The 122,265-nt window shown below is 42.1% G+C and overlaps 5 protein-coding genes across 5 annotated transcripts; 3 read left to right on the plus strand and 2 right to left on the minus strand.

The window, feature by feature from the left end:
• Positions 1 to 20,162: 20,162 nt before the first annotated feature.
• Positions 20,163 to 26,312, plus strand: fgf7 (fibroblast growth factor 7; the record flags this gene model as incomplete). The annotated part of the gene is made up of 3 exons (XM_080729464.1): positions 20,163 to 20,448; positions 24,875 to 24,981; positions 26,094 to 26,312. 3 exons carry the CDS (start codon positions 20,163 to 20,165, stop codon positions 26,310 to 26,312), a joined length of 612 nt encoding a protein of 203 aa, XP_080585590.1.
• Positions 26,313 to 46,509: 20,197 nt separating this feature from the next.
• On the plus strand, positions 46,510 to 52,031 carry dtwd1 (DTW domain containing 1; the record flags this gene model as incomplete). The annotated part of the gene is made up of 5 exons (XM_080730257.1): positions 46,510 to 46,550; positions 48,139 to 48,448; positions 48,938 to 49,075; positions 49,903 to 50,194; positions 51,799 to 52,031. The coding sequence occupies exons 2-5, from the start codon at positions 48,203 to 48,205 to the stop codon at positions 52,029 to 52,031; spliced, it is 909 nt and encodes a 302-aa protein (XP_080586383.1). The 5' UTR covers positions 46,510 to 46,550; positions 48,139 to 48,202.
• Positions 52,032 to 52,616: 585 nt separating this feature from the next.
• nnt2 (nicotinamide nucleotide transhydrogenase 2) lies at positions 52,617 to 80,092 on the minus strand. The gene is made up of 22 exons (XM_080729599.1): positions 79,952 to 80,092; positions 78,977 to 79,143; positions 76,941 to 77,170; positions 76,614 to 76,813; positions 76,442 to 76,529; positions 73,996 to 74,084; positions 72,890 to 73,077; positions 72,263 to 72,396; positions 71,513 to 71,704; positions 70,879 to 71,029; positions 69,594 to 69,755; positions 68,993 to 69,103; positions 68,706 to 68,851; positions 67,842 to 68,037; positions 65,799 to 66,032; positions 62,863 to 63,023; positions 62,465 to 62,644; positions 61,913 to 62,072; positions 58,066 to 58,147; positions 54,124 to 54,242; positions 53,633 to 53,748; positions 52,617 to 53,048 (listed from the first exon to the last, which is right to left on the minus strand). The coding sequence occupies exons 2-22, from the start codon at positions 79,104 to 79,106 to the stop codon at positions 52,902 to 52,904; spliced, it is 3,216 nt and encodes a 1,071-aa protein (XP_080585725.1). The 5' UTR covers positions 79,107 to 79,143; positions 79,952 to 80,092; the 3' UTR covers positions 52,617 to 52,901.
• A 748-nt stretch (positions 80,093 to 80,840) lies between these two features.
• Positions 80,841 to 93,550, plus strand: afg2b (AFG2 AAA ATPase homolog B; the record flags this gene model as incomplete). Its single annotated transcript, XM_080729903.1, has 12 exons — positions 80,841 to 80,913; positions 81,870 to 82,213; positions 82,700 to 83,011; positions 83,522 to 83,707; positions 84,477 to 84,764; positions 85,222 to 85,407; positions 86,642 to 86,800; positions 87,273 to 87,482; positions 87,917 to 88,138; positions 88,883 to 89,017; positions 90,356 to 90,481; positions 93,413 to 93,550. Exons 2-12 carry the CDS (start codon positions 81,929 to 81,931, stop codon positions 93,548 to 93,550), a joined length of 2,247 nt encoding a protein of 748 aa, XP_080586029.1. The 5' UTR covers positions 80,841 to 80,913; positions 81,870 to 81,928.
• Positions 93,551 to 94,554: 1,004 nt separating this feature from the next.
• Positions 94,555 to 119,933, minus strand: zdhhc13 (zDHHC palmitoyltransferase 13). The gene is made up of 17 exons (XM_080729732.1): positions 119,846 to 119,933; positions 117,628 to 117,848; positions 115,236 to 115,358; positions 111,096 to 111,173; positions 109,701 to 109,845; positions 107,710 to 107,774; positions 106,779 to 106,941; positions 105,586 to 105,711; positions 105,324 to 105,457; positions 104,869 to 104,971; positions 104,485 to 104,607; positions 103,807 to 103,869; positions 102,893 to 102,986; positions 100,885 to 100,968; positions 99,707 to 99,864; positions 97,660 to 97,757; positions 94,555 to 97,356 (listed from the first exon to the last, which is right to left on the minus strand). The coding sequence occupies exons 1-17, from the start codon at positions 119,867 to 119,869 to the stop codon at positions 97,218 to 97,220; spliced, it is 1,941 nt and encodes a 646-aa protein (XP_080585858.1). The 5' UTR covers positions 119,870 to 119,933; the 3' UTR covers positions 94,555 to 97,217.
• Between the last annotated feature and the right edge of the window lie 2,332 nt (positions 119,934 to 122,265).

A 122,265-nucleotide genomic window follows, 5' to 3' on the forward strand; every position in this document is an offset into this window, starting at 1 on the left:
GCTTTTCTAAGTACCCAGAGTTGCTTTATGTGTGTGTGTGTGTGTGTGTGTGGGGGGGGGGGGGGGGGGGGGGGGTAAATAGAAAGTAAGACAGAGATAAGATAAGAAAGTAAGACAGAGCTAAAAGAAATAATGCACAAAACAAAAAACAAGATACAAAGTCAACTCGGAAAGGCAATTGTGAACTGGTGGGTTATCAGGGCATTTTTGAAGGTAGGTAGGTATGGAGGGGGCATGTCATAATAGGCAACATTTTCAAAAACATTTCTAAAATATGAACAAAATGTTCCAAAAGCAGATCTATAAGCTCACAACGCATTGTGAAATGACATGTTGTGAGCTTATAGATCAGCTTGATGTACAAGTACACTTCCTGGACATGACCCTAGTATGTCGCAGAGACTTTACCCCAATCCAACCCTTGATGCTGAGCGCCAAGCAGGGAGGCATTGCACGGGTACCATTTTCTTTGGTATGACGGGGATCGAACCCCAACCTCCCAGTCTCAGGGCGGACACTCTTAACCACAAGGCCTCTGAGCTGGTACCCTTCAGGTAAGGCAGTGGTTCTCAACCTTTTCAGGCCGCGACCCCCAAAATAATTTTTACCAGGGGGACCCCCAGGGGAGCCCCCCACCCTGACGAGCACTAAGAGTTGAGGCATTACATTTTGTATAACACGGTTCTATTGTGAAAATAGCAGATCTACATGCTCACAACGCCTCACGTTGCGAGGCGTTGTGAGCATGTAGATCGGCTATTTTCTAAATGTTTGCCTCTAATATTTGACAATTTGTCCAATGTTTAATTTGTCATTTCAGAGAGTATTAAAAAGTCCTTGATTTGTCACTTTAGAAATGTGCTATACACTTAAAACTTTGTTGGTTTGTTTACTGTTGAGTGAGAAATCATGTGTTGCACATTAAGTTAATCATCTGGGGACCTCCCAAAATAATTTGGTGACCCCTCTGGGGGTCCCGACCCACAGGTTGAGTTAAGGTAGTCTAGAATCTAAAGCCTGATTAATACGTTGCTGCGTTTCCCGCTGGTGCCGTGCACCAAAAAATAGCCCATCTACAAGCTCACGACACATGCAAACGCATATAGTGAGCTTGTCGATCGGCTATTTTCAGCACATGACACCCGCTTGTATAATGAAGTGTAAATTAAACATAACAGAGAAGCTACAATGAAATCATAGCGATTACTATCAGGCAACTGCTATGAAATGAATGTGTCTTTTGTTTTGCTGAACCTGCTACAGTGGCCACGTTACGCCACATTACACGGCTATTTCCCCAAAGTGCCAACCATCGAGATTCAGCTTGATCCAATTTCCACTGGCTGAGGGTGTAATTCATTTCTATTTTGTGAATATGGGAGAAACAACAAATCTTCAGCTCGTTAGTTCCAGAAGTCCCTGAAATAAACTAAATGACAAAGAATGAAATTTGAGCCCATGCAGTTTAAATCCTCAAGCCATGGTAAATTAAAAATGTAGGCCTATGTAAACATTTTGTTTTACATGTCAATTTGTGTTGAAAACACAAATTGACATGAATCCAAAATACACTGATGATTGTGCTGTCAAACAATGAAACGATATGGAATCTATGAAGAGGTTGTGGGGGTCCCTGGTTCATCTCTTTCTCAACTAAGGGGTCCTTGGCCTGAAAACGTTGAAGAGGCCTGCTTTACATGTATTTGTTGTAATTGTAGTAGTAAATGTCGAAGAACAGAAACCAAAGCATTTCACTATTGTGTAGCCTACTAGAGAGATGTAATGACTAAAATCTTGAATCCTGAATCTTGTCCATGTTTGCAATCTATCATCCACAATAAATAACAGTTTAACTTGTTTGTCTTTCATGCACTTCCGCAACCCAGGTTTCCCAGCAAGCACGGTCAGGGCCTGGACCAATCAGTGACGTCTCGATTGGGGCCAGATCACAGCCCATATGGGGATGATCTTGACGTCATTACCAGGACGTCATATGGACTTTTTTGTTTGACAGGATTTATGATGGTTGAAATCAGGCGATATTCTAGGCCAGATAAATATCATAACTAGTCAGATATGTCCCAGAATATAACCTTATATGCTCATATTTCATACATTACAAACAATAACAATAATCTTGTCAAAAAAAAGTCCATGACGTCCTGGTAATGACGTCAAGATCATCCCCATATGGGCTGTGATCTGGCCCCAATCAAGACGTCACTGATTGGTCCAGGTCCTGACGTGCTTTCTGGGTGGGTTAATTGTGTTGACATGTTCTACAGTGGTATGTTATGGCCAGGGCAGTTCATGGGCAACATTTTGAAACGTGTTATACGTTAATATTTAACTTTTTAAACCTAAATCTGCACTGGAAAGTCAATGGAGAGGCAATGGAGCCCAAATATGGAGATGACTGAACTTTAAGCAAGGTAAGAAATACTCCCTATATTCCGTCTACTGTGTCTAGCATACCTGGCAGTCAAGCATCACCACTCAGAGTCTACGGTACAATACTACATTTGGTTCCACTAGTACAAAGGTCATCAACAGTGGGTCCGGGACCCCTAGGGGGTCCTCAGAGCTACAAGAGGGGGTCCTCCAAATCTTTGTGCGATAGAAACTATTTTTCTCCTTTTCTATATTAACCACTTGAACTTGTGGTGTCCATATTCTGAGCCAACTTCAGCCAAAATTAGCAGATCTACAAGCTGTGAGGCGTTGTGAGCTTGTAGATCGGCTATTTTCAGCAAAGAGGTTTGGTGTAGAGGGGGAAAAAAGAGCACACTAAGTATAGAGTGAAAGGTCAGGTTTATTAATTATTGACCGTTCAAGTGGTTAAATATCTGAAAACATAAAATTGACATGAATCCAAAATACACTGATTGTGCTGTCAAACAATGAAACTATGGAATCTCTGAAAAGGTTGTGGGGGTCCCCGCTTCATCTCTCTCTCAGCTAAGGGGTCCTTGGCCTGAAAACGTTGAAGACCCCTGCACTAGTACACTCTCAGAGTTAAAAGAACACTGTTGGATTTTACTGCGTGCGTGCATGTCCCTAATGCTAGGTCCATTAAGTGCCCCATTTACCCCAGTGCAGACCCACACACGATCCCTTTCATGAAGTTAACAGGCTGTTATTATCATGGTATCCCACCGTTCTTTATCCCATGCACCCTTATGATTAGACAAGACCGTGGAGCAATGTTTGTGGGACATTTTGTGGGAAGCTTGCACAAAATAATTTCACCACATTCCTTCATATTTAGTGTAATCTTTATATGTGACGATAAAGTTGAGCTTGAGTTTTTTTTTTATAATCCTTATGAGCCGTGCCATTTTATTAGCATGTTATTCATTAGCATGTTTTTATAAGCATGTTGTTCAAGGGCCCAAACATGTAATTAATGTAAAACAACCTGCACCGCAGCTGTAATTATAGAGTGAGAACAAGACGGATGTGCACACTGAGAGAAAGAGACATGCACACAGAGAGATGCAGGGGGAGATTGAGAGAGTAAAATAAACAGGAAAAAAACAACATAGAGACAGACTGATAGTGACCGACTGAGAGATTGTGACCAAGAGGAAGTGAGAGACTCATCTGGAAGCAATTGTGCCGGAGAGGAAGGAGACTGTAGTTGGGAACATAGATAAAAAAAAACGTAGATACCTCATTCGCCGCTGCAGTTCATTGGCGACCAGAGGGGCACATCAGTGCCCTCAGTTCCTATACCCAAACGCATCCTGGATTACGAAAAGAGACGCCCCCCACCTGCCTCTGGTTGGCCTACTGCACCTAGTTCACGCTGGGCCTACCAAACGTTTTCTGTGAAGCCAGCGGAAGCTTGCCTTGCCTCAAAATGGCACCCGTGATGCGGTTTCCCCAGGGCGGGAAGAGGTGTCTACCTTTACAGTATATCTCTAAGGTTGTGAAGACGGTGTGAGGAAACCTCAGAGAAGACAGTCTTATCCGACAGTTTAACATGATAACTCCCTGTTAAATCTAAGCGGCTGGGAGCCATTATGCACACTGGGACACAGGAAGGCTCCAATAAGCAGCAGTTCCTCCCGCTGCAGCCTCCTGTGGTCAGTCATGCATGTTAACGATCACTTGTAGCCTGGTGTCATTTCTGGACAGTGACTCAGCACCTTCCACTCTGCATTGTTGTACCAGGCAAACATGCCAGTATACAAACAAGTTCACCCTCAACGCCCTATCCATGCACACACACTCCTTGGATGGCAATTCAAGGAGTGACAATTGCTCTGCACATGTCTGTGCCAAGCACAACGCTCATTTACTCATAAGCTGCTCCACCTTAGCCTGATTTCCGACTCGACGCTGGGGCTTGAGTCTGAACGTGTATCCGTTCTATTTGATTGACAAGGGGAGGGGATTTCAAATTTGAAATCCCCAATCACAAGAAGACTACACTTCCGTCGACCCTCCCACTCTCTGAGTGCTGCGAGCCTACTGTTAGACCCCCCCCCCCCCCCCTCTCTCTTGCTTTGAATTCATTGGTCGGTTGACTCGGTTCACCAAGACACCGTATCAAGAGACGCGTCATATGACACATCCAGACCAAGAGATGCAGTTCACTCAGAGAGTGGGCGGGTCTATTGGCTGGAGCCAGGCTAGCTCCACCTGGCTCTTATTGACTTCAATGCATTCCACTGATCTTCCAGCTCCGCTTTGCCTCCTAGCAGGGGCGTCACAAGGGGGGGGGGGGGGGGGGGGGGGGGGGGAGAGGGACTGAGTTACCACTAAGGTGGAGGGCCCTTAATTATTTTATACTTTAGCTATTGAAAAATAGCAGATATACAAGCTCACAGCGCGGCACCGAGCTTGTAGATCTGCTATTTTTGAAAAGTCGTGAAAATGTGTGCAAATCTTTGGTCCCTGGAACTAAATATTTTGAGATGGGGGTCCGTACATATAATTTTGGGGGTACTACACATGAAAAAGTTTGGGCACCACTGACACATTTTTACGATTTTCTCAAAAATAGCAGATCTACAAGCTCGGCACAGAGTACCGCGCTGGAAGCTTGTAGTATATCTGCTATTTTTCAATAGCTAAAAAATGATGCATAATAATCCGTTCCCAGTCTAAATGGGTTAAACCCCCTCCCCCTATGAAGAACATTCATGGGGGGCCCGCAGTGAATCCCTGTACCCAGGGCCCAGAATTTGGTGCGACACCCCTGCTCCTAGTGCGGTGAATCTGCCAGCTGGAGTTACTGGACAGAGAAAATGACGTAGATGTCCCTTCCTTCGTCCTATCTTCCTTGGAGTAACTGATCTGGAAGGATTGTATCTGGGCTAGGATACAATCCCCAAAAGGCACAATTTGAGCAAATAGATGCGTAAAGAAATGTGTTAATAAATAAATAAAGATAGACAAATAATGAAAAGAAGAGAGGATTTTCTTTTTCTTCTCTCCAGTAATTTCAACAGTCAGCTAAAGCAGTAGACCTTCCCACTGACTCAGTGCCTTTACTGCTTATTTTAGAAGCTCTTTCTCCCCCGTAAAGCCACTAAAGCAGAGTGTGTTTTTACAAGCAATGCTCTTTCTTTTCTCTGATACATGAGCAGATATGAGGCCGTGTGGTGAGCAGCTAAGACTGTGATCCTTAACAGCTGTTCCTGCATTAGGTGGGATCATTGTATTCCCCCAGCACCGGAGCACTGGTTATACTGGTTCGCATTCTCAAACAAGGCCCTATTACAACAAGCCACAATGCAGAGCTGGACCTGGGTGCACAGCATGGCGTAATCATGTGCAACAGCAGTAAAAGCAGTAATATGCCGTGCACGAACTGCACTGAAAAGTTCTGAGCTGAGCTCACAAATCTATAGCCCAAAAAGTGGATGTTTCTAACAATTATTTGGTTCTGGGTCACGTCTGATTTTAAGATGATGCACTGCAATATGAAAATATCATCGTTATTGCGACTGCCAGCTCGCAAGTTACTATGAAAAGCTCCACCGGTTGTCCGTCTGTCACGTCATGTCACGTCGCGTCACAATTTGCCCCTACTCTATCTCTGGCACCATTGGCCCTATCGATGCCAAACTTTGCACACACACTCCTTGGATGGCAAATCCACCTCTCATTTCTAACATGGCCCTCTTCTAGCACCACCATCAGGCCGATATTTGCAAAACACATTTTTGGACACTGCTCCTACAGATTTTGTCCTAAAATCACGCAAAGCGGTACACAGTATCTCTAAAGTCATGTCATCAACATGGATCTGTCCCATTTCCCATATTCCCTCCTGATTGGCTGCCATTGCCTTCTGAAGTTTCTGTATGCAACGTGACGGTCGCTTATCTCCCGATTAGGGAGTCTTACTGGTGTAACCAAACATAAAGTCATTCACGCGGGAGCCTGGAGTTTGAGAACTATATGAGTCCATGTCACACATTATTACCTCATTCCAGACTGAGGCAGAGGTGATGACCTGAGCAGTGAAGATGTCTCATTTTTACTGCTCTCAGTGTGTCAGCACTGAGTGCCTCACTGCCCGGAAACAACAAGTCCACCAGACTTTTTGTGTGAGATCCTTTTAGAACAGGGGTCTTCAACGTTTTCAGGCCAAGGACCCCTTAGTCGAGAGAGAGATGAAGCAGGGACCCCCACAACCTGTTCATAGATTCCATAGACAGATTCCATAGACAGCACGATCATCAGTGTATTTTGGATTCACATCACTTTGTGTTTTCAGATATTTAACCAATTGAACCGGCAATACTTAAAAACGTGACCTTTCATTCTGTACTTAGTCTGCTCTTTAAGCTTATTTGCCAAAAATAGCTGTTTCTGGCTAAAGTTCTCAGAATATGGACGCTAGGATAGGGTTCAAGTGGTTAATATAAAAAAGGGGGTAAAAAACTAGTTTCTATCACACAAAGATTTGGAGGACCCCCTGTAGTAACTCCGAGGACCCCCTAGGGGTCCAGGACCCCCTGTTGAAGACCCCTGTTTTTAGACTAAGTTTATGACTGTAGGGTTAGAAAAATATTCAATCAACAGAGTACCATAAAGGCTTGCGTTGTGTACACTGGTAGCTTCACCACTCCTCTGCACACTGCCTTACATGGTGAGTACAAACTCAGTTACCGTTTATAATCTGCCGACTCAAATATTTGGACTTTGCTGTTGTGAAATTGTATATTTTGCACTCATTTGATCTCCATAACAGCTTATGCATAAAAAGGTGGAAGGGGTGCTCGGTGATCTCTGTGTAGGCAAGCGATGTCAGGCAGATGATAACATGTCATAACTAAACTGAAGCGAGAATAAAATAGTGTGAGATTGGCGTGAGATGAAATCAGATCAGATCAGATGAGATGAAAGTGGGCCTTAACATTCTTTGACCATTTATTTTTTTTATTTGAAAGATGTGTGCGTAGAGCAGGGGTCTTCAACGTTTTCAGGCCAAGGACCCCTTAGTTGAGAGAGAGATGAAGCAGGGACCCCCACAACCTTTTCAGAGATTTCATAGTTTCATTGTTTGACAGCAAACAACAGTGTATTTTGGATTCATGTCAATTTGTGTTTTCAGATATTTAACCACTTGAACCGTCAGGGTTCAAGTGGTTAATATAAAAAAGGAGGAAAAAAAGGTTTCTATCACACAAAGATTTGGAGGACCCCCTGTAGTAACTCTGAGGACCCCCTAGGGGGCCCAGACCCCCCGTTGAAGACCCCTGGTGTAGAGACGAGAGCTAATATTTACTGTTTGTGTGTGTGTGTGTGTGTGTGTGTGTGTGTGTGTGTGTGTGTGTGTGTGTGTGTGTGTGTGTGTGTGTGCGTGCGTGCGTGCGTGCGTGCGTGCGTGCGTGCGTGTGCATGTGCAAGGTATGTGTGTGCAACGTGTACGTGTGTTTGTGAACTATGGTTAGGGCCTATTTATAGTTGGGGCTAATGGTGAGAGGCTCCATCCCAAGAGATCCCCAATTATGATGGAATTTAGAAAGCAATAGCTAAACCCAAACAGTCTAAAACCAGCACTAAGAATAGTCTGACCTTAAACATAATCCATTCTCACAGCATAAATGCAGTCGTATCACTGGAAGACAGAGTGAAGCGTCAGAAAAGACATGCACGCACGCACGTGTGCACGCGCACAAATACAAACACAGAGCTTCTCTCTCCAGGAATGCTTTTAGAGTGTGGAAAGCAGGCAGTCTGTGTGGGCAGATGACAATGCAATAGTGGAAAAAACATCATAAATTGTGTGTCTAACACTCGTGTGGCAACAGCAGAGCAGGTTCTGGACAAACCCAAAGATAAATCTCAGAGTGATATTGTCGTTGTGCCAATTAGGGATTAGAAATGACTCATTTCACTGGCCTGGGTGCCAGCCTGCTCGCTACATTCCGTGGGGAGGTGGGACATAGAACACGGCTGGAAACAATCCGTGGCTTCTTATTGGTCTGTGGTGCGGGGCGGGACAAATACACCAGTGTGTATTGGCTTGCTGATGACGTAGCTACCCTAACCCTACTCTGATTCGTTGGAACAACATCCAATCAGCAACGACGTCGCCTACGTCACAACTGACGTTAGGAAATAAGAGTCAACTGAATCATGGCCAGACTGTGCCATGTGACAAAGTGACAAAACAGATCCACGGAACGTAGCGCAGCAGGCTGGCACCCAGGCTATCATTTCACAACTGCATCAAATGTAAATGCCATGAGCCCTCAGACAGGTAAAGTGACGGTGAGTTTTGAGTTAACGAATCAAAGAAAACGAAGAATACAGCACACGCGTGTGTGCACGCCAGCATGAACACTTCTCCTTTTACTTTTAGATCCACCCTATGTGTTGACTAGCCAGTCCCTGCAGTCCATCACGACAACAGCAGCATCATCATCATACACAGGGACATGCAGAGAATGGTAGAGAGGCAGGGGCTGAAACTTCTACAAGGGCCTTTTGGTGGAAATAAGCTCACAACGCGTTGTGAGCTTGGAGGTCAGCTATTTTCGGTGCTTGATACCACACTGAACTAAGCATTATCAAGTCAATACTGGAGATGTGGCATAACGGCACGGATTTCTACACAGAGAGGGCAATTCTTTCAACATAAGATGCTGCATTCAGGTTCATGAGAGTTTGGACAAGACAATTCTCTTGAATGCTGCCTTCAGATATGGCATGGAAAGAGGGGCAGTTGCATTTCTTTCACCATAGTAAAAACTGCATTCATGGTCTGGAGAGGGCACTTTTTATAGACGGGTAAAAGGGCAGGGGCTCAAGCCCCCTTTGATGGCTATGTGTGCACATGCCTGATCATACAAATAGCACACACAGACAACCCTGCACAAAAACACATGCTATACTGCAGCATTTCTATTGGTTGTCGGTTGTCCCTGTGAGCTAAATCTGATGGAAAAACCCTACAATGGTGTGGAGAAAAAGGTCAAAACATTTAGCCAAAATAGCTTAAATAAATGCTCATATTGAATGACAATTTTATAGTGAGATGAGAAATGCGAATACTGACTGTGGTGGGAAACCTGCCAGGGTGGGGCTTGGCCCTGCAGCTGGAGCGGTATTAGTTTCACATGGAACCTGCGTGTTTGCGTGTTGCGTGGCAATTATCTCAACACCTCTCTCTTAACTGGTCGTAGCAGACAGTGTCAACAATGGGTGTCGATGAGAAGGAGAGGTGAGATTTCAAAAACACCCGTCCGTGACTCCCCCTTCGAACCAGCAAATAACCCAGGGAGGAAGAGAGTAGAAGAGAGAACGATGGACGGATGAACAGATCTAGACAGGTGGAAAGACAGAGAGAAAAAACTGGAAAAAAGGGTAAAATGAGAGGAGTGGTTAACATGAAGAGAAGCAGATGAGAATTAATCCATTTATGCCTTGAATTATTTAATACTTTAACTATTGAAAAATAGCAGATATACAAGCTCACAGCGCGGCACCGAGTGCCGCGCTGCGAGCGTGTAGATCTGCTATTTTTGAAAAATCTTGTTTATTTTTTATACTATATATCTTTTTAAAGGTGAACATTTGCAACTCAAATATTTGCTTCTGGGTGGTCCCTGGAACCACATATTTTGAGATGGGGGTCAGCGGCCAAATGCATGTCATTTTGGGGGTCCTTGACATGAAAAGGTTCAAGAACCACCGATTTAGAAGAAGGATTTAGAAAACATTTATGGAATCGGGTGAAAAACATTCAAAGACTTGCACAAAATGTTCACAATCTTTCAAAAAAAATTGCAGATCTACGAGCTCACAGCACGGCACTCGGTGCCGCGCTGTACGTGAGCTTGTAGATCTGCCAGATAAAGCATAAAATGATGGTTAAAGCGGTTCAAGTCTAACATGCAGGGGCGTCACAAGGGGTAGGAAAGTGGGACTGAGTTACTGGGGCCCAAGGTGGAGGGGCCCTAGTAACTTTGAAAAGTTGTGAAAATGTGTGAAAATCTTTGAATATATGTATTTTTTTAAGCGAACATTTCTAACTAAAATTTTGCTTCTGGGGGTCCCTGGAACTAAATATTTTGAGATCGGGGTCCGTGGCCAAATACATATCATCTTGGGGGTCCTTGACATAGGTTTCTTGCACACATTTTCACGATTTTTCAAAAATAGCAGATATACAAGCTCACAGCGCGGCACCGAGTGCCGCGCTGTGAGCTTGTATATCTGCTATTTTTCAATAGTTAACATTCACGGGGGGCCCGCAGTGAATCCTTGTACCCAGGGCCCAGAATTTGGTGTGACGGCCCTGCTAACATGACACAGACTTGCGCTCCCCCGGTCTAAGTGAATTAAAGAGGCTCACTCACGCATGTCTGTTGTGGCTGCCCTGTGGCCACGGCACTTCCTATGCTACTGTAAACTCCAGACAGCTCTGGGCCTTTGATCCTTACGTCTATGCAGACAACAATCCAACTATAAAAAAAAAAAACTACCTGCTCACACACACATACTGTATGCACAAGTCACACACCACGCACGCTTTCATGTGCATGTCCGGGAGCTCACGTACAGTATGCATGTGCAACCGAATCTTGAAAATCAAACAAATTATTAGCTTCAAGGTTGTTTTAATTGTTATGAGTACAGAAGAACAAAATTACAGTATACATGTTTTGGTTTCCTCAGACATTGTAACCGCAGTAGTAATAAGGGTAATAATAATAATAATAGCAATAATTGCGACCGCCGACCGTCAGGTCACAGTTCCTATGAAAAGCTCCACCAACTGTCAGTCTGTCTGTCACGTCACGTCACACTTTTGCCCTACTCATATCTCTGCCACCGTTGGCCCTATCAATGCCAAATTTTGCACACACACTCCTTGGATGGCAAATCACAACCTCCGCCCCTGATTTCTCACATGGCCCTCTTCTAGCGCCACCATCAGGTTGATTTTTGCAAAACACTTTTTGTCATCAACATGGATCTGTCCCATTTCCCATATTCCCACCTGATTGGCTACGATTGGCTTCTAAAGTTTGTGTATGCGATAATGCGACTTGACGGTCGCTTATCTCCCGATTAGGGAGTCTTACTGGTAAACATTATATAAACATCTAATACATAACCATATAAACGAGTAAGACGCCTCAGGGCGACATGCGAGGTCGCACCAATTCTTGGCCATCTGGCCAGTTACCCATATATGGAGACCCCTGGTACCCATATATGTAGATCCATGTACTGTATATGGCCATGTATTTTATGCCCATACATGGCGATCCCTGTCTGAACCAGCCACACAGATATGGGCTGTTTTCCTCCATATATGGGCATTCCCATATGAAGTCCTGTTAGAAATGGGCTTTTTTTATATTGATGACATCAGGGATCTCCATATAGGGCAGGGGTCTTCAACAGGGGGTCCGCGACCCCTAGGGGGTCCGCGGAGGTACTGCAGGGGGTCCGCGAAATTATTGGTAAAAAAAAAAAAAAAGATTTCAAAAAATGTTTTTTTTTTTTTTTTTTTTCACATTTATGTTAAAAAATAAATCATGATTCTATCCATTTTGAATAGCTTGAATACATGATTACTATGCAATTGACAGATTGTTGATATTATTGACATTGGTTCTCAGTTAATAAGTAGTTTGTTTAGAAATGGTAGTGGTACGGCCCACCCTGCTCGCTGTAACTTGTACATGTTTAAAATAAAAATATGTCGTAGCCCCGACCCCCCCACCCTACGAGGTGGTAGGGGGTCCCTGCTCCATCTCCCCATCAGTTTGGGGGTCCCCGGCCTGAAAACGTTGAAGACCCCTGATATAGGGGCATAAAAGGGATTATGTTAGACATCACAACATACAATCCCTTTTATGCCCATACATGGAGATCCCTATCTGAACCAGCCACACAGATATGCCATGTCTTGGCCATCTGGCCAGTGATTTATATCGATGACATCAGGGATCTTCATATATTGGCATAAACAGGATTCTGGGGAATAACCATATATGGACTTAGGTGATGTCACCTGTGATATCACCTGTGATGTCACAGTGATGTGTCAGGGGAACCACAGTGTCAGGCGTACGGATAGACAGACAGAGATACGTTTCATAGTTAAGTGCGACCTACAGTCGCAACAATGACAAGAGAATAACAAACAATCAATAAAAGAACAGCAGTATCAAGATGACTGAAGCCATGAAGTTGTGACGAATTGAAGTCGTGAAAGGTTGAAGTCGTGAAGTCATGACGAATTGAATTTGAGAAGTCGTGACGGATTGAGCTACTGATAAACAATTTATCTGAGACACAACTGCTCCATTTCCAAGAACATCCGTAGCCTTCAGCTGTTACAGTGGCTTGTCAGCTTGCCCATAAATCTTTTCTTCTTATTTCAACAAGCACTTATGAGGTTATTACATGGATAGACCACCAAGTTGTGGAATCAAGCTGATAAGGTACGGATCCCATGGAAAACCCCATGTGCAGGAGAGATGAGAGAGGGTGAAAACAAATCAGGCAATGCTGGGAGTCCACAATCCTGAACACAAACCAAACAGAACACAAACGTGACTGATGTTAACCACTGAAAGCATCCTACGACGATTAGCGACACGTGAGCTTGTAGATCTGCTGTTCTTTGATCTTTTATGTTTTATATACTGTGTATATTTAGAACTAGGGATGGCCCGATCGGATCGGGAGATCGGGGGTCAGGGCCGATCACATAATTTTCAAAAGATCGGAATCGGGAGAAAAATATTATAATATTTATTTTATAAATATATAAAGAAGGATAAGCTAAAAAATCTAAATAAACATCATTAGCTAATGAGCTTTATTTGTGTTTTGTTTTGATCCAATGCTGCACTAAGTGAAAAAAATTAAAAAAAGGTTAAATCCATGTTGATAGAATGGATATAATTTAAATTATCATTTAAATAAAAAAACAACCTTAAGGGACAACTTGAATGTGTTTTTCCTTTTCTTTTTCCTTAATGCATTGCCGAAAGATCGGATCGGGAAAAATCGGTATCAGCAGATACTCGGGAGCAAAAAAACTGTGATCGGGACATCCCTATTTAGAACTTTTTGTAAAGTTTCTGCCTATAATTACGTTGTAACGTAATACAAATACAACTATAAAAAAAGTTGTAATTCCAAGCCCAATTAACCTGCGGTTGTAATTATGGGATGTTATTGTTAAAGTGTGGCGGGCGCATGCTATCCATAAACAGTAAGGATAGCTGTGATTTCTCACTCCTGCAAGGCTATGCAAGGTCAAGGACACCATCCTTAACCTGCAAATTAGGTTCTCTTGTAAAAACTTTAAAAAAAGAAAAAAGGGGGGAAAAAAGAAATGAGCCACACACAGCCACCAGACAGAATAAGGAATTTAAGCATTGCGATCGGCTACCAAAGATGTGTTGCAGAATGCAGATACTGTGCAAATTCACAGTAAACTAAATGCGTTTTTTGCAACAACACTGAACATTATTACCTGACACAAGTATGCAATCGCCATGCATGGACAAGTTTTAATTAATGTACAAACTTAGCCATAAATCATAACTCTTGTAGAGGCATTTTATTTTGGGACGTTTTCTCTCTACAACGTAAGGTAAGGTAAGGTAAACTTTATTGTCCACAAGGGAAATTTTGCTTGGGCTTTCACCCCTGCTGCAGCCACACATAAAACATCAATGACAAAAGACATAATAGAAATACATACAGGGGGGACACAACATTACACAGTGCACACAATGGTAGTTGATCTAATCTCACAATCAATGCTGTTTCAGAACCTTGTTCAACATTTTAGTTGACGCTGGTACAAAACCTAACATAGTTCCATGTAGGTTCACTATACCTTCTGCCAGAGGGCAGGAGTACAAATTCTCCATGTAAAACATGGGTAGCATCGCTAACTATTTTATTTAGATGAGAGATGAGAGATTACCAAACCAAACTGTGATGCCAAATCTGACCAGGCTTTCCAAAACAGCTCGATAGTACACTAACATAAACTTTTAGTCAACACCGTGAACCCTCAGACGTTAAAGGGGAGTCAGAACACTCTTGCCCTTCCGTCCATTTTCGGCTCAAAACATGTACAAATCAATATATAAGGTGCTCAGCGCATTGTCCAAACAGTTTTCTACCGACCCGTCCACTCGTCGGCATGTGTTAGTCCATATGTTTCAATAGATTAATAAACTTGTCTCGGAATCTCATTGCTTTCCATGTTTACCAAAATGTTGGTTGAAAATGGCCGAACATATCACGTGACGCTGATCACCTTCGCTCATACTAGGACATGACTTTTTTTATGCGGAAGTATTCCGGCGTTTGTAGGCGGAAGCGTTCCGACGAGGAAACGCAAGCCACGGAGAAGTTTGAGTAAACATTAATTTATTGAAACATATGGACTAACACACGCCGACGAGTGGAGGGGTCGGTAGAAAACTGTTTAGACAATTCGGTGAGCACCTTATATATTGATTTGTACATGTTTGGAGCCGAAAATGGACAGAAGGGCTCACCAAGCAAGAGCGTTCTGACTCCCCTTTATAACTCTTGTAGAGGGAAAACGTCCCAAAACAAAATACCTCTACAAGAGTTATGATTTATGGCTAGTACAAACTATAATAACTAAACTCATTGACCTATCTCTCTGCAACCCCTCCAGTCTACTGCGCTGACACAATGACAGCATGTGGGGTGAGGCTCATTGGTTTGGAGGAGTGAGACATACAGCTCACCATACACTTGTTGCTAAAGGCCCTGCCGTGGTACTGTCGACCAGATACAGATGGCACCGAAAGTAGTGCTTGCGCGCTACGCTGGCGCAAGTAATGATTAGTCTAATCAGTGTGATTGACAGGAGAGATGATCAGAGGAGCAGAGTTTGTTCCATAACGGTTCGTACATGGACTGAGTGAAGAATGGATAGAGTTTCTCAGTGAAGGTGCAGTCAGTGAAAGAGTAGAGGTGTACTCTGGCCTCCACATCATAAAAGGAGACCAGACCCTCCTCATAATCCACAAGCACTCCCACTTTCTCTCTGTCAGGGAGGAGGACAGCAGGGCCAGCCGCCATGTACTCATTTCCATTCCTCAACATTATAGTTTCAGATGGACGCGTCCCTTCCTGTTGATGGGCTCTCTGGCCACTCCTAAACTCCAGTCTGTCTTCCCTCTAACCTGAAGCTCATAGTAAAACCTTCCTGAGGAGAAGCTTTGCTTTCCTAAGACATCCACACAATATGAGAATCTCTCTTTGTTGTTGGGCAGATTCTTCTTTACATTTCCATGATGCACTTGTTTTCCTTCCTCAGACAGGATGAGGTAGGGTTGTGCTGTATCAGGGTCCAGAGTTACATCCACAGTATATTGCTGAATCCTGCTAAGCTCAGAATCACACAGTTTCTCCATCTCTTCACTGGGTTTGGTTTCCTTCTCTCAAGCTACTGCTCCCCACTCTGTGTGGAATCAGATTTTAAGCTGTGGAGCTGCATGGAATCTCACCTCATCAAATAATAAATAGATACCTTTATTATCCCAAGGGGGAAATTCAGTAATATGATGTCAGGTTTATCCAAATATGGAGTTCCAGACCTGGAATCCATGAAGAACTCCGGTCTGAAATGTTAACAAGAAACTTTGTTTCCGGGCGCGAAAGTAAACTGAAGCGTGGCCTACATCTGGCCTACAACTTGGAACTAACAGCTCAAAGTTTGTTTTACACCAAGGGTCCCTTTGGCCAGGTTTCGCAGGACGCTGGGAATTGGCCAGCGGGACGCTTGATAAAATTAACTCATAAATAGCACCACTCACTTCACACTAGGTGTGATTTCTTTTGAGAAAACCAGTCCAATGTATTTACAAAGGCACTAAAGGGGCGTGTCCTAGCCGGACAGTGCAGGAGGGTGAATGATCCAGACCAAAACGGGAGGGAATTACGGATCCCGAGAATAAAGAATAAAATCACATCCGGTGAGAAGTGACCGGTGCTATTTATGAGTTAATTTCATCTGCCAACATTGTTTTTTTTCGACTTATGTCGTTCCCTGCCACGCTTTCGGAGAGTTTTTCTCTAAACTTTGTAAGATCATAGAATATTGTGCGTCGCTCCGAAGACACGCTCAAAAGACGCGCACGGGTGTGCTGGACTACTGACCCGCGCTGAATGAAGCGACGAATAAGAGATATGCTGCTATGATTACAAGGTTTCCATGGAATTTTAACCTCCTATCATTTCAAATGTCATAATCATTTAGCAGGTGTACTCTGGTTGCCTTGAATCATCAGTAGGGATTTATTGACTTCTGCCTAACCTATAAAACATCAAAGAATTGCCTGCAATTTGCTTATTGGGCGTAACGGGCGAAGCAATAAGTTAAGAGCGGCAGGCATCCATCAGCAAAACAGAAGACACCAATGCTCAGAGGCAGGGACGTGCTGGGCCCCTGATTCAGCCCGGGAAAAAAGAGTTGGAGAGGCCCTCATTGCGCGCTATAGAGAGATCTCTCTCTATAGCGCCGCTGCTACTCAAAGATTTGCCATTTCAGATCATGACAAGTAACAAGCCAGTGGGCCAATTACATGAATTAGGCCTATATTTCGTTGTTGTCGGGTGGAAACCTTGTATGTCCAAAACCGTTTGTTTTGTATTTATCATTTAATGCGAGGCGTTGTGTGCTTGTAGATCTGCTGTTTTCACTACTTTTGTGCAAACAGTTTCATTTTTACTTTTGTGCAAACAGTTTCATTTTTTCCTAATGGCCCGGCCTGGACCGGCCCGAGAATTAACCGGCCGTTCGGGAGTTGTCCCGATTTCCCAATGGCCAGCACGTCCCTGCTCAGAGGTAGTCATCTCTGTGTCTGTGTCAAATAACACTGAGAAGAACTAGACTAATATCCACGCAGTGATATTGTCGGGCTATGCGAGGCTATAGACAAAGCCAGATGTAGGAGCGATTAGTACCACAAATCTACAGAATCTTCCTTGACAATGCAGTCATAAAGAGTAGTGGAACTTACTAGGGGTGGGCGATACATTTCAAATCAATATCACAAGCTTGTAGATATTTTCATTCTTTTTGTACACCGCCATAGTGTAGTACAGGATTAAGTGATTAATCAGATTAATCAGACTTCGATTATGAAAAGAAATCTCAGTTTTTGTATCAATTAGTGGAAATGTAAATAGAACTACATTGCAAAATGCTCACAGCATGTCATGATTTACGATCAAGAAAGTATAGCCACATCGAGGCATTTCACCTTCGGTACATTATTGTTAGACAATTAGGAAATACATTTGTTTCAGCACATTTCATTTGTGTTGCTGCATTAACCTCTACAAATCAATATTTGTCAATACCATACCATACCAATTTGTGCAGGTCTGTTTACATCCCCCAGCAAAACAAACAAAATATATTGTAGCTCTAAACTCGCTCTTAATAGTAGGTGTAACTTTATCAGAATCCATGTTTTGTTTTGTTTTGGATATTGTTTATTGCGAGCGCAACCGACGAAGCGGGAGAAGTAGAGCGGGGAATACGTTTGCAGGAACACAGCACTGATGTGAAAAAAGACAACTTCTGGGGAAATTCACAGGGCGAAAGTCCCACCTTTCTATGCACTCTCTGCCTCTTATCGCGCCCAGGCTTTTCTCTTCGCAAATGAGTAAGCCTGGCTACGTGAGGTTAGTCACAGACAGTAATATTCCAAGAGTTTGGATGGGTGAGTAATTTGTACGGCCTGCAGTAACATGGCTCCCGGCCTGCGCGTGCAGCAGAATAGAAGGTGAATTATCTCCGAGGTGACAGGGCAGACAGATGAACAGGCCTGAGTGACACCCAAATAGATCAGGCTTTTACGACCACCACTTCGGCAGATGAGAGGGCAGCCTGCTGCAGCCAGAAGTCTCTGGCTGGGATGGGCATCTCTGACCTCCCCAGGGGAGAGTGTCATATAAACTTTTGAAGTGGCGAGTCCAAGGAAAGGCCAAACATGTAAGGTGATAAATTGTGGCTTTAAATAACAAACAAGAAAAGTGAAAGAGTGCCTGACCCCTGACACAGAAGATGACTACCTCTGAGCATTGGTGTCTTCTGTTTTGCACCATTCTGATGGATGCCTGCTGCTCTTAACTTATTGCTTCCCCCATTACGTCCAATAAGAAAATTGTAGGCAATTCTTTGATGTTTTCTAGCTTAGTCAATAAATCCCTACTGATGATTCAAGGCAACCAGAGTACACCTGCTAAATGATTATGACATCTGAAATGATAGGAGGGTAAAATTCAGTGGAAACGTTGTAATCATAGCAGCATATCTCTTATCCGTCACTTCATTGGGCGCGGGTCAGCCTCATGAGCCGCCCAAACAAGTTTCAGAGCAAAGGGTGCTTCCTGGAAAAAGGCACAGGGTTTGTAGTAAGTTGCATAGTGAGGTATTTAGGGTGCATACCAAGGAAAGTAGGCTTTTGCTAAAGTTTATAGCTCCCTCTTATGTCTGCTGCGCGAGTGACAGAGGAGGCAGGCGGAGAGGGAGTTTCTCCTGCACATCTCGCCCAGGGACAGCTGACTGGCTGGGATCTAATTGCTCTCAAGTGAGGTCAGCAAGAGGCATTTATCTAAGCAGAGTGCACAACAACAGAGCAAGATGCACAGAGTCAGCCTGCCAGAGCTAGAGAGACATCCATGGGATGTGACAGAGGCTCTCAGCTCCTGCCTAACTAACCAGCAGTACGGGGCTCACTTTACAACCAAGGCAACCCTACAACCAAAGAGACTACAGGTTTTAGGGAGGACTCCTAGGGAAAAGGAATACATCTATTTTCAGCTCTTGTTGTCGCTCACCGGTGCATGTAAGTTTTTCACAAGCTTGATGTACTTGCTTTGAAATTATATATGTATGTGCATGCATGGCAGCATGAGTTTTCTGAGATTTGTGTATACAGACAAGAGAGAGGATTACGGAGAGGGGAAGCCAACTGATGAGTGGGCTAATGTTTCACTTCTAGTATGTGTCAAGGAGAATAGAAGGAGGAATCAAATCATAGCACACTACTGAGAGTTTGAGTTACTGCTAAGCAATCCAATATAAGACTCATATTGGTACGCATTCAGAGAAGCAGATGTTTAGTTCAGCCGTATAATATTCAACAATTTACGAGTTGCTATAATCCGCAGTCATATAACATTGATGTTAGTATTATTTTAATATTTCATACTTCTTAGTTTAAAACAAATCTGAAAGTTGACTCATCTTTTATTTCACTATCTGCCTTATTTGTTTTCAAGTGAGCCAGCTCAAATGATTTTCTCTTTTCCCCACAGTGACTCTCGATAGAAGTTACTAAACCGGACATTATGTCTACTGTTGGACTACAATCTCCAGAGGCTGGTGCGAGAAGCACGCACACAACCTGTGAGGATTAAAAAGAAACCGAGATCAGTCCATCCGTTTCTGGGAGACTCTTCCGAGCCATTCTCCATCCACAGCCTGCGGTCGGTCGGTAGGCCCTGCCACGGGGGAGAGGGACACACCAGGTCACACAACCGGGGGGTCGCAGGTCAGGGGTCAGGGGTCTGGGGTCAACGGGGCAGAGGGGCCGCCCCGTACAGATCTCGATCTCACATTTCAGCATGGTGTTCATAGAGACCCACTGCAGTGCGTTATAATGCGCAAATGGATGCTGACATGGAACCTGCCAAATCTGCTCTCGGGACTGTACGTGCACATGATCTTCCTGTTTGGCAGCGTGTGTGTGGCCTGTAGCGACCGCACTCCAGAGCAACTGGCCGCCATCATGAACTGCTCCAAGCACGAGCGCCACACCAGGAACTACGACTACATGGAAGGAGGTGACGTGCGCATACGGCAGCTGTTCAGCCGCACACAGTGGTTCCTCACCATTGATGACTACGGCAACATCAACGGGACGCAAGATCCCACCAACTGCTACAGTAAGGAATAAGGATGCACTCCATTGTCTGATTATTATTTACATTTATTTTTTATTTATATTTATTGTTTGGTTTGTGGCGGCTATTTGTGATGATGACTACATAACGTTGTTGTCGGGTGGAAACCTCGTATCTCCAAGTTTCAAATGTGTACGTTCTTTCGCAAAGTAAAGCCCTGCTTCATCACAAAAGGCCGTCGCGCAATAAATAAATCATTTTTAAAATGATAAATGCAAAACGGTTTTGGACATACAAGGTTTCCACCGACAACGACGATATACCATATAAATTGCAAATTGAGTGAAATTGAGCGTATCCTTAAAAAAAAAAAGAAGAAGAAAAAAAAAGGATCACTGTTTTGAACTTGGATGTTGGCCTGGGAGTATTTAGTCCCAGACAGTGTTTTGGCTGACTTCAGTCGAGAGAGACTCCTATTTGCACTCCGTTAGTAATGAGACGTTTTGGCCCCTCAAGGTGACGGGAGCATGTGAGAGGTGTTATTGTCCAATGTTCTCCGGCGTAATCACAGTGTTAATGGGTCATGTGTCTCTGTTAGAGCAGCCAAAATGACAGAAATAAAGTGAAGCAGGTGTGGGCTCTGGCCTTCCCAATCATAACACCATCTAAACAAAGGCTGTAATGAAGTAAACCAAGGGGGACTAGGAGGCTGCTGGCAGCCAGGCCTCTATCAGCTCTGGACAAATACTCTCCTTGGCAGACGTTGATGCTTTGCACAGTCACACACACCCACGCACCCCCCCACAAACACACACACGCGCGTGCATGGATGAACACATGCGAGCACGCACACATGCATGCACGCAATATCAAAGTGACGTTCGGCAAGACAGACGGGTTGGTGGACAGGAATAGCACAGAGAAAGCATGATCATGCTCACATTTCTCAGAATGTTAACTTAAAACTCCTCTAAGACCGTGATTAAAGTTGTTTCTGTTTATCACAACAGAGGCAGACAGCTTTCATTGCCTCTGGTATTGAACTACCATGGATACATGAACATCTGAGGGGGAACTCTTGACAAACGCAAGAGCACAAACACTTTCATCTCACAGAATCGGGAGTCAAGTTACATAATTTGCCTTATCGTCCCAAAGCATTGCTAAAAGACAAATTATCCAAAGTAGGACTTGTGAAGTAGTTCAAGCCCATTACTACCACTGAGGGCTAACCACGGTTTTTCATTATCTGGTGCTACTGGAACTAAGAGCGTTTCAAAGGACATGTATTTAGATTCTATTAGAGATCCCGGTGATGGGGAGAATGCTTGAGGTAGCTATCATTTCCTCCTATCTGACAGTGTGGCTGTTGCTGGAATGCTGGCGCGACAGTGAATGCCTCTGTGTGGATGGAAACTTGCGTAACAATTGGCGATGAAAAGCAGAAAATGTGATATTGACTCACAAACGCATGCAAAAAGCACACAGAATTATGTCTAATGAACCAATGCCATGGCACCCAACTGAATTTCCCTGCGGGACAATAAAGGTCTATCTATCAATCAGTCTCTGTCTGGACCCAATCCTACTGAATATATCAAGACATTACCTGACTGACAACCAACCAAACACAGATCACATGAGCTAATAGATGTATTAATCTATAATTAAATAGTTGTTGGTACAAAAGAACACAAACAGTTCATTTTATGTTTTGTTGTAACGTTAAGAGTATTCCTCAATGAAAGGGATTTTGATGAAAGGGAAGATGATGGCTGGAAGTTGGAGTGGTTGTTCAAGGCTGAAGTACTTATGATGGCTATTTCTAAGGCCTCGAATAGAGGGCAATCTCAGCTTTTGGTTGTTGGGTGTTTTTGTTGGCTATTTGTTTTACTGTATCATTGTTTGTGATAAGTTGTCAAGTCTGTTCATTGTTAAATGTTAAATGAAGGGGAAAGTGTCCTGTTAGTTTCTTCTTTGGAAGCATGTCACTTAAAATAATCAACCAAACCAATCAATCAATCAATCAATCAATCAATCAATCAATCAATCAATCAATCAACACACCTGTGCACTCAACATGATGTGACTAACCAAATACTGGTGATAACATAAGGTCATGCCAAGCCACAGCACAGTGAACCTCTAAATAAAACCCCTAATAATTGATTCTAAATCTCGGCTGTATACCGGGGTGATGCCAGCCTCACGAGACATGTCTCTGCAGGTTGTCACAACACTGCAGGTTGTGGCATGCCAAAGCAGCAGCAGACATGGGCTTAATGTGTGACACATGTACTGTACTGTGTCTCCCCACTGTGCTATTTAAGGAAACAGACCATTAAAAATAGTCCCTAAAAGAAGAAATCAAACTGGATCAATGAAGGTCAGTGGTGTGTGGCCTCAAGTCTCTAGCAGCCTTCTAGTAATAACAAATAAAAGACACATTCTGCCCTCTAATATTCACATATAGGCCATAATCATTTGAATTAAATGACAGACAATTTCCAATTTCTGGAAACTTTAGGAATAATGTTTCGTACTCAAGGTTTTCTTTTTCAACACAGAGCGGTCTGAAAGTAGATATGCATTTTAAGTGGAGTTAGGAGGTTTTGACCGAAGGGCTTTTTACTACTTTTCATTGGTTCAATATTATTTTAACCAACACACAGACATAAAGGTTGTTCAATAGCACATATTTTGAATTCCAGACTTTTACTTGTATTTCTACATTGCAGTATTGATACTTTTACTAAGTAAAACCTTAGAGCCCTGCAGTAGTCTCGCGTAGCCAGACAACTATTCCACGATCTCTGAATGCTATATAGTCTGGAACTACACCTCCCGAAATTCAACATTTCTGTTCACGAAAATATATTCTAAAATATCATTTCTGCTTATGCTTAGATGATTTTGAATTATTTTAGGATAAATGTGCGCGACTGTAAAAAAAAACTAAACGGAAGTGGAGAGGAGGCTTTATTGATTCTCATGCCGGATACTCATGATTAGAACCTCCGTCTCGCAGACTATATGACGGGAGCATTTGCAAATTGTGGAAGACAACAGTCTGGCCACGTGAGACTAGCCCTGCAGTGTTCAATTGACTCCAAAACGTATACAAAATCTATCCAGAACACAAAGATTCACAGGAGTTCTATGAATTAATATATTGTACCCAACAGTAGCAACTCAAACACTCACTTTAACTCACAAGAGCAACGCATGCTACATGCATGGATGCAATAGATTAGGCTTTATGTCACGATGAGATGATATGAACAGATAAGGTAAGGCATTGCTGTCTGGCAACGATTTGCAAGTTAGAGGGACCTGGTCCAGTGAGTCTGCTATGGGTCAGAATATAACTCTGTTTTGAATAAGCGTTTTAGACAGTCCTGGTCTAATAGTCTTTTAGACGGCCCAGTGGGTTTGGTTTAGTCTGGATCCTTTCAGACAGGTCTGGTCCAGTGGGTCTTGTCTGGGTCAGGGTTTAATGAGTCACAGGTACAGCAGCCAAGGTTCTTCAGAATAGATTATTTTCCTTTTTTTTCTCCCTCATAAGACTTTCTCAGAGCCAGCTGGAATATCTTGGACTTCTGCAGTGTGAAGATTTCGTTATATTAAATTATAGCAATTATAGAAGTTAGGGGTTGACTCGGCTTCAAGGGAAGTGAAAATAGCATACTTTTTCATCAACACTGACATTTGGTTTTATTGTCTGTAAAAATCCAGACATTTTCCCTTAATCCTCCAGACAGCTAAAACGTGTTATATTGTTGTTGTTATTGTTTATAAATGCTATGCTTGATCTGAATTTCTTTATATTTGAATTCTCTAAAAACACATCAGTCCTAAGAAGATCCTAAGGTCTATCACATTGTACTATTTCACAACCACACATAAATTGTTTCATTGCGACACCTGAAAGTAAATACTATAAATAAATATTTAAAATGAACATAAATTAACAGCGATACAGGAATGCATAGTCACCTCAGCCGCATGTTCCAGTTATTCTACTAGTCATATTGCATAAGCTTTGTTTCTACTAGAAATGCTAATTCATGCAACAAACAATACCTCCTGCACATTCTGACATCGACGCGTCACAAAATAACACCAAAGCCAAAGCAGTTTGCCAATAGCCTTGTACTCTCCCACAGAGCTAGTAGGCAGGTCTGAAGTGTAGCGTGCAAAGCACTAAAGCAAGGAGGTAGTTTCCTCAACCCCAAGGGAGAGGGGCCTAATCTGCCTCCCATATGTGCCATGGCATAGGCTGTGGTTTGTGTAATGGCCACCCAAGCCAGTTAACAAGGCTTGAATGAAGCCGACGAGGACCCCGGTCTGATTAACCACAGGAACCCCCATCCTGTCTGTTAATGAAGATGAATGCTGAACATGTTGATGGTCTGCTGTCTGTCCCGCACTACGTTGACTGACTGAATGACTGAATGTCTCCACACAGGCATCCTGGAGATCAGGACCGTGTCTGAGGGGGGCATACTGGCTATCAAAGGGGTCAAGAGCCAGTATTACATCTCCATGAACAGGACTGGACAGCTGCAAGGCAAGGTAACATTTCTCCTATGTGGCAAAAAAGAAGAAGAAAAAAAAAGTGCCTGTACAATAGAAATGTAAGGCAATTATTATATATCTCTGCTAAACTCCAAAATGTTAATTTTTCGGGAAAATTAGCTGAAGTGGAGTTAGGAGGTTTTGACCGAAGGGCTTTTTACTACTTTTCATTGGTTCAATATTATTTTAACCAACACACAGACGTAAAGGGTGTTCAATAGCACATATTTATGAAAAAAAGAGAGGGCCAATCGGGTGGAGTTAGCTGGTTTGGCAGAAAGTGTGGAGTTAGGAGGTTTTGTCCCAAGAACTTTTTACTACTTTCCATTGGTTCAATATTATTTTAACCAACACTCAGCTGTAAAGGGTGTTCAATAGCCCTGATTTATGCCAAAAAAAAATCAAAAACCTAAAAAATGGAGTTAAAGGAGTAGTTCACCCCCAAAGTTCAATAATATTTTTTTGTATTTGTCACCTTCCAAGAAGAAAAAAAAAAAGATTATAGTCAATTTATCCCCATTGATTCTGGATGGGGACCCAAATGCATGGGCCTGGATGGGGACGCAAATAAGGTCCTGGATGGGGACCCAAATGCATTTGGGTCAGTATCAATGGGGGTAAATTTAGGGTCAATGGTCAATTAAATATATAATATATAATATCCCCATTGATTCTCACACAAATGCATTTGGGTCCCCATCCAGGGCCTTGTATTTGGGTCCCCATCCAGGCCCATGCATTTGTGTCCCCATTCTGAATCAATGGGGGTAAATTTACTATAATACATGTTTTGTCTTAGTGCGACAAATACAAAGAAAATATTATTGAACTCAAGTCTCCATGGTGTGACCAATAAATAGGAAAAAAAAGTCATTTTGTGGGTGAACTACTCCTTTAAGAGGTTTTGGCCAGACAGTGATGATATTTAATAATAATAATGAAATCTCCACTGCAATAATTTTTTTTATCATTTTTAACACACACACACACACACACACACACACACACACACACACACACACACACACACACACACACACACACACACACACACACACACACACACACACATGTATATATATATATAACATTTATTATTCTTTTTACAGAAGAACTACAATGACAACTGCAACTTCAAGGAGGTGTTCCTAGAAAACTATTTCAATGCGTACTCCTCCGCAAAGTGGTGGACTAGAAATGGCAAGGAAATGTTCATAGCGCTGTCCCAGAAGGGGAGGCCACTGCGGGGGAAGAAGACCAGGAGGGAGCACATAGCATCTCACTTCATCCCCATGAAATGCAGAGAGGAGGAGAGGAGGGTGGACTGATGAGTGGGAAACTACGTATGATTTCAATCACATTATGTTATATAAGCTGTCAGACACAGAGCTCATGTATTGCCAACATTACGCACCACTCTACTTGAGTTGTAAATTAGTCATTTTGTTGTTGTTTTGTTGTTATTTGCATAATATCGAGCAACGGTGGTCAGATGGGAACACTATGAGCTGATAGAAATTGTCAAAGTTGTTTGACAGGTTGTTGGCCTGGCCATATGGACTTACACTTCCCTTCATCGAATGTTCACTTAAAGGTGGTGTGATTTTGTTCAAATAACTGTTAAATAGCTATATATACTGATAGTGATGTTTGCTATGAGTGTTTGTTCAATAACAGGGGTCTCCCTGTTTCTCCAGGTCTATAGTAAAGGCCAGGATACCAATTTCATCCAATCAGGAAAGAGAACTCATACAGGATACATGACAAACAAGTGAAATTGGAAGTTATTAAACTAAAACATAAGCAGATAAAATTGGAACTGGAACTTTATCAAACTAGGGCTGAACCTCTAGAATTCAGGGCTCTCACCTATGTCGTACTACCGATCCGAACAATATCTTTTGAGTCATAGTGTCGGAGGCTTTGTCAGAGAGAGTACCCGTTGTACCCGTCTGTCTGCGTCCCTTTTGTGACCATTTATGGAAATATCTGTTTCTGTCTGTCTACCTGTGACCCTTTTATGCCCATATTTGGATATATCTGTATCTGTCAGTCCTTGTCCTTTTTATGCTCATGTATGGAGATCCCTGATTTCATATATTCGAAAGGCCATATATGGGCATATTGTCTGGATCAACTACTCAACGGTGGGCACCGCACTCCCTCGAGTCGAGTTTGAAGTTGGTCAGTCCCATATATGCACATGGAGATTGCTGATGTCATCAGTATAGGCCCATATATGGGCATGCCCCCTTTTTGCCAATATATGGAGCTGACCGATTAATTTGTGACTGATGCCTTGACGACACATTGCGCTTACACATTGCGCTTAGACAATACACTCCATATTTGGGCGTAGCTGTATTGGGAACTCCTTATATCATTATGGCTGAGGAGGTCTGCTCGCCAGGCCCCCTCATTAGCCAATTTAAATATAGGATTGAAGCTGAAAAATATATATTTTTGGGGTTCTCTCTCCTGACTGGAAAAAACAATGGTATTCTGAACTGAAAATATATTTTTTTGTTTACTAAAGCGCTGGAGAAACAGGGAAACCCCTGTTACTGAACAAATGCTCTGTATGAATCATTACTATATATATCAGAATATAAAGCTTTAACCTTTTGACAGAAAATATCACTTACACCACCTTTAAAGGTAACACAGCTGACATTAAATTAAATCAATAGATAATGACCAACTGACAAACTATAAAATCACTAAGATTACTCAATTACTACTGTCATAATTTTATTTAACTGAAAATAAATGCTCACAGTAAAACAGGTAAAAGTTTATTAACCCACTGTATGCAGTCAGGACTGTATGTTTTCTCTTCCCAAATCCATCTGCACTGTATATAGATCTGAGTGTAATTCTGAGTGTTCGTTTAGTGTAAAAAAGGGTAAATTCTTAACCCTTTTTGCTGTGTATTAACAAAGGAAAGTCCAAGATGGTCATTGATAGTAGCTCACGGTTGCTTGGCTTGGTTAATGTGCAGAAGCAAGCTGGACTTGTCTTTTTACACTAGAGAGCACATACAAATAGAAGCCTGAAAGATGCTTGTAACGAGACACGGGCAGAAACCTTGTATCTCCATATTTCAACCTTTTATGATTTAATTTCTTTTTGTTTTTTTCATGAACATGCCCTACTTTGTCATTCTACAGTGTCACACAAAAGTAGCAAAAAATAGCCAATATTGTTGTTGTGAGCTTGTAGAGCTGCTATTTTAGATGTATTTGTGTGTCTGTGGATTTTATAGATATTTAACCAATAAAAAGTATTAACAAGAGCTTATGACAAAATAATACATAGCGTCGTTGTCTGGTGGAAACCTTGTATGTCCAAAACCGTTCGTTTTCTACAAGCACACAACGCCTCGCGATGCGAGGCGTTGTGTGCTTGTAGATCCGCTATTTTCACTAGTTTTGTGCGACAGTCTTGTATGATTGAAGCAGGGCTTTACTTACATTTTTACTTCAAATCTTGGAGATACAAGGTTTCTGCCCGACAACGATGAGAGATCGGATCCAATGGAACACAGGACCTTGTTTTTCCATTTCTGAAGAGTTAACAGTTTTGGACATACAAGATTTCCATCCAATAGCGACGATATTCGATGAAATGATGTTGCCCATGTGAATGACCTACGTTGGAGACCACATTTGAGCTGCCCATTGGCCCCGTCATTATCATTATCACGGTATGATTTTAGTCAATTTCAACCCGTCATCCCTAATCCGGCCCCTATTTCTTATCTTCAATAAAGAAAAAGGAAATTAGATCTACAAGCTCAGGGAGCTGGTAGAATGGTTATTTTTGCATTCAACACATTTTTAAATGTGTATGCTAAGCAATCTTTTTATCATAATAATTAATGATCATATGAATTGTTCGCATGGGATTCCTTCCCCCCATCCCTGATGTGGAACCCCACTATTTATTTGAGGAGAGCTGTGTTTTATTTTTAAATCTTTTAAATTTGTATATTTTTTTCTGTTAAGACATTCCAATTTTCAACAAGATACGTTAATGGTCTCGCAAAAGAGCAACGTAGTACGTACCAGAAAGTTATTTAAAAAAAATCTATTTTCTCATATTAAAATATAGGGAAAACATATACTCATCTCATTCTCAGCAGTCAATCAATTCTCTTAAAACCTGCATGATATCACTTCAATATCTGCCATATAACATTATGTTATCATTCAATGTTGTAAGTTATTTGTGTTATTTATATTTAAAAGAAAAGAATAAGAAAAATGAGTTATGGTCACTTGAAGGTGTGTCTCATTTCCTTAAGATGTGTATTACTGAACTCTTTACTGTACCTTTATGATCTTTGATACTGATATAGTTTTTGGTATGTTTACAGACTAGTAGGTGCATAATGGATCATTTATGCTACCATCATACGACTGTGTCACTCGACTACTTGGCTGTCACTCGTCGACAATAACTGTTGTTACTGCAGGCTTTGTCAAAAAGTATGAATTAATCATAAACAACATCATCATCATTGTGATACTATTCATATACTCCATTGTATGACAGTGCCACGTGCTGAAAATAGCCGATCTATAAGCTCACGCTCTCGTTGTGAACATGCCGGTGGCTATTTTCGGCAAGCTACACCGTCGTGGTAAGAAGTATAAATCATGCTTAAGTATGAGACTCAGTGTCCATGAGACATAGCAGAGGCTTGTAGACGAGGTACAAAAACCTATTTGCTGCCAACACATTGTAAGAAAAGCTAAACACGCCATTTAGGGACATACTCACTCCTACAGGCCAGAAGAAATAATAAACCGATTTGTACAACCAGCTTGCCAACACTGATAAAAAATAAACTCTTCTTTAACCATAACCATGGACACTGATCTGATTAGTCCAAATAAAATAGTCTAAATAAAATAAAATACTTTAGTGTATAAATACAGTTTACATAGCTGCTATTACGTATTAATTTGATCCCATTAGAAAAGTATGGTGTTCCAGTCTAGCCCTAACTAATTAAATACCTTAATACCTTGGCTTACAGCAACAACAGAGCAATTGAACCTTTTTCGTCAAAGAATAATTTATAGTAGCACGTAACAAATTCCAGGAAACGTATTACATATTAAACCAAAAGTATGGTGTTCCAAACACTGACAAAACTGAAGTAGGCCTGCTCTGAAGATATTGAGCAGTCACATTTCTACAGACTACAATGACGAGATAATCAGATCTCTTGGCCTCGTCTTTAAGGAGATTAAAGTCTTACTGCGAAGGAAACTTTGGGGAAACATTAATTTTGTGTCCTTGGGACAACTGAGGCACATGATGCTTGTGAATCATCACATTATTCAGTCAATCTGATAAAGAAAGCTCAGATAGAGAAATACTGCACAATCCATAAGATTGTGAGGTAGATAAAGAAATATGTCAACATTGCAAATTGTTGTAATACATTTATATTGTATTGAGTGAAAACAGAGTCTTATCAAAGTCCAACCCAGTTCTTCAGACATACTGAAACACGTGCACAAGCACACACGTAACACACAGACACATGCGCGCACGCACACACGCACGTGCACACACACACACACACACACACACACACACACACACACACACACACACACACACACACACTCACACACACACACACACACACACACACACACACACACACACACGCGCGCGCACGCACACTTACCTTCTGTTTCTGAGTTCACATCTGGCTTGGAGAAGCCCTGTCAGATAAAGACAGTCAAATTGAGAGAGCAAAACCCCTGAAATACATTTTGACCCAAACAACATCTGAGCAAGGTGAAAGCTCCTGCCAAGTCACGCAAAGTTAGTCTTAGCAGATAATTTGTAACATGCACCGAATGTAAACACATCTCAGACTCAAGGCCGTGTGTTCCCGGCAGGATGAGTAAGAGGCTGCAGCCAACAGGAGCTAGGAGAAACACTGTCATTGCACTGTCCCATCCTGACTGTTAACCAGTGGTGGGAAAAGTACACACATTTAGAAAAAGTATCAATACTGCAATGTAGAAATACTTGTTACAAGTAAAAGTCTGGAATTCAGCAGTTGTGAGCACGCTGTGAGTTTGTAGATTGGCTATTTTCGAATAGCCTAGCAATAAAATAAGGCTAAAGTGGATTAATGTATGTTTTATAATATAATCATTTATATCTGCAAAGTAACTAGTAGATCGGCTATTTTCACTTCTTAATAATTATAAATGTGTATTTATGGAATTTATAGGGGCAGAAAAAACTACATTTTGAGAAAGATATATATATTTTTAAATGTATGAACATTGTTATTTGTGTCGTGAGTGACCCACAAAAATGTGTTTGATTGATTGATTGAAGACTTATTAGAGGTTTGCATGAACTGTACTGTACATGACAGTACAGTTCACTGATACAGTACAAGGTCAACTAAAAGGATTAACACCAAGCCTTTGGCTTGTTTCAGTTGGGCTCCTTTTTTAACTGGTCTGTGACCCACAATTGGGTACCGACCCACTGTTTGGGAAACAATGCTCTAAAGCAGTGCTTCTCAACCTTTTCAGGCCGCGACCCCCCAAATAATCATATTTTAACTGGGGACCCCACTAAAAGTTGAGGCCTTGTATACATTGTGTATAACACAGTTCTATTGTGAAAATAGCAGATCTACATGCTTAATCATCTGAGCATGTAGATCAGCTGAGCTGATCATCTGCTGAGCATCTGCTGAGCTTAATCATCTGAGAATGTAGATCAGCTTTTTTCACGATTTCTGCCTCTAATATTTGACAATTTGGCCTATGTTTAATTTGTCATTTTAGAGGTATTAAAAAGTCCTTAAATTGTCACTTTAGAAATGTGTAGATACACCCTATAGTGACGTCTATACACTTAACCGTCATGTTGGTTTGTTTAATGATGGGTGAGAAAACAATGTTTCACATTAAGCTAAACATCTGGCGACCCCCCAAAATAATTTGGGGACCCCCTGGGGTTGAGATCCACAGGTTGAGAACCGGGGTTGAACAAATGCTATTGGCCGGAGACTCCCGGTGAGATTTGCCGGGTAGTGTATCCACACCCTTCTGGAGTCCCCAGTTAAAATATGATTATTTTGGGGGTCGCGGCCTGAAAAGGTTGAGAACCACTGTTCTAAACAACCTCTCTGAGATAACATAATGTCGACAAACTCTGTTCCCTTAAGAATCTTCAAAAAGTCACTGTAGATATCGCGCTTATTTGTTTGATGTCTACTGTATATGTTCTCAATATAGGATCAAATGGACCTGTAAGTACTATAGGGTTGAGTACCGAGAACTGGTGCCATATGAGAACCGGTACCACCACGTCCGATACTGTACTACTGATAACATATACAGTAGGCGCATTTGTCATGCCATGGGCTTGGGCATGTCAGACACCTACAGTAATTTCGTGTTCCAGAGCCAATATATTGTGCTTGATAATGTTTAATCTTACAATAATTGCACAAAATCTCTGTCTGTTTGTAGTTCACGTATCTCGAGAACCGTCCGACCCACCTACTTCAATCTCGGCATGCACGTCGCCGGCGACCCGAGGAACTTGAGAATCCTGCCGTCGAGTCAGTCGGAAAGGTGGTTGTCCTGAACCGACTGATACTCCCATGTGCATGTATGGAGATCCAGTTGTGCAGAACAGCAGATCCAGCAGCATTGCCTTGCCTATAATGGTCATGCACATACTATGGGGTTACAGTGGCCTTTTGGGGGTTTTAAACTAGACAGCATAGCTGCAATATCCCTAAAACTAAATTAGTCTCGGCCATGAAACACAACTCCAGGTTTTAATATACACTTCCTTGGTTCAAAGAAACAGCCACAGGGCTACTGTTTAGCTCGCAGGAACTCTGGCATTGAACAATGACCGGAGGGAAAAAGTGATCCTCAACTTGTAAAAGTCAAGGGAGGTATGATTTAAAACTGTTCAGTGCAACACTTCAGAACAGCAGTAGTACATCTGCATTCTGTGTTCATGCATGAAAACAAAAGACCACATGTTACCTCTAACACTAACAGAGGCAGATCTAAAAAGCTCTAATAGTTCTGTATCAGAATCTGTGTGGTGAGGCACACTGGTGTGCTGTGAGACACCAACGTTATCATTATTATACAACTATACAATTATTTTTATTTTAGTAGTATAGGCCAAGTTGTTTGCCTCATTTTCCAACAAAGAGGACACATTTAATACCCTAAAATATTTTTTCATTAAGGACTATTTTTGTGCTTATAGGAAAATATAAATGATTTTAAAATGTTATAATTCTTTCACAAATTTTCAAAATGAGCTAAAATGGCTAAATCTAGAGGCTCACAAAATGTGTATTGCGATATTGTAGATCTTCTATCTTTCGCTGTGAACACTCAGAGGCGTGCGTGCCTTGAGATTTTGAAAGCACCGCACCGGCATAGCAGGTACTGCACTCTGCAGTACAGGAAAGGACAGGACAGAGTAAGACAAGCAGACTGCGGGAGGATGGGAATGGGAAAGGAAATAAGGTAAAAAGATGAAGGGAAGTGACCACGGGGGAGGCTGTGGATGTAGTCTGGGCCGTGTATAGTGAGAATCAGGGGAGGCCCGATAGAGGCCCAGGCAGCTGAACTTGATACATTTCAGGGCCGTGAACCTTCTTTTCCCCGGAGCAAATCTGCGGTTGTGCAACGTGGGGAACTCTCATGTTTTCAGCCTTAGCACGGAAACCCCAGAACTCCAGAACACTGCGGTCAGAGAGCCAGGGAAGCAGCAGGCGTCCAGCAGCTCACGGTGACTTCACACATTCTCTGACAGCAAAACTAAACCACACTGACACTGAAGATGCCAAAACCACTAACTGACAGTTGTGATTGCACGCTAGATGTCTAGGTCAGTCACAATTATTACATAATCGCCTATAGTCCATTTTTTTTAGAAAATCACAATTACTTCGCATGTATCCAACACTGTCCATGTTGAAAATGTTTCATTTATTTTCAGCCATTTAAAACATTGAGTAAATAGCAGATCTACAAGCTCATAACTCGTTGCAATGCAATATGTTGTGATCGTGTAAATCGTGTAAATCATCTATTTCCACTATTAATGGTTTTTTATAGTATAAATGTATAAAATAATAGTCCATTATGAGGCTGTAACTCAACGAGTATAGAAATGGAAACAAGGCTTGTACCGCTGGTGTAGTGGTACAGGCAACTGTAGCCTAACAGCGTGTTGCGGGTTCGAGTCCCGATCCCGCCGGCCGTGGCTGCGTGTCACTCCCCATCTCTCTCCCGTTTCCTGTCGGCCTGTCAGTCCTATCTATAATAAAGGCATACAAACTGAAGATAGCCCACAACGCGGCACGAAGCATCATATTGTGAGCTTGTAGATCTGTTGTTTTCACTAGTTACTAGGTCCCAGGGCATAGTCTAATTTCTCTTTTGGGTCACAGGCTACATAAAAAGTTTGAGAACCACTGGCCTAATGCATATCAAACTGGCGGTCCTTGAAATTAAAAAGGTCATAAGTCAGATTCTGTCAAGAATTGGGGTACCAGTAGATAAACAGATAGTTAACTCCTCTACGCTCAGCTTTTGTCTCTCTACTCTCCAATTAAAAAATATATTAATTAAGAGAGTGAACAGTTAAAACGCCACTCTCTCTCTCTCTCTCTCAAAGATGGTGTGATTTTGTAGAGAAAATATAAAGCCAAATGCCAATTTAAAGTAGCTGATATTACAGTATACAAGTTATAGAGCTATAGAGCTGAATACTTTACTGACCTTCTCAAAGATGGAAAAAACTGCACTGATTTGAATGGGATTCTAGAAATATTTCTCCTTAACTCATAAAACATAACTAATGTGACATATACTTGAGGCACAAATCAAAAATAGTGTTGTGATGATAACTGGGGCTGCAGATGTATTTTACTTTTTTTATTGACTGTCTTCTCTCCTGTGTTCAAGTCATTCTAGACAAACAAATCTTTCACTTCAACTTCATGCACCAGGGGAGGAGACAGTACTTTATTAAACATACAGTATGGGGGATTTCTTTTGTGTGTCCCGGATTATTAGAAATTATTTCTAGGCTTTTAGTTCTGGTGAACTGTCCCTATACACACAGTTCTCTATATGCGATCATTACCAGAATCCTTCTCATTGTCCTCATCTTCTGCTGTCGTTGGAATCTGCCGACTGCGCTTCCATCTCTGCCAGCTCCAAACCTGAGGAGAACACCATGCATAAAACAATACAAACATGAAAAATCATCATTACCCGCAAATACCCGCGTAGCATAGATGAGCACATGGCTAAAGTGGATTAATCTATGTTTTATAATATAATCATTTATATCAGCTAAGTAACAAGTAACTAAAGTTTTCCAATAATTGTAGTGGAGTAAAAGTACAATATTTGGATCAGAGATGTAGTGGAGTAGAAGTAAAAGTAGAAAGTACTGAAAGCTGGAAATACTCAAGTAAAGTACAAATACCTCAACATTGTACTGCCCAGTTGTTCCTTCTAGTCATGGAATGCTCCTTAAAATAATGGGGTAGAGTAGGGCTGTCACAATTATTACTGTACATAATCGTCTAATCGCAATTATTTGAGGTAATCGCAATTATTTTGCATAATTGTCATAATCGTTACCATGTTGAGAAATGTTAATATAGTTACAAACACTTTCAAAAAGTAGTGGAAATAGCAGATCTACAAGCTCACAACGCGTTGCATTGCGACGCGTTGTGAGCTTGTAGATCGGCCATTTCCACTACCAATGTTATTTTTTTATGTATAGAAATTAACATTTCTTTGTATATTTAAGTTATGTGTCATAATTGCCATGTGCAACTTCAAAGCCTAAAAGCCAAACAGAAATGTAATGGTCAATGACAAATTCGCAATTAAAACGTTAATCGCAATTATTTGAGTGACAATTAATCGTCATGTAAAATGTCATTATCGTGACAGCCCTAGGGTAGATCGCCTGGGCCAAGCAGTCTGCATACACCTGGAAAACAAGAGACACACAAAAAAAATTAAAAGACAAAAAGAAAATAATAATAAAAAAAGTAATAATAGCATGTTATCTTGAACTCAGCAACACATGAGATCTGATTAAGGTTTAGGCATGCTGACACCATCACATAAATACTGAAGTAAGGTACCTAAGACAGTTTATGTTTCAAATCCAGCAGGACTTTCATCAGCAGGGAAACACTCCTGCAACGTGATTGTATTTGAAATGATCTGATGGATGGCTGTGGACCATGTTATTGTTTAGACTCCCCAAGTCTGGTTCGGAGTGCCTATGTTTACTAGAGGTACAGTAAGCTGATTACTGAAAACTTAATGACAAAAAACAGTAGTCCATAGTTTCAAATGAGTGGCACTTGGCCAAAGTCCTTTTTTAAAATTAGGAAACTCTCTGGCTATAAAAACATAAAGAGCCATGCTAAAAAATGCATGCAATGTTGCAGGTCAGACTGACTCTGAACCCACGGAGGCTTTGAGCAAGGTCAAATTTAAAGCGCAACAAAAGACTTCCAGTTCTTTCAAAATCCTGGCTGTAGTGAGGACAGGCAAGAAGTGTGTGATTAATATATTCTATGATGTAACCTATGTTTCATTGGTTATAAATCTAAATGCATCGGATGATTGGCACAAAGTATACACACAAGGCAGATTCACACACACATGTTCAGAATCCAAGATTACATACACTAAGGCCACATTCGATACACATCTGCTTGACGTGCAAGTCTGCATGCGATCTCATTGCACATAAAACGTGTGACAGCCCAGGTATCTTTGAAACTTGACATAACAAGTCTGTTTCACATCACACCAACTACATCTGGCTTTGAAGAAGTTGACGGGATATTAGCATTTGGACTGATAAATAAACCTTACACCACAAGCATGCCTCAGAATACCCTTTTTTCTTTAATCAACATTATTTTGAGCCAATATCTGAGACAGGTCATCTGTGAAACTTGGACTTTGTTAATGTAACAGGACTTTAATAGGTGTCTGCTTTCCAGGTTAGGATGATTGATTGTAGAGTGTGCCAGCAAATTCCACTGTGATAGGAGCAGAACATCAGGGACGTGCAGAGAGTGTTAGAGAGGCAGGAGCTGAAATTTCTTAAAGGGCCTTTTGGTGGAAATATAGAAAATAGCAGACCTACAAGCTCACAACGCGTCGCGCTCCGCTATTTTCAAGTGCTTGATACCACACTGAACTAAGCATTATCAAGTCAATATTCGTGATGTGGCGTAACGGCATGAATCTCTACACAGAGAGGGCAATTCTTTCGACATACAGTATTCAGTTCAGGAGAGTTTGGACAAGGCAATTCTCTTGAATGCTGCCTTCAGGTACAGTATGGCATGGAAAGAGGGCATTTGCATTTCTTTCACCATAGTAAAAACTGCATTCATAGTATGGAGAGTTTTTACAGATGGATAAAAGGGCAGGGGCTCAAGCCCCCTTTGATGTCTATGTGTGCACGTGCCTGCAGAACATTGACTGCACCGCTGCTGCACCACTGGTGCTCAAAACCCCAGACTTAGATTCTGTTTATCACAGGGTAAGATCCAAGAGAAAAACATGATAGTGGGTATTCTGCAGCAGTTCATGCAGAAGTAGACTGCTTGTCAAATACACACGGTTTAGCTGTGGAGGGGTGAGGAGAATGCAGAACAGGGGCATGTATATAAAAAAAAAAACTGCAGCATGTATGAAGGGATCTGATAAAAGGCAGATTTAACCCTATATGTGTTTTGGTCTGGATGCCTCCTTTAAATGTATCGTTGCTGGTCGGCGTGTGAAATGTTGCACATCACAGCGCGTCTCATAGGAGGTCCATGCTGACACTGCTGCTTCTGTGGCGGAGGGGAGCAAGATGTATGTCTTTGGAGATCTCTGCGCCGGGATGATCTCCGGGGACTAGATGGAGGTGCATGGATGGAGGTGCATGTTTTCAACACAGTGTCTTTGCGCTGGAGGAAGTGACAACTGAACAAGGAGAGTGCCCTCGTGTGATTGGAGAATGAACGAGTACTACAATGTGCTTTATGCGTTTGATGTGGAGGCCCACAGCTGTTTCAGGCCCGAAGTATCGGGGACTCGTCCATATGAGAGGATGTTTCACTAATTCACTCAGCCTGTGTCTTGGAGAAGGTCATCTTCAAGTTGGACACCATCACAATGGTCTGGTCTTCAATTAACACCAGAGGCACTCCGCCACCTGTGTCAAAATATCACTCTGCCACCATCATTGGGACAAAGATGTTTGTATTCGTCTGCAAGGACCTCAGTGTCTTTGGCATTGAGAACAACTTCTGGATGAGGGAACCTTCTACACACCTCTGTCCTCAGCCTTTGCCCACAATGGAGAGATGCACTTGCTTGAAACCAATGATCTGTGGAAGTACATTCCAGAGAGCTCCTCCTGGAAGAAGGTGGAGCCCAAGGTGAAGACACTGTGTTGGATGGAGGGGATGTGCTTTTGCAAAGTAGAAGATCGTGTTGTCCTTTTTGGAGGATCTTAGACTTAAGTCCTTTGAAGACATTATGCAAACTAGCAGTTATTCAGTACAGCCTGGCGCAGTCAGGACTCCCACATGATATCAGGTGGGAACTGGCAAACATGACAACCAACAGCATCTGAAAAGAGTTCCTGGAAATGGAACAGAGGATTGTCACCCTTAAAAAATATTACTTCATTCAGGGAAGATCAGCTCCCCCTATGGAACTGGGAACATCATGTCCTTCATTTGACCAAGCGGTCTCAAATCCGGGGTGTGTGTCTTTTTATTACTAGCACCCAGCAGAGTGCGCAAGTAGGACAACGGGTTTCAATCATAAATGACACAGTAATAGTGATCTTGTGAATACGCCAGAGGTGTCTTTTTTGAATGTAACGTTTTTAAATAAACTAATGAACTCTATTGTTCTCCAATATACAGCAGTTCCTTGTGTGTATCTGATCTGTTTTTTTTTAGCAAACTGCTCAGTAAAGGTTTGGGATGGCCAGGATTTCCCTGCTTAATGAAATGCTGGGTTGTTGGTCCATCCATGGCAAACTACCATACTGTAAAAACTTTCACGTCAACTTAATTAGTATTCGGGAGATTATGAAAGTAAGTCCAACGTCTCATTACTCTGACTATGTGGCTACACGTGTGGTTAGGGTCAGGGTTAGATATAGGGTTAGTATGGGGAGAGTCGGTACACTTTTACCTCACCAGTAAACTTGTTCCTTGATAACCTCGCGACTCGCGTCACCGGGATTTAGCTCCTTAATTAGGATTGGATCATGCGATGACCCATCCCATTGCTTGTGTGATTCTAATTCACCCTTTGTTAACCTTCTGGTTGGTCCCTGACTGACCAACCAGCAGGCTCTGACTTGTCTCGCCCTGGTTCCGCCTTTTTTATGTTGAATTTGCTAAAACATAATTTCTGGAGAAATAAAACATTTAAAAACATGCTGAGTCACTATACTGCCACTGAGCAGCTCCATTTTACAGTAACCAAATTTGAAATTTGAATTCAACACAGAATATCATTACAAAGCAACTGAATTAAAATGGTAATGGATGGAGTGTCCCACCGAGACAGCAACCAATGGGTGTGAAGAGGGGCGGGACAACGGGCGAGACTTGATAAAGGGTGAATTCACCGTTTGTCAGCCTTCTGATTGGTCCCTGAGACTCCCTGACTGGCCAACCAGAAAAAACCATTCACTTTTTGCTATCGGGGGTGGAGTTTGTGCAGTGGAGAATGTTGAATGTGTCTTTCAAGAACTGTCCGTCCGCACTGCGCGACACGGAGTTCGCCCGGTACGGCCGCGGGAGGTGATAGCGACGGCAAGCAATCTCGCTCATCATAACGAATAAGCTTCAACAAACTAGTTCACATGGACCTTATCAATGGTCTAAGAGTCACGATTGGGTACATATAATTTAAATGGGCAGAATTACGAAAAGCCAGCCTATTATGTGAGGAGAACTATAATCAGCCTGTCCTCTTCCTACCCAAGATGCAATGCGCTTTCTTTTTCTATTCTCTCTCTGATCCAGGGGAATAAACTAATTAAAACATATATTTTCGGGGGGAAATTACTGTTTTGCTATGTAATTACTGTACCTTTTTCTTCCCTTTTTATTAATATCACGTAGATGTGTTTTTTTTTGGTACTTTATATAGCTGTAATGAGTCTATGAAGGAAAAGAAAATCCCATCCACTTCCACTATAAAAGAATCTGCAATAGTGATTCTGTCCCACTGGGATTAAACAAATTAAAACATATATTTTCGGGGAAACCCCCTGTTTTGCAATGTAACTACTGTACCTTTGTCTTCCCTTTTTATTAATATCACCTAGATGTTTTTCCTTTGGTACTTTATATAGCTGTAATGAGGCTATGACAAAATAAAAAAATCCCATTCACTGCCACTATAAAAACAATCTGCCCAGGGTCAAATGTCCCATCATAGTAACAGGGCAGAATGGGGCGGGATTTGCAAACTAGTGAATTGTGGTCTCTATCCAGGGCTGGATTAACCATTGGGCCGGTGGGGCCGTTGCCAGGGGCCCTTGGCTCTCAGGGGCCCTTGGGGGAACTGGGCCGCGTGGTCATTGACAATTTACTAAAATTAAATGTGTACGTTATTTAAAAATCACATGTGTGGGCCCCTCCTCTGTTGTCTACAGGTGCTTTCTTGGCCCACAGATGATCATCATGGCTTAAAATCTGAGCTGGGTAGGCCTAGTGCGCGTCGGGAGGGAGGGGGGGTTATGGTGAAGGGTGGGGGTCCCCTAAAAAATTAACGGCCAGGGGCCCTCACGGGACTTAATCCGTCCATTTCTCTATCTCTGTGTAGGAGGAGAGGGTCAGCCTGCATAGGTGTGTCTTGGGGATGAGACACACCTGGTCCCAATCATTCCCTTGGCTTGGGCATAAAAGCAGGCTGGCCCTCTCTCTCCCTGTCTCATGCAACATTGTTTGGTTTAGATGAGTTAGTTATACCTGGTTCTGCATTTGCAGTTTGCACAGCACTAGGGTTGGAGGCGGTAACCGCCGTACCGCCATACCGCGGTATACCGAGGTCTACCGCGGTGTCATTGTGCTTACCGCGGTAAAAAGACAAAAAAAAGGTCTATTTTTTTATTGGAAAACAAGCGAGTTTTAAAACGGGGGAGAAGCGAGGACCGCATGCGCTCCATGCCGCTCTGCTCTGGGCCGTGTACCACACGAAGCCACATACGTCACTCACACACAGAGACCTGCAGTGTACACAGTGCACGGCTGCACGCAGGGCATAGATAGAGTACGGAGCACAACTCTTTCTCTGTAATCCACTCGACACAAGGATGTTAATACATAGGCTACCTTGTGTTGTGGCATATCTTTTTTTATTCATACGGATTACTGGCGGAGCGCGGGCCGCGTGGACTAAAGCCGAAAATGAAACTATTTTAATTTCTCCACCGCGTCGCACGTTGTGCTCCGTCCAGCGGCGCGTCGGCGATTTTATAACCTTTTCTGTCAAGTCTTGTAACTAAAACCTGTATATAGCAGCACTCAATCACTGCGATTTGAGAGTTGAGACGTGACGTGACGTGAGTTTACAGAATCACTGTACACGATCTGACAACCCTTCCTTCAGCTGTTTGTGTCTGAATAGCCCAAGTAGCTAGCCTACGTAGCTTGCCTACGTTACTATGGTAACCCGACAGTGCAGATCTAAAAGCTCAGAACGCATCGCGGATGCGACGTGTTGTGAGCTTGTAGATCTGCTCCTTTGAAAGCCAGACACGCTGTGCTGTACGGAGAAGTATAACTCGGGCAGTCAGGCTGTGTCGCCTCTCCACTGTGGAGAAACTATTTTACTTTCTCCGTCGCACGTTGTGCTCCGTCCAGCGGCGCGTCGGCGATTTTATAACCTTTTCTGTCAAGTCTTGTAACTAAAACCTGTATATAGCAGCACTCAATCACTGCGATTTGAGAGTTGAGACGTGACGTGACGTGAGTTTACAGAATCACTGTACACGATCTGACAACCCTTCCTTCAGCTGTTTGTGTCTGAATAGCCCAAGTAGCTAGCCTACGTAGCTTGCCTACGTTACTATGGTAACCCGACAGTGCAGATCTAAAAGCTCAGAACGCATCGCGGATGCGACGTGTTGTGAGCTTGTAGATCTGCTCCTTTGAAAGCCAGACACGCTGTGCTGTACGGAGAAGTATAACTCGGGCAGTCAGGCTGTGTCGCCTCTCCACTGTGGAGAAACTATTTTACTTTCTCCGTCGCACGTTGTGCTCCGTCCAGCGGCGCGTCGGCGATTTTATAACCTTTTCTGTCAAGTCTTGTAACTAAAACCTGTATATAGCAGCACTCAATCACTGCGATTTGAGAGTTGAGACGTGACGTGAGTTTACAGAATCACTGTACACGATCTGACAACCCTTCCTTCAGCTGTTTGTGTCTGAATAGCCCAAGTAGCTAGCCTACGTAGCTTGCCTACGTTACTATGGTAACCCGACAGTGCAGATCTAAAAGCTCAGAACGCATCGCGGATGCGATGTGTTGTGAGCTTGTAGATCTGCTCCTTTGAAAGCCAGACACGCTGTGCTGTACGGAGAAGTATAACTCGGGCAGTCAGGCTGTGTCGCCCCTCCTTTTGGGAAGATGATTGCAATATTTTGGCTTATCGCCGAACCTTAATTAATAGATACGGGGGTGCGGTAATTACCGCAGTACCGGCGGTAAATGGGAAGACGGTAATCGCGGTAACAAAATGTCCATACCGCCCCAGGCCTACACAGCACGTGGGTGGGTGACGTGACGTAACGTTTTCGCTGTCCTCGGTGTCAAACATGTATAAATAAAAAATATATTTGTCAAAAACCTTCTGAATATTGTGCAGGACATTAAGCTTTATGTGAACTTACTCAAGATTAAAACATTTCATTCCTCATTTCTTCAGAATTTTCAACCAAACATGGCAAAACTCATATGGTGTGACTGTCCTGACCTTGTTTCTCAAAGTGGGAACTTGAATAAAACTAAGAAAAAGAATTGCTAAAAATCATTTGAAAATGAATTTAGGCTAAAAAAAATGTCTATTTGTGAGCCTATATCTTTTCAAAGTCAAAGCATAATGTTTTCAGTCATTTCTGATCAAAAACATTTTGTCCCCCAAACCAAAATCATTTGGTGTGACACTAGTTTGGACAAATTAAACAGGCAATTATTTGGACACCTATTGGCTAGAGAGGTCCTTCTTCTGTAAGGCTATTCAGCACTCCCAGCACAACTGCAAGACAGGTGTCTGAGGTGAGTTATGATTTTAACATTTTCATGAAATGCCATCTTGTTGAAACTTTGACAAACTCACCACTTTGGATGTCTGTTGGTGTGACACCTTTTCATTAAAAAAAGCTTAAGTTATTTGAAGTTTTGGTCATATTCCCATGTAGATCTAGGTTGCTTTGTTATAGCTAGCATGCTGTTAGCATGCTAATGTGTACATAGTAGCCTCAAGGTAAACCTAAATGCAGAAAACGTAATATGGTGTGACACTTAATCATAATGGTGTGACATGTCTGCTTGTCACGCCATATGACTTGATTGTCACACCATATGATTTATACTGTATTTAACTACATATATAACAATAAATAACAAAGTTCCATGTTTCTTTTGTACATTTAAACATTTGTTTTAAACATTTTTACATAAAATGTAATTTAGCTTCATTCAGTGATACTTCAAATTCATCAGACAGAGCAGAAACCCCTTCACAGAAACCTTAACATATTGTTTCAATCTAAACAATATTTTCTCTTTGTCTTAAACTATACATTCCATTTGCTTTTGTCAGCTGGAAAATGACAAGTGCTGAGAGAACGAGAAAGTACAGGGAGAAACTAAACAATGACCCAGCAAGGAGAGAGGAGCCAAAGGGGCGAGACTGCATTTTCTACGAAGAGCAGGAGGTTGTCTTTGGCATAGCAGAACCGCAACAAGGCAGCCGGTTTGCTACCCTCACCAAATACGACTGGCTGATGTACAATACAGTCTAAATGTATAATCTAATCTGATCTAATACTTTTGTACTTTCACTCACTGGACTGGACAGTGGACAGTGTTAAGGTAGGACCCGAGACAAAACTAGCGAAAATAGCTGATCTACAAGCTCTCAACACGTTGTGCTGCGAGAGCTTGTAGATCAGCTATTTTCGGAGTTGCGCAACCCAGCACTCTTTAGCTAGTGGAGATGTGGTGTAATGTCATGATTCCTAATTACATTTGTTCAACACAAAATGTTGTGTTCAAGTTCAGGAGACTTCGGAAAAAAGCAATTTACCTGAATGCTGAGTTCTGTTTCCACTAATTGGTGTTAATAAAATGTTGCCTTGGCTCCAAGTGTGGCTATGCGCCTTATTGTCTCTTTAGGATCCTTCTGCCGTGGGCCGGCAGAAGACTTAGGTGTGCGTAGCATTCCTGTGCACATCCTCATCATCCATCTACTACTACAATTCTTTCTTATCCCATGTTAAAGCCCTACAATAATATCCTGTTCAGAAATATTAAGGCCATGTTATCCTGGGTAATTGTTTAATCAATCAGTAAAGTTCAGTACTCACTAATAGGTAGGTTAAAACACAGTTTGCTTTGACACATGAAGATATGATCATACGGTGTGACACTTAATCATTTGGTGTGACATTCCAAATAGTGAAAAATCATACCTTTATTAATGATTAAACCAAAAAAATGTTTATGGATTACATAGAGAATATTATCAGGAAGAGTCACAAATATTTGTGTAATTTTAGAGAAAGTTTTGACAGAATACATTTAAAATATGTTGTAAGATCATGAACATGGGCCTCACACAGAGTGTCGATTATGAAAAAAATATACAGATATAATTAATTTTCAAAAAACTATAGTGGATCACTGGTTAGTTATGATAAAGGACTTTGATAAAGTGAGTAACTTAAGAAAGATGTACTCCATTTTCATTTTATGAACAATTATTTTCATGTCACACCATATGACGATTTTAGGCACAAGTACAACAAACTGCTGAATAAAGTCTGATTCCAATAAAATATCTAAAAACAAAATGTATTTCCATAAGGTTGAGAGTGAGTAGAACAAAATTAAATAACTTTTATGCCTGCAATTTAAAGTTTTTTTAAAAACACATTTTTTGGGGCGTCACGTCACTGACCCGCTACGGCTACACTTTCACACATGATAGGCTACACACACTACATGTATGATACCACTGACCACTCATACCACATTCTCATGTTTAAGTATCCTTTACGTTTCTTTTAGTAAATAAAATACGTTTTCAACTTCTCCTGTGTGTCGTCTCCCATGTTTGTCATGATTGAGCCAGTTCATGACAATCAAGACTGTCATCATACTCACATGATGTAATATAGTCTTGGTCCAAGACTATAAAAACGCAACAAGTTTTTATGATGTGCTCTTCATCCTCTCCATATTGCTGCCTGAAGTGCCTGCCAGAGCCGATGTTGCTGCAGCTTTTTGCTGGGCCAGCTCAGTTGCACTTGACTTGTTGCTAAGCAACATCTATGCAGGAGGGGTGCTCGTTTTTGCCAACGGGTCTGAGGCCCTAAACTAGATGCAGAATTCTATATCTAGCTGGCTTAACTTAAATATTTGCTTCTGGTGGTCCCTGGAAGGCTGGAACAAAATATTTTGAGATGGGGGGGGGGGGGGGGGGGGGGGTCCGCGGCCAAATACATATCATTTTGGGGGTCCTTGACATGACAACGTTTGAGAACCACTGATATTCAATAACTTCAGAAAACTGTCACGCTGCTCAAACCCGTTGGCAAACGAAAGGTCGCATGGAAGAGATCAGAGAGAGGAACTACTCTCTTCTTGTACTTCCGGCGTAGAAAAAGAGAAATGTAGGGATGGGATTTATGTATCTTTGAAGTGAGCCGGATCTCTGGAATCCGTTCCTTTCAAAGAGCCGTTCAAAAGACTCGTTATAATAGTTGTAGTTACTCAGGAGATTTTGATTAGAATTACATTCAACCCATTTCGGCCATTTGAAAATAGCCGACGCTGCGACGCATTGTGAGCTTGTAGATCTGCTATTTTCAAATTATTTCTACATTTCTTCATTTTATTCATTGGAAAACCTTGGTATTTTAAGTACATTTTTTGATACCAATACTCTCCTACTTTTACTCAAATACATTTTAGTTCCGAACTTCTACTTGAGTATTTCTACATTGCAGTATTGATACTTTTACTTCAGTAAAAAGAATTTGAGTACTTTTTTCCACCACTGTTCATTAAAAAGGAACGGCTCCCTACTGCGAACCAGATCCCATCGTTAATTTCAAAGAGCCGTTCAAAAGACGCGAGTCGTTCGCGAACGTCCCACCTCCAGCAGTAGGATGCTTCATGCTGGCTGCATGCTGCTGCTGTCAACACACACTGGCTCACCTCGTTTCTGCTGTGAGTGGAACAACACGTCTTGCTATTCTACTAGCTGTTATCTTTGTTGTTTGCCTACCTTTATTGTCAGTGTTTTGCATGTCAACCTTGTTCTGCCCGGTGCATTAGTTAATGTTATGTATAGTTAGCTGCTGGCTACTTGCTAACGTTTGCTAACAGTTAAAAACATGCATGTGATGATGTGTGATGATCATGTCTTCTGTAAACACTAGTGGCCTCCTCATAGTACTGAATGAGGATGTTGTTAACCTAATTGATTGAATAATGATACCATTTTAAAAGTTTGCAAATGCTACAATCAATACAATATGGTGCTAAAAGGATAATACAATAGAATGTGTGTATGTATTGAATGAATTGAATACAGAGCACCACAATGGAAAGCCTAGAAGGGCTCAATTGTGTCCCTGTGAAATGCATTCAAATCATTCAACCACACTATTTAGTGTTTATAGATTCAGTGTTGTTGCACACACTATTTATTTAATTAATGCTACTGTAGTAATAAGCTAATACTGTTCAAAAGAAAGCATTGGAACGCTCAAGGTGGATATACTGTATCTAAACCACTTTGTCTGGTTGATCGAGTGAAGTATTTATTAGAAGTTTGCACAGGAAAAGGTACATTTTCATGACAGCACAGTTCACTTGTACAAGGTCAACTAAAAGCATAAGCTCAGGAAAGCCATGGCTTATTTAGATTGAGGTCCTTTTTTAACTCATGACATTGAATGACAGACAGAAGGAACAGAGTACTAGTTAGCTGCAAATTGCAACACTAGATTTTTTTTAATCGGTTGACTCTAGGGTTGCAATACCTCTCATAGGCAGCCAATGCATCAAAACAGTTGATTTGATTGTATTAAATAACGTCAAATTGGGGGCAATATTGGGGCTGTATGGAACGCTTGAAGTATCCTCTTTCTATCTGTAAAGTGTTTGTTTCATAAAAACCCAGCGTAGACATGTTATGAGCTACTTTCTATCAAGAAATTCAGTTCAGGTGATTATCTTTTTTAAGTGCTGGAGTTTGGAAGCGCTCGTGGGAAGTCACTCGGCGGTCCTGTGTACCACCTGGTTCACAATGTCACATAGCCTAATACAGGAGGCAGCGGGACATGGCGCTATAGAAGACGAGTGCTTCCGAAGTTCAATACTTAGAAAGAATGTCTGCTCGGATTTATTGACAGATATAACTCATAACATGTCTACGCTGGGTTTTTATGAGACAAACACTTTTCAGATAGAAATAGGATACTTCAAGCTTTCCATACAGCCCCAATATTGGTGCGTTTGATGTCATTTAATACAATCAGATTGCAAAAAAACTGTTTTGATGCATTGGCTGCCTATGGGAGGTATTGCAACCCTAGATTCAACATATTAAAAACAATCTAGTGTTGCAATTTGCGGCTAAGTACTAGTATGCAGGAGTAGATATCATCAGAAAAAAATAAAAGGTATTTTACAATAGAAGGGTCAGGCGGAGGGTAAAGTTAGGCTTGGTTTATTGTTACCAGTTTCGAGTACTCTTGTCTCTCTTGGACATTCATGGCTAATACTATTCTTCTGTTGCGTCAATCTACAGCAGGTAGATCAATCGCCAGGTCATCCTGCATCAGCTTTGTCCAAAATATTTTAAAAAAACAGACATGGAAGAGCAGCGTCGCCCCGGCAGCCTGCAGACAGTCCCCGGTGACTCCTGTGAAGAACAACAGCGTGAGCTTGCTGCTCACTCACACCTCCAGGATCTGAAGCTGTCGCCACACGCGGTGCTGGAGAGAGCACAGCAGCAGGGCAGGCTGAAGTGCCACAAGTGTGGAGGATCAAGGATGTTCTTCTGCTACACATGCTGCTCTTTAGTGGGTGTCGTCGAGGATGAAATCCCCTCAGTCAAGGTCAGAAGCACCATTGTTCTTTAACAGAAGACTGAAGGCCATAGTGGCAGTGAAAAAGTTTAAATCTTAAACCTTCCTGTTTTTACATGGTCTATTTTCTGTGAACAGCTTGTAGTGCACCTATCTGGGGGGGGGCATTCACCAAAAATAGCCATGTTACTGATCTTGTAGATCGGCTATTAGAGATTTGGTGTAGACAGAAAGAAAGCGTCTAGGTTCAGTTGTAACTCAGGTCCATTTGACTAAGTATGGAGGGTTTAAGTCATGGGTATTCAACTGGCGGCCCACGGGCCCCACGTGACCCGCTGGGACCTTCCTTGAGGCCCCTGATGCAATTTACCAAAAAAAAAAAAAAAAATCCAAAATCTTTATTTTTTGTTTTTGTTTATTTTTTTTGTTTGACAATGTGGTCCCCTGAACAATTTAGTTGAATACCCCTGGTTTAAGTGATTAACTATGTTGACCAGTTTCTTCATATCCTGTTTATAGCTCCCGGTGAAGATTGACATCATCAAGCACCCTAATGAGACTGATGGCAAGAGCACAGCTATCCATGCCAAGATCCTCGCTTCCAGTGATGTCACCATATACACTTACCCGTGCATACCTGAATACGAAAGGGAAAACGTCAGTTGCTCTTTCTCTTTACATTTGGGCTGACCATAAATGTACAGTAACAGCATTCAGTGTAACATATTGATGCCTGTGCATAGGTACTATTACTTTAGCGAGTAACGAGGTAATATTGCCACATACTAGCGTATAGTCCAGGGGTTGTCATGATTGTACACCATAGCCACACTACAGAAACAGGAGATTGGCTCCTGACCTATGGGCCACATGGCTTGGCAAAGCTACTTAAGTAATGTAAATAATTACTTTACAAATTGGGTAACATTACAGTTACTATGTCAAATAATGCATTACTTAAATAAACTCTTATGGGCAGCAGTGGTTCAGGAGGATTTAGAGCCGTTCAATCGCTGCCTCTCCTGAAAAGTCAAATTGAGCAAAACACTGACTGAACCCCTAACTGCTCTTACTGCGAGAGAGAGAGAGAGACTTTTGAAACAAACATTTAGAGAGAGAGAGAGAGAGAGAGATTTTAAAACAAACATTTGGAACTCAATCTTTCTTTCTCTGGGTCCCTGGAACAACATATTTTTTAGAAGGGGGTCCATGGTCAAATACATATAATTCAAGGGGTCCTTGACGTTAGAAACTTTGAGCACCACAGATAAAGATACATACGTATTTCAGAAAACCATTAGGATTTAGAAGACTTTTTTTTTGTATTTTTCAGGTCTTGAGTCAATGAGTTAATACATAACATACTGAGGCATTCTTCTCAAGTAACTAACCCAACGTGAACTACTACAGGCTTCTATGCATACAGCAGGTATACACATTTTGAACAATACATTTGATTAGACCACACTGTGCGTTCTCTCCAGGTAGTGTTGGTGTTCCCCGGCCCAGGCGCTGTCACCATGCAAGACATGATGCAGAGCTTGAGCCGCGTAGCTGCCAAGAGGTCGCGTGACTCAGCCGACGAGCACCGCCTGAAGAGGCTGAGAACGGGGGAGCCACCGGAGGCCACACACATTGTAAATGATCTGGGGTCAGGAGGGGCCCCAGATGAGGCTGAGAGCTTGGAGTCAAAAGCGTGTCCCCTCCAGAGGGTGGTCTTCATTGACAGCACATGGAACCAGACCAACAAGATCATCACAGATGAAAGACTGCAAAGTAATTATGGAAAAATAAATAAGTGTGCATACTGTCTGTGTATGTATGTACAGTATGAGTCAGAGTGTGTGTTTGTGTGTATATATACAAGTTATACCTCGTAGAGGTGACTAATCAACGATAATGATATGAAATACAATACCAATTGGTATTATTGAAGAGGTGAAATGATCAAAGTTTATTTTCCAAGGTTTATATAACATCACTTTGTGTACAGTGTGTGCAGTATTGATAATCGGAACATTCATAAAAATGTTCTGGAGTGTGCTGGGGTGCTTTCTGGTTGTTTGGAAATCCAGAGAGTGTTTGACAAAAACAACATTGAATTCATTACAAAATGTTATGGCTTCTTTGGTACTCTAGACTAGAGTATTCAGCTACACGTCACAAAACAGGTAATCATGTTTATACTAAAGAATATAGTTTAATCTGATTGGCTGAATATAGCGTAGTCGACTATAGGCAGACCGATAATAAAAAGAAAATCGGCAGTTGAACCAAAGAGCAGTAGGAGCGAGATCATTTAGCGACCTACAACCGGGTCGCGACGTGGCCGGTAGTTTTCAGCGACCGGGTCGCTAAATCGAGCGACCGGGTCGCTAAATCACCGACCGCGCCGCTAAATCGACCGACCCGGTCGCTAAATCTACCGACCTGCCTGCAGTTTTAGGTTGGTAGATTTTGCGCCCCAGTCGGTCGATTTAGCGACCCGGTCGCTCGCTTTAGCGACGCGGTCGGTGATTTAGCGACCCGGTCGGGAGGTTGCGTGGCAGGTTAGCCTAACTGAGGTAACGGTCGGGAGGTTGGGTGGCAGGTTAGCCTAACTGAGGTAAGGTTACTGAGGTTAGGTTTAGGGTTAGGGTTAGGAGGTCGGTGGAAGCGACCACCGGTCGGTGGATTTACCTACCCGGTCGCTGGATTAGCGTCCCAGTCGGTGGAATTAGCGCCCGGTCGATGGAATTAGCGTCCCAGTCGGTCGATTTAGCGACCCGGTCGCTCGCTTTAGTGCCGCGGTCGGTGATTTAGCGACCCGGTCGCTCCATTTAGCGACCCGGTCGCTCGCTTTAGTGCCGCGGTCGGTGATTTAGCGACCCGGTCGCTCCATTTAGCGACCCGGTCGCTCGATTTTGCGACCCAGTCGCTGAAAACTACAGACTACGTCGCGACCCGGTTGTAGGTCGCTAAATGATCTCGCCCTCTCTCCCAAAGAGGATCATTCCATTTGGGCGTTGGGGTGCTTAATGTCTGATTTAACATATAGTTGCTTGGTTTCTCTCAATAAATAGGGCGTCTTATATATCCTATTTTTGGCAAACTTAATATAACAAAATAGGCCAATCTCTTAGGTCGAATCATGAAAAAATATGTTTTTATTCGACTGAGGTGGTATTCAAATCAGACTTCCTTGATCGATTAGTCGACTATTCGAGGTCAGGCCTAGTTTATACATTTGAATTAATTTTAAAAGATCAAAATGGCAACAAAACAATAGCCGAGTATCTGCTCTGACAGTTCCTAAATTAACTGGTATCGCCCTGAGAGCTCTGAAATTGGAGTGGATTCTCGAGCGCATTTACAAACCAACGTGTTCTCTCTCCCTGCAGGTTTGCTCCAGGTAGAGCTGACCATGAGGAAAACGTGTTTTTGGCGCCACCAGAAGGGCAAGCCAGACACCTACCTGTCCACCATAGAGGCCATTTACTACTTCCTAAAGGACTACCATGAGTACTGTCTGGCCCAGGATTACACTGGAGAATATGATAACCTCCTGTTTTTCTTTTCTTACCTGCACTCACTCATCACGAAGGCCAAAACGTCTGCTGGAAAACTCGACTGAGGCAATGACTGTCGTGTAATGTATTAAAGATGTAATAATTAAACTCAGTATTTTATAGTCATTAAGCAATACACAAGATGGTGTGGTTCATTTTCAGCACATGGACCAAGGTCCACTCTGCTATGAGGGTTCTGCTGGGGAAACTGGACGACAGGGGCATTCTGCCTCAGACCCCATGGACCGTCATTTGGGATCAACAAGTAGGAAAATTATCCTAGATCTTATTTAGTCTGGAGTGGTCCTTTAAAGGAGTAGTAAACCCCCAAAAAGACTTTTTCTATTGATTACTCATGCCACAGAGACTCGAGTTAAATAATGTGTTGCATTCCTAAGACAAATGTGATTCTGGGTTACAAAGGATTGATCTTTTTAACCCATTAAGACCGGGAAAGTCTATACATTGTTATACCAGGAAAGAATCATTTTAGATGCAATGTAAATAGCGACAGGATACGTTTTTTGGGGATAGAATATTTTCAGAAAACTTAGGATTTAGGTGTTCATAATAGAAAACACCTGGTCAATGTCAAATTGTCAATGCTACGTATACAGAAAGTGAAGAACAGATTTCTGATCAAATTTAAATATTTTATTTATTTACAAATCCCATGCATTGTAGTCCCCCCCCCCCAGAAATCAAAGGTGAATCTTTGGCACCTTTAATACAGCACATAAACATTTATCAAAGATCCAATAAGCCTCCATTGTCCATATAGTATATCTGGAGAGACAATCTTGACCAGCTCGAGGATGCAAGGCAGTGCTTGTGGATAAGTTTAACAAAGTACATATATAATATCTGGAAAGACAATATTGACCAGTCCCGAGGATGCAAGGCAGCACTTGTGGATAAGTTAATGAAGGATGGAACTAGTAATAGGACTCTCTGATCTTGTTCTGGAGGAGGTCACATGTTTTCTTGGCATCTCCCAGCAGCATGGATGTGTTTGGCTTGTAGAAAATGGGGTTGTCCACTGCAGCGTAGCCAACGCCTAGGGTACGTTTCATCACGATCACCTGGGGGTGGAGAGCAACAAAAAGCAAACCGTTAAACTGGGTATTAATTTACAACCTTTTATTGTCACACCCCCCCAAATTGAATTTCATTTGGCCATGGACCCCCATTTCAAATAATTCTGTCGCAGGAGAGGGGTCTTAGAAATTATTTTTGACAAAATCCACACCGTTAGACATTTTTTAATTATATTGTCAGTCATTTCAAAGGAATGTAATGAAATTAAACTCATTTGAACCCCTCATGGTCCCACTTTAAAAAAGTTTCCCTCTCACAATTTTCAAATGCTTCCACCCATACAGCCTGGGACATGCAAGCTCTGATCAAGAGTAATATGAATTATAAAGAGGATATCATGCAAATGTATCTTAATATAAATTGAAATCATCTAAGCACATAGCTTGCTGCCTGGAAATTGGAAATTAAAGAATACAAATTTAAGATTTAAAAAAATATATATTTTCGTGAACAGAAATGCCAGCTTCCTGACTCGGAATTTCGGGAGGTGTAGTCCAGACTACAGTATAGCATTCGGAGACGGTGGAAAAGTTGTCTGGCTGTACCTTCAGTTCAGTCGACCACTAACCTGCTTAGACTTCCAGACCTCTAGGACAGGCATGCCGGCGATGATGGAATTGGGATCCTCCTGTGCCGCAGAGTTCACGGTGTCATTGGCACCGATGACCAGCGTCAGGTCCGTTTCTGTGGATCAAACACACCCAAACATTTATTCAGTCTGACAGCGTTTAATGAAGTGCGCTGCCATCATCACCGCTGGCGTTATTGGGTTCCTCTGTACTGCACTTATCTTCCTCTGTCATAAACAGACCCATGTGTTTCAGAGCTGCATGCCTGGTCGCTACGAAAACAGTCTGTTGCCCTGATACATGGCATGTCGAAACATCAATATGCAATCAACACTGGGGTTGCTCCACACAAATGAAAGGGGATGCATTTACAGCATTACACATGCCGGTTTACTATCCCCCCCCCTCCAACCCTCTGGGGTAAAGTGATAAAAACGGAGAAGCATAATAAGAAATGCTCTTGGCGTGAGACGTATCGACCCTTGTTTACCTGGGAAGTCCTGGTTGATCTCATCCATCTCCAGGACCACGTCATAGGGAACTCCAGCCTCGGCCAAGAGGACGTTCAGCTGGCCGGGCATACGACCAGCCACCGGGTGGATGCCGAACCTAGCACATAATTAACATCATAAGACCTGGAATTATTTTATGCTTTAGCCATTGAAGAATAGCAGATCTACAAGCTCACAGAGCTTGCCTTGTAGATCAAATATTTGAATGTATCTTTTTTAAAGCGAACATTTGTAATGCAAATATTTGCTTCTGGGGGGGTCCCTGATACATAATATTTTGAGATGGTGGTCAGTGGCCAAATACATATTCTAGGGGTCCTTGAAATGAAAAAGTTTGAGAACCAATGATATAGAAACATGCGTTTTTCAAAAACCTTTTAGAATCGGGTCAAAAATACTTGACTTGCACAAATGTTCACGATTGAACATTTGTGCAAGTCAAGTATACCTGCTATTTTTCAATTATTAAAGCTTGCGTTTCCGGTCTAAATTGGTTAATGTAATCACTAATGTGATTTATTTTTTTGCTTTATTTAGATTGAATAGTAGTGAGACGGGAAAGAGGACAGAAAGAGGCAGGGGCATGCAACACAGGTTACCAGCCAGAATCGAATGAGGGACATTGTGGTTGAGAGGTCGGAAACGCCATATATTTAGCACACAACTTTGCATTCGTTTTTCAAACTCTGATTGCTACAACTATATTTAGGCAGGTTATAAAAAAAGCACACAACTTTGCATTCGTTTTTCAAACTCTGATTGCTACAACTATATTTAGGCAGGTTATAAAAAAAGGAAGTATATTACACCTACACACTATAGTTGACATAATATACTTTCAGAGGTGTTACACACAGTGCACAGAGCCCCATCCAGCGCACAGAAACCCAACCCCCATCCGGAATCAATGGGGGTAACTTTATCTTAATCACATTTGTCTTAGGAATGCGACAAATACAAAAAATATATATATATTATTGAACTCAGTCTCCATGGCATGAGTAATCAATAGAAAGTCATTTTGGGGGTGAACTACTCCTTTAAGGCTACACACTGACCCGTAACCCAGAAAATGCTCAAGACTCTGGTCACGCTGTAGTCATCACTCACATCAGCAGCAACTTACAGATGGTACAAACAAAGGGTTAAATCCATTCTCCTGCTATGCCGCAAAAATGTGGAACGCCCTACCAACAGCCTGCCCTCCTTTAAAACCGCTCTGAAAAGTCACTTACAGCTAGGTGGCTGCAACTAAAAACTGGTAAAAAAAAAACAAAGCCTATTCTTACCTCCCACTGACCTTTCTAATGTAGCCTACATTTAGTTCTATTTTCCGACTGATGATATTTTCTGCATAGTACCATACCATGTTCCATTTGTCTGTCATTTAATTTTATGAGTTGTAAAAGGGACCCCAATTTAAACAAGCCAAAAGATTTCTTGTGGTTTTTATCCTTTTAGTTGACCTAGTGAACTGTACCTTTTCCTATGCAAACCTCTTAATAAAATCAAAACAAACAATCCGGATTATCAACCCACACACGCTGAAGAGAATGGGGATAGTTCTTTTGAATCCATGGATGGAGCATGGAGGTTGCATCAGCAAACCCAGGGGTTGACACTAAGGTCTCAGAGGCACTTGCCCATCGGGCAAGTACAGGTCATGTTCTACTTGCCCGAAGGTAATGCCCACTTGCCCGAAAAGTAAATCGTCCTTTATAAAATGATAGGTACGATTTTAATTACAGCTCAATTTAACACTTATTTCTTTACTTTCTGGGCCTGTGCGATAAAATGTCATACCTCAATACCTCCAAATCCAAATACTTTAGCTATGATTGAATATGTCTATGGGTTCACACTTGTTATTTTTAATTTTTAAATGTAGCAACAGTAAAAACAGCACATTATAGGTAAATAGTGCTCTTATTTTACATTCCACAGACCAGAAGACACAGCGCACTGGCCACGTTCAGGTGTTTAGACAGATATTTCGTGTTGTGTTTATAGACATTTGTGTCCCCTCTCAAATGAGCACTTGCCCTGTCGGGCAACCTGAAAGGCAACTTCACCTGCCCTGACGTTTTATTTACCTGCCGGGGGCAGGTGGGCAAGCCTTAGTGTCAATGCCTGCAACCCATCTTCTAAACCGAGAGAGTAAGACGAGGATATGGGAATAATAACGAAGCCAGATGCGTACGCCTGACCTTGTCCACCTGCTGGCCTCAAAAAAGGCACAGAGAATATCTAAGGATGAAGACATTGAGGCATTCCAGGTTCCTGCTTTGAAACCCATGACGCTATAAATACTTAAAAATAACACTTGACAAGAGGATTTAACATATTGCTCATAATACCAACCTGTACTCTGCCCAGGCGTTTGGGGGATCCATTCAAGACTAGCTTTCCTTGGCAATAATACTTTACCATGGGTGTTTTCACTTCCCAGCCATGGAAGACTACATAAGTCATGTTTCAATGTGACAGCTGATATCAAGCCAAGGAATAGATCTGAGACGTTACGCTGGTTCATTAAACTTAATTCATAAATCAGTGCAATGGCAGTGAGATGCTTTGAGTGTCTCCCGATCCCATCCACTTACAAGCACATCGTGGATGAGGTCATGGTGGCATAGAGCAGTGGTTCTCAACCTTTTCAGGCCGCGACCCCCAAAATAGTCATATTTTAACTGGGGACCCCCCCACCCTGCATATTAAAGGCATGACAAGCATGCCTTTAATATTTGACAATATGGCCAATGTTAATTTTATTCTTGAGGTATTAAAAGGGTCTTAAAAGTCCTTAAATGTCACTTTAGAATGTGCCAGATCCCCCAAAATAATGATCGTCAACCCACAGGTTGAGAACCACTGGCATAGAAGACTGGGACTGTCAATATAATGCCAACAAGCTGTACAAGTGTGGCTTTACATTTTTGGGCAGTTCACATGGCATCATCCTTCAAGGGGCATCCACAGTCTTCCAGGTTGCCCTATGTAAGTAGAAGCAGGTGCTACCGCTAGGGACCAAACTGCATGGTGGCAATGTTATGCAAGACCATGTCCAGAAGCTGAACGCAACCCCGGGTGGAAGTGCTTCAGCACTGTCCAATCAAATCAGATTGGTGGCACTAGCTTGATGACGGACAAAGCTGATGAAGAAAGGATGAGGAGCCTTTGATTACAGGTCTGCTGGGGGGGATCAGTGGTTATGGCTGGACAATAAATCTGTCAACCTTTTCATTAATGTCTGTGGCATCAAGCATCTTTCAGTTGTCAGATGGTGGAGCAAAGAGTCCTAAATACAGATCATCATCCAATGCCAATCACTCATTCCTACAATGAGCACATGGGAAGCATTGATCTTTCTGACCTGCTGGTACACTTGCACAAGACCCCAGCCAAGTCAAGGCAAAGGTACTTTCCCTCGTTCAGATAAATATTGATCTGTGCATCTCACATTCCTGGCTGCTCTACAAGAGGGATTGTTGTCTCTACTAAACGAGAAACCAATGATTCTCAAAAGGTTCTGCCTGGCAGTCACCCACAGTTTGAAACAAGTCAACAAGCCAGCATCCAAAGTTGGCCGACCGTCATCCTTCACTCCACCACATGTGCCGTCTCAGAAGAAACGCTACACCCCAGGACCCGCACAACCACAACCAGATGTGTGTTACGACAACTGTGGATATTCTGACATTTGCCACTTCGCTGGGACAGGCAGTGGTGGGTGTGTCTAGAATGTAGTGCCAGAAACACTGGATTAATGTCCAAATATATAAATCAGTGCAAATTCTTGAAAATGCACTTTACCAAACGCTTGAGTTATCGCTTCATGTTACAAGACTTCTTTAAAAAACTGTGGTCTGTTAAAAAGAAACATCAACAGAAATGTAACATAATAAAGTGTAGATCTTCACCTCACATCCTTCCCTTGTTCCGTCAGCATCTTCACCATGTCTGCAATTGGATACTGTGCTTTTGCTGCACACAGACCCCAACCTACACAAACGCAGAAATTGAACAAAATGATTAGCAAATCATTTTATGCCCATGTTATTTTTATTATTCTATTATTGAGGTACTCACAATGTGTCAATAATTGCCTGTGATATTACAATGAGTATAATCTTTTATCTATTCAAATATCTTTAGATTTATAGGTTTCCAACTGTGAAGATAATGGAAGTTTTCAATTAACAGGGTTCTTATAATGGCTAATAACATTGGTTTCTACGCTCAAGTTTACCGCTACAGTATAACCACTCGTCCGAGACAGTTTGCCCTCCTGGCCCCCAAGTTGTGGAATAAACTCGCTGTCACACTTAGAACAACGGACTCACTCGCTAGCTTTCGCCGTGGACTGAAGACTCACCTCTTCAGACTCCACCTAAACCCTTAGCACTACAGAAAATCAATGACCATACATGAAGCTAGTTAGCATTTGTTTTTAGGTTTTTAGAACTTTGATTATATTGTGTTTTGTTCTAGATAGATATCCATTTGCACTTGTTATATTGCTGTTGATGTACTGACATATTATCTTGTGATGTTTTGTATCTGCTTATTGTAAGTCGCTTTGGATTAAAAGCGTCTGCTAAATGCCTAAACTGTAACTGTAAACTGTATAACCAAGAGTGAAGATACTCAACAAAACAATATAACCAATTTATACATTTAGACATTTTAGACAGTGAATCCCAGGGTCCAGAATGTGGTGCAACGGTATTTGAATGATGCCGAGACCACAGGCAACAGCAGAATGTCAAGGAACCTCAGGAGGACAGTAGGGATGAGAGGATGGATGGAGAAGAGCGGGAGAAAGAAGGATGGAGCAAGAGAAGGATAAAGAATTAGAGGAGGATGAGAAAGAGGAAAGCAGGGAGGAGAGGATGCCGTCTGCTATAAGTTCTATAAAACTTCCAGTCAGCAGAAAACAGGCATGAGGACGGAGATAACAGATTCGATTTTACATCCTGGTCTTGCACAATATAATCGTAAATTTCAAATAAAAGGGATGCACAGTCCCAATATCATGAACCCAATTTTCAAATAAAAAGGGATGCCCTTAAGTGACTTTTTGGGCAGCAAAGATAATAGGACACGTTCTTTACATAAGCACCGTCTGTATATATTCGAACTTACAGAATAGAGAAATGGAGTCCCGCACACTGACCGAAACATTGCCAATAAGTTAGTGAAGAGTCAGACCTTCATCAGGCAAATTTATAGAAGCCATAATACTTTGTTAAACATTTGGCTTAATGTAGATTTAAATCACCTGCACAGCTTAGAAAGGCATTGCAGCAGTTCTCAAATGTGCTAACTGTAACAGATCATTTCCCCATCCAAACAAGTGCAACAGTGCAGCTCAATCGCCAGATGACCCTGGACCCTTATTTTTTGTTCCCTACATTTAGTTTGTAATTATTATTTAAACACATAAAAAAATAAAATAAAATAAAAACATTCCCAAAAAATCTTTTTCCAGTAATTTCATTAAGAAATAAAATCAAAGAAATTCAATAAATTAGAAAACAAATGTTTAAGAAGTAATGAAAATAGACTATCTACAAGCTCACAGCGCGAAGCAATCAGCCGTTTTCAGTAGTTTGTGTCCCAGGAAAACGTTTCTCTTTTGGGTCACGGGCTAAAAGGTTTGGGAGCCACTGAAATACAGCATAATTATATTGAATCGAGTTAGAGATTCATTGCGGAGAGAGTTACATTCATTCACAGAAAGACGGACATCTTACAACAGTTTCTCACTGAACTAATAAACTTCTCAAACCTTACCAATAAACCTCTCAAAACTTTTCTTTGGCCCCATTTTTGATGTGGGTTATTTGGAAGAGATGTACCACAGGAATTGGGTTTGACTTTTAGCATTTTTCTGAATGAAGAGTGAAGATCATTATTATAGGATTTAACGTCTGCAACAGCAAGTGATAAATAGACAATCAGCTGCACAGTTGACTACACCAGTGGTATAATAATCATATTTTAACTGGGGACCCCCCACCCTGACCAGGAGTTGAGGCATTACATTTTGTATAACACGGTTCTATTGTGATTTGTGAAAATAGCTGATCTACATGCTCACAACGCCTCGCGTTTGCGAGGCGTTGTGAGCATGTAGATCGTCTATTTTCACAATTTCTGCCTCTAATATTTGACAATTTGGCCAATGTTTAATTTGTAATTTTAGAGGTATTAAAAAGTCCTTAAATTGTCACTTTAGAAATGTTCAGGTACCCTCTATATACTTAAACTTTATTGGTTTGTTGACTGTTGAGTAGGGTTGGGTATCGTCGGCGATACTTTTAATGGTATCGATTCAATGACGTCGATACTATCGGTATCGGTTCACATAAAAACGAACGATACCTTGTTTCGATACTTTTGAATGCACCCCTTGCTGGTCGCATCTGTAACAGTTGGGCTACTGAGAGTTTAATGACTGCTTTAGTAGGCTACACTCGTTACTGTGAAAATAGCCGAGAATAGCCTATAATGTTTATTATTATGATAATGATCCAACGTCTATAAAATAACCCATAGAAAAAGGCAAATAATAATTATAATAATAATAAATAAAAAGTATCGAAAATGGTATCGAAAAAGGTATCTTATCGATTCCCAGGTATCGAAAAAGGTATCGTATCGATTAAAAGGTGAACGATACCCATCCCTACTGTTGAGTGAGAAAACAATGTTGCACATTAAGTGAATCATCTGGGGACCCCCAGGTTGAGAACCACTGGACTACACCTTGTAGTGCAACAGATGGAAAGCATGTTCTTATTGGAGCAAAAATAAATAGTCTCCTCCCCACTCTTCTAACATTCTTTCTCGTTTACATCTCTCAAATGTCCTTTCTGCCTCATGGTATTCCCTCTTAGCACGGTCTCCCTGTATTAAATCATAGAGGGGTTCCATGTCTGGGAGACATTATTGAAAGGAAACCCTCATTTTCTGGGGCTGTGTGCGGTGGGGATTCGTGTGCCCTGCGTGCAAAGAGCCCCTTTCCGTGGCGTGCATCTGAGGCAACCCCCGTTTAACCCTGGTCAGGTATCTTGTAGAGTTCAGTGTTGCCACTAATCAAGTCCCCTTGGAACAGTCCTGCTCAGTCAGACCCAATACGTATCCTCTGCAGCCCTCCTTGCTTTGTTGGTAGTCTGTTGAAACGTCTCAGTGTGCAGTGAGCATGATGTGCACTGTAATCAAACCAGCGTGTTGGACCACACGACTGCTCTTGCAAAAGGTTCATCAATATTGGATCATTTCTGGACAAACAGCTCCCTCTCATGGCTTCTCCACACCTAATCTGATATATTAATGCCCCCACACTCTGGAACTCCCTGCCAGTCAATTTAAGAATCAGTATATCTTAAAACCTGTTTATTTATCACAATGATTAATCTGACAGCCATTCAATGGGGTCTCTTTTTCTGCACAATTCAGTGTTCTTTTTATGTACTTATCTTTAGCTGACAAGATGGGAGAGAAATGCATGCCTTACAGAGCCTGACAGTGTAAGAACAGCATCTGGAGGATCCACACAGCACCATGGTAGGACAGTCTGACAGTAGGGCTGTGCACCATCACCGTCTGTGTCTAATATGGACCCAAGACCCCCCCTTAACCCGCCCCCCCCCCCAGACCCCCCCTTAAACCCCACCCCCTTGTGTGTATATGCGTGGGTGTATATGCGTGCGTGCGTGCGTGCGTGCGTGCGTGCGTGCGTGCGTGCGTGCGTGTGTGTACCTGGCGTGATGATAATGCTGTTGGCTTCCTTGATCAGCTCAATGGACTGATCCACATTAATCTCTGTGTGAGTACCAACAATCTCCATGGGCTTACCACCTGCTGTGGAAGTGGTACCATACCCACCCAGGATCACGTTAGGCAGGGAACGGTTCATTGCCTTGGAGAAAGAGGGGTGAAGTATATCATTTTCATGTCCAAAGTGAATGTTTGAGTCAACTCAGAGTGTAAAAATGTACCTGTAAGAGCTTTCACTCATTTCGTTAAAATAACACAATTTTACTGTGTACAGTAATGAACCAATACACAAGGGACACGTCGCAGAGCACATACGTGTATTTTAGCATTTCTTGGAACTTTGGAAGCCAGTTATAAAGTCAATGGATTTGGCATGGATTTATTTGTTTTTAAATCATTAAAGTACATTCATCATATGACTCCAGTGTTAATGTGTAGCGATTTGAGTGGTAGTACCAGCTCAAAATGACAAAAAGAAAATGGAGTTCCATCTCCTGGCGGATATAATCAAGAGGCTGGTTGCCGTCTACTCACCACACACATAATATAGGAAAGGATGGCACCAGAGGAGCCAATCAAAGCTCCGACGATGGTCATGAGGTTGTTGTCCAGTAGGAAGCCTTCAGCACACAGCGCCCATCCAGAGTAGCTGTTCAACACCGTGATGACCACGGGCATGTCAGCGCCCCCTATGGCTGCCGTTAGCGTCACACCCTACAGGAAAGTTACAAGCTGCAGTAAGTATCTTCCGTCAAATTTGTTGTACCGATACGAATTCATGTTCCGAGAGACAATTTCTTAAATACAGTAACAGAACGCATTCACCAAGATTTCCAATTGGTATTCCGTATGGACTTTGAGATTTAAATTACGCAATATCCAGTATCACAATACAATGCTGATGCTCCCTTTCCATGTAAGGGCTTACTTACCATGATGGTGGAGAGTCCAGAGACACCCAGCAGACATCCCATGCCAGTGGCGTACTCAGTACTCATCATAAAGGGAACAATAAGTCCTGTGGATGCTGCCATCAGGCCCGCGTTCATCATGTGCCGTCCAGGCAACATCAGAGGGGCAGAGTCCAGAATGCCTAGAATCAAGGAGCAATAACATCTATTCAAGATAAACCCGTTTTGTATGCTTTTGGTATGGACTGAATCCTTTTGCTTTTGTGCAGTTTTACATTTAAGCGTACCGTCTAAATACCTTTCGTCGTTGTCGGGCAGAAACCTTGTATCTCCAAGTTTCAAATTTGTACTTTTGTTCACCAAGTAAAGCTCTGCTTCATCATACAAGGCTGTCGCACAAAAGTGAAAACAGCCGATCTACAAGCACACAACGCCTCGCACCTGCAATTTTCACTAGTTTAGTACATTTTTAAAATGATAAATACAAAACGAACGGTCTTGGACATACAAGGTTTCCACGCGAGAACGACGCTTTATAATAAAAGCAATAATACAACTGAAAAGAGAAAAAATAAATATATACATAGCTGTCCTTATCAGTGGTGTGTCTGTAAGGACGTCCACTATGGTTAATTACTCGGAGAGTCTGCGAAAGGGCTGCTTTGGGTGTAGGACAAACTACAAGCAGGCAGCCACAAGGCCTGTGTCCCTATCTGGAATTACCAGTGGATCCCTGGCCTTAACTAGATGAAAGGATGGAATCTGTGCCAGAGGACACAGGGCTCAGTACGTTTATAAAGATGTCTGAGTGTCTGTCTAAATCAAAGATCTGTACGAGGTTATACCACCGTCTCACTGCTCAAACCACTATTTATTATACCAGTGGTTCTCAACCTATGGGTCGGGACCCCCAGAGGGGGTCCCCAAATTATTTTTGGGGGGAGGGGGAGGGGGTCCTCAGATGATTAATTTAAAGGGCAAGTTCACCTCTGGGACAACCAGATATTATTTTATTGTTGATTGGGACAAGATCAACACAATCCTGAGTTCTTTTTTGTGTTTTGAGATATTTTAGTATTTCAGCATGAATGATGATGCATTTTGCATCATATGATGCAGCATGATGCATCATATGGTTGTCCCAGGTTGTCCCAGAGGTGAACTTGCCCTTTAATGTGCAACACCGTTTTCTCACTCAACAGTAAACAAACCAACATAAGGTTTACAATCGCAACACGAGGCGTTGAGCATGTAGATCTGCCATTTTCACAATAGTTGTTATGTTATACAAATGTTATACAAAACGTAATGCCTCAACTCTTAGTGCTCGTCAGGGTGGGGGGTCCCCATTTAAAATATGATCATTTTGGGGGGCGTGGCCTGAAAAGGTTGAGAACCACTGATCTATTATACATTAATGTATTTACAGTAGGTCTACATGAATTTTAGGTTTGCACACTCAGGTTAATGATAATAAATGTTCAATGTGTGAAAACGTTCCACAAAGTTCTGTGCGTGGACCACACTATTCACACGTAAATGCTTCCTAATATTAGGAAACTGATACATTTGAGTATCTACGTAACAATTCAAATCAATTAAGCCAGATAAAACCAATCGGATAACTAAACTCCAAGCATGTCTTGACCTGCAATTTCCCGCAACTAAAACTCAGTTAATACTGGAGTTATTGGGCTTAGATGCACATCATCTAGAAACAACATTGTTAGCATTGCATTGGTCTACATTGCACAGATCAGGCACAACCCGTCTGAAAAAGATGCAGGATTATTGCAACAAAGGCGTGCATTGACAGCAACTAGGAGAATAGATTATCTCTTTACCTTATTGGCTTCTCTGCACTGGTTTCCTTAAAATTCTCCCCCTCACCTACAAAGCCCTTAAGGTCAGGTACAACCATACCCTGAAGAGCTCATTGTGTCTTACAAGCCTACAAAAAGATTAGTGTGCTCCTAGTGTCGGTTTACTTTAGCCGCAACTTGCAGCTCTAGATTTTTTTTTATGTGTTGAATCTAGAGTTGCAATACCAACCACAGCTTATACATCCAAACAGAAGTCCGATCTGATTGTATTAAACAATGCTAAACACACTAACATTGCATCTGTATGGAAAGCTTGGAAGAATTATCCTCTATCTGCAAGGTTTTTGTTTCATAAAAATCCACCGTAGACATGTTATGAGGTACATTCTGTTAATAAATTCTGTGCACTTTTTGTAAGTGTTGGAGTTTGGAAGCGCACGTTTTCAATAACGCAACATCCTGATGCCTCCTGCATTATGTTCAATGGTACACAGGACCGTGAGTGAATTCCAAGGAGCGCTTCCAAACTCCAACATTTACAAAAATAATCACCTGCACGGAATGAATTGACAGAAAGTAGCTCATAACATGTCTACGGTGGATTTCACACTTTGCAGATAGAGGATAATTCAATTTGAGTTTAATGTTTAATACAACGATATAGGACTTTTCTGTTTGGATGTATGGGCTGTCAGTGGTGGTTGTTGCAACTCTAGATTCAACACATTCAAAAATAAAAGAATCTAAAGTCTGCAACTAGTTACGGCTAGGTTTACTTGTGCTACCTAGAATATATGAGAGGAGAATGGGAGGCAGAGCCTTAAATTATCAGCCTCATAAGACATGGAACCTTCTCTCTGTTCTCTGAGTCACTAGCTACTGTACATTTGAAGTTAGCTTTATAAAAAGGACAATCTATAGCCTGAGGGCTGGCCCTAGACTTGCATGGGACTACCACTAGCTACCCTCTCTCCCCCTCTCAGAAACTGGTTCTACTCGAGGTTTCTTTCCTGTTAAGGGGAGTTTCTCCTTGCCACTATCAACAACTGCTTACTCAGAGGGAAAACGTTGGGTGTCTGCTCAAATTATAAAAAATAATAATTTTAAGTGTGTTTTAAAAGAAGCATCCAGAACCTTGAAGTTTGCCATAGGCCACCAGTGATCCGCTGAAAGTGACTCCTCCGATGTAGGTGCCCAGATATGCCACGGTTTTCACCACACCGGCCGCTGGGTGAGTGTCCAGATGGGGGAACTCGATCATGTACTCTGCAACGCAAGTGAGCACCGCCGCCAGCCCCACCAGGCTGTGGAAGGCTGCCACCAGCTGCGGGAGGTCTGAGATCTCAATACGCTTCGCAATGGTGAGACCTAATGGAACACATACATTACACACAGGAGAACAGACAACCAGACACAAGGAGTTAAGATCCACACATGAATATAAAGAGAGAAAGACATGATACATGAAAGGGTTTCTCATTACATCAAAATGTCAGTAACTTATTATGTCAGCCTCAATCACACGTCAGCCACAAATATTCTCATGCAACATGACTAAAATGAACGCACTTGTAGAGCTAGAATGCAGCTGGTCAAAAGGGTACCACCTGTTTCCAATTACTTTTCGTTTCATATTAGGAATTAGCTTCAAAAGGAACCAAATAGCCTTGAGTCACGCTCCAAAGTATGTTGTCAAAAAGCAAATAAAAAAAATATTTTTCTATATCTTTTATATTGGGTTACTAATTTAAGTAAGTAAACTCACATACTTTGGCACGCCATGTGTGTAGTCACGCCATTTATCATACCGCTATCGCAAATAAATTAATAATAGTTAAGCATCCTCATCTCTTAATCTAAACAAAGATGATTGATGTTCCATCACGTTGCAGAACATTCCCATTCAAATTAAAAGCCAAGTTGATCGCATGAAAGTTATTCATCGTCTCATACATTACTAAACAACCGTTGCTGAGCCTCAAGTAGCACGCAGTTTTTAAAACACACTTGTTTAATTGTTCTCCAGACTGAAAGAGGCATTGCCATGCTTTTAGGAGTCAACATTACGTCTCTAGAGCACCCAATGTGGTTATAATTAGGGATGTCCTGATCGGGATTGGTGATCAGGTATCAGATTAGGCTCTGACATCACACTCTGGTCCCTTTTATGCTCATATATGGAGATTGCTGATGTCGTCACGAGTCACACTTGCAAATTAATTACGTCCTTGTCCATTTATGCCCATATATGGAGATCCCTGTCCCGATGTCATCAATATTAAGCGCATAACTGAATGCCCCCATTTGGTAATGCCCATATATGGGCATGTTCTGACATCACATTGTTGACTATCATGCAGGGGTCTCCATATATGGGTAACAGGTCCGATATACATCACTGGCCAGATGGCCAAGAATTGGCGGCGAGGTCGCATGTCGCCCTGAGGTGTCTTACCAATATACAGTAATCCACGCTTTATGTAATCCATGCATGTAAAACATTTTCTTTGCAAGAAAACCAGGACATATAACAGCAAAACCCAAGGATCATTAGGGAGGAAATAGGACTGTAACTCGGCCTTTGAGTAGAATTTACTCTATCACTTAATTGTCTTCATGGCATTAATTGCATGCTCCTAGTGCAAGTGTATAATTGAATGATAATTGTCAAACAGATCTTCTACGCAGCCCTCTTTCTGTTGTGCCTGACATAAGTGCATGTTGAAAATCTCCAGTTTCTGTTGTGTCTGACACTAGTGCATGTTGAGAATCAAATCTCCATATACTGTATGTTGATTTGGTTTATGTAGATATATATGGCATGGTCATAGGATGTGATAAATAATTATAGTGGACTTTTATAAGTTAGCCATCCTTCATCTCATCATCTGAGAATCCTGTAATAGTGTAAAATAGAAGTGGCCATTTCAGTGTATTCCTAACAAAACCCATTCAGCAGAAATCAACATTGCAGGCCCATTTAAGACACAAAACACCTTGTTGTATCTACCATGTGTGAAGAGCTGTACCAAAAATAATAAATCGCACAGTGTGAAGTGAGCGGTGCGGTGCCATTTATGAGTCAATTTCATTAAGCGTCCCGTGAAGCTTGGCCAATGTGGGATGGGGTGGCACATACATACACAAAGCCAGATGTAGGAGCGGTTAGGTACATACCCAGGGTTCCTCCAGTGGCCATGGCCAGAGACATTTGGGACAGTAGCTCAGGGGAGGGTTTAAGGCCACCCAGGGTAGCGGCGACGCCGCCCGCAACCCCCATCATACCCAGCATGTTTCCCAGACGGCTAGTGCGCTGAGCAGAGAGCCCTGCCAGGGCCCCAACACAGCACAAGCCTGATCCCAGGTACATCATCTACAGCAAGGAGAAGAAAACAGCCTCAGTTAAAGCATCACATTTCAAGGTTGTACTTTATTGTTACATCTTGTGTACAGGTAGAGTACATCTTATTTGGGTTTGGCTTCCTTCAGACAATGCAGCAGCATATATAACAGTGGAATAGAAATAACGTAGAAAGATTTATGGAAAAGCGTGCAAAAAAAAAAAAAGAGCATAGAGAATAAAATGACTAAGAGCATCATCAAATGTGCATAAATGTTTGGTATATTGTATATACACCAACAGTTGCTACCCAACTTTGTGTAAACAACTTCACAGTATATTTTATGTTCAAAAGGTTAGTATATTCAACTTCACAGTATATTCTATGTTCAACAGGTTAGTATATTCAACTTCACAGTATAGTCCATGTACAGTAGGTGCAGTTCAAGCATAATAGTGCAAGAAAGGGGCGGTGGGGAGGGGAGGGGTGGGCTAGCGTTTCTTTTTAGCCCTGGAACGTTCTCTAGTTCTTGACAGTTCGTTCATGTGTCTGATTGTGTGTGGAATTCATCTGATTTCTTTGTATGTAGCACAAGTGCAAGTTGGCAAAGATTGTGGAACAAATACTGTACCACCCCCCACCAAAAATACAACACAAACAAAATAACTAAAAGCAAGGCCAGAAGAAGCTGATTATCCACCTGCTCAATGTGGTATCCAGCACCCAACGCTGCTCCGTATCCCCCAACAAAGACCCCAGCAGGAAGGGCATACAGGTAGTTGTGCTCAGGAGGGTCTGTGGGACGCTTAAACATGTCCAGCATCCTCTGTGTGATCAGGAAGCCACCTAAGGTTGGAACACACAAAAACATGAGCTCCGGGCCATTAACCACTTCATTTGATTGGGTGGTGAATACTGCTCTTGATTAATACATTATTAGTAAAAAAATCAAATTTCACTGGTTATTATTTTTGAATAAGGTCAGACCAGCAATGTTGATGGAGGAAACAAAGGCAGCAGTCAGTGCCAGAGTCTCAGGCAGAGAAGATGGGGTGAGACCGCCTCCCATCAGAACCAGACCACCAACTGCTGTCACGCCTAAAAGAGAGAGACAAGCAATGATAAATTAAATGAATACAATTCAACTAGCTTTGATGTACATTTAATACAATTCAACTAGCTTTGATGTACATTTAATACAATTCAACTAGCTTTGATGTACATCTAATACAATTCAACTATCCCCCTCTTCTCCGCTCCCTCCACTGGCTCCTGGTTGCTGCCCGCACAGAGTACAAAACTGATGCTGGCCTTCAAAGCATAGAGTACAAAAGACTGATGCTGGCCTTCAAAGCACCCACGGTATAGCTCCTCCATAGCTTCAAAGCCTGATCGAACCCGACAACCGCACCAGTTCACCCAGATCAGCTAACAAAAGGATGCTGACAGAACCCTCACGAAAAACCCCAGGACAACAATCCACTCGTCCTAGACTCTTTGCTGTCCTGGCCCCCCAGACTAAATGATAAATGCCTAAATTGTAAATTGTAAAGAAAAAACGCCACGCAAATGCCATTTGACCACTTACCTGAGATGGCGTTGGTGACAGACATCAGGGGCGAGTGCAGAGCTGGGGTGACGCCCCACACGGTGTGGTATCCGACGATGCCTGCCAGGCCGAAGGTGGTCACCATCTGAGTGAAGGCTGAGTTGGGGGAGATGAGGCCCAGGGCCAGACAGCTGGACACACCTAAAGACATGCAGGAGAGGCAGAGAGAGAGAGAGATCGTTGAGCATCTGCTTGACATTTAACCTGTTAAGACCGGGAACGCATCTGTGTCACACAAACACTTTAACAAATACTTTAACCATTAAAAAAATAGCAGCTATACAAGCTCCGAGATTGTAGATCTCTGCTATATATTTTTTTAATGTGACATGTTTTGCAAATCTTTGAAAAAAAAAAAAAATATATGGCCAACAGTTAACCGTTACCGTTTAACCGATAAGAAATTGGTTACCGGTAAGCACTAACGGTTAATGGTGACCGATAAAAAAAAGGAAAAAAAGAAAAGCAACCCATGTGTCACACCAAAAGCCCCGTACACCAATGTCTATGCAACATCAAGTCATCATCCATGCAACTATATGCACTCCAGACAGACATTTCTGGACACCAATGTCTGTGTAACATCAAGAATCGTACACGGCACGCTGACTTGTTCATCAGGAAACAAATGCTCCGATTGGATTTTCCAAAACAGACCGTCACATTGAATCCCGTTTAAGAAGAGCTTAAAACACAACTTTCTAATGTTACATGACGTGTGGAACGCTAAAGTCGTCTGTCTTGGTTACAGATTAGGCTATGCGAAATAACAAAGCTCAGAGTCGCAATGATCGCGTTCTCAACACACACAAAACACGGGCGAGAGAGAAGAATATGAATGAAATGGACATCATGTATAGCTGATGTTTCAACTTTCAACCATTCCAAAAGTCATACGATTGGAAGTTATTGCTCTACAAAACAAACACAGAGGAGAGGGGGAAGTGCGAAGTGAAGTGCGAGTAAAGCGCACATTTGTAACTCAAATATTTGTTTCTGGGGGGTACCCTGATACATATACTTCCAGGGGTCCTTGACATGAAGAAGTTTGAGAACCACTGACACAGAAACCTGCGTTTTTCCAAAACCTTTGAATATTTTGACCCGCACACATTTTCATGATATATATAAAAAAAAAGAAAAAGTAGATCAACAAGCTGGCAGAGCTGCGAGCTTGTATATTCAAATCTAGAGTGACACAGATGCGTTCCAGGTCTACAGTACAGAATGTCTACAGTACAGAATGTGCACGTCTGCATCTGACCTGCCGTGTAGATGCCAGCATTGTTCAGGGTAAGTTTGAAAGGGGAGATCACAGCAGCCTTCTCCTTCTGCAATTCAGCCACCGTCTTTTGTTTGACAGGGGGCGGCGGGATGGTTTTAGGGAGGGGTGCTGGGAACATGTTCTTGCCATCCTGCAACATCAGCAACGCATAAGAAAACAAGGCTCAAACTAAAAATGTACAGGATGAGAAATCTAAGTGTCCAAGTGCGTGAGAGCAGGACATCAAGAGGCTGTCATTTCACATTGTGGGATGGGAACGTTCAAACACAAAGTTGTGGATTGCTTAGGAGATTAAACTGAACAAACAACAATCATGAACAAGTTACCAGTGGTTTCGAAAGAATACGGTCTCTTTTAAAGACGCTTGAATAATGCTTAGTTTCACAAGGGGTAAACTGATACATCTCGCTGAGGTTGCCTACCCTCCCAGCCATAAACAATGTGTCAAAGCCAAGATTCCTGTGAGCAGTCATTCCCTGCTGGGAGGGGGTTTTAAGTGCCTGTCTGGCACAAGATTAAGTCTTCAAACCGTCCCTCTTCAACAACGAGGAACGCCATGACACACGCAGGGTTGTCAGTAGAAACTCAGTTTACTGGAATGAAGAAGACCTACCTTCATGACCAGGGTTCCCCGGATAACGTGGTCCATGGTTCCGTAGTCAAACTCCTCTTTGGGCTCATAGTAGAAGTTGTCCGTGCCTGGGCTGATGGCCTTGAGCAGCTTCAGCACGTTGTTGGAGTACAGCGTGCTCGCTTGGCTGGACATGCGACTCGGCAGGTCAGTGTAACCGATGTGGGTTACACCCTTGAATAAAAAGATGCAGTTTTCAGTCAAACACGTGATTAGGGCTGTCACGATTATGACATTTTACATGACGATTAATTGTCACTCAAATAATTGCGATTAACAATTTAATTGTGTATTTGTCATTGACAATTACATTTCTGTTTGGCTTTTAGGCTTTTAAGTTACACATGGCAATTATAACATAACTTAAATATACAAATAAATTACTGATATATTTGACAACTTAAAAAAGAACATTGATAGTGGAAATAGCCGATCTACAAGCTCACAACGCGACGCATCGCGACGTATTGTAAGCTTGTAGATCTGCTATTTCCACTACTTTATGAAAGTGTTTGAAACTATATTAACATTTCTCAACATGGAAACGATTATGCAAAATAATTGCTATTAGCTCATATAATTGCGATTAGACGATTATGGAAAAATTGTGACAGCCCTACACGTGATGGTCAATGTAGCATTGCAACTGACGTACGCACGCGTATTCAAGACTAGCTTCAAAGTTACACTTCATATGAACACCACCTGGCTGAACGGACTCACTGCACTCACCTTGTGAACATACAGCTCTCCAGGCCTTGTGGTCTCAATGTTGCCCCCCGCCTCTGCAGCCAGATCCACCACCACTGAACCATCCTTCATAGACTCAACAAACTCCTTTTTGATCAGGATGGGAGCCCGCTTGCCTGCATGAGTACAGAAAAGGCAATGGAGAAGGGGTGAAATACTGTATGTTTATGAGTTTTATTGAATTATATACAGAATGTGAATAATGATAGAATACACATTTTAAAGGACAACTTTGTTTTTTTACAACAAGGGTTCATATTTTAGATAGTATTGAGAAAAGAAAAGATGTATAAAAATGTTTTCATTTACTGCTTTCTATTGCTTTAGCGAATTTGATTTCAGTGGTTGGGGGCATGGCTCAATATGTATTTTTAGACACAATAAGCAGGCAATGTCTTTATTATTATTTACAGTAACACTACTAGCTCCCATAAGTCACATCTGCCCATGAAATATTGCGGTGCATCTTGGGAATGGGCTTATAGTGTCTAAAGACATTCAGTGTCTAAAACACATTCATTAAAGGACAGTTTGAAAACACATTTTAATGAAAACAAAACAATCGAGATAAAGTTCATTGGCAGCGAAGGGAGGAAGACAGGGACTCACCAGGAATAAGAGCAGTGCTGATGAGAATGTCCACCTCTTGACACTGCTTGGCGAACAGGGCCATCTCGGCCTCAATGAACTCTGGTGACATCTCCTTAGCATAACCTCCGACCCCGTCACCCGATTCTTTAATATGGACCTCCAGAGGCTCCGCCCCAAATGACTTGAATTGCTCCAGAGCAGCTGGCCTGGTGGTCAGGGAAGTATAAAGCGTCATCTTTACCATCACCTTTATTTAATCAGCATCCAAATACAATTCCACAATAGACTGTATGCACATGCATAAACTGAATTGACCTTAATCACACCGCGGCCATCTCATGATCACATAAGGTGGCAGCCTGCATTACAATGGACTGATGGTCCCAAAACATGAGTTCTGTTCATCCAATTTCTTTTGACCAAATTGACAAATGGGCAGATGACAACATCAACTTCCCCAAAAGTATTCAAAAGAAGGGTACATCCACAATATTCATGGTAGTTAGGTTGCAATGTTACTTTGTACAAAGACTTGCTACAGTATCTGTGCAGACTATAGTGCTTGCTCTGCCATCATTAACTTAGCCTACTGTATTGTGATTTTTGCATATTAATCAAATCTAACAACAAATAGTTAATATGATGGAGGAGCAAGCACTGCACAGATAGCAAGTATTTGTACACAGATTGCAACCTAACTTACCTTGAATAGTTACCGTGGATGTAATCAATCTAGTTACTGTAGCCCTTCTATTAAATCCTTTTGGGGATGTTGATGTTGTCATCTGCCCATTTGTCAATTTGGTCAAAAGAAATTGGTTGAACAGAACTCCTATTGTTCACAATGGTTTGTAATGCAGGCTGCCACCTTGTGTGGTCATGTGATCCAAGATGGTCGCGGTGTGAATAAGGTCAATGGCAAATCAAGTGTGGCGAAGTGAGTTCAATGTCATTTAATGCAATCATATAGGACTTTTCTGTTTGGATGTATGGGCTGTCAAGGCAAGAAAGTAGTTCTTTGCCACTCAGTAGGCGTTCCCACATACAGTAACCTCTGGGTATGATGATGATGTCACGAGCATACCCTCTATAGAGGTTAAAATAGTCTGAGGTATATACTATACCTGGTGTCAAATCCTCTAACTATGGCTCCCATAGACTTGGCTGCTCCCGCTGCTGCCAATCCAGCTACTCCTCCACCGATAACCAGAACCTGCCCACAACAAGCACGTTTTCTCAAGGGGAATGAGTTCACCCACAAATTAGTACAAATGTAGAGCGATGGGGAAACATGGCTAAATGCAAGATGCAACGTTACAAGACCTGGGGCTGAAACCAATGCAGTTTCAAGGACCTGGTATTTGCACGCAATGCTAAGTCAGCATTTACTTATGGGTCGTCAATTTGAGGTAGGCATAGCAGAGTATCAAATCTTGCATCTAAGCAAATGCAGCCAGCCAGCAACGTATCCATTTAGAAATATGCATTTAGGTTTAAATATGCGTGTCAGCACAGGCGTTACTATAAGTTACAGGTTTTAACATTAGTCCTGGTTATAATATCTCCAGTTTCGAATCTGAAACATTAGAATGCAACTTAACTGGGAGGAAGTGGGGAGGAGACCTTTATTGTGAAGTGTGTGTATGAGTATATGTGAACAATGAGTGCCAACAAGTTGCTGAACAGATTGAAAGTTGTCTTCAATACGTTAAGTGAAGTAACACAGGACAGGTCCTCCTCCCCCTCTGGGTTTTTGGCCACCAGGGCCTCTGCGGGAGATCTGGAATAGGACTGGCATTATGTCACAGCCAACCATTAGCAGAATGACGCCAGTATTGTTGCCAGCTATCAAGTCCCTTTCTCTGCGATACATCCAATTTCCGTAAGATGCTCAGAAAACCGTGATTAAGAGACAATTTGATGAGATTTCTGGGTTCCCTAATGCGATTGGTGCGATTGATTGTACCCATGTGTGCCACCATGCATAAACGATTACGCATTTATCAATCGTAAAAACAATAACTCTACTATGACGTGGTAGCCCAGTAGCCTGGAGGGACACATGACCCCTTTATTTTTCAAAAGAACAGCAGTATAGGAACACGTCTACAATGATTAAGAGACGACTTTATAAGATTGCTGGGTTTCCTAATGTGATTGGTGCAATTGATTGTGCCCATGTGCGTCTGAAGTGCCACCATCCATAAAATGATTACGTTTATCAATTGTAAAAACGGTCACGATCACGTGGTAGCCCGTTGGCCGGGGGCATGATTCCAGTTTTTAAAGGACAACTTTGTTTTTTTACCTCAAGGGTTCATATTTTAGATTGTAATTAGAGAAGAAAAAGAAGTTAAATGTTTTAATTTACTGCTTTCTTTTGTTTTAGTCATTTAAACGATTTTGATTTCAGTGGGTGGGGGCATGCGTACAAGTGGCTGAATATTTCTTTAGACACAGTAAGCCGGCGATTTCTTTAATACCATTTACAGTAACACTACTAGCCCCCATAAATCACATCTGCCCATGAAAGATTATGGTGCATCTTGAGAATAGTCTTATTCTGTCTAAAAATAAATATTTAGCCACTTGTACGCATGGCCCCACACACTGAAATCTAAATCATTAAAATGGCTAAAACAATAGAAAGCAGTAAATGAAAACATTTTAACACTCATCTTTTATTTTCTCTAATTACATTCTAAAATATATGAACCCAACCAAAGTTGTCCTTTAAAAGAACAGCAACACAGGGACAAGTCTCCAGGGGCCCCATCTTCTCCCAAGTGACCAAGATTAGCCTCTCACAGAATCCCTGGTAATTTGGTAAACCCTGAAACAGAACAGGTTCGGCGGTATGGGCGGACCGCAATAAATAACTCCTAAAACCCCTCTTTATTCCAGATAGCACCGTAACATTAGCCTTACAATTCCTGCGCCTTGGGATCGGCTCCCTCTCACTGCACTTTTTATTTATCATTCTAATACCCATCGCAAAATGTTTTATTAGGAGTAATATGCAGAGGGCACAACATGGTTTTCATATTGTTTTGACTGGCCAAACAAGGTCACTATATATGCTACGTCACCACCAATAGCGAAGAGACACATCTAAACCACATTTTAAAATGCGTGCATCTATTCTGCATCTAGCTTAAGGCAAGAGAGTACATTTTCAAATATTTGCTGCTGGGGGTCCCTGGAACAAAATATTTTGAGATGGGGGGAGTCCACGGCCAAATACATAATTTTGGGGGTCCTTTACATGAAAAAGTTTGAGATATAGCAACATACGTTTTTTTGTTTATTTTTTCCTATCAGAAAACTGATAGGATTTAGAAGACATTTGTAGAAGTGGCCTATATCAGTGGTTCTCAAACAAGGATCCCCAAAATGATATTTCGCCGCGGACCCCCCCCCCCCCATCTCATCTCAAAACATTCTCATTCTGTTCCAGGGACCCCCAGAAGCAAATATTTGAGTTCAAAATGTTCACTCTGAATTTGAGTCTTGCCTTAAGCTAGATGCAGAATGAAATAGATGCACGCTTTTATTTAGGCAGTTAGTTACCTTGGCTGGGGGCACCTTTCCTGCAGCTGTGATCTGACCAGTGAAGAACCTGCCAAAGTTGTTGGCAGCCAGAACTACAGCTTTGTACCTACATAAAGGAATGAACAATTTGCAATCAGCTATTCAATTATAGATATGTGTATGTGTCTATACATATGTCTACATCTCCTACCCGGCAATGTTGGCCATGGAGCTGAGTGCATCGTAGCCCTGTGCAATGGTGACCCTGGGCACCTGGTCCATAGCCAACACGTTGCTCTGTCTCTCTGACAGCTTGGCCATCAGATCTGGGTTCTGGGCTGGGTAGATGAAGCTCACCAGAGTAGACTTGGGCTTCAGAAGGTCTACCTCATTTACAGCTGGGGCGCGAACCTAAGACAGAAGATAGGCATCCCAAATGAGAACAAACAAATGTATTGCTTGAGGCATCGCCAGATGGACAGAGAAACATCTTACCAGAAGCGAATTTGCTGAAAGACTAGTAAAAAGATGTACCAACCTTGAGGACCATATCGGATCCGAAGGCTCCCTTGGCATCAGTAATGGTGGCTCCAGCATCTTTGTACAGCTGGTCAGAGAACTTGGATGCGTCCCCAGCTCCACTCTCCACCTGCACTTTGAAGCCCTGCTTGACCAGGGCCTGCACTCCAACAGGTGACAGTGCCACACGCCGTTCATTCTCCAGAGTCTCCTTAGGAACCCCCACCACCAGGTCTTTGTAAGGCACACCTGAACACACACATTAAGGGACATAATTATGTAGATTATGTACTGTATATTTTGTAGATCTTAAGTTCTATTAGCGTCCCTAAAACCGAACAGTAGACTATTGTCTCTGAAAGGCTGCCTTGATTGAAATGTTTACATGGGTGCTCTGTGAAAACTACCACCACCATACTTAACTGTTTTTTAACCACTACCCTCAGTGGATGTGACATTGTCCTCGTTTGCTTCGTTTACAGCAAAATAGTGATCTTGGCTTCAGAGAATAATAAGAATCAGGTTGATATAATTCAATTCAATTCAATTTTATTAAAGTGTCAAATCATAACAAGTTATCTCAAGACACTTTACAAAGGCTAAAGAGCCATGAGAGAGAGAGAGAGGAGAGAGGGAGAGACAAGGGAGAGACAAGGGAAAGACAGACAAGGGACACACGCACACACATACACAGGTCCTGTATGCGTATGTACACGAACGAACGAAGCAACAAACGAAGGCACACACACACACACACACACACACACACACACACAGGCGCTGCATGCGCATGCGTGTGTAGGGGGGAGGGGAAGGGGAGGGAAAGGGGGGAGGTAAGGGTAGGGGGGAGGAGAGAGAGAGAGAACCCGAGCAGAACCTGTACCCGTGAGGTATAATCATAGACATAAGTCAACGCTTGCCCACAAAATTTGGGAAAGTTGGGAATTTCAGGTCAGGAACAAAGCGAAACCAACTACATTCTCTGTCAATATGGGTGAAGGTGTGATACTGTCCCTTTAACAAAGTAGCTGATGATTCAGGAATGGATGCAATAAACATATCGTCTTGTGCAGCATGTGTACGTATGAACACATATCAAAACATTAATTTGAAATTACTTCTCCTTCATCTTCCACTCCAATAGAGCTAGAACAGACTTCACAGTAGAAAATTTGACAAAAAATAAAGAATAAATAAACCTAGGAACATGCGTGTACCACTGGGATAGGGAGACTGGGTACAGTATCGCGTTTCACATATCTGTCCATACACGGTACAGTGACCCCTCGCCATGGAGACATTATTAGCAGCTGATTGGCTGTGGGCCAGCCACCGCGAGGCCTGCACTGCCTCTCATGCAGCCATGTGCTACATGGAGTAAAGCCGCAAAGTAACTTACAAAACTTCACCAAAAGACACCGAGGCACTCAGTCAACGGAGCACAGCAGACTCCGGTCGTGAGTCAAACAGGTGGCAGAGACCCAGTTTCCCCACAGACGAGCCAGACCTACGTTTCACCTTTAACTGACCTCTCTCATGGTCACAGGTGTTAGCACCCAGAGTAGCGCGAGCATGGCTAGACCTGTTTCCTACTGTAGGTTTGAAAATGTCCCCTCGTACCACATGCACCGATCTGTGGAGTTTTTCCACTCATACAGCCAGGCATGGGAGTAGGTCAATATATATTATGAACCATTTTTTCATTCCCATCCTGTGACCGAGAGGAGATCTGTATGTGTATTCCACAGACAAACTGAAGTCAACATGGAGACAGTACCCTGCATATCGTCGTTGTCGGGTGGAAACCTTGTATGTCCAAAACCGTTTGTTTTGTATTAATCATTTTAAAAATGAACTGAACTAGTGAAAACAGCCGATCTACAAGCACACAGTGCGAGGCGTTGCGTGCTTGTAGATCTACTTCACTGCTTTTGTGCGACGGCCTTGTATGATGAAGCAGGGCTTTACTTTGCGAGAAGAAAAAAATGAAACTCATACAAATTTGAAACTTGGGAGATATGAGGTTTCTGCCCGACAGAGACGATTTCCTCCTACCTTTGGAGGCTGCTTGGTCGTGTAATGCAGGGAAGGTCCTGAAACATCTCCGGCCCACCCTCTGACCAACACCTTGCCGCCACACAGAGGTGACAGAGGAACTGGAGATGCATCGCAGGAGGGTCGACATGGCTAGTGTCGGTCCTGAGGCTCCACTCGCTGGTCTGCTGCAGAAAGACAGACACACAAAGATGGAAGTGAGAAGTCTGCCGTCAGATCATTAAATGCATGATATATTCCCCCAGTAAGTCCTACAGTACAAGTCCCAAACATACACACTGCTGCGAGGCCTAGCCACAACACAGTGACATTTCAGGACACACACACACAGGGCCCTGGGTTGATTACACTGCTCCAGACTAGACCGCGAGATCTGGGAATATGACGGCATAGGAGGGGTACTGTGCCAAAACTGGGCTTTGGGCCCAAAGCCCAGGCAGAGGGCAGAGCCGAGCAATGATATCAACAACATAGCATGTTTGTGAATGCACTACAGAACTCCAAAAGACCAAACAGACTGGGCACACAACCAAACTCTGTGTGTGTGTGTGTGTGTGTGTGTGTGTGTGTGTGTGTGTGTGTGTGTGTGTGTGTGTGTGTGTGTGTGTGTGTGTGTGTGTGTGTGTGTGTGTGTGTGTGTGTGTGTGTGTGCAAGTAAAGTTGTACTGTAAGTAGTGTGATTTTTACTCTCAATGATGCAATTCAGACCTCATGTGAAATTTGACAAAACTTGGTGATGCATTGACAACTTGCCTTGACATTCTAATTTTTTGGCCCATAAATCTTGCCAACACTGCCCTATAGCACACACCAAACACTCACTCACTCACTCAAGTATGCATTCAATTAGTATTATAGTCAGTCAGCCATTCTGTGTTATGATGCCTTATGCCCATTTTCATTCATGCTGCATTTATTCACAGATTTCATTGACTCATGTCTCATGTGTAGATAGATGTGTTCTACCAGACTTGCCTTTCAGTTGTCCAGTGAGATAGAGTTGAGTGCGAGCTTCAGTGCTGTGCCTCACTCAGTGTGCAGATTGGAACTTGATCACCTGTGTGCAGCCAGGCAGTGTGTGGGTGGTGTGTGTGTGGCACCCTGCTGGAGTGTTTGCTTGCAGGGAACGACCTTCACATCCAGCAGTTTCGATATCAGAGCTCTATTTAACTATAAATAGAGGAGGGACACGTGATTCCATTTGACTCGTGACCACAATAGAAGTGCGGAACTTAATGCCATCTAAAATATGTTTACTCTCTACTTTACATTAATAATAATAATAATAATAATAATAAAATAAAATACAAGTGAGAATGAATAATGGAAAAAATAAAGTTACATTTCCTTCCTTGTACACGAGGTTACTCCAGCTGCACACCTTTATTTAATACATTTTGAGTTTTGAGGCGGCTTATTGGCTGTAATGTTTTTATTTAATGTTTGTATTGTTTTGACTCCATATCATATTTAAATGGTCTAGCAGACGAGGCTGAATTTCAAATAACGGCAGAGCATTTTCTTTCACTTTACGCCTTGGTAGTTACCGCTGCTTGCTTGGCAACCGCCGCGAGATGGCGCTGCAGGATAGAGCCACCACTGTGGTGTTATGGCTGGACAACTGTAAACAAACCCCGTGTGAGGCATTCTTTTTAATAATGTACTGATTTAATCCAAGTTTGATTGTGTTATTAACAAAAGGGTTATTCAAATGTATTTTTGTTTTGTAGTATAGTGACAAAGGTAAAATGGAGTTAAGATTTATATCGCATGCTAGTTGTCCTAAAAGAGACAGGACAACGTTTCGGTTGGCCATCTTCTTTCCTTACACCACATGGCTTGTTGTGTTGTGTACAGTGGTAATGTTTCTGTCATCAGTGTAGTTCATTTTACAGTTTTGGTCCACAGATTGAATGCTTTATTTCAAATGTTCACCGGTAAGTCAACGTTACATTCTTACTAGCCTAGGTTCAAGACTATGATGTATTTTATACAGTCTGAGCGACTTTTACTTTCGGATCTATGCAAATGTCAGAATCGATTAAATACAGATCGTCTTCTTGATCCAAGGCTACATTATGAGATGTTTTCAGCCGCATATGTTACTGACTGTCGTTAACTTACAGTACAGAGTACAGTCTAACCTGATGGAATAGAAATGGTTTAATTTGACACAAAATGTACTGACAATTTTCACATCAGATGATGAATCGTCAAAGACTTTAAAGATGTTGTTGTTATTCTATTCTCGATTGTTTACTCACGTGTGTGTGTGTGTGTGTGTGTGTGTGTGTGTGTGTGTGTGTGTGTGTGTGTTTGTGAGACGTGTGTGTGTGTGTGTGTGTGTGTGTGTGTGTGTGTGTGTGTGTGTGTGTGTGTGTGTGTGTGTGTGTCAATTCAATTCAATGAGCTTTATCGGCATGAGAAACAAGCCATAAATCATAAATCTATACTCTATGCACTAATAGTGCTCTTATATATTGGGACGTTAAAACGTCCCAAAATAAAAGCACTCTACAAGAGTTATGATTTATGGCTAGAGAAAACATACGTTTACATTGCCATAGCAAGTGTCACAAATAAAAATAAAAAAACAGTTGAAAATGGGGAACATATATACAGTTGCAGGGGGTACAGCATTGTGTAAACAGAGCTATGTGTCACATTGTGACATTTTAAATACAGGGTATAAAGCTTTATAGCTTTATAGCTACAGGGTATAGCACCATTATTTTTTCTCAAAAATGCATTTAAAGGTAGCAGCTGTTTCATACTGTATGTGCATTGTGCAGTAGGTCTCTCACTCTCACTCTCTCTCTCTCTCTCTGTCTGTCTGTCTGTCTGTCTGTCTGTCTGTCTGTCTGTCTGTCTGTCTGTCTGTCTCTGTGCACAGCCTGGGATTGACTTTGTGTAGACTAGAGTCTTGGTTATATTGTCATCATTCCTGAGAGGATGTCTCTCAGAGTGTTGGCAGTGGATGCAGCAGACAGAGGAACCCAGAGGTGCAGGATGGGCCCAGGCTTGATGTCAACACTGGGACTGAACCTGGGCTCCCCTGTGCTGGTGTCTGTCCCTGGGGGCTCCTGTCTGTGCACCGCCTGGCCCAGAGTGGACCTGGCCGAGGGCTTCCTTCAGATCAACTGGACATGCTTATCACCCAGCCTCGTCGTGGACCCTCACCCTCCCACACTGCACACCCTGAACCCCAGCCAGCTGACGCCTGTAACCTGCCCCAAGGTGAAAATAGGGGTGGGCGATATGGTGATAAATATCGTTGAGACGATACAATGTCGAATGTCTCCACGATATGCCTTTTCAGGATATTGTATATATCGTGATACAGTGAGGGAGCCCTAAAATCCTGTTGAATTGTTAATACAGAGATTCATTGCAGAATCCATTTAAACCTGCATCTTGGTATAAATCAGTAGTTCTCAAACTTAACAATGTCAAGGTCTCCCCTTAACTCTGACAGTATACAAATGAAACCAGATGTTCCCCAGGGTCCATTTGGTTTCATTTGTATACTGTCAGAGTTACGTACTATTAAGGCTAAATTTAAACCTCCCAAAATGATCTTTTTCTTTTAGTTTTTGTTACCTTGTAGGTGGTTGTTGTACTGTTAAGTAACTTAAAAAATAACCAACATGAAAAATAATTGTGATCAAATTTGTGAATAAAATATGGTGATATTGTATTTTTTTCCATATCGCCCACCCCTAGGTGAAGAGCGTCGGGGTGACCGTGGTTCTACGGAGTGCCAAGTTCAGGAAAAACGCACCCAGACACTTTGTTCACGAACTGGTGAAAGATCTGCTGAAAGGTCTGTACGTTCACAAGGACTACGTGATGGATGTTGGGGGTTTTGATACGGAGGTCAAATACGTGATTGTGGAAAGAATGAACCCAGACACTGAAGATGCTGGATTGATCACCCCCAAGACCGGTGTGGAGATCGTTGGCACTCACACTCTGAGGCACTACAAGGGTCGACTACGGAGCCAACCCTGCGTTCCGTTGGGGGGACTGGACGAGGTCAGTAGCTGAAGTAAAAAAAAAAAAAAAAAGTTAAAATTAGAGCCCGACCGATATATATCAGATTTTCTTTTTATGACATCAGCATCTTCAATTATGCAGTCAATGTGTTCCGATTCTTAACCACTTTCAAAATGCTGTCCCTCTTTTGGGCATGTTATTAGGCTATCAAACTTTTTTTTTAATAGAAGAACTACTGATCTACAAGCACACAACACATCCATACTGTAGTACGTTGTGAGCTTATTAATCAGATATAAGAATAGGGCTTAAGTGGTTAAATACAATAGATTTCAATTAATTGTTCTCAAAGATTTTGCACTTTTTGACAAAACATTGTTCAACAATGAACATCAGTAATCGGGGGTCTATGCTATGGCCCTCCAAAATCAAGAAAATCTGGCAGCATCAGTCGGGCTCTAGCTAAACAAGACATTCGTGACGTGCACCAGCCAACATGTTAAGTTTGTGTTGTGTGTAACCTGTTTTCTTATTTGATGATTGTTTTAGGTGAGGTCATCGCTGAGAGAAATGCTCCAGGTTCCACTCCTCTATCCAGCTACTCTAACCTCTCTGGGGTTGTCCTGCCCCAGAGGGGTGCTGCTGGTCGGGCCTCCGGGTGTGGGGAAGACCCTGTTAGTCCACAGCGTGGTGGGGGAGGTGGGAGCCAGCCTGGTGGTAGTCAAAGGACCTGAGGTAATAATAATGTCAAGGGGGTGGGGGGGGAGTGGGACTGGGTTACTAGGGCCCAAGGTGGAGGGTTAGGCCTTAATTATTTGATACTTTAGCTAATGAAAAATAGCAGAGCTTGTAGATTTTCACGATTTTTCAAAAATAGCAGATCTACAAGGCTTGTATATCTGCTATTTTCTCAATAATTAAAGCACCCAGGGCCCAGAATTTGGTGCGACACCCCTGTGGACAATATTTATTACTCATTCTGAACAGAGATTCATACCCAACTGTTTACATGGAACCTGAATAAAAGTCTGTTCCGATTCAAACAGTATACGTATACCTCCCCTCCAAACTCCACCTGCCTGTGTAAATGCGCAGCAGTGAAAATTAATGTATGTATTTTATTTGTTTGTTTTACCAAGGGAAATCAATGTTGTAAAATGTAACATAATGAGCTTTACTTATAATGTATGGATCCTTTTTATTTAATTATTGTAATTATGTTTTTATTGAATCCGCTTTCTGCTGTTGACCTTTATGAGAACAATATCTTATCTCTGTAGTTCTCAAACTTTGAAATTAACTTTGACAGTGTACAAATAGAACATTTGTACAGTACGCTGTCAAAGGTAAAGACTTGTAAGGGTCAATTTAGACCCCCATAAAGGAACCTAGAGAGTCCCTGAAATCTACTTTGAGAACCACTGTCTTATCTAGAAAGGCCTTCTTTGCAACCTTCTCTTTAAACCAGAGCAGTAGACGTTCGTTAACGTTGTTTTTTCTTTAGGTGGTGGGGTCACGGCCGGGCGAGAGTGAGGAGAGATTGCGGGCGGTGTTTGAGAGTGCACGGTCCGCAGCAGAAGAGGGCCCGTGTGTTCTGTTCCTGGACGAGTTGGACTCGCTGTGTCCAAGGAGATCGGGCTCGTCGTCGGCACCGGAGAACCGTCTGGTCGCACAGCTCCTCACCCTCATGGACGGGATGAACCCATCTGATGGCTTCCTCATTGTCGGAGCCACCAACCAGCCTGACAGCTTGGACCCAGCGTTACGCAGGCCTGGAAGATTTGACAGAGAGGTATATGGAGTGGATCTAGGGCTGTCACGATTATGACATTTTACATGACGATTAATTGTCACTCAAATAATTGCGATTAACAATTTAATTGTGTTTTTGTCATTGACAATTACATTTCTGTTCGGCTTTTAGGCTTTGAAGTTGCACATGGCAGATATGTCACATAACCTAAATATACAAAGAAATTACTGACATATTTGACAACTTTATACTTGAAAAAGAACACTGATAGTGGAAATAGCAGATCTACCAGCTCACAATGCATTAGTGAGCTTGTAGATCGGATATTTCCACTATTTTTAGCCAATCGGGTCAATTTATTCAAAGACTTGAATACACACATTTTATAGATAAAAGAAAATAGCAAATCTACAAGCTCGAGCTTGTATATCTGCTATTTTAAACCATAAAGTAATCATGCGTTTCAGGTCTTAATGGTAGTAAGTCTTTTCTTTAGGTCATCATAGGCGCTCCAACCTTGCAGCAGAGGAAGGCTATCCTCTCTGTTCTATGCCAGAGGATGCCCTTGTGTCCCAGCGTAGATATGGCAGACCTGGCAAAGAGGACCACAGGCTATGTGGGAGCAGACCTCAGTGCCTTGTGCAGGGAAGCTGCCATGCATGCGGTGCGCCACAGCTCACAGGTAAGTTAAACTACGGTACAACATAAAACAAGGCAAATGTATGTGTGCTCGGTCGAGCTGTATTTTCATCACACACTGGTGAACACATTCCCCTTGTGGAGACAGAGTGTAAAAGTCTATATTATGTCATTTTCAGACAGAGTGATATGTACTCATGCATAAACAATACCAGTAAGTCTCCCTAATCGGGAGATAAGTGACCGTCAGGTCGCATAATGTTGTCTGCAAAAAGCAACCTCATGGTGGCGCTAGAAGAGGGGCATGTGAGAAAATCGGGGGCGGAGGTTGTGGTTTGCCAGCCAAGGAGTGTGTGCGCAAAGTTTGAAATGGATGCCGGAGATAAGAGTAGGGCCAAAACTAAAAGTGTGATGTGGCGGACAGACAGCCGGTGGAACTTTTCATAGTAACTTGCGACCTGACGGTCGCAATAATTCAGTAGTTACTAGTTGGTGCTCATCTGATGACACATGAAACAATACAGTCAGCTGCAAGTAGTGGGACTCAGATGCAGCAGGTCAGTCACATATGCAATTATTTGGACTGATTGCATTTTTGTAAGATAGTGTGTAATGTATCAAATACGGTAAATGGTAAATGGTGCATTTATATAGCGCTTTTATCCAAGGCACTTTACATAGATTGTGCATTACATTCACCCATTCACACACACATTCATACACCGGTGGCGGAGGAAACCATGCAAGGCACCAACCTATTCACCGGGAGCAATTAGGGGTTCAGAGTCTTGCTCAAGGACTCTTCGACATTAACTCAGGGGGAGCCCGGATTTGAACTGGGAACCCTTCGGGAACCCTTCGTGCTCTATTAACGGTTTCTCTACCCCTGAGCTATGCCACCCCATGGTTTTGTAATATAGTACGGTGGTTTTGTAATATAGTATGACCTAAATGTACTTGTAACAATATCATACATTGACAGTCTGTGTGTCGTCAAACAAGCCAAAATCACATTTTCAGCCTGACAAATCTTCAGCTGGTGTCTGGTGTGAACCCTGGGTGCTCCCAGAGTGCAGTGATCTGAGTTTCCAAACGGGAATGCAGTGAATGTTTACAATTTCAGAATGGCAAGAAAGCACTCAGACTGAGATTCAGTGACTTTTGGCCATTGATTTTAGGTCCATTACAATCATTGACATTCGATTTTAGACAAATAACCAAATGGTTTAATTAACAAATGTTTTTCACATTGTTGTTGTTTTCCCTGCTTGTTTCAGATTTCAAGACCGCAGACGGTAAACATGAAGCACTTTGAGGATGCTTTGAAGACCGTACGTCCCTCGTGCCTCAGGAGCAGCCTTGGGAGAACCGAACTTGTGCCGATCTCTTGGGAGCAGATAGGAGGTCTAGACGATGTCAAACTCAAACTCATACAGGTACCTAAGAGCCATAAACTGTAGCATGCTATTTGGATTACACAAAGACCTAAACACAAGCCTTTTGTGTGTGTGCAATTTCCAAAAGTATTTAACAATGGAAGCCAAAGTGCAATATTTGTTACAGCTTACAGGTAAGGAGATATCTGTGTGCTTCAGCCAGCAGTTTGTAGAATGGCTCATCGGTGCTCAACAGGGACAAATGCATCAAAGAGAACAATATCTGGGCACTTCAGGAGTCTACCCAAATAAAGAATACTAGAGTAACTAGAGCACTCGACTGGTCTGCACGTTCTTTATTGCAGGGGTGACAGCGATAAAGAACGTGTAGAAGACCAGTCGAGTGCTCCAGTATTCTTTATTTGGGTGGTCTCCTGAAGTGCCACAGATATTGTTCTCTTTTGATGCAACATTTGCACCTCTGTATCAACGACCACATGTAAACACAATGACGTCTTCTCCTTCCATCAAGAGTATCGAGTGGCCGATGAAGTATCCGGAGGCGTTCGTCCGCCTGGGCCTGAGGCGGCCCAGGGGAGTGCTGCTGTACGGACCCCCAGGCTGTGCCAAGACCACCCTGGTCAGGGCGGCAGCGGCCTCTTCCCACTGTGCCTTCCTGTCTGTCAGCGGGGCTGACCTCTACTCCCCTTACGTAGGAGACTCAGAGAAGGCTCTGGCTCAGGTACAACAAACGTCATCTTGCTGTTGTTGAGAATACCCTCATGAACAGTGGTGGAAAAAGCACTTGCATGTTTTACTTTTAAGTAAAAGTATCAATACTGCAATGTAGAAATTACTCTGTTACAAGTAAAAAGGAATTCAAAATTCACATGAGTAAATAGTACAAAAATATTGGAAGAATGCACTTAAAGTACCCAAAGTAGGAAGTACTCTTTGTGCAGAAGGTCCCATTTCACACGTTTTCAAATAGCAGATCTTCAAGATCACAATGTGTAACAATGTAAATCTCCTTAGTTACTTTACACCACTGTTATTGAGAATACCTCATGAATGCCCTCCATTTATTTACTTTCCCAACATAAAGGCCTATGTCTGTCTGTCTGTCTGTCTGTCTGTCCGTCCGTCCGTCTGTCTTGTTTCTCTCTATGCGAGCAGCTGTTCCGCCAGGCGAGGGCCTGCACTCCGTGCATCTTGTTCCTGGATGAGATCGACTCTCTGATTGGCTCAGACAGCCAGACGTGTCACAGCGTGCAGACCCGGCTGCTCTCCGTGCTTCTAAATGAGTTGGACGGGGTCGGTCTCAAAACCCTGGAGAGGAGAGGCACGGGGAAGGTTCTCCAAGCTGAGGGGGCAGAGGAGTGCCATGTGGAAAAACAGGTATATAGCAGGGGTCTTCAATGTTTTCAGGCGAAGGACCCCTTTGTTGAGAGAGAGAGATGAAGCAGGGACCCCCACAACCTTTTCATAGATTCCATATAGTTTTATTGTTTGACAGCAAGATCATCAGTGTATTCTGGATTTATGTCAATTTGTTTTCAGATATTTAACCACTTGAACCGTCATAAACTTGACCTTTCGCTCTGTACTTAGTCTGCTCTTGTTCCCCTCTACACCAAACTTCTTTGCCGAAAATAGCCAATCTATAAGCTCTGCTATTTTTGGCTAAAATTCTCTTCTCAGAATATGGACGCTATAGGGTTCAAATGGTCAATATAAAAAAAGGAGAAAAAGGTTTCTATCACTCAAAGATTTGGAGGACCCCCTGTATCAACTCTGAGGACCCCCTAGGGGTCCTGGACTCCCTGTTGAAGACCCCTGTGATAGAGGGAAAACATGTTCATTTTAACGCATTATTACTTTAATAACCTTTATGTTATGCTATTATAACTATTGAAAAAAGCAGATCTACAAGCTCACAGCATCGGTGCCGTGCTTGCGAGATTGTAGATCTTTGTTTTAATCATGAGTTAAAATCACATAATATTTTCTCAACCATAATATAATCTCATACCATGTAAAGACTTATGTTCTTGACTCATGTTTAATTTGTACCTTGTTGTACGACAAAGTATGATAAGGCTTGAGTTTCTTTTAACATACATGCATCATTTTTGCTGCCAGTTGGAGTACCTTGATGTATGCAACAAAGACGTGATGATAGTAGCTGCCACTAACCGACCAGACTCCTTAGACAGCGCCCTCCTCAGGCCTGGGAGACTAGACCACATCATCTATGTCCCGCCACCTGATCAACAGGTAAATCATGCATCCAGTGTGTTTGAATTATGATGCTATTTCTCTTTTTAAATCTCAAGATGTGACAATGTTGTAGAGACACACATACACGCACATAGGTTTTGTGAATTCGTGTCTGTATGTTTCTTCCCCATAACTCGTTGTCGGCATCGTTCAACCAAAACGGCCTCAAACTTGATGTATGTGTCTTCCGTGCAATGGAACAACGGTTTCCGCGAACCGGAAAAACACGTATATCTACCAGGGTCTGCTGAGGATGCGCCGCGTATCTGTGTGTGCATCAGCTTCCCTTTTTGGCCAACCTGAGCTGTCAGCTTCACGGATGGGTGAAGTTTTGCATCATGTTTGCTGCTTAGGCAGTACCCCACTGGCTAAACCCCACCCTTCGTCTTAACTGATTGGCCGAGCTTCGTTTTTTTTTGTGCCGCATTGCAAATATACAGTAAGTGGCAGAGTGTGCAATGGAACAGAAAGAGCCGTGGTTATAGTGAAGGAAGCGAACAAAAGCGGCGGCACGAAGAAAAGGGCGATGCACGTGGCGTTGAAAGGTACAAGTACATCAGATAACAGGAATATTGCACAATGGATGGGGCGTGTATTCCTAACTTGCATTGTTCCTGACTTGCATGGCCCAGAGTAGGCCTGGCTCTGGTCAAGTACAGTATCTATAAAATACCCACACGTATAATAATGTATGAGCCTCCAGACAAGCTCCTTTGGTGAGTGGTAATTCAAATCAATGCACATTTCCATAGTTCCACGGACAATTGTATATAATAAGTATGAACACAGCGTTGTTGTTGTTTTAAACCACAAAACCACAGTGGGTCATTGTTCAAACCTCTTGGCCCCTCTACACTTTGACTCTCTTGGTTTGTCTCCTTCAAATTGAATAACATAAGAGATAATGCGTGGGGGTTAAGTTCTCACTTCTCAGTCCTAGGGACTGATTTCAGTCTTGAGGATTCCATAGGGGCTATTTGCCTATTTCTGAGATCAGTGCAGATCCGCAAAAAATACAAATATATAAGGGGGAGGTGTAGCGATGTCCACAGCGTGAAAAAGTAATCAAGATGCTAAATGATCTCCAAACTAAAAAGCAGTAATAATTTCAAAACAACAGAACTTCAGAAGATACTTCTATAAAATGAAGCATGGATTGGCACACACACATTCCGTGAAGGCAGTTCAGAACTTCAGGGAAACACCCCAAATATTGGTGTGCGCTGCACGCGCCATGTTTCACATATTGGGACATGGTCTGAAAATAAATTTCCGTCTTGGGATCATTTTTTTTTTGGCTTTAACCCTTGAATGTTTGTGTTTGTGCTTCCTCAGGCTCGCCTGGCCGTGTTGAAGGTGTGCACAGAGACCATGCCTCTGGATGCAGATGTCTGTCTGGAACAGCTGGCCGATCAGACTGAGCTTTACTCTGGAGCTGATCTGGAGAACCTGTGCAAAGAGGTAATGTGCTGCAAAACATAATGTTACCCTTTTAGACCCGAGGCCCATTCTAAAAACGCCTTCTAAATGCTGACCTGAGTTTTCTGAAAAACTTCAAATATGTATTCAAAAATCCCACCCAGTGTGAAGTGAGTGGTGCTGTTTCTACGGATTAATTTCATTAAAGGACGACTTCGCCACTTTTCATCTTCATATAATCTTTTATCTTCATTTATTGGGTCCTCACAAATTTTCAAGATAAAATAGCACAATTTTCTTTTCTACTCTGTCTGTGTCTCTCAGGAGGGCTGTTGGCAGTTCCAAAATCTGTCTACCAGTGACATCATTGTTAGCCAGATTTCTTTTAACAATATTTTTCAAAAAGATATTGAGATTTTTATTATCGCAAGAACAATGGCTTCCATTATAGCATGGTAACTTTTCAGGAAGAGAAAGCTCTGATTCCCCATCGATGATGTCACTGGTAAACAGGTTTCTGAACTGCCCACAGCCCTCCTAAGAGACACAAGTGGCGTTTCCATAAAGCTACTTTTTGCGCATTAACGGCTTAATCGCAAAATCTTTTTATGGAAACACTTCAAAATTCGAATAAACTTTCATTATCCGCAAAATAAATTATCCGCTTGGAGGAGGAGGATTTTGAGGGTTAATCGAATAAACTAAATGCGCTTAAGTGAATGGAAACGGGTCAGACAATACATAAAATATGACGTTCTGGTCCATATCGTCCTCTTATAACACTTTCCCCCGCCGCTTAATTAACGTCCATTGTATAGCGTTATCCCACAAAACAAAGCGGTTGTTACCAGGCCTGGAATTTCGTCATTTTAGGGGCAAGGCCAGTTGGCCTTTAGTGTTGTCAAATTTTTGAGGGCACAAAGGCCAAGTGCCAGGGCAGGAAGGCCATCAATTAAAACAATGATTTTAAGTCCACGCCAGTCATAATTAATTTAGCTTAAACATTAAGGAAGATTAAATTTTTAATTAGGCAAATGTAATACCTTTCAATTAAATAAATATCAAAAAGCTGTTTATTTATGTTTTTCCATGTGCAGCTAAGTAACTAAGTACATTTAATTAAGTATTGTACTTAATTTGTTATTGTAATTTTGAATAACCTTTAGTTACTAGTTACTTTGTATATATAAATTATAATATTATTATATACATGAACCACTTTAGCCCTATTTAGGCTGTTTTTCAAAAGCTGTAGGATCAAAACTAATTTATTTTATTACATAAATTTAACTTAAACATGTTGACAACAGTCCTTATTAATCATAAAAAACTAATTCAGTATCACACATTGCTTTTTCTTAGTTTCCTAGGCCAATTACCAAAAAGCAGACCATTTTACCTGACTTCACCCTATACTTTGCGCTTCCAAAAAGTGTCCCAATTTATCTGACTTCACCCTATTATTTTACACGTAACAGCGTAGCCTACTTTGCGCTTCATTGCAGAGCTGCTGCTGTACAGTCTCAGTCTTCATTTGGATCAACGGATTTACAATCTTTTCTTTCTTGCACAAACATGTGATTTAAAGGGGAGCTTTAGCAACACAGAGCACATTGGATATACAGCTCGTTTTGTGTTGACGGCACGGCACTCACAGCAGGCAGCGGCTTGAAAAAAAAAGAAAGAGAGAGAGAGAAAAACTTTCACTCTCTTGCTTGGACACAACGGGAGACAAATATGTGTCCGTCCATGCAGTGAGCAACTGGAAAGCTGGCGTCTCATATTATCAAAACTAACTAGCACAGCACACAGGTGCAGCCAATGACAGTGTGACATTAATGCACATTGTCGTGAAATACAGACAGACTAGCAGCAGAGCTCCGTTTGAAGGCATTCGTTGGCACATCCGGATTTATTCAACAGGCTGCGTTAGATTTAACTCCCGTTTAGCCCGGTGATGCTTTTGTGTTGTATAAACACTGTGTCGCGGGACTCCGGCGGCTGCTACGAGCATAAATCGAATCTACTACTGGTCATATAAGCAGCTCAACCAATCAGGCACTGCTGTCACCGTAATGACTGGAAAATCGCGCAGATGGAAAACGGTGAAATGAAGTTAACGGACTGCTGTGGGCGCCGGGGCACCACGGCCACTGTGGCCGTTTGGGCATGTCATTTTTCGAGGGGCACACGGCCAAAGAGAGGGGCAACGACGGCCATGGCCGTCGTGGCCGCCGTGAATGTCCTGCCCTGGTTGTTACACACGGAGTGACCCTTCGTCATCACACCGTGTTGCGCGTGGAAAAAGTGGCCGTACAAGCTCACAGGCACAGCAGCACAGCAGCTCGCATCTGTGACGCTGCAGGATCAGGATGCAGTCTGCCCGGAGGACTCAACCGGGCGGAGGGGCGGCCGCTTCGGCTCGGGGACGCTTGCTCTGTGCTCCCGCCGGCACTTTCTCCGCGGCGGTGCGTCGCGACAGGCTCTGGGTCGGGATGCGTGTGCACTGTGTGCAAGCCCGCGGGAAGTGTTTACAGCACGTCGGTTAGACGGACCCAGGCAGGATCTCCCAAGAATCGCATTTCACCAGTTTAATGGAAACGGGCTAAATTCGCTTTGTCTTAAAGCGCATTTCTGATAATTCGCTTCCCTAATTCGAATAAGTTTATGGAAACGCCACTACAGAGCAAGTAGGAAAAAACTGTGCTATTTTATCATGAACATTAGTGAGGACCAATTATATGAAGATAGGTTGAAAAGTGGTGAAATCATCCTTTAAGCGTCCATCAAAGCTTGGCCAATGTGTACATAGCAACAACTATCCCAAAAGGGATTCCCGGATTGAAAGGTATTGTTACTTATAGGGGTTCCAGGTCTAAATGGGTTAACATGGCATAGAGTGAATGGCTTAAAAATTTGAATGTTGTTGATATGTTTACTTGTAACACTGTTTTCCTTTTGTCTTTTTTTCAGGCTGCTCTATTGACCCTGCAAGAAGAGAGCATGGAGGCTTCAACTATTAAACACCAATACTTTCTCAAATCTCTCAACAGCATGAGGCCCTCTCTCACTGTACAACAGATCCAAATGTACCAAACACCACTGAGGTGACCACTGGCAATAATCATTATATTTATTTATTATCATTTAAACGTTCTCATTTGGATTTGAGTCAATGTGGAATTAAATGTGGAATTAAAACAATGTGAACAAAACAAAACGTGTTGCTTGTTTGATCTCAGGTTATTTGCAGTTAATCAAATCCATTAAAAGTGCTGTGTTGGGCTTTATTATTCTATACATTCAGGGTTTTATTTTTATTTGACATGATTAGTCACGAATTCCAAGAAGCGCCACCGGTTTGTCAGTTTTAGAATATGACCACAAGAGGGCACTGGATTTCAATACATCAAGTAACTTGTGCATGTGCAGTTCTGTATGTGCCTTACAACCACAACCTGGTCTGGTAAAGTGGTTCTCAACATGGGGGTCCAGGCAGGGACCCCCCAGAGGGAGTAAATAATGCACTAAAGAATGTCACTGTTAACTATTATATTTACTGTTGAGAAATAACAGAAAGCCCTTAGGGCAGAGGATAAAATGCACTTTGACCTACGAGCAATATCACTTGACAACCAGTAGTGGTCCTACCTGACCACATCTCAATAGAAGAGCTGGTAGTCCCTCTAAAACCACCATAGTTGTTAGTATATTGTATTAACATACACTACCATACACATTGGTAAAAAGTTTCATACACTAAACCACTGGGACATAATCCCAGTTATTGTGTGGGTTCCATGTGGTCATGTGGAACTCTGACAGCATATGTTAATTGAATATTGATTACAAGTGTTTGGCAAAGGGTTACCAGTTTCCTCTCTCTCTCTCACTCACTCACACACACACACACAGACACACACATTCTCTCTCTCTACATCACAACACATACCGGTAATATAAATATGCAACCACACTTGCAACTTCTCAGAATTGCACCTTTCTAATTTATAATTGAAATTAACATGGTGTAAAGATTTACAAGAACCTTTATTTTCAAGCTTGCACATTCTTCCATGAAAATAAGAGTCATACAAATACACAAAAGAGCAAAAACATATCTTGCATTTATTGATTTCTGTATCCAGTGCACGGACCTCATAGCACAACCTTCTGTGTTGTGGTTTATATTGGACAAAAACAACCACTACCTACACAGCACTATACAATTGTTTTTATTATTAAGTTCTTGTACATAACAAATTGCACCCACTAGTGATTCCATACACCAAGCAGATTCACTACTGAGCACTCAAGTGGTCTGGTGTACCAGCCTCCTCAAGTGGTCTGGTGTACCAGCCTCCTCAGTTGAATTGAATTTAGTCTGGCAGAACATATGCTGCGTTCACGTGGTCCGCAGGAAGGTCCGACTTTGCAAATTAGTGACATAATTCTTCTGACTTGTCTAGTGTCCGGAGAAGATAAATGGAGCTGGCCAAAAAGCTGATTTTGCGGCTATGCTTTGCTTTCAAAAGGCATCTTGCTAAAGCTGCAAACAGTTTTAGCTGGATAATGAAATGAACAGAAAACTGATTACAGTATGTGAATTGGTAGAAATGTGTTTTCCAACAAACCTAGGCTATACCAAGTTAACAAGAAGTTACATTTATGTCACCTATGGGCAACATGTGAACTATACATTTTTCATACTTCCAAGCTTCACTTATCCAACTTGGAAGGCCGTTCACATAATATTTCTGTGTCCAATTACCAACACCACAAAGGCCATCCATAACTTTGCTTAGATTTAAGTCAGAGATGTTTAAAGGTAGGGCAACAGATAACGGACAACTTCATATATTTACATAATATGTCATATCTAACCAACATTAGTTGCTTTTTACATAATCATATCATGAAAACGTTGAACTACTACATAGAATGGAACTGCACAATGACATCACAAGTGGAGGAACCTGCTAGTTGTATTAACTGTGGATGGTATATTGTCTTATGAATATATATTGTAAATGTTTAGCATTCAAAACCAGCTTAGCTATATGGAAACCTTTCTATGGTTAATATAAAAGTGAATGTATATTGATGATGTAAGTGTCCCTGTACACTGTACAGTATTGAGTGGTGCGGTCAAGCACCAAGGTATCCGGCAGATAAAAACGACTTCCAATACGGACGTCAGAGCCTTAACAAAAGAATATAAATAAAATAAAATATATTTTCTGGATTATGGGAAATGTTGGAGTCAAGGCGGATTTAGCTGATCAAACGTGGATATCAAAAATCAATATAACATATTCATTGTTCAAGAGAAGGCCACATTATAACATCGGTACTATCCTTTCCACACAAGTTGAATTTCCAGCATTCAAAAGTATCTGTTGCCCTATCTTTATATATATATATATGTTAGGGACTAGGTTGGAATTAGGGTCTGCCAATCCTAACAAAGGAATTGGAACTTGTAGCAGCCTCAGCTTTTTGCAGGTCTTTCAGTCCTAGTGTAACAAAAAAGCAACTGGGTTAAGGCAGCGGAAGCTTGCGATTGGCTGAGCGGAGGTGCCGGAAATCGTGATAGAGATACATCTAAACCTAGCCCTAACCCTAGTAAAATGAAAAAAAAAAAAAAAAAAAAAAAAAAAAAAAAATGCTGATGAATGCCAACCGGGTGAAATGCTAACCTGCCGAAGCTGGTGAATGTTAACCTGGTGAATGTTAAACTGGTTGGACCAACAGTGCTTAACCCAGTTAACCCAGTTGCCTTTTTGATACACTCGGACTGAAAGACCTGCAAAGAAACACTCTCCCTAAGAGAAGGTTTCTACCCGAGGCATCTCAGGGCAAAAAACACTAAGCTGCAGCCATCTTGCTAATCAAATAGCAGCATACAGTACCAATTTAATTAACGTCTTGCTACGTTTTCAAGAAAGCAGAGTAAGCACCGTTCATGTACCATAATGTGCCAAAATAACCTATAAGTGAAAAACAGCACACATCAACTTGTTACCAATTCTCTTTTCAGGGTAATTAAGGCTAATGAAAAGAGAGCATCCTTGTGTGTTGAAATTGGAATGTAGAAAATGTGGATCTTTCTCTGACACACTTTAACAGTGGTTCTCCAATCAAATTAATGTTTCACTGACCATGGGATCACCAGCCAAGAGCTGTTAAATAACAATCACCCTTTGATTTGAGTTGCTCTTCCTCCTTGTAAGAATTGTCTCACAAAACTGGACATTTGTTATAAAACCTGCTCCACAGAGACGGCATGCACTGTGTCTAAAGAAAGGCGGTTTAAAAGACAGGCACAAGATGTCAATATCATCTTACTAGTGGTCATTCATTATTAAACATGCCTCTTCTTTCTTTTTTTTTTACAAAACCCATAAAATACATCTTAAAGATTGTTTCATGTGATAAAAAATAGGCAGAAGTGTTTATAAAAAAGGATTATACAAACATCATGTACAATTGAAGCCTTCAAAAACAAGAACAAAAAAACATTGATTCAGCTTTACCCAAATTAGCACGTCACTGACCTCCCATTTGCTCGTTTATAGTCAAGTATCAAGGCAGCAGCATTTTCAAGAAACCAACTTGTTGCTTTGAGCACATTGCTTCGAGTCGATTTCCCCTCTTTTATAGTGGTCTCCCTTCACGTGCAGTCAAAGATTCACCAAATAAATATTAATAAGCCCTGTCCGTTTTGGTCCAGAACCATGGATCCACATCCCTGAGAGGGACGGGGACGGGGGACGGATCAGACCAGGTCGGGGGGCCCAAAAGTGTGTTGGTCTCGGCCGAGTGGGAACTGCTGTGTCCAGTCGATGATGGCTGGCTTGAACAGGCCGCAGCAACGCAGCTGGAAGAAGGCTGCCAGATTTCGAACTACACCCAAGCTACACAGGAAGAAAAGGACATTGTGGTTAAATATAAAGGAAAGCCCCCACCCCATGGGGATGTTTTAAATAATATTTCAGGGGTATCTACTACTCTACTCTATTGAACAGGACAGCAGGGAATAACTGGGAAGAATGAGGTCATGTGTCATGAGCAAATCATATTGGGACATTAACTGGTTCAGGCACTGATTCCTTCCAAAAAGCATATCATTAGAAAGATGATTACAATCAGAAAACACTATATTGCCAAGTACAGGGTACATAAAGTAATATGCCTTGTTATAAACAAGCGTTACTCACTTGTAGGGGTTTTGTCTCAGAGAGATGGCTTGGGGTTGTTTTCTCTGGTGGTGCTTCAGGGTTATTCTCTCTGCTGTTGTAAGACCCAGGAAAGCAATCTGTTCAAAGAGAGAAACACCTTACTGTTATTCAGTGGTGGGAAAAGTACTCACATTTTTTACTTAAGTAAAAGTATCAATACTCCAATATAGAAATACTCAGTTGCAAGTAAAAGTCCGGAATTCAAAATGTACTTGAGTAAAAGTACTGGCATCAATATGTACTAAAAGTACCAAAAATAGAGAGCACTCGTTATACAGAATGTAATTTTTTTCTCTCCAAGTTTTCCAATAAATAAAATGTATAAAAATCCTACAAGCTCACAATGCGTCGCAATGCTTTGTGAGCAAACCGGAAACACTATCTTTGGGGCACTTGGGCCCTGCGGATCGGCGATCCGATTTTGGATTGTTTTTAATCTAATCTAATTGATTAAGTACAGTACTTAAAGACCTTGTGAAATGAAGAATATGTTTTTCACACTTTTAGAGCTTATCCGTGGTAATCATATAGGCATTCCTAACACTAGATGCCCAAAAAATTGAAAATAAACAATGTTTGTGTATTTTCATATAAAAAGTCCCTAAATAGCCCATTCTTAATTATTTGTAATTTATCTGTAAACATTATAGATTAGAATAATAAGCAACTTGGTAACAAACATTATGTACAAGATGTAGTCTCGCGTAGCCAGACAACTATTCCACAATCTCTGAATGCTATATAGAGTCTGGAACAGCAGCTCCCTAACGGCGAGTATCGGAAACGGGCATTACCGTTCAATAAAATATATTTTAAAATGTCATTTCTGCTAAGCAGCAAGCTAAACATGCTTATATGATTTTTATTTATATAATGATAAATGTGTGTGATGTGAGACTGAAACGGAAGTGACGTGGGGGCTTCACTTCCGCTTTATCTCGCACTCATCGTTTCTATTTCCGTCTGCCAGACTGTATGCCGGGAGCATTTGACCAAATCGCGGAGGCAACAGTCTGGCCACGCGAGACTATACAAGATGCAACCTGGTTGTCTCTCTCTGCCTTGCTAATGATGGCTACAAACAAAACATTAGGCTTCACATGACTCAGATTTTACGTTCCATCGCCTGAAGGGCTAGTCCCTTCTGATTGGTTCAGAAACACACAGGCTTGCGTTTCAGACTAAAGCTTCAAAATAAAATGCCCAAAATAGCCATTTCAGTGGGTTTTTAAGTAAATGTACTTGGTTACTTTACACTACTGCTCTTATTATTGTCATGACATCAAACCAGTGACTTCCTCGTCAACAGGTAGCAGTTTCACCCAATATCCTTGCATCCATTCATCTAGAGTCGGTTCTGATTGGCGTTTGGTGGCGTTGGTGGCACAGTTGTGTGCCCTGCTTCTAACTTGTTGTTTGTTTGCCTTTTCTGAGCCTTTATTTGAGATTTAAAACAGAGAGAGATGATAAACATGGAGAGATCATGGGAGTGACATGTCGCGCCATTTACCCCTCGGCAAACCGGCAGTGGCTCTGGCATGTGGTACACAATGTTTACAGTAACATTAGTTTTATTTCTGTTTCTTTACTGTAATTGTATTTTATCAGGAAATACTGTCAGATGGCTAAAAGCAAGTATTCTATCACGCACACATTATTGTTTTTGTTCCCATACCCGGAAGGGAAGGCTCTTTACATCCTATAATGCAGAGGGCACACAGTATGAAAGAGGTTGCGCACCCTGAGAAGATCCGTGTTAAATGATTAGAACTTAATGTAGGAGTAATTACGTTAAGGTATAACTGTGTCTAATGAAAACATTATTATTTCTAATTACAAACTCATCATTTCTTATTATGGCTTCATTCTGTCTTATTCTGTAGTCTGTACTGTAAATTAGGGTGGACCCAAAGGAACTAGGAGCATAGCATAGACATCAAACCTACTTTATCTAAATAGCACTCTCAAAATTAGCCTCAAGCATCTGTGAAGTAACAGCATACATCAATGTGACATGCACACACACCTGGTAAAGCTGCATCAGCAGTAATATGGAGGACCAGGAGGCGTGATAGAAGGCCAGGCAGAAGATGCTGAGCACCCAGGGAGAGCAGTTGACCACAGCTGACAGGACACCCCACAGCCCCTGCTCCTCATAATGCATGGGGCAGTGGTTCCTCCAGTCTGAAAGAACACCACAGCATTTTTACACTGGAAACACTAGAATAATAATCCTTTACACTAAGAATGGGACGATAAGCGATATTATCGTTTATGGTGATAAAAAAAACACTCACGATAATCGTATCGTGAGTCGTCCTCCGTCATGCACTGGGATCAATTCACTTTTTATTTGCCGAGCTGGATATCCTGTACCACTTAACTCTTACAGTGCCGATCCCGAACTAGTTCGGCTTAAAAAAAAATATATATATATATATATTTTTTTTTTTACGTCATCTGTTTACACGGCCCGCGAGAGCGTCGCACCGCCGATATTTACCATCCACTCCAATGCAATCCAGGATCTTTAGAGCTCATTTTCTCTGTTCCATGCATATCCATATTCCATGCATGAGGTGTGCAAGGTTTAATCATGGCTAAATTGCCGAAAATAGGGCTTCTAAAATGCTTGGTAGCCAATAGCTAACTTCAAGCTAACTTCATCCTCTTCCTGTACATGCACAAAGGAAAGTGTTCAGGCAAGTCATGGCTCCAGGGATTGTGCATATACCAGCACTTGACTATGTAGCATTCTATGGCCATTGGGCGACCTCTAGTGGTGAAAAGGTGGCATTGAAAGAGTTAAACCCTCTATAATTGGTAAAAGGTACTTATAATATACGTACTTGATACTGTCTTTTTTTCCACCAAAAATATCCAATCTACAAGCTCACAACAGATCTGCAATTTTTTGGCAAATGTTCTGCCCCAGGATAATGGATTTTGATCAAAGCGATAATATCGTAAATCGCGATTTCTTTTTTCACAAAAATCGTGATATGACATTTTCATATCGTCCCATCCCTACTTTATGCATAAAAATTAAAAAAACGAAATTCGTAATGTGATTCATGGATAACAACAAGTAAAAGTATCACAACTCACTGAGAGTAAATAAAGAGTGTGTGAAAATAGCAATATTACGCGATATATAAATGGACAATGTGCATTTATAGAGGATAGTGATTTTAGATCACTCACACACGATACAGCCATAGAACATCCATGATCCCATCGTCAGCAGGAACAACAGAAAAAGAACGAAGAAGTGATGATTCCTTGCACCTGGCAGCAGATACAGGAACATTGGTTAGAGACGACAAGTTGTCAATTGCAGGACACAATTTAGGTTCAGGAATATTGTGTTATCTAATCTATGCAGTGGGTTGTGTCTTTACGGAGGTCAAATTGACAGTTGACTAATTCAGTGGTTCTCAATCTGTGGGTCGGGACCCAAAGGGGGGGGGGGGCCCAAATGATTTGGGGGGTCCCCAGATGATTAACTTAATGTGCAACATTGTTTTCTCTCTCAACAGTAATCAAACCAACATGAATTTAGAGGGTATCTGCACATTTCTGAAGTGACAATTTAAGGCCTTTTTATTACCTCTAAAATGACAAATTAAACATTGGCCAAATTGTCAAATATTAGAGGCAGGAATTGTGAAAATAGCCGTAGATCGTCTATTTTCACAATGGAACCGTGTTATACAAAATGTTATGCCTCAACTCTTAGTGCTCGTAGGGTAGGGGGGTCCCCAGTTAAAATATGATTATTTTGGGGGTCGCGGCCTGATAATGTTGAGAGCCACTGGACTAACTGACTATCGCTCAAGCACATCACTACTTCAGCATCACTGCTGTCTACTATTGCTGACTGTTACAGTATTCCACTATTCCAACTGGTATACTTTAGTTTATTGTATTTCTACTGGTATTGTGCCGTTAATCTGTCTTCATTTAGCCAGACTACCAAACCCTGCACTACTACTTCCAATTTACTCTTAAACCGGGATCAGATTACACAAATTCAACCCGATTTTGCCACAACCACCGGGCCCAATTATGAGTGTTGGGAACAATCTTAAATCATGTCGAAAGACCAGCGTTTTGGCGTCTTACATCGCCCCACAATGGAAAGATGTATGTAAAATGTATGATAATTATAATATAGAACGTCATGCTCTCCAGTGAGCACTGCCTAGGTGCACATAAACATGGCTGAAGCACTGCCACATTACTGATTTACTTAATAACCAGTAAGACTCCCTAATCGGGAGATAAGCGACCGTAGGTCACTTATCTCCACAAATAGGGCAAACATTTTTTATTCCATAAACTTCCTGATCCATGTTGATGACATGAGTGTAGACATACTGTGTAGTGATTTTCGGGCCAAAACTGTAGGAGCAGTGGCCAAAAATGTGTTTTAAAAATCGGCCTGTAGGTGGCGCTAGAAGAGGGCCATGTGAGAAATGAGGGGTGGGCTGTCCGCGTTGCCTTGGCGGACGAATAGGTACTGGCCCCGGCTCTCCCGGACGCTCCTAGCCTGAGTTACGGCATTTTATGTGAGCTGCAGTGGCAGGGGGTCCTCCACTGGGGGCGCCACCACTTTTGCATCCGTTCTGGAGCACCAGGAGTGGGTGGTCCCCAGGAATTCCCCGTGAGCAGCTCCGTTGGGGTGGTCATTTGGTCATTTTTGCACATTTGGTATTTTTTTTACACCTGGGGGTCCCCCAGGGACCTGGGGGTCCCTGGAACTCCGGGGGTCCTTGGAGGTTGTAGTTTGGCAGGCAAGGAGTTTGTGTGGAAATTTTGGCATGGATCGGGCCAACGGTGGCCGAGATATGAGCAGGCCAAAAGTGTGACGTGTGAGGTGTGACTGACTGACGGACGCACGGACACCTCGAGCAGCTTTCTGTAGTAAGATGCGACCTACGGTCGCAATTACTATATACCAAAGCATTCAGGTTTAAAGTAATTCATTTATAATGTCATCTCTTATGTGTGTAATGTTTCCATTATAATTGTTTGTTTGTCAGGGGTTAGGTCATTTACATATTGATTGATTGACGTGGAGATGTCAGGCCCATGGGGAAAGAGAGATTCTACAGGAGTCTATGGCATGATTGCAGAATCTGACAAGGTAAACATAGTGTACTGTACTCTGATCCTGCCACAAACCACACACACATTCAGACCATCTCACCGATGCAGCCGTTGATCCATATAGAGTGATGGTCCTGTTTTGCCACACATGTGTCGCACGTGAAACAGTGATTGGTTCTCATGGGTTTCTTCAACTGTGACAGGACGACACAAACATGTTAAGTGGTATATGGGGTAGGGTAGTGCTAGATAAAAGTAAAAAAAAACGTTGTCTTCTACATTGTTGAGTATTTAATTAAAATAATTACAATGGAAAGTTACACTTTTCAACTACAACTTTAAGTACAGGGCTAAATTTCAATTTATAATTTCATCTAAATTTTTGTCTAAAGGCACATATATTTCCAATAGTAGCCCTATCGCAAATAGCCACCGGGGGTCTGACACCATTTTGCATATTAGACACCTTGTTCAAATAAAAGCCCGGGTTCGTGTAAACGCAGGGGCCGTTTATTCAGCCTCCCGTTAATTTCCATACACGGCCCCTCCCGCCACGGGCGCGAGGTTGATACTGGCCGGCAATACTGTTTCTCCAGCAGCCGATATTTCATGGTGGTGGCTCCCGTCGTGGTTCCTGTGTTGAATGTTCTTGGAGCACTAGCGCCCTCGGGACGCATTAGATAGGCTCCACTGGGAGTGTAGTTTTGTCTGGCATATTCTTTCTGTCGAGCATTTTCTTTCTGTTTAAATCTTAGATGTGCCAGCAAAATTTCAATCTCTCTGATTTCTTCTTCAATCCTTTCCATGGCGTTGGGTTAATAATCCCACTTCTTGACACCAATGTGGCGAACTGCAACCAAATAATGGCCTGGTGCAGGCCGGTGCCAAAATAAATAAAAGCCTGCTGCAAACAACCACCTGGTTATTTTACACTTACTTTTTATGACAGATATATCCTATCCATTCTTGCACAGCACATACAGTAATTAAAGTGAATGTGATGTTTTGCCTTACCATGCAAGATGTGCAGAAAATCCTGGGGTCCAGACAACCAGCTTCAGCCAGCATCAACACATTCTGAGAGAACAATCACATGAATCAGTATTGATGGGTGGCATTTGTAGTCCTAAACCAGCTATATTGAGGACCAACACAGGTGTTCAATTTGTCTGATTGGCATAGAACCAATGTTCTACATTAATCAAAACACCTGTGTTGGTCCTCAAAATGGCTGGTGTAGGACTACAAATGCAACCCATGAATTGCAAATAATCAGCATTGTACAACAAACTATTTTTTAAAGGAGCACTGGCTGCAGTATGAGTTCTCTTTAGCTATCGGACAAAGGTGCTTCAACATTTGTCATCACCTTGTGATGAAGTAGGATGCACATTTAATTGCAACCTGTCACTCACAATTTTGCATCAATAAATGGAGATTTTATTTTAGGCAGTAATATGGACGATTGGACGTAGGTTATCATCCACACAACAGTGGAAGTTTACAGTATACAGTTTATGCAGACTTTCTGAAAATGTGCCCCACAGGAAGCATATACACACAGAAAAGAATCAGACCAAGAACTGAATCTTGCGGGGCAACATATTTGACACGTTTATTGGCCAAGTCCAAGAAATTATGTACTAGTGTAATAAAGCATAATAAAATTTAGAAATTGTATACTGCTCTTACCATTTTTTTCTCTTCTTCGGTTGCCTTGACAACTCCTGGGTCTGTCCAGAAGGCACGGAGATAATAGTAGAGGAGAGCAGTGGCATTGAGTGTGAACAGGACCTGTACGGTTGCACTGAGGCCATGTGGAGGAGCCGTTAAGGAGTTTGGCATGTTAAAGGTCATGTTAAAAATGAAAAATTAAGGTTTGAGCTGACCATCTAACCTTCTAATCCCCAGATTAGGGTTGTGCTTTTATAGATCTGCTATTTTCACTAGTTTGGGTCCCGGGCAAACGTCTAACTTATTTTTGGGGCGTTGAAAGCTAGAAAGTTTGGGAACCACTGTTCTAATCTTTTAAAGTGCAACTAAAACAAAGCTCTCATCAAGGTGTAGCTGAAGGATATCAGGTAGGAACCAGAGGAACCAGGTCACCAGCATCCAGAAGACTGTAGCCATGAGAGCAGTAGCCGGGATAAGAGATCGGAAGGCTGGGCTCGGCAAATTCCTGTTCAAATGCAAAAAAGGTTGATATCAACAAAAGTTTATAATTTATACTGCACACCGGGCGGAAGGAGGAAATATCTGATACTTCTCAGATGTATGGGTCAACACAAATCACAACAAGCTAAGCTAACATGTCTTTGTCAGTGTTATGAGTCACTCATGACGACACTGTTGAACACAGAGTAGCATTGAAACATGACAAACACATTTGTAAATATAGTTTGGACCCTGTAGATATCTATTTCTACTGTATATCGATGCAAATCAATTGTTTATTTAGCAATTTTCTTTTCTGATTGAAACAGAGAATGGTCACTCAAGAAGAACACGAGCAGCAGTAATTACATCCTCACCTCGAGGCCAGATTGACCACTCCGCACACACAGGCTAGCAGGACCCCTTTCAGCAGCCAGGACTCAGAGTTCATGTCAACTATAGCGCCCACACTCCCGAACATAGCAACGCAGAACGAGAACTGCAGAAACACCTGCAGACAGAAACAGAAGAAGGCGTTAAGATATGAACATAGGTCATCGTTTTTTTAAGACAGACCCACATTACATTTTGATGTCTTCAATGCAGGCGAGTGTTGTGTGCGCTGGCGGTTTTCCACACCTTGTACTTGTTGACAAGCCGCAGGCAGCGGGAGTTGGAGCGGATCCTCTCCTGCTTAACGTGGTTGAGCATGTGGATGAGCAGCGGGCTGTGTACCTGGTGGGCCAGGTCGATGGGGGTATGACCCTGTGGACAAGCCATACAATACAGCCATCAAACACCACACAACTTGAATACATTAGAACAGGGGTCTTCACGTTTTCAGGCCAAGGACCCCTTAGCTGAGAGAGAGATGAAGCAAGGACCCCCGATACATATTGTATAAAATTGTGTTGCAGATTTAAAATGCTGATGGATTTCTTATACAGCTTAGACTTGTTTGACAGCACTATCATCTGTGTAGGTTGGATTAATGTGTATTTTCATATATTTAACCACTTGAACCACTACTAGTCAAGCAGACTTCTTTTCCCTCTACACAAAACCTCTGTGCCAAAAAAATTGCCGATCTACAAGCTCACAACGCCTTGCAGTGCGAGGCGTTGTGAGGCGTTGTATTTTTTGGCTAATGTTCCACTAAGAATAGGGATGCTAAATAATGTTCAAGTGATTAATGTAAAAACATGATCCTATCACACAAAGATTTGGCAGCCCCCCTGTAGTAACTCTGAGGAACCCCTAGGGGTCCCGGACCCCTGTTGAAGACCCTTGCATTAGAAAGTATTGTGTCATTGTCGCATGGAAACCTTGGACTTACGTCCAATATACTTATTACATTTCAGGAAATGGAAAAAAGAAGAACATGTGCTCCAATGGATCCAGTGTAGCTATTATTCAGCCACAAGCTCTACTTATTACTGGTTAAATATTTATAGAACCCACATACAGACAAAACCACTTTCAACCTGGCATCCCTATTTTGGGCATTTTCTTTAGGCTTTTTTATTTCTAAAATAGTGAAAATAGCCATTCTAAAACGCAATGGTTCGTCTATTCTTTTCTTTTTGCACAGTCATATTGTACAACAAAGTAATAAAATAGGGCATTCATTTATTTAAAAACATAAAAAGAAAACATCCAAGGTTTCCGAGACACCGTCATGATTTCAAATAGCACCAATTATCAAAGATCTTCAAATGGCAACAATAATTGGTGCCATTTGAAGCATTTTGATAATTGGTGCTATTTGAAAGAGTTTGATAATTATTATCAAACTCTATCTTGTTATGTATGCGTGTGTTGAGGAGGCTCACGTTGACATTTTCTGTGTCCACGCTGGCTCCTGCCTCCAGCAGCAGGTGAGCTGCGTCTACGTTTCCTGCCAGCACGGCGCAATGCAGCGGAGTGTTCCTGTTCACTTTGTCCAGAGCGTTCACTGAAGCATTGTTCTTAATCAGGAAGTTAGTGGGCTCCGGCCTGCGGTAAACAATGTACGGTAACATTAGTTTTATTTGTTTTTAAATGGAACACAACTGCCATATGATATAGCGTTATAATAAAAGAATAAGTCTGAATGGCAGAATGACAATTTAAACAAAGATTTGAAGGCTTTTCTGTATTTGTTTAGACTAGAGACACATGAGGGGAGAATGGGTAAATGGCGGGTGTGCACCACCCAACTGATCACAATACTTTGTTCCCTGTGGCGCTTCTTTACACCACTTTATCATCGATGAACTGCACCGTTCCTGCATTTATCCTATATCATATTTTCCTATAGATTTATTTGTTTATTTTTCCATTTCCCCTTCAATTTAGTCATTGTTAAATCCCGATTTTTTTTTTGTGGGGATGGTGTTGTAGATAGACATGTCTCCTCTGATACACATAGAGGCACTAGCCGCTTCTTTTCGCCCGGTGTTTAACCGCCAAAATCGGATCGCCGCTCTGGGGTTACTAAGTAACCTAAAGCTAGTTCTTCCGTGCCGAAAGCGGAACCGGATATGTATTTTCTGGGGGCAGGACAACACGTTTGTCTGTGGACACTTTCTCCTGAGTTTACTTCCTTGTTACACGCAGCAGCATTGCTAGCAGTTAAACACATAACTAAGAAAACCTGCAGATCTGGGTCTAATGTAAAGGGAAACATCATTTATGTGACCACCGCTCCAGGCTAAATGTAAACAGAAATCCAGTTTTTCAAACAACTTTTTTCCTTTCTCTTTAGAAAGCACAGAGCTTTACCCAATAATCTTCTGAGCTGCTAACATCAACGGGGTCTGACCATTACAATCAGGGGCATCAACTTCCTGGAAACACAAAAAGAGAATAATCAGGACAAAAATAACTATAAAATAAATAAATAAAAATCACAGGCAGCACAGGAAAATACTATAATTGTGATTTAAATACTGAACGTGAGTTACAGTAAGCATCATACGGCGGAAAAGGTAATGTGATTTCTTGTTTTCACATACACATTCAACATGGTAACAAGCACTTACAGCAGGGTTCCCCAATAGGCGGCCCGCGGGCCATTTGCAGCCCGCGGGGGGCTACTGTCTGGCAGGCGCGTGCGTGCCATAGAGTTATAATAAGAATAGAGAGGGCAACTGATATCCCCGCCCGTCCACTTGCATTGAGTTGCTCACCCAGCGCATGAAGCGTACTTCCGCGTTTGAAACGCCTCTGAAACGTGACGTAGTGGGGCGACTATTTGGCTTCTGAGCCAATCGCGACGGTCGGGGAGCGAGAAACGGGGAGGCGGGGGTAGCGGGGGGCTATCTGCCTCAACTGAACTGTTTGAATAGTCGCCCCAACTGCAGTACCTCAAACGGCCACCATGTACTTTTTGCTTCAAAGCGCCCCCAGGGTTCTGGGGGCTTGGTGCGTGCGTGTCAGTGCGCGCGCGGCCGCGAAAATTTTGCAGTTTTTTGGCGGATTTGGGTGATTTCTATAGCGGTTTTGGGGGACTTTTATTACGGTTTCGGTCGGTGATTTCCCCCCACGCAATGGTATAGCAAGGAGCCACAGACAGACAGACAGGCAACACACACACACACACACACACACACACACACACACACACACACACACACACACACACACTACAATGCCCTGCTCTGTTTCACCAACAGTGTGTTTCAAAAATATAAAACCCCCAGCCATGCAGAATAATAAACGACAGCACAAAGCCCACATCAGAAAAGGGTTAGGGTTTGCACGCCGGCAGACCAGACAGTTTTGCAAATAAGGGAGAGATAAAGAGAGAGAGAGAGAGCACATTATAAAGTCAATCTTCTTACCTTGTTAAAACCTCACTTTATCCTTGATAGCGAATGAACTGTCCATGATGTCATGCAATAATCCATTGGTATTAAAGTGATGTGTTGCAAATTAATGAAGCAAAACACACAGTCCACCATAAAGTAATCATGTTTCTGTGTTTACTCCTGCACCGCGCGCGTTGTGATTTAAACCTAGACTGCTTCCGGGTAGATCTGCCGTTTCCCTAGCAACCTAAGCACAACGGTGGGGGCCAGGGTTGGGCAAGGAGGTAGGGAGCGCTTGGTTGTATCTTCTTGGACCGCACGGAGGTGCCGAAAGTCGGGGGGACGAAGATTTACTATTCTATAACTCGGTAACGGCGCTGAGTCTGCTCATGCGACTGGAGGGGGCTCAGGGGGGGCTGACCAGCTACCAGGGGGGGCTCTAGCCCCTGTAGCCCCCCCCTTCCCGCGCTACTGCCCACCAACCCCAGTAATAATGGTGGTATAAGAGCAGCAACAACACTAGTATATCGTCGTTGTCGGGTGGAAACCTCGTATCTCCAAATTTGTACGTTCTTTCGCAAATCATACAAGGCCGTCGCACAAAAGTAGTGAAAACAGCAGATCTACAGTTGTGTGCTTGTAGATCGGCTGTTTTCACTAGTTTAAATCATTTTTATAATGATAAATTCAAAACGAACGGTTTTGGACATACAAGATTTTCACCCGACAACGACGAAAACTGTCGCTGGAGTAGTGGGAACGCCACCGTCGCCCCCTGCAATGTTGTGGCCCTCGGCTTGGTACCCGAGACATAATTCGGCCCTTGGGGAAAACTAATTGGGGAACCATGGCGTACAGCATAGAATACAAATCAAAATGCAATGTCCCTTCGTGGAAGCACAAGACATAAAGAAAAGGCACAATAGGAAATCAGTGTAAAAGCACAGTGAGGAGACGACCGACCTGGCCTTTAGCCATGAGATACGCTGCTATGGCCATGTGCTGGAACAAGATGGCCAGGTGGAGACCTCTGTAGCCTTCTCCATCTGCTATGCAGGGGTCTGCTCCATACCTCAACAACTGGATGACAATGGGCAGATGACCTTGCCTGCACAGGAAACATAAGTCAACATCATCTCCTCTTCAATTCTACTACTACTATTACCAGGGTTCCCACACATCTTTACCAATTCATTTCCAAAACTTTTCCAGAATACCCAAAGACAATGCATACCTATTTTTTCCAGGACCTTCCAGGACCCTTGATCAATTCCAAAACTTTTCCAGTACTGGAAAAATATTGTTCTAATTTCAAAACATTTCCAGGAATTTCATGACCGTGGGAACCCTGTACTAATACTACTACTACAACTACTACTACTACTACTACTACTCCTCTGCCAGTGCCACCATCCATTAAAGGATATGAAACCCTGGTTTCTTTCTAAACTGGACTGAAAAAAAAAAAACATCTAGGACACCACAAGAGGAAGTAAATGTAAATGTCCCATCTCCTGTGTACTGTACATATAGAGCTATATTGCCTTACCCCGAAACTTCTTTGCTTTTTTTTTTACAATTTTGAAAAACATTTAAAAAAAAACTTCAAATAGCTGATCTACATCGACACGTTGTGAGCTTGTAGATCAGCCATTTGAAATAATAAAAAACATGTTTTTCAAAATAGTAAAAAATGGCAAAAGATATTAGGGATAAGGGGTAAGGCAAAATAGGGCCCAGAGTGTTGTTATTTGTTGATGACATGCATGTACAATGCTATTGTGTAAATTGTCTTTATGCTACGTTGATAATACAGATAGATAGGACCACAATGGAAATAAGTCCCCACGACTGTTTTGTGTAATACTTTTAGTTTAATCCTTAATTTTTAAATTTCATGATGTTTACATTTCTGACAAAGTATTTAATCAATCAATCAATGGTGATGAAAGATGCCCCTAAGCGAACAAACATGTCCGAGTTGCCTGAAACAAAAGATATGCAGTTTTGCATGTAATTATGCTAAGACAGACAGATAGCGTAACCAGCTACAGTGTACATTTTCCAAGCCAACTTTATATTTGTAATTCTTCAGTTGATAAAGTCATTCATTCCTCCGGAAAATAAATCTTAAAGTGTAAACAACAAAGTTCAGTTTTTGTCACAGGAATGAAGGCTAGCTGGACACCACCACGGCTGTTCCCATCAGCCTCCACCATCACCCCAGACAAAAGAATGAAACTACTGCTACTTGTTTTTAAGCCAATCCTGAGGACAAAACTAAATCGGTGATCAGTGTTGTGTATCCTTAAAACTGCATGAACCTAAAAATACATGTATTTATATTGTCATAGTCACCTTATAGCCCAATGCAGAGGAGTAGATTTCAAGTCTCCACCCAGCTGGTCAATGACTGCTCCCATAGACATGTAATACCTGGAAGAGATAGGTTAGGACAGGTTACTTCTTACTATAAAACGGGGGAAGCTGGCGCAAACCTCTAATCTATCTATAAATGCGAGAAGTCTCTGCGTGTGTGTCTGTCTGTCTGTCTGTCTGTCTGTGTGTCTGTAATCCGCGTATCTCGAGAACCGTTCGTCCCACCGGCTTCAGATTCGGCACGCGCGTTCCCCGCCGCGGCACGGAGTGCAGTGCCGGGTCTCGACCCGACCCGACGCGCGGTTTTCCCGAACCGGCGCGAAACGTTCGGAATCTCCTTATGCGGGGTTGATTGTTGACATCAGGCTGTTCCGGAGGAAATCGGCGAAAGCTCTGACTCATTGTGACATCACTTCATAAAAGGCTCTGACATCACGTACGCCACATGAGTCAACAAAAAATCTCTGTGAGTGTGTATGTATGTATGTAATCCGCGTATCTCGAGAACCGTTCGTCCCACGGGCACGCGCGTTCTCCATATATGGGCGTTCGTCCCACGGGCACGCGCGTTCTCCATATATGGGCATAAAATGAATGCCCCCATATATGGGCATAAAATGGATTGCAGACAGACAGATACAGATATCTCCATATATGGACATAAATGGACAGAGGCAAACAGATGGTCAAAGATCTCCATATATGGGCATAAAATGGACGCAGACAGACAGATACAGATATCTCCATATATGGGCATAAATGGACACAGGCAAACAGATGTTCAAAACAGGTCCTATGACAACAGGTATAATGAGGTTTGCATTAAAGGGGGAACCGGCACTGTGTCTGCAACACAGTTGGAGGCACAGACAGATACTCCATATATGGGCATAAAATGGACGCAGATAGACACATATCTCCATATATGGGCATAAAATGGACCCAGAACTATAACTGCAGTGATCTCCATATATGGACATAAAATGGACGCCGACAGACAGACAGACAGATACAGATATCTCCATATATGGGCATAAATGGACACAGGCAGACAGATGGTCAAAACGGGTCCTATGAAAACAGGTATAATGGGGTTTGCATTAAAGGGCGGGGCATTCATTCCCTATTTACATTGTTCCGAGTTGGCCAGGTCGCCGACTAGACGCTGGGCCGCCCTTCAGCTTCTAGTATACACAAAGCTTAAAAATAAAGCCACAAATCCCCAGATATGGCGAATCCAGATGTCATAAATATCACTTCATAGAACGGACATCATGACTGGCCTGACAACTCCATATATGGGCATGCCTGACATTTCTGACAACTCCATATATGGGCATAAAAGTGGCACAGGCAAACAGATACAGACATCTCCATATATGGGCATAAAAGCATATGGATTTCCGTGTCAGGCATACCCAAATATGGTGTCTAGGTCATCAGACTGCCATGGTTACTCAGCATGTCAGAGTGAGTCCACGTTGTCATGGTTACCACTGTTGACACAATATGGACTCCATATTTGGACTTCACTTGTGACTCATCGTGACATCATCACGATGACAAAAGCAAAATACTATAAAAGCTGTGTAGATAGCGTCAGATAGACAGATAGATTCTACACCCTCAAAGTGTTTAAATAGCAACAGTAAAGAAAGCAAGCAGAACCAAGATGGAATGTTTGAAGTTCCTCCTCAGATTCTTCATGTTTGTCTTCAGTGGCATGCTCTTCGTGGTAGGTGCTGCAGTCCTGGGTGGGGGTGTCGTGATGAAGGTGTCATCCTCCGTCCCGGGCCTAAGCTACCTGCTGATGGCCTCCGGGCCGGTCCTGGTCCTCATGGGCATCCTGGGCTGCGTGGCAGCCCTCACAGACAGCAGGTGTCTGTGGCTCCTGTTCTTCGTCACAGCACTGATGGCCATCCTGGCACAGGTGGTCGCAGCGGCGGTCGTCCTGAGGGTCCCGGGGGTGTTGAGCGACCTCCTGGGCCCCGAAGCAGTGAAACTGATCGATGAGTACGAGGTTTGGACTCTATCTGTGATTGGTGTTGTCACAGTTTTGGATGCATTGTCCATGGCTTGCTCCATGGCACTCTACTGCACCTCAAAGAGGAGAATAATGGGATCGGCTTGATACAACTAACTGGAGGAAAGAATAACTAAATACGCCTGATACAACTACCGTAACTGGAGGAGAGAAGAACTAGAGGAGAATAATGGGATACGCCTGATGCAACTAACTGGAGGAGAGAAGAACTAGAAAGATGCAATTCTGGCAAGTGTGGTTGCCCTGACACGAGTCACAAACCTCTAGTACAGACAAAGCCAGATGTAGGAGCGGTTAGCACCGCTTAAAAATACACCCGCAAATCCCAAGATATGGAGAATGCCTGGACTCTATATTTGGGCATGCCTGACAACTCCATAAATGGGCATAAAAGAAGCACGGGCAAACAGATACAGACATCTCCATATATGGGCATAAAAGCACATATATGGATTTCCGTGTCAGGCATACCCAAATATGGAGTCCAGGTCACTGTATGACGTCAGTAATATGACATCAGACTGATGACATCCAGATTGCCACATATTATTACCAGTAAGACTCCCTAATCGGGAGATAAGCGACCGTTGGTCGCTTATCTCCACAAATAGGCCAAAAGTTTGTTTTACCAATTATTACACTCTATGTGAACATTTACATCAACAAATCCCAAGTACTATGCAGAACGACCCATTTCAAGTTTTTAATGTACAACAATATTTAGAAAATAGGTCTACAAGCTGACAGTCCTCGTCCCTTATATTCCCATAGGTTATATGGAGATCTCAGTGTTTGTCAGTCCTTGTTCATTTATGCCCATATATGGACATCTCTATATCTACTGTAACAGTCCTTGTCCCTTTATGCCCATATATGGAGATCTCTTAACTGTAAGTCCTTGTCCCTTTTATGCCCATATATGGATATTCCTGATGTCATCAGTATATGAACATATATGGGCTTTCTGATATGCCCATATATGGAGATCTCTTAACTGTAAGCCCTTGTCCCTTTTATGCCCATATATGGATATCCCTGATGTCATCCGTATGTGCCCATATATGGGCTTTCTAATATGCCCATATATGGAGATCTCTGTATCTCCATATATGGGTATAAAAGGATACTTCAGGTCTGACATCAGGTTTGTTTATATTGGGTTGCTAGGTTTGACATCACAAACTCTATGGGCCATCTGACCTAGAAATCTATATTTGGGCATAGATGACTCATCGTGACCTCATCACACGTCGACCGCACGTGTGACGTGCGGTCGACCGCACGTGTGACCGACGGACGGCCGGTGGAGGTTTTCATACTAAACTGCGACCTTACGGTCGCAATTAATAAAGGATTAAATCAAATATACGGTATATGGGCATTCCCAGAAACAAAATCCCTTTTATGCCCATATATGGAGATTTCTGATCATGTCATCAATCCCCGGCCCTAACTGGGCATTCCCAGATGATGCCCTGTTAGCCCTTATGCCCATATATGGAGATCTCCAGGCATCAAACCCAGGCCCTAACTCGCCAATGCCCTGCTTGGCTTTACTAATTAACATACGTGTTATGCTTTTATACCCCTTTTTTACCCTGTCCCAATGTCATCAATATTAAGGACATATCTGGGAATGCCCATATTTGGTAATGCCCATATATGGGCATGTTTTGACATAACATTGTTGACTATCATGCAGTGGTCTCCATATATGGGTAACTGGTCCGATAAAGGGCGAGGTCCCATGTCGCCCTGAGGCGTCTTACTAGGCTGCATTTTGTGTTTCAATTGTCTTTGCATTTTGATTTCCAAATTGAACAACTTTGTTGTCTTCGCATGCATTTCATGGAACTAATGTCCATGAGAGAGGGTTGCTTGGTTGAACATCTGAAGGATTCAGTATCTCTGTGTCCAACATCTAAAATGGGTTTCCTCATCTTTATGTAAGGAAGGTAACTTTTCGTGGCTCCAAGGGGATGAGCTGTCTAGGAAAGCGTTTGCGTGCGTGTGTGCATGTGTGCGCGTGCATGCGTATATGTCAATAACATGCAGACATAGTTTCCAATGCTTACTTGACCAGCTCAGAGCGGTTGTTGATGGCTGCCCAGTGCAGAAGTGATACATTCTCTTTGTCAGGCTGTCTTACATCATATCCAGCATCCACCAACTCTTTACACCGGTCCAGGATGCCAAACCTTCAAAGAATAAGGGAAAAGATAAAGTATTAGCTAGAATTTTAGCCTGTTTATTCCCTAGAGGGAAATGATATTTCAGCAGCCAGGACTAGTAGGACATAGCTAGAGCCACAATGGAGGGAACTAGAAGCAGATATAGAAATTAATTGCACAAGGAAGGTAGATACGAATATTTGTATTGTACCATAATCAGATAGGAGCTACCAATATTTGCACTGAAACATCCAGAGTGCAGGCACCGCCTTCACTTAAACATAATCCAAATATAATGGCGCAAGTGGCATGACACTCGCTCCATTCAAAATAGAATATTATTTATTTAGATTAGTTATGTTAAAGTTGCAAATAGAAAGAATAAGACACATCTCCAGTGCTCTATATATACACATGTTCATTGTATTATGTACTGTATACATGTACTGCTCAAGTCTACTGATATGGTCTGTTAGGTCCTAGTATATCGAGCCTCCTAACAACATCATTGGTTTTACAGGCAAGTAAACTATGAATAGCACAGCAAATAGATGGATGCATGCTACATTGATCAGGTTTATAATGATTAATTATTGAATGTTACTGCAGTGGAGGGGCAAAGCTCGACGACTCTCTAGCACAAACACAAAAATAACCTGCTGAGCTCTCAAACAACCTGCTGAGCTCTCAAAATCCAGTCCAATTTTCTAAAAACCAAAACCAAAATCTATTTGACTCTTGAGACCGAAACCGTCAGTCATGATAGAGTAGTAGTAGAATTTCAGGTGGTTAAAAATCCCAGGCATGTAAAATACACTCCGTGTAAACACATGCTTAGCTATCCTGACAAAAGACATGATTAACTGCAGAGATAAGAAGTCAGATTTAGATCTAACAGTGACCTTTGCTCTACACTACTGCACGATAACTTGAGGTACAACTTATGGGCGTTGACAATTATTTTAGTCTCACTCTGTGTTCTTTTCATGGTAAATGATCTCCATTCGTATGCACTTTCCAAAGCCCTTTACAATGATATAATAAAAAAAAGAAAACTCACAATAATTGTATTTCAGGGAATTAAAATTATCACAAATCTTCGTCAGTCGTCAATATCCTCCGTCATACACTGGAATCAATTTGATTTGCCAGGTTGCATATCTGGTCTAATCAGCGGATATGGAACCGGCCTCGGTGTGTGTGTGTGTGCGTGTGCGTGTGCGTGTGCGTGCGCGTGTGTGTGTGCGCGCGCGTGTGCGTGTGTGTGTACATTACCAGATGTAGTAGGCAAGCTCTAGGCTAGCTGGCACAGAACAGAAACTATGCTTCCCACACTACGTTGCAACGTTATCATGGCTGAAGGTTCAGTGTCATGCACAGCACAAGTTAAATCAGATGTGTGGAAATACTATGGATTGAGTAAAAATGTACATCCAGCTCTGTTTGGCCAATTAAACTTACTTAGGTTAAATTAGGTCTACTGTAGCAGGGACTGATGTTGACGTTTATCTAAATATTTGTTACGTTATGATACTGGTTGTTAAATGTGGATGTGATGAAGCAAATGAGCTATTCAGCGTCATAGATAAAATGTAGCAGTAGGCAGTCAACAATAGAGGCTTTTTAAATATATCTGCTCCTTCCTGCTATCGTTTTTGAGTGCCTGTCTACATTCTCATTTGCACCTCTAATGTAAGTTTGATCATTTAATAGGCTGTATTTATCATTCATCATTCTACAGTCCAGTCCATGTTGTCATGGCAAACTTTCAAACAGGACTCTATGCAAAATGTTATCCAATCCAAACAATCATTTTCATCATTCTTTTGATTTAGCATAAAAGGACCCATTGCCTAATTCAATGGTTTTCAACCCTTTTCATATCAAGTCCCATTTGCATTTATTCAGCATTTGAGCCACGGACCACCGTTTGATGAGATTTAGCCTCTCAGACCCAAAACGTATGAATATTTTCTTATCATTGGATAAGATTTTGTCCACGACTCCATGCCGTATTGATGTGGTGCCATAGGAGAGATAACAGGCAAACGTTGATCAAAACAACAATTCTTCTACATTGTTTAATTGAGTGCAGAATTTTAACTAATATTTTAACTCTTGAGCGTAAAATGAAACGAAATGGGTTTATTTTAGACTCTCAAGAGTTAAAGAGCTATAAGGGTCCATTTGGTTACCAACTCTCCATCATTTAGCTGGGGACCACTTGGAACCCCCTCAAGGACCACTGGTGGTCCCCGGACCACTGGTTGAAAACCACTGGCCTAACTTAACCTACTGTGTTGCCTTGACGATGTCCCAACTGCTGCTGTCATCCATGTGCGAGCGTTTCTTCGACGGCTGACTGTCCATTGTCTGATCTGTGTTTCTGCCAAACTGTCCGTGGAAAGCAGGCATGAACCCGTGCACCATCCCGCCATATCCCGGAACTCTGGGTCCATGACTGTGTGAATGACCGCCGTGTCCGTGTTGGCAATCGTCATCCAAGTGGCTCTGACACTGTAGTGGGACACAAGCAAGCAGAAAACTGACAAATTGTGTACACTCCATTTGGAAAGATGAACAAGGAAGTGAGTAGTATATCTGGTTAGTCTCGCGTGGCCAGAGTTGCCTCCTACAATTTGCAAATGCTTCCGTCATCCAGTCTGGGAGACAGAAGTTCTGATCATGAGTATCCGGCAAGCTCGATAATGTTTTTACAGTCACACACATTTATATTAATATAAATGAAAATCATCTAAGCATATATATTGCAGCTTATATTTTAAAATATATACAGAAATGCCATTTGCCTCAGATTTCAGGAGGTTTAGTTCCAGACTCTATATAGCATTCAAGGATTGTGGAATAGTTGTCTGGCTACACAAGACTACTATCTGGAATGGATAACCATGAAATACTGTCAAATTATGGGGGTTCTTGATTAATTGATTGATTGAATACTTTATTAACAGTTCGCAAAAAAAGCACAGGAAGTACAGTTCTATTAAATGTCTACTAAAAGGAGTAAACCCAAGAAAGCACTATGGCCTATTTGAATTGAGGTCCTTGTTGGACTTACAAATGAAGAGCTGGCTTTTAAAATGTGCAGCCAGGAACTATCTGATAATAGATCAGATAATATTGAGCTCACGAACATGACCTGTCAATTCTCATACTATGACTATTGATTGATTGAAGTATTTATTAGAAGTTTGCATAGGAAAAGGTACAGTTTCATGACAGTACAGTTCACAGGTACAAGGTCAACTAAAAAGCTCAGGAAAGCCACAACTTATTTACATTGAGATCCTTTATTAAATGCTCAACTAACATTGAATGACAGACAGATAAAACACAGCACTACGCAATAGAACAATAGAAGGGTCAGAGGGTAAGGTTAGGCTAGGTTTACAGTATAATGTACAGCAGTAGCTCTGAGGGACAATAATACAATATTGTCCAGCTTATAAGATTAAGTTGGCTCTGCATAGCTCTATATAATCTAGTTGGTCAGAGTCACCATCCAATCAATGACAATGTCATGCAGTAGCCTACGCTGTTTGAGTGACATGTTCGACAGGGTTTCATTTAGCAACTCACTGAAACTGAATCACAACACAGACACTTCATGTGTCCAAAGCATTGTGCTGTTTGAGAACATACGGGAAGGCAAACAAATGCACCTGGGCTGGGCCTGTTTCTATGACAGTGTTTCTCAAACTTGCTAATTTCAAGGTCTCCCCTTAACTCTGACAGCATACAAATGGAACCAAATGGACCCGTTAGTTCCATCTGTAATTCTGTATACTACAGAATTGTAAAAGAGTTACAGACTTGTGACTCAATTTAGAACCCCATTAAGAAAAACACAAAGTCACTGGAATCCACTTTGAGAACCACTGCACATGAATCCACCCTTGGTAAACACAAGGAGCTGAGCCTGAACGTCAACTCTCAGACCACTGTTTCTAAACGCAGGCTGCACTACAGCCACCTGTCCTGAATGAAACCGTTGGTAATAGCAGAAGCACTGCATAGTGACAGAGATGGAATAACGAAAGCGAAACGGATAAAAGGAGCATCTTTTCATGTTCAAATAGCACATGGAGGAGAGTTTCCGCAACAGCTCGCCAGCAGCTGGCACAACCTTATCATCACAGATGCATTTTATTATTACACGATAATGATAACCTGACTCGGGGGAACTCCGCAACGTAGTAGCATTGTAAGAAACGTGTCTAATCACGCACATTTAAGCGTATAGATTACCGGTAAGTAAACAATGGCTCTGTCAGTGTCGATGTGTCTAAAAAATAAACAGCTACGTTGCATTGATCTTGCATTGATCATCACAGCGATCAAGCTAACATCACTGCTAACAACCTGTCAACACATGATAGCATCACACAACAAGAATATGTACTCTCTTGACAGCTGGGGTTTCATTAAAACACAGTAAAGGTTACAATGAGATCAAAGGGGTGATAAAGGTCACCATAATAAAGCCAACTTACATCGCTATCTTGATTCCAGTCCATTTTTGTTCTGTTGTTGTGAAGGGAGGAAAGGAAAAGTTCCTTCCTCTTCACTTTTTACTTCCTGGATATTTAGCGCACGACTTGATTGGTCGATTGGGTTGGGGTCTTCTACGTCAGTCCCGTTATGGCTCCGCCCACAAGACGAAGCCTCATGCTGGCTAACCTCGCCCACCTGGCTCCCTGGCTGAGGGGTTGGGTGCGCTGTCCTCACATCACCAGCAGGGGTCATTGCCGTGCTGGCTTGTGGTGGACAATTTTGTATTTTTTTCTACTTTTTTGCCATGGTGGACATACCAAATGAGAAGACAATACTATTATTACCAGAAACACATAAAGACATAGTCCTGAATGACCATAGCAGGTTTGTGACTTTTCATTTCAACATTTAGGTCTATACATCATTACTTTTCACACTGTTATCTATAGGCCTAATTTTCAAGTAAATTGGTCCAGCAATTGTCTTTTCATAATCTTGGCTTCTTTTTCATTTTAATGGTTTGACATCACCGAATGTCAGTCAACACAATTATTAATTTTAATTGATAAAAAAAAATCCCTGTTCATTTGAATGGGGGAAATGGCATTTAGATACAGTGGAGTCTAGCAACTGCTTATTAGACCCTATAGCAACAACATATTGGCCTGGAATGTCTTCATTTTAGGGCCAAGGCCACTTGGCCTTTGGTGTTGTCCATTTTTTGAGGGCACAAAGGCCAAATGCCAGGGCAGGAAGGCCATCAGTGTTAGGGATGATAACCTAATCTGCAGTGAAATAGATAAATGATGGTATTTACAATCTGATCCATGCTCAGCCAAAGTCCCCATGGTTTAAAGATGGGGACTCCCGGACTCGGGGAGTTGAGATTTCAGAATCTCAACAAAAGACACTGTGTCTACAATACATGACAAGAAAGAAACATGTTTACTGTATACATATTGACAAGAATGACTGAGAAAGAAGGAGAAAGTGGTACAGTTAGCTGGGGCATTAAGGCCACTGTGGCCTCATGCAGGGAATGCCATGTTTTGGAGGGGCACAAGGCCAAACAGAGGGGCAATGGCCTTCATGGCTTTTGATTGATTGATTGATTGATTGATTGATTGATTGATTGAAGACTTTATTAGAAGTTTGCATAGGAAAAGGTACAGTTTCATGACGGTACAGTTCACTGGTACAAGGTCTAAAAGGAGATCCATGAAAAGACTAAGCTTATTTCCACTGGAAACCATTGAAGTGTCTCATATAACATTGAATGACAGACAAATAGAACACAGTACTATGCAGTAGATAAGAAAAACAAAAAGAAAACAGTAAGTCTAAACAAACAGTATATATAAAGAAGGGGCAGGGGAGGGTAGGGTTGGGCTAGGTTAGTTTTTTTACCAGTTGCGAACGGCTGCTGCCTGTAAGTGGTTTTTCAGGGCAATTTTAAAGGATGCTAGTGATCCACACTCCTTTATGACCTTCGGTAAGGCTTTCCACATTTTGGTGGTATAGCAGAAAAAAGAGTTTGACCCTTTGTTGGTTTTGACTCTGGGTTGAAAGTGATCTTTCAACATGAAATTCCTGCCCTGATAGCAACCACCTATTATATCTATAATATCTATACCGCCTATTAGACCCTATAACCACCATTTTACCCGAGCACCCACCTGGTTTACCCTAGGAACAACATATTAGACCATATCAACTGCATATTAGAGCTTAGCAACCACTTATTAAACCCCAACAACCACTGTTTTACCCTAAAATAAATATACATTTTACACTACTCACTGTCAAGAGTGTCAACATATCAAAACTTTGAACACAACTACTCCTCCATCCATCCATCCATCCATCCATCCATCTTCAACCGCTCAACTTAGCCTATTCAAAGCCAAGTTGCTGTATTTTCCTTTCTATACTGCATTACTAGGCTATATACAGGCTACTTCATGTATAGTATTTCTTGTGATCATGCATGATTTTTTCATTTTGTTTTGTATGTAGGCCTACACACACATAGGCCTATATTTCAGTACAGCCTTTATATACACCTTAACATATGGGGTGGTGTCTCATATCCCCTTATAAGCGACCCCTTAATTAATTAAGATCCGCCACCAATAACCTAACCCCGTATATGATATCATTACCAATATTACATTTACATTTCGTATGTCTCTGTCTATAGTTTTAATTGTGTAGGCCTACAATACTCCGCACTTGCCAGAAGATGTCAGCATAAACCTCGTTCAGAAGATTGACTTCAGTCTGCAGTGGAAGACAAAGCTTCAAATCCACGTCTGTATTTCCTGACTGTTCCGGTCTTCAACATGAGAGATAAGGTTTTATTTATTTGTTTTATGTTAAATAGACCCAAACGATCTATATTGTTATCTCATCTATAGTG

The sequence above is a fragment of the Nannobrachium achirus genome, assembly GCF_963921795.1.
Source record: "Nannobrachium achirus genome assembly, chromosome: 7".
NCBI classification, from domain to species: domain Eukaryota; kingdom Metazoa; phylum Chordata; class Actinopteri; order Myctophiformes; family Myctophidae; genus Nannobrachium; species Nannobrachium achirus.

Excerpts from the sequence above, each read along its gene's own strand:
- zdhhc13 (XM_080729732.1), bottom strand. The coding sequence starts at position 119,869 with ATGGACTGGAATCAAGATAGCGAT. Across the intron at positions 103,870-104,484 it reads CCGAAGAAGAGAAAAAAATG|AATGTGTTGATGCTGGCTGA; the intron begins GTAAGAGCAGTA and ends TTGTTCTCTCAG. Across the intron at positions 99,865-100,884 it reads GTTCTATGGCTGTATCGTGT|ACTGGAGGAACCACTGCCCC; the intron begins GTGAGTGATCTA and ends GTGTTCTTTCAG.
- nnt2 (XM_080729599.1), bottom strand. The coding sequence starts at position 79,106 with ATGTCGACCCTCCTGCGATGCATCTCCAGTTCCTCTGTCACCTCTGTG. Across the intron at positions 76,814-76,940 it reads GATCCGATATGGTCCTCAAG|GTTCGCGCCCCAGCTGTAAA; the intron begins GTTGGTACATCT and ends CTTCTGTCTTAG. Across the intron at positions 62,645-62,862 it reads CTGGACTCTCCACCATCATG|GGTGTGACGCTAACGGCAGC; the intron begins GTAAGTAAGCCC and ends ACTTTCCTGTAG.